The sequence below is a fragment of the Watersipora subatra genome, chromosome 10 (genome assembly GCF_963576615.1).
Source record: "Watersipora subatra chromosome 10, tzWatSuba1.1, whole genome shotgun sequence".
In the NCBI taxonomy this organism is placed as follows: Eukaryota; Metazoa; Bryozoa; class Gymnolaemata; order Cheilostomatida; family Watersiporidae; genus Watersipora; species Watersipora subatra.
In genome coordinates, this window is record NC_088717.1 from 14,637,188 (window position 1) to 14,749,768 (window position 112,581).

The 112,581-nt window shown below is 35.4% G+C and overlaps 3 protein-coding genes, 1 long non-coding RNA gene and 1 pseudogene across 7 annotated transcripts; 3 read left to right on the forward strand and 2 right to left on the reverse strand.

Annotated features, from left to right (window-relative positions):
- The first annotated feature begins 9,536 nt into the window (after positions 1 to 9,536).
- On the forward strand, positions 9,537 to 13,548 carry LOC137405710 (uncharacterized). Its single transcript, XR_010979799.1, has 3 exons — positions 9,537 to 9,662; positions 11,309 to 11,430; positions 13,472 to 13,548. It is a non-coding gene; the product is annotated as an uncharacterized lncRNA (long non-coding RNA).
- A 4,404-nt stretch (positions 13,549 to 17,952) lies between these two features.
- LOC137407373 (kinase D-interacting substrate of 220 kDa B-like) lies at positions 17,953 to 74,304 on the forward strand. 4 transcript variants are annotated; one of them, XM_068094006.1, is made up of 32 exons: positions 17,953 to 17,994; positions 23,400 to 23,498; positions 31,249 to 31,347; positions 33,984 to 34,082; positions 45,147 to 45,245; positions 47,485 to 47,583; positions 48,872 to 48,970; positions 49,601 to 49,699; positions 50,387 to 50,485; positions 51,043 to 51,141; positions 51,819 to 51,996; positions 52,640 to 52,804; positions 54,284 to 54,463; positions 55,644 to 55,803; positions 57,613 to 57,758; positions 58,120 to 58,241; positions 59,213 to 59,404; positions 60,093 to 60,206; positions 60,288 to 60,425; positions 60,751 to 60,909; positions 61,529 to 61,733; positions 62,206 to 62,371; positions 64,360 to 64,538; positions 64,914 to 64,994; positions 65,251 to 65,332; positions 65,891 to 66,002; positions 66,600 to 66,816; positions 67,480 to 67,665; positions 69,583 to 69,777; positions 71,332 to 71,497; positions 72,820 to 72,832; positions 73,645 to 74,304. In XM_068094006.1, exons 1-32 carry the CDS (start codon positions 17,974 to 17,976, stop codon positions 73,744 to 73,746), a joined length of 4,170 nt encoding a protein of 1,389 aa, XP_067950107.1. In that variant the 5' UTR covers positions 17,953 to 17,973; the 3' UTR covers positions 73,747 to 74,304. The 4 variants fall into 4 exon arrangements, with proteins under 4 accessions (XP_067950107.1, XP_067950108.1, XP_067950111.1 ...); XM_068094007.1 differs by having other exon boundaries at positions 60,318 to 60,425; XM_068094010.1 differs by lacking the exon at positions 72,820 to 72,832.
- A 942-nt stretch (positions 74,305 to 75,246) lies between these two features.
- LOC137406076 (P2X purinoceptor 4 pseudogene) lies at positions 75,247 to 76,928 on the reverse strand (annotated as a pseudogene).
- A 10,572-nt stretch (positions 76,929 to 87,500) lies between these two features.
- On the forward strand, positions 87,501 to 101,592 carry LOC137405663 (allograft inflammatory factor 1-like). Its single transcript, XM_068091996.1, has 6 exons — positions 87,501 to 87,671; positions 89,995 to 90,056; positions 93,030 to 93,096; positions 95,720 to 95,761; positions 100,732 to 100,891; positions 101,185 to 101,592. The coding sequence occupies exons 1-6, from the start codon at positions 87,644 to 87,646 to the stop codon at positions 101,267 to 101,269; spliced, it is 444 nt and encodes a 147-aa protein (XP_067948097.1). The 5' UTR covers positions 87,501 to 87,643; the 3' UTR covers positions 101,270 to 101,592.
- Positions 101,593 to 109,056: 7,464 nt separating this feature from the next.
- LOC137406814 (putative eggshell protein) lies at positions 109,057 to 109,584 on the reverse strand. The gene has a single exon (XM_068093426.1). The coding sequence runs from the start codon at positions 109,582 to 109,584 to the stop codon at positions 109,057 to 109,059; it is 528 nt and encodes a 175-aa protein (XP_067949527.1).
- Positions 109,585 to 112,581: the final 2,997 nt, after the last annotated feature.

Consider the following 112,581-nt stretch of genomic DNA (forward strand, 5'->3'; position numbering starts at 1 on the left):
AATGACAAATCTGCCAAATGAAATGAAAACATGTACTTCAAGCACCTGTTCTTGTCAATATGGGTCTACAGAAATAACTATCGGTTAATTTGTTAGTGAAAAGGTGATGATATCTGTTGCCTTGAGAGTTATACATCTCCGGTCGTACCAGTTCTCGCAAGTACTGCACCGAACCATAGATATGCTATTCTACATTGTATAATAGTCATTCTCAAGCTGATGCTTGTTCCATGGCCAGTGATACACAGTAAACCTACAACACAACAGGCATAAAATCTGGGAACCACACAAATAATCTCTCCATCTAGGGATTTCAAAATGGATGCCATTGAGAGGCATGCGACATGCACACAAAGAAAAAAACTTTCAAGAGCAGTTCAACCTGCTCTTGAAAGATTCGAGAATATTTGAAGACCAGGTTGAGTTTTATTCACAATTGTCCTTCACTTGTCCTTCACTATGCTTTGGTCAGTGTAGAAGTTGAGGCCTTCCACTATCAAACACACAATGTAAGGCTGCAACATCCTGACACAAATTAGACCAGTTTAGTGAACATAATACATGTATAAGAAATTGTATTATTTTGATACACGCAATCTACAAAGGGACAACAGAACAAGATTAATAATACATTTATGAACATACTCTGAGCAAATGATGGCATATACGCATTATTCAACGTAAAATATACATGTAGATGTTCACAGTATTACACAATAGTTTCTTACCTATCTTTCAGCCTTGTATTTCATTTTCTGTTTTACATTCATATCTCTTCCATGCTTGCATTGGTATGTCTCGGTGCCTGTCACAGTTGTTGCCATTCCTTCCACAAATCTTTTTCCCATTTTTATCTTTTCTAGTCAAAGTCATGTTATTGAAATCTTGACAATGGGTAAGGATATAATAGTACAACTCTGAGTGAGGATAACAAGTTCCAGTACGTAAAAACAAAACTCATGCATTTAATACTAAAAAACCTCAGTCATAATTGTTTACTCTGGCGATTACTCTCTTGCTCTGAAAAAAAACAAAGATTGTACTGACTAATACAACAGTTTCTTTGGTCACTCATCAATACCCAGAGGTGTTGTAAATCATTTTTGTTGACCTAACAGGCACAAACTTCCCCGTGTGTTCATTCTCATGTCTATTAACCACTGCTTTCACATCAATGAAAGATGATACTCTCGCAACTATCACCTTGCTTAAATAAAAAATCTTTTCGATTAAGGAAGGAATAGTTTGCAGAGATATAAAGTGACTTATGTATGTATGATTGTATAGGCTACAGGTCTATATGCTAATCTCTCAAATAAAGGCTGGCAGAAACACATTTAAAAATCATAATGGTTCCTAATTAGTTTTGAAGTTCAAATGAAAGCTAAACAAGTTTGTTTACCCAGGTGTGTGTGTATGGGCATATTTTTAGACTTTACTGGATTTATAAACACTATTGTTCAGAAATTAAATGCCAACTATTTTAACTATCAAAAACGCTTCCTCTTTTGTTAAAACAACTGCTTATTTGGTATTCGCTTGCCTTTAATGGAGCACGTGTCAGAGATATGGAACCCTGATCTTAAATACTTAGTTGAGGACCTGGAGAAAATTAACCAAAAGGCTTTTAGATGAACATATATGGCTTTAGTTGACTTAATAATATTTCCTTTAAAATGATACGTAGCAACTGGCAATCCCTTGAACACAGACGAGAGCTAAAAGGTTTGCGCGCTTTTAATAAAATACAATGTCAAGATTTTAAAGTTAATATTCATCGGATTAGACAAACCAACTTTCAATATTTTACTAGACGCAACAGCATATGGCATACTATAAATACTAATGCAATGAAAAGTGTGTTTTTAATCGAAGTATTAGAATTTTACAATTTATTTAACTTTTTTGCTTTATTTTTTTAGAATTAAACCATTTTATCTCCACAAGCTAACTAAGCTACCGGAGATACCCTACAGAGATAGACAAACTTTTAGTATCTACAACACTATTCACTCACCATCCCTTCTTATTGCTTTCTCCTTTGCCTGCCAGACTTTCTCTGTCATCACTTATGCTGATTATGTTTAAATATTATACCAGGTTCCTGTTGTATAGTTTCCAGATACTTAAACGGTAACTTTGGTTCACTACTCAGGCGAATATCTTAGATTCTCCGACAAACAGCAAGTCAACTAAAGAACCGTTGTAATGGGAAATGAACTCTATATATCCAATAGAAACAATACTCTTCTTCCAAATAGAGGGTGGCACTCTATTTTTCAACCCTTCTCTCATAGTGGCTTTCAAACAGAGGTGGCTTTCATTTAGAGGTGGCATTCAATTAGAGGTTTTACGGTATCTCGGTTTGAACTTCGTATGAGCATAAAGTTAATTGCTTTAATGTAGTTTCTGCGAGCCACACCACAAATGTGTTTTTAAAAATGGGAGCCTGATCTAGGCAATGAACTTGCTTGGTCTTTTTGGTAATTTAGTTTTGGGCGGTTCGCTTTTGAATGGCTTCTTTTTCTAAAATTTCTTTACTTACTTCAGGTTTTGACAAATGGATTGGTGCCAATAAATTAGTGTCTATCATGCAGTCCATTAGCTATTCAGAAAGGATGATATCCATTTCTAAAGAATACTTTTGTATACCAAAAGCTAGGTATGGTTCATTAGTCTTCTTCCACATTCCTTTTACTGTTTTTCTTGCTCTTTCCACTTCACCATTAATTTTTAAATGCAATAGAGAGTTGGTTGCGCCTGAAGTAGTAATGCTGAGTGAATTTGCAAAACTCTCTTTATGTATATTGAGGCACATATTCGGTACTAGCACATTTGGTATATCATGATGCTGAAAGTAAACTTGAATATGTCTATTATTGTAGGTCAAACAATAGAGCTTAGTGCACCTGGATGAGCCTACTATAGTAATCACTACTATAAGTATCGAAAGTGCTCTGACTTACCACCTAGTAGTTGTCTACTCCTATCTCAACAATGACTAAGAAACTACTACAGAGGATAATAAAGTCAGCTATGAAACTTTGTGGCGTTTCAGAGTTGCAGTCGGTTCAACAACGATATGACTGCCACCTACCCACCAAAAGCTTAAGATTAATAACATCAGAAGCCACACCAACCTTAGTTTTGACAAAGCTACCTTCAGAACATCTGTCTGTGATAAAATTTAGAGTGAACCTACACCAACACTGTTTTAGATCCAAGTGTATATCGTATCTTGATCACAATTTTACCAAGTAATATGATTTTTATGGTATTAAATTTTTATTTTATTTATGTATTTTTCAGTCAGCATCAGTTTTTTTAAGGATTTATACAAACGTTTTATTTTTTTTACTGAGTCAATTACGGAGACAAAATACACACACTTACTTACTGCCAGGTAAATAATTTTCTTAAATTTAAGCAAATCAACACCAATTCCTGACCAAAGTCTGTAAAGCAATGTTGAGGGCAGGGTTGGGTCGCTACAAACAAATCACATGTAAAAGGTATTCCAGTTGCAGTAAAATTTTTCCTTAAAATATTATGTACTTGCATTAGCAGGGCAGTAACAGTAGTAAGCATGTCACAGCCACGCAGTATAACTGCATTGCGTACTTTTACTTTGCATTAGGCAGTATACATGCAATACAACAACACATATTTTTAAGGTACGGTAAGCAGTATTGGTAGTGGTAGTATTGCCACTGCACAGTGTGCAATGCTGGATCAGTGAAAGTGTTGCTTGTGCACATTTCACAGTTCTAGATGCAGTTGGAACGTTTGCATTATTTTGTATGCACAGCACATTGTTATAAAAACTCAACACAGAATCAAGTATTGAGTTGACTTTGACCAAACTACAACACGATTTCAATTATTAAGAGAAGGCAAACAAAATGATCCCAATGAGCTTGTTGCATTAAAGTTTAAAATGAGAATCTATTATGGTTGTGGCATATGTTAATGATAATACGATACAAAGACCCCATCAAAGTCGTAATAATGCCACACTTCCTATTCTGAATTGATATGGGAGTTAGACCGCAAATTTGATTAGTCGATGGTGTTCACTAATGACAATCAAAGCTGAAGCTGTGTACGTAATCCAGTTCCGGTTTCAACTTTTAAACACCATCGATTGTGGTGAGATTATCGGGCAATGTGCAGCAACAGTGAAATTGCAATATAGATGCTTGGAAAGCCAGCAGTGTCATTTGATCCACAGTGCTAATGCACCCCACTAATGCTCAGTCGCAATACACATTCAGTTTCAAGTTTGAAAAAATGCGCATTCGCAGTATGCATGTATTGCTGGATTTCAGGTAAGTGCGTCATGGATGTAAATATGAACTAGATCACATTGGGCATTTTGCCAGTAAGAGCAGTTGCAGAAACAATAAATGTCTACTGCACATTAGAAAGTTGTAACGCACTGCAAATTTTTTACGTGCTGCACTTAGAGGTGGAACGAGACAGGTTTTTTAAGCTCGAGACGAGACTCGAGACACTGTCTTGTAAAAATTCGAGACTCGAGACACGAGACAGTAAAATAATGAGCATTTGGTGATGATTTCACTACACAAGTACTAGCTACTTGGTATATATAAAATTAATCAAACTCTTTTTAAATTGAATTTTCACCTGGTGTAAACGATTTAAATACAACATTTTAATAGTGATATGCATGTAGCCTAGTTTTTGTAAACAAAAGTGACACAAACAGCTCTAAAATACCGAAGTTATATATTCTAAGAATTTTGAGCTTGATCGATCATAATTATTATAAACATATTGCTTTGTACATGTATATTTTTACCATCTATTGAATAGTTCTTACTTTTTAATGTAATGAAACCGATAGCCGTCGCTCTACAAAGAAATACCGCAACTAAAAGAACACACAATAACGCTTTCATTCTTATCGTTTCATTAATGTTAAGTTTTGTTTGTGTATTAGCTGTAGTATGTGAATTATATTTAAATTGTACTCATGAAATTATATTAATTACTGTATACATGCACATGTATATTCTTATATTGAACTAACAAAACGTCATTGTTAACCGAACATGGACTATGGTCGACACGGCCTTTCGTTCGTTTCTCCGTGTCCGGGCAAGTTTTACCCGCGATTGTTAGTATATACGTAATAGAGGCCCGAATTTTATGAAGGGCAGCTGGCGTTTAGACACGATACGATAAAATACAGACATTTTACCCGCAGACTTATTTATTAAATTGGATTATCCGAAGAGTAATTAGATACGACCCGGTATCTGTTTTAAGGACACAGAACCGAACTAAAAAATAACAGGGCCGTTGTCTGGACTACATGATTAGACTCAGTGGCCAACATAATCAGTAGCAACAGGTAGTAACGGACCGTGTATAACTTTAAAGGCAGTTGCCCGCAATCCATTACGATATATGGAGTTGTTGCTACCGCAAGAAGCCATGTTTTAACAACCGTGCGCAGGCGCATTAGTTCTATTTCCTGTCTCGAGTTTGGCAATAGTTAAGTCGAGACGAGACCGATACGAGACGAGACAGGTCGATACTCGAGACGTCTCGTGTCTCGTTCCACCTCTAGCTGCACTGTAATGACGCAGTGCTGTTTTAATGCGTCACACGCCTGGTTGAGGAGTTTAGTGACTCAACCATATAAAAAAGTGTACATTTATCCTACAAAGTGGCAGTTTCAAACCATATTTGAATTTTCGGCTATCATACTGACTTAATTGCTCTTATCTCGCATTTTTAAATACTTGGGGGAGCTTGATGAACGTTCTCCTGAACCCGCAGCCAAAGGCATGTTGAGACATAAACAAGTACCTTTTTAACAACACATAACTATACCATCATTATGAATTTACTGGCTCCTCACATCATAACAGGGATATACGGTTGACTCCACTCAGTTTTCTAAGTATTCTATCCCTCATAAAACGCTTATACCCTTTTTGACAAATAGGTTCAGTAGGTTGAGCTTGGCACAGCTCTTCAACAATGGAACCATCCGGAAATACGTATTGATTACATGTCTCTACCTGTTTTAATAGAAGCGTGTCACCAGTTGAAGGATTCAATATACATGTAGGTACACATGAGAATATGTTTGCAAACTCGTCTTTACTGTCAGGAGCATATAGGATTTCCAAAAGGTATCACACGAGTAATCTGGAATCATCTGTAAATCGTTTAGGCAGAATCTGGAACAACTATTGAAAATTCAACAAACTGGACTAGGGCTCGTGGCTTGTCTCAATTTGAAATAGAATTTCTCAGAGAAACTGATTTACCTTTTCACAGACCCCAAGTAAGTAAGTAAGTAAGTAAGTAAGCCCAAGTAAGGGCTGAAGTGTGCCATGATTACAGTTGATATCAATATCTTTTTGATTTTTTAAAAGTCATTTTTCTGTGGTCGACCTTTGACCATTTTTGGGCCTCTCTTTATGGCTTTTTCATTGGGTCAATTACCGATGCCGGATTACAAACTTTTCTAACTCGTTTAGCATCCCACTTAAGCACTTCTGTTCTGACTTTCTAATTAATATTGGGCAGGTATGTATAGCTGCAACTTTGGCTGGATATACTCTATCATGATCTTCATCAATTCAATGGGCTAAAAAATTGACATCGATTTTACTGAACTCGCATGTTGCTTTATTTCAGGTAAGGCCAGGTTCGTTAAATCATTCACAGTTTTCAGAGTTTTGTCAATTTTATCTCTGTCTGGATCATGTATCAAAATATTTTTTATGTGGCAGATGATAATGTCTATTTCACAGAGCAGTCGGTTTAGTTGCTATTAAAATGATCTCTGATGCCCTAGAAATTCCAAAGAGAAGGCAACTGAAGCTAACCTGTCCAAATGATGTCGCAAGGATTGTCAACTCACAAATATCTTTTGCAAAATTTATTTGTCAAAACCTTCTGTTTGGGTCCATTTGAAAATGGCTTACTTTTACTGAGTGAAGCAATTCTAGCATCTGCTGATAGCCTTGGGTGCACTACGGACTTTGCTTTGGTGAGCTCTATCAGATCAACATATATTTGTACACTGCCTGAGGATTTGACAACTGTTAACATACCATTACACGAGTCAGTGGCTGTTTATACAAAGTGAGATAAACTCCTATTGCGCGATTTCTTCAAGTTCTTCTTGTATTTTTTGTGATGAAATGTGTTCTTTCCAGACTCTATCCGTATTGTTAGGCTTGCTTGCATGTTTTCATGAGATGTTGCAAGTATAGCCTTTTGGTTCTCCTAATCGTTCATACAACATAAGGAAGACCTGCTTCATGAATATATTCTGTTCCTTGGCTTGACAAGTGACCAATTTGAGATTTTCGCAAGCATTTCTGCTAAGTAAGAACATTTTTTGCTTCTGGTATTTTATAATATATAAAATTTCAGTAATTGCAGCAAAGCTTCAAAATATTTCATTCTTGTTTGCAAGGCATTTTATTCTCTTTAACTGAGGTTTTGACTCACCAGTGAGTGTTCCATCAGCTCTAGTGTCGAGCTTTAATGTAGTTGTGCCCATTCACTTCTACCTGAGCCAATGAGCCATGATTCAATTTGCCCAATTGTTAACTCGCCGGTGAATATGACTCCACTTTCAGATTCTACCACTTTAGCTATTGAAGCGGGCCCTAGCTACTGCATAATGCCCTTGCTTGTGATACTTTTGGCATTGAGCAATTTTAGCAGGACAATCCTTATTAGGAAGGAGTGGAGCTAGACTGTATCAGGAGCACTTCTCAATGTAACTTGTGGAATTTTTATGGAGATGTTTATACGGATGTTAATGAGGGATAGTAAGTAATAAAACATTTCAATAAAACATTAGTAATAAGAAACAACAGAGAAGGCAACTTCTAATTGCACAACAACAATGTTGCATTAAAATGGAGATGAATTAGTCTTCTAGTAAATAGCACCTTTATCTGTAAAACTAGTAACTCATTCTGGCCTAATTTAACAAAATTTGACAATACATTACTCAAATTAATTTTGTTTTTCAAGTAATAATTTAAGCCTACTACAATGGTTGTTGTTTTTTTCAACAATAACACAACTTCTATCTAGGCTCTGGAAAAAGGCAATAACCAGCTTTTGGACCCGAAATAGCTTCCAATGGGCTGAGCTTGCCCGTGCAAGATCCTGTTGGTGCAAGCTAGTGCTGGTGCAATGTTAGCCACAGGTGCAATAATCCGAGGAGGCCAGCTATCTGATTATCTCTTTGTATGAATGTGATATGTTTAATACAAAGTTAGTGCATTAAGATTACTTGTTGTTCTTCTAGAGTGAAGGGAAAGTTTAGTGTGTGCTACAGGTTTTGTGCGCAAGACTAATTTGAGGCATAATTAGAGTTGCAGTGCTACTTATAGGCTGGAAGGTTAGGCTAACATTTAGAATATTTAGTAACAACGGCCAGGGTTGTTGTATTTTGTAAACTCACATATACATGTATTTTGGTTGTTTAAATAACTAGTCAGTTTTAAGTTTAAAATAGAATGCACACGCCAAAAAAGACCATATATGATGAGATAATAAATACAAGAATGCAAAAGCAGTTTACAACCAATTGGTAATAATATGGAATAAATCTGTATGTATCTGTATGTAAATCTATATGTCTGCATGAACTTCTAGTAGGAAGTTCATGCATACATACCACCATGGGCTAGCCTAGTCTCGTACTCAAGGATTTTCACCACACCATAACCTAGCTGCAGTATAGACAATACTAAAATTCAATGAAAATCACCTCATCTGCGTTGTTTATTTCAGCTCTTTTGTTTCTGATAAGTGTAACAGCAACCTGTGAGCAGTTAATTTTCATATTAGAGCATACTTCTTAGTGGAACCTAGAATTACCAAGTTGAAGACAGAGTGAGACTGTAAGGATAGACAAAGAGCTAGCAGAAGGAGGATGAGATAATTATTGGGAGTTGTACCATAAATGTCCGACTTGGAAATGCAGGTGCTGATAATTCCATACAGCAATAGCGTAGCGTCACATGGAAACAGTTGTTTGTGTTGCGTGCGTGTGGGGGGGGGGTTGGTGGGTGTGGCGGAAATCCTTGAGTGCGGGACTAGGCTAGCCCATGCATAACACTCTCACTTCAATACATCATAATGACTGTTATTTTACAAGCACTGAATTTCGTTGAATTTTAATATAGTCTATAATGCAGCTAGATTATTGATGGTGAGTCTTGAGAAAGGTCAACGACGGTTTAAGAAGACATTTCGAGTTTCTCCTGCGGTCATCGCAAAATCAGATTCTAATATAGCAGGTTCGCCAAAAGCCAATCGCACGAATGAGATTGTGTGATTAGCGACTCCACTTAGCACAGTTTAGTCTTATTAAGGTTAACTATTTGTTTGTTGTCAATAAGAGCAAAGTTAGGCTTGTCTTGTGATTGATCATTCGTTTGATGTGTTGAACGTAAGGAAACTGCAATGCATGGTTTTATCATGATTCACATAATGTTTACGAGATAGCTCACAATAACTATCTTCTGAATCAATGTATGTTCCAGCAAAAGTTATTTGGTGGCACCGATGGATGATTTGTGCTTTCGCTTCAACACGTAGATAATGCTGCTCATGAAAATTCAATACCCAACTGCTCGCATAAGAAAGAAGTAAGTAATAGTTATATGAAACCAATGATATAAACCCCCGTGGGAGATTTATATCATTGATGAAACCGAGTTTAGGTTTGGTAATCATTGGGTAAGGTATTCATAAGTATTTTTAAAACCTAGTTGCTTTTTATGATCGTAGTAAGCATGATGGAAACAACATTTGGAGACACGATTTTTAATAAAAGTAATGTGGCATTTTATTAAAGACATTATTATTATTCTGCTATTTATGATATATATATATATATATATATATATATATATATATATATATATATCAATTACTCAAGCGTCAGTCACAAAGACATAGTGTCAATGAAAGCTAGGCCTCTTTCTTCAAATTACCAAATATCTTTATTTTTAGATGTATGCTCAAAACGCTTTTGAGGCTGAAAATATCTTAAATATAACCACAATTCTGCTCAAATGTCTTCCATAATGATGTTTAAATACTCATAATTATAGTTGATACACACAATGTTGCTCTAATCACTCTGTTATTATTTGCCCTAGAAACAATGGTACACCAGTGCAGTTTTTATTGCCTAAAAATGCAGAATAAATGCTAAGTGTACAGTTTTGGCTTAATGAAGAATACCACATCTCCAAATGTTTATTATTAGCCTGCAAAATAGTGTATTCATAATTGTAACTGCATTTGAAGCATTAACATATTTATTGTTTTATAGATCTGTTAATATCGTAATTAATTTACGGAAAACAGAGCTGATTTGAAATTTGTTGAGCTTTTGGGTTTTTTCAAAACCTGCTTTTAAAAACCTTATGTTTTCATCAAGTACCTGAATTGTGTATAAAAGCACAGATTTACTTGAAATAGTTTTTACCTATCTGTATAACTTTACCGTAAATAGTGTAATGCTCCCAAAATGATATAAATTTTTCTTGTTTTATTATTTTAGTATTTAACTAATCACCTCTAAAATTTAATTGGTATATGAGGCCAATATAGATGAAGTTAAAATTTCCAATGTTGTGAGCTTGAGCTCAGCTTCATTCACATACAAGGCAATTGCAAGCAATTGGTGTACTAGTACTCACTCATCTCAACAGTAGTATTAACAGTATAAAAGTAGGCTATATCGCTGTAATAAATAATAAGATAACGTTGTTATATGAGGGTAAGTCTTTTAACCTAAGCCTGCGCGGTGATCTGGGAAATAAACTATACCTCTTTGTAGGAAAAAAATTTCTCACTCACAACATTGTTGCTTATTGTGAATTTAGTCAATAACCATAAATTATATTTTAACTTCATCTTTATTTTGTTTTGATTTAAAATATGTAAACCAAATGGCTGTAAAATTATTTTTTAAATGATTATATAGGCTGAATTCTTAACATTTCATCTTTTTTCTTAGAAGATAATAATATGTATTGATATGATCATACCACATACATTTCTATTTACTTCAAGTTATATGCATGTGTGCATATATGTATGACTTGAAATAAAATGTATGCGGTGTTTGCATGAAATAAAATGAAAATAAGTAACAATATTGTAAATAAGTATTTTGATTTTCCAACAAATGGGTCAAGTTGATTTCGCATACCACCATGTGTTAAATTGATGCCTTCATCAACAATTTAGACATAAATAATTATGTTTGTTTTATTTTTAGCTTACAAATACTGTACTGTGAGTTGCACAAGTAGACAAGAAGACAAACAGAATGGCTAGTAAAGAAGAAGCTGTTCGACATGGTGTAGGCGTGAGGTTTCAAGTTCGGAAACTGTTTGACAGGTAATTTAGTAATACCTCAGGTTGAAATTTGTTTTTCAGCTTACTACTTATAACATTAATTGGAGGCAAAAAATGGGCCATATCAAATGACATTTTTTCAGCTAGGATTTTACTGGAACTTGGAATTTTTTGAAGCGTGTGCAAGGTTAGTTAGAGAATGTTTACAGCAGGCTGGTGTTTCTTGCCACTCAGCCCTCGATTCAGCGTATTGAGAGTAAAAGAGGTATTGTTGGCTGAAAGGTAACTGATTGACAACATTTGTTAGTGACATGCACACACTGTGATTTTTAAAGATTATTGAAAATGACAAGTGCCATTGAAATTATTATTTTTTTGGAAGATTGCAGAAAATAGCTTTTAATAAATAACTTTATTGACTAATAAACAGCCAGCACAGATGGTATTGGTCAATAAACAGCAAATGGCGAAACTATGTCCAATAAACAGCCGGCACAGATACTATTGTCCAATGAACAGCCAGCAAAGATAGTATTGGCCAATAAACAGCCAGCCCATATTATTGATGACTAGGGTGTATCGTTAAGTAGTAAGCACCCCTTGTGTGACTATTAACACATTGGTCATGTCAGACATAAGTCCACTAAAATATGATCAATAAACAGTTATTTGCAGTTATCATATGGATTTTTTTTCATTATATTATGCATTACCTACTAGAATTTCATAGTACACTCTGATCTTATTATGAGACTGTCAGTCATTTCATGAGGCACGTCTATGTAGTCATGCTATGATGACTACCTTTTGGCCCACTAGGCGATTCTGTCATTTACACCTTGGAGTTTTTCTAATTACATCGCGTAATTGCCTCAATCAAGTTTGGAGCTTTCCCGCCTCATTCGATGCCCAATATACATCTATGGTGCCTCCGTTGAAGCATCTATTGTAATGGCTTGTAAATTCCTTCTACCACTTTTGTGGTTTGCTACAAGTGGAAGTGCTATGGCACTCTTTTGGCTTTTGTTATACTTTTGGGTTACACCTTATTACTATTCATTACTATTATTATTCATATCGCACACTTTTCTTCAGTTTTATTGCGGGGCTGTTTGGTTATCTTTGATGTTGTAACTAATCTTATTTTACTGATTTTAGATGTTTAAAACTGGAAATTATGCTATGCTGTTCATGTCACTCAAAAATAATTAATTTTTGCTTCTAAAACTGGTTCGTTCTAGTAGCAGGTTACTAGTCAAGGAATTCTTTTGATGATTCCCTGGAGTACTTTAATCATCAGAAATTAGAGGATACTCATCTTGCACACATCGATGAGGCTACTGGTGTAAAGCAATATTTCAGAAAACCATATCCTGTTGTGAATTAACCAAATATGTTCCAATCGCTTTTATCTTGTTTACACCTGTTTTGACCAGCCAATGCCCAAACCTGATGTTGGGATAAAATGGCGACACCTGGGTCCGCTAGGGCTGAAGTGCTACGCTGGGCCGACGAGCGGATCATGTTTCCATATGGTGCTATAGATTTATGTCGATTTATAGTCGATTTATGTAGACTTTTATGTCAAGTTTGTATCTTTAAGATCTAAGTTTCTGTAAGGTTCCTGCTCAATCAGGTAGTCAAGGAACGTTTCGATTTTTGTGTTGGTCTATACAGCCTTGTCTTCTGCATTTTACAGTTTCAAGTAAAATCAGATAGAGCATTTCAATAACGAATTTTTCTGAATATGATGCAACGCGAAAGCAAGGCCTATGTGCACTTGCAAGTGCGACGCCGTTAATCGTTAAGGCCGTTTCCATGGTACAAAGATGGCTGGCACATCATACGGGTATTTTGATTGTAAACAGCGACACTGAATCGCAACAGAATGAGAGCGACATGATTGTTTCCATATGACGCTACACTATCATACGCTACGCTGTATGGAAACTTAATAATTATCAGCACCTGGATTTCCAAGTTCGACATTTATGATACAACTCTCAAGAATCACCTCTCCTCCCTCTGCTCGCTCTTCGTCTATCCTTACAGTCTCACTCTGTCTTCAACTTGGTAATTTTAGGTTCCACCAAGAGGTATGCTCTAATATGGAGGCTAACTGCTCCCAGGTTGCTGTTACACTCATCAGAAACAGAAGAGCTGAAATAAACACCGCAGATGAGGTGAGTGAGATGACCAGATATCTAGCATGCTTTAGTGGACCTCTTATTGTTGTTCGTATCGAGTCTGTTGTGGTTTTTTTGAGTTTTCTCCGATTAGTCTTTGTCACGGTTCACATTGGTCGAAAGATTTGGTCGAAAAAACTTTCACATTGGTAAAAATTTTCAACCAGGCTGAACATTTCCTTTTGCATTACAACAGTATTCTTATACACGGTTTGTCTGTTTGGTGTGTGAACAATGTGAATCAGACTGAAACCTCTGCAGTTAGAAGTTGCATTGTCACATTTTCATTGATGTTTGTACAGCCAAACTTTGACTTACGATTACCTCTATGTAAAAATTGATTGATATATGACATAAATTTGGCGCGCAGTGTAATTTTTAACATACGGTGCCGAGATTTTTTTCAAAATGTAGTTTTATAAGTAACAGTAAACAAAGCTAGTACAATAAAACAACAAAATACAATATGAATCAAATTGGTTTAAAATGTATATAGTTTAAGTTAGAGGGAGTTATGCTGTATATATATCTCACTGAACCTTTCTTATGTTTAGTTTCTAAGGTCGCTTTTAAGTTTTTAGTGCGTTTCTATGGCAACATAACAATAAAAACTTTTTTACTGATGATTATTTACTTCATGAATTTAATTTTACTTTTAATTCATGCAATAAACTCTCATAAGAAGGTTTGTTTCAACATAGGATGGTTTTGACATTTCAAAACTGACATCTTCATTTGTCAAGGTTTGACTGTAATCCCAAGGTGTGTTGTTATATCTTCATTTATCAGCAGAAGTATAGCAGTGTCTTTCATTCACACTTTGTTTTACTCTAATACCACAGTCGAGCTTCAGAGGTAAGTGAGCTACTGTAATCAGTTTTGGTGATGGGACGAAAACTCCAAAAATACTTCAAAGTGCCGTGGGCTTCTTCTCTGCCATTAGTTACGCCCATAAAAGGTTGAACAAATTGCCAGAGTTTGCTAGTGAGCACAATATATACATATAACAATATTTCATGAATCAGTACTTGGACGGTTTGCATAAAGTACTAGTTGGCTAAGGATATGATGGTCGATTTTTACAAATCTACATGTAATCATAGCGACTATCAAACAAAAAGATGACTTAAATTTGCGAGCTTCTTATATCTTATCTGTTATAATTGGTAGCCCATAGCTAGATGGTAGATTATGTATCTATTGCATGCCCTGCATGGAATCCTCCTTCATCCTGTCATGATACTCTGCTTTACTGTTGCTGAATGTCCACATTGTAAACAAAATAACACGTGGCACGTGACCATATTAATATACTTTCATGTTGGTTGCGCAATTACTGAATCACTATCATCAGAATTTATCACCATCACAGCTTTCTGTGACCACAGGTTCTGTGGTCATTGCAAAATTACTAATGTTGGCACAAGCTAATATCAACTACTAAGAGCTAGGTATGAATATTTCAGGAACACAGCTTCAGGTCCATAGCTGAACACAGCTATGGACCTGATAAAATGGACTATTTATCTGGTCTAAACCAGTCATAAACATGACTGGTTTAGACCAGATAAACACAACTTTTCGATTTCCACATAGTAATGGCAAACAGATACTCTCAGCAAGTTTAGAAAGATTTCGCCAGACAAAGCTATATATACCCGTATATATACATGCATATATATGTATATAAACATATATATGTTTATATATGTATATATATATATACACCTATCCATATGGCATTTAAAAACTCAGTCTAATTATATATAAAAATATATATAGCCGAATGCCTGGCATTGCACGGGTATTAAAGAACAGCCTATAAACAGTGACAGGTAATGTAGTTGCCATTGGCCAATTTGAGTAAGCTATATATATACGTATGTATATATACAAATACAGTCAAACATGGATAACTCGAACTTCACGGGACCGAGCGAAAGTGTTCGAATTATCAGAGCGTTCAAGTTATCAGAGCACTGTCACAAGTCCATGTATTTACTTATTTATTTGTAGATACATGTACATATACAAACTATAATATAAATCAAAAGCACAAATGGTTTGTTTCAAATTAAATGCTTCTAATGTAAAGTTTAAAACGTTTTTATCAAAATGTATAGATATTTTTCTATCACTTGAGATTAGTTTGTTGTTTGAGGTGATGTTATTGCCAGGACGTTTTTTAGATTGACATTGGCAAAACTTGATCGTTGTTGAAATGCTCAAAAGAAAAGACATCTTTTTCTTTTGAGCGTTTTACCCACGATCAATTTTGCCGATTTTTCTTGAAGTTTATGCAAAGATTACCTCACTTTACCTTGCTTCCGAAGGGCGATCGCTAAGCGGATGTTTGGTATAAATCAAATTTCACCAAACCTTTAGAAAAGTTGTTGACAAAAATATTTTGCCGATGGTGGTAATAACGACGCTTATGAATTACGAAGTTGAGGTTTACCTCTATGGCTTGGAATAAAGTGATTTTCTAAAGCGAAAACAACCGTTTCGGGAGCCGTTGGGAAAAAAACAGTTCGAGTTAACAGTGTTGAGTTCGAGTTAACAGTGTTGAGTTCGAGTTATCTATAGCAATTTATCATTACGTGGGAACGGACCAAAGAAACCGTTCGAGTTAACCATGTGTTCGAGCTATCCGTGGGCGAGTTATCCATGTTTGACTGTATATGTATATATACAAATATATGTATATTACATGTATATGTATATTATATATATAATTAATAGTTATTTAATACCCGTGCAACTTGAGCATTCCGCTATTATATATATGGTCAGTATTACTAAAATACATGTAGTAACTAAGAAGAACTCTACATTGAAAATAGAATTTCCGTGGAGTAAAATAACACAGATAGCAGACCAATGGCAAATAACTTGTTCAGGTTGGTGATAAAGGTTATAGTATTGAGATAGTATAGTATAGCTACTCAGCATCATAGGATTATCTGCACACCTATAATTGCGTATTACAAGTACCAAAAGTAACTTTTGGTTAAACTGTTCAGAACTAAAATGTTGAACACTCTCTGACAGGTAAAAGAGGACGTTTTGTACTAAGTTCGAGCAAAGCTCTTGTTCTGCATTTCCTTTCCTCCCTCGGCAGCTCCTGTCCATCTTTGATTCTAGATCTAGCTAGTATTTACTTGGCTGCCTTTTTCTTTCACATCTGTCGCTCCTGCCTCCTGCTTTGCACTGCTTACCTTTGTTATGTTTTACTCCTGTCTGTTAGGCAATAAAGTAACCCCCAGTTAGGATTGCTGTCCTCCATTAATCAGTTTGAGGATATCCAAAAGGGATGTTGTGAACTCTGTTTAGTTTTTACCTATTTTGTGAAAAAAATTTGTATGTTTTTCATTGTGTGCTGAGAGTCAACGATCTTTGCCTTAATCCAGTAATAAAATGATATAAAGGCTTTCAAAGTTTCATGTAGTTTTTCTGTTTGTAATTGTTCACTTTCTCTATTTTATTATTAGAGATGCCCTGATCTAGGTATTAATATAATTATTGACACTGGTAGAAAGGTTAAGCAATGGGTATCAGTTGATCTCCCCTTAAACACATCTGAAACTTCAGATATTTTTTTGAACTCAATTGAACGTAGAAGTCAAATCCGCAAAAGTTGATCGCTGACGATAGTTTTGAACACTATTATATTCACTTGTATTTGGAAAGAAAATGCTCCAGTCCTGATATCTGGAACAGTCTTCGTTGATGTTTTTTTAGGAAAATTTTAGACTTTCAATGCTTTTTTAAACACAATTTAACATATAAATAGCATCTTAAACCACTACAAAATATCATAAACTTCAAGTTTTTATTACTCAGATATAAATATCTAGTAAGTTCTAATACTCACAAATTACTGTTATTCACATCCTAACAACATACTTGGTAAATTTGGTAAACAGTTTGCTTGTTTTAGTCTGGATGTAAATAATACGTGTCGCAAGTCCCATTTACAGTAACAAAAATTATTATAACCAATCACGACCTGGGAATTCAGTGTGACACGTGTACTTGTATTCACTGGTATTCTGAAATAATTAATATAGTTATTCTTTTCTAAACAATAAAAAATGCATGAATATACATTCTATGTATGTTTTTTTATAATAAAAAACAATCAATTGTACAACATAAAATTTCTGGATCCAATTATCTTTGGTACTGGTTGGTCAGGTTGGTATACGGATGAGCTCTTGTATTTTGAATATTTCTGATTTAACTTTTACCCAGACACTGAAAGAGTTAGGATAAAAGTTCAGAAAAAGGTCATTGTAGCACTCCATATTCTTGTTTTCAGACTGGTCATACTCTGTTGATGGCAGCCTGCTGCTATGGAGACCGTTTGGTCACGGCAGCTCTTCTTGAGGAGGGGGCAATGGTCAATGCTGTTGATAACGTACGTAAACCTCTAACAACTTGATTTGTTTTTATTAGTAATTACATGTGTACTTAGAAATATTGGTTCTTAGACTCATTGTATTAGTGATTTTGGATTGGTGGGACACCGACAAAGTTTGAGAGATTTGCCTAACCAATTAGGGGTAGACAACTTCATTTAAACTTGAACCTCTTTTAATGAAAGGCCAATGGAAGTGTAGGCTTTTTGATACAGGAGATTGCAGTTGAGATAGCAGGCTACTTTAATAGACTACATAAACTGTTATAATTGTTAAGATTTTCATGGTACAGCTTCTTCAAACAGGCCTTAACATTTTGTTGTACTTGACAAGAAGCTAGCCTGTCGATGAATGGTAAAGTTATGCAGTTGTTAATAGCTTTCACAGGAAATATGTTGTTTCCAACCAAAACACTTTAACACTAGAAAAAAGAAACATCTCCACTAACAGATTTCTTAAAAGCTCATTTAATTCGTTAAAAAATATATTTCAAAATAATTAAACATCAGTTTATAGTATTTTGCTGTAAAACAGACACATTCAGGAACAGATTAAGATTAGACTGCTGCATGCCCCTATCACTCGGTGCGAGCAATCCGTTGAAAATGTCTGCTGCACTTACTGCAAACAGAGGCTGCCTGCGTTTTAGGAGCATTGTTGCATAGCATTGTCTATGTGATCATGGCTGAGCTTGTCTGAGACCAGCTACATGTACAAGGAAATGCCAATGACTGGAAACATGCCCAGCCATGAGAGCAATTTAACTTTAGATGCTATTCCTATCCACCATTGCTGGTCATTTTTTGGAATTGCATCCCTTGTTGTTCGCATGTCACACGCACTAAACCATTAGCCCACAGCTGATCGCATCTTACACAGTAGAAATATTTTTATCACAGCAATTCCTACTTTTGTTGTAGACTGTAGTTTGGTGTATATGTTGCTTAGTAGCATATGCATTTTAATCCTGCTTGTCGAATCACTTGTACCCAATCGGGCGTCAATAGTTTGGTTTTGTTGGCATGAACTGTTTTCTATTTGATTAATGAGTATGCGGCTCCTTCTAGATTTTTCAGAATTCACTTTTACTATTGAAAACTCATGTTCAAACCTGTAATTTACCCCTTCAACAAATATTTGCTAATTGATGGAGTTGTCTACCTTTGTCCGGTCAATTTTTTAACCTGTAGTTGTCTACTTTTGCTAACTGGGCTGACAATGCTTTCCATAAATGACACTAGTAAGGAGGCATGTAAGGTTATTTGTTTAGTGGCAAAGCAATAGATGAAAACAGGAAGTGCAACAATCGGCAACATAATTTGGTAATCCTTACAAGGTCTGAATGTAGACTTGAAAAGCTTTTATGTGATTTTTTTCAAATTTTTTCCATTTCTATGCAGTGAGTACAAAATTTTAACTTGGCTATAAGTTTTTATATTGCTGTACTAGATATAAGTCTTTATGTTACTATACTAGATGTAAGTCTTTATGTTACTATATTAGATATAAGTCTTTATGTTACTATACTAGATATAGGTCTTTACGTTACTATACTAGATATAGGTATTTATGTTACTATACTAGATATAAGTCTTTATGTTACTATACTAGATATATGTCTTTATGTTACTATACTAGATATAGGTCTTTATGTTACTATACTAGATATAGGTATTTATGTTACTATACTAGATATAAGTATTTATGTTACCATACTAGATATAAGTCTTTATGTTACTATAGTAGATATAAGTCTTTATGTTACTATACTAGATATAGGTCTTTATGTTACTATACTAGATATAAGTCTTTATGTTACTATATTAGATATAAGTCTTTATGTTACTATATTAGATATAGGTATTTATGTTACTATACTAGATATAGGTATTTATGTTACTATACTAGATATAAGTCTTTATGTTACTATATTAGGTATAAGTCTATGTTACTATACTAGATATAAGTCTTTATATTACTATACTATATATAAGTCTTTATGTTAATATATTAGATATAAGTCTTTATGTTACTATACTAGATATAAGTCTTTATGTTATATACTAGATATGTCTTTATGTTACTATACTAGATATAAGTCTTTATGTTATATACTAGATATGTCTTTATGTTACTATACTAGATATAAGTCTTTATGTTACTATATTAGATATAAGTCTTTATGTTACCATACTAGATATAAGTCTTTATGTTACTATACTAGATATAAGTCTTTATGTTACTATACTAGATATAAGTATTTATGTTACTATACTAGATATAAGTATTTATGTTACGTTACTATTATAGGCATAAGACCTTATATGATATAAGTTTTGTTATTATATTAGATAGTAATCGTTATGTCTCTATACCTAAATAGAAGTCATAATATGAAAAGTAATCTACATGAACCTGTCAATTCTAATAAATCACCCTGTATGAGATTACCATTATCTTGGTTTCACTAATCTCATCCCCTTATGGATACTGCAAGATGTGGACAAATTTTAGAAAAGTTGCTTATAGTTGCTGTTTTTAATATTTATGTAAACTTTGATGGAGCCAGATTAATTTTCATGCTGTTTAAACATTATTTGAAGTTCTCGTGGTCTTGACACAAATGACGATTTATCTCTGGGTGGCGATCGTAAATATTGTGATAGCCATCTTATAGCCATATATGCGCGACTTTAAAATAAAATCGCTGCTTGTGTTTGAAGATATTTCTAATGCCATGTTGTTATGTGTCAGTATACTAAGTACAGATACATTAGTATACTGTATATATCCAGTCTTCCCTTACCAATCGGTATATATTATCTGATTGGTAAGGGAGACAATTATAAGTTATACAAACAAATTTCACAATTGTAGGTCATCGAAATGCGAAGAATAATTCTCACGCCTTTGCTTGTCACCTCCAACCATAAAACACCCTAGCTATTCTTTGCACAGGTCAAGAAGTAACATTCTAATTAGATGCAATTATTCACTCAAAACATTAACAGTACAATAGAGGTGCGGGTTGGGTTGGACTATACATGTAAATAGTGGGCGTGCTGTTTGTTGAGACAAGCCATCGTCTGCACCTTTGTGCTCCGCAATGCGTTCAGTTTCCTGTGATAATTCAGGTGGGTACGAACTTTCAAATAGTTTGACAAAGGAACTCATGACAGGATGGAGATTGCGTATTTGAGATATTCTTCGACTTATTAAATCATGAACAGGTGGACTAGAGCGCAATCTGGTTGTTAAGAAAGAAAAGATAAGTTTTTGTAATGGTTATGGGGAGTATGGGTGGTTTACGCTTAAACCATTGTCATTCCTTGCCAACCATCTGCTTTGTACCTTTATATACACCTCCTGGGTAGGGCTAGTATTGGGTGTCTGCAGCTGCCAGTACTTTTGGCATTTAATTACCATCATGACCTTCACTGCAGAAGATATCCTTCAGATTATTTCATTTATAGATAGTTTTTCATGAATATCGTGATATATATTACTATATTGGCAATAGTTTAATTTTAAACAGAAATGTTTCCTAAATTGTGCCATACAAGAATCTTAAAACAAACTAAAAAGCAAAAAAGGCAACAGTTAGCCAATAAAATCAAATCAATGGTTTGAAATATAGCGTTTAAAATACCTTTCTTTGCTAAAAGAATGGATATTAATAAAGTGGAAGACTGTTGAAGCAACTAGCAATGATATGTTCATACTAATTATTAGATGTTGTATGCAGTTTTTTCATTGGATGTTGTATGCGATTTGTTCATATCACGTAAGTTGAAATGAGTTGAAAATGTGTAACTGTCATGTGAAAAACAAAGACACAAGCTATGAAAGATCTTGAAATCTATAATTGACGTAGCATTTGCATTTGTCCTCTTGGCTTACGATATTGTTTTGGCTCTATTCAAGTAGTGCTCCTGGAGTCTCAAGAGCCTTTGCCCTGTTATAATTCCATTGGCCAATCACTGTCAAGTCTATAAATCGCTCATCCATATAAATGGCGTTTACTAGACGTGTGGCCATTAGCAGTCGCAGAGGCGTAGAAGAAGGATATCTTAGCCATATGTTCATAATTTAGCCTCAGTATGAGTCGTAAGCCGGCTTTCTCGTTAAAACTCAGCAGCAGTAGTAAGAGTCTCGCCAGCGCATCTTCTACATCTATCCCAAGCATACCTTTGAGTATATATTCACCTGGCTCTCTGTCACCAGACAAGGTAGAGTGAGCGATCCCTTTAACGATTGAGTATGTCAGCTTAGCTTACCGCAAGCAGAGGCTGTGTGCGTTTTCAAGAGCATTGTTGGACACACGATGGCTCTGTAATCTTGGCTAGACATGTCTGAGTCCAGTGGCGAGGTAACCTCGATGTCTGGGGACATTCCCAGTTGCAGGGAGCAATTTAAGGTTGAATGACATTCTTGTCACTATCAGTGGCCTTTTTTGGGTATTGAACCCTAGCCTGTGGTTTACATGTCAGGTATTCTAGACCTTTAGGCCATAACTGTTCTTAGGGTACTCTTCGGCGCTGTCGGCTGTCACAAATACTGTTTTACTCATGACAGGAGTTTGGTCTATGTTTTGGGCGGCTGGAAGATAAACTAATCTAACCTATTTTTTGTATTGTTGTAATACGATTCTTCTTATTATCTTTGTTGTTGTTTTGTTTTTTGTTTTTACAATTGACGTTACTAAATACAGAAGTTGGTCTTTGCTTTAGTAAGTTTTTACAGCTGATGGAAGAAGAATATTACAATTAGATGCTGTTTGTATTGAATGTCGCAAGGCGAAAATGTACATGGAATGCATTAAGTTCCAACCAAGACAGATTTTCACAAAGTTTGGATTCCTGACAGCAGTGATATAGAGCTTTCATTGAGACTTATACTGTGTTTGCTACTGGATTGCTAATGTTTCAAGGATATAGAGCTTTCATTGAAACTTATACTGTGTTTGCTACTGGATTGCTAATGTTTGAAGGATATAGAGCTTTCATTGAAACTTATGTGTTTGCTACTGGATTGCTAATGTTTCAGAAAAGGATGTTAAATTTCTACAAATTTTCTATCCGAAAGGAGATATCTAGTTTTCTTTAGTTGTCACTTTGTCGTCAAGCATTAAAGATATTATATGACATCTTAGAGATCATCGCATGTATAAAAAGTTTGAAGTTTTGCCCATGTTTAACTATATGTTGGTGACCTCACGGCTTCTGATGCTAGTGAGTATTAGGCTTTGATAGCAGTCTCAAAGAAAGGATTTAGTGTTTTCTTTTGCTACAAATTTACTGAGAAAGAACCCGAAAAACGCGAATAGCCAGTCACGAAACCATATATAGAGACATATGTATTTGTCTTCCGAGCCATTTTCGTAAACCGCCATCTTTGCTTGCAGGATTACTGGACATCTCTTATGTATGCTAGTCGAGATGGACACGCAGAAATTGTGGCCGAGTTGATCGCTGCCGACGCTGACTTGGAGAAACGAGATGCGGTGAGTCATAGTAAAACATCTGCAAAAACTTATAAAATAATTTATTAATATATTCTAACGGAATCCTTCTTCCTGCTTAGATTATCTGAATTTCACTGAATTTATCTTTGTTGCAGTTAAGGCACACTTTTATAACGCTGATGACAATGAATTTATCACTTTTATAAAGTTAACCGTGTGAAATTTGAAGATTGACAATTTTTCTCACAGGCGATGCAACACACTAGTCGGGTGTTTCATGACTCAATTTTTATTTAATTTATTTTTATCAAGTATCTTGATCAATTTTTTTATTATTTTTCTCCTTAACCATGTGAATTGTCAGATTATTAAATATTTTATTAAAAATTTTTAAGATTAAAGTTTTTCTCTTTTAAAAAGGGATAACTTATGCGCTGTAAATAGACAACCACTCTAGACATGTTATTTACCAAACCACAGATAAACGCACTGGCCACCCAATTCACCAGCTAAAAACCAATGTTGATTATTAATTTCAATCAACATAAATTTTTCAAGACATGTCAACATTGTCAACTGTTATAGCTCTAACAAACGCTTAAAAGTCCCATATGTGAAGTCTTTTTAAACTTGTTGAGAGTATCTGTCTGCCATTGCTAAGTGGAAATCTAAAAGTTGTGTTTACCTGGTCTAAACCAGGCATGTTGATACAGCTGTGTTCCTGAAATATTCATACCTAGTACTTAGTATTTTATATCAACTCGTGCTATTTTAGGAATTTAAATCTTTATATTTTAGAAACGGAGTTGTCTATACTTTCTTATAATATATAGGATTGCTGCACGTATTCGCATGGTCTTTAAAGGTCACGTTCTAATTCTACCGAATCGCTTGTCTATCGAGACATTCCAATAATACTAGTTTTTTCTAAGTTATTTTAGAATAATTTTTAGCGTTTCTCTTTGGGGTAAAACTTGGATCAACTTGGAGTAAAACTATATTCACAAACCTTTCTTTTTAAAAACCTGTAATAAGCTGCTGTTTTCCTCAGATTTTTAAGGGAGATTTGCTGATCACCACGAGTCTTTTGTTCGTAATCACAATTAAAAGATCTGAATTACGGTATCAAAGAAAATAGATAAATATTGATGCCATGTTATTACAATGAAAAGCAAGCTAAAGTGTATCCACCCGCAATAACTAGAATTTATAATAAGAATAACTCTGTCAAGCACACGGCAGCACGGCAGTAGTATGTATTTGATTAGTAACTTGCATCTTGTGAGATTTAGTGAATTAGTGGCGGCCAGTTTAGAATCTGTCAGTTGTCCCAGACTCAATGGCCTGGTAACAACATTATTCAATCAGGCTTTCAAACCTTTGCTTTGTTGAATGTTTAGAAATATTTTGTAAGAGTTGAAAGTTTGTTACACGTTATCAAGATCTAGTCAGGTGCAGACACCTAGCATATTACATTACCAATTACATCACCGTCATTAGCTGAAAGCCTGTCAGATCAAATTTGAACACAGAATTAAATGCTTTCGTTTTTGAACCCGATATCTTGTCTTTCAAAATTTGCTTTTATTGTAAGAAATAATACAAGTTAGTTAATGATCTGTATCCGGTTTATCTTTAAATTCTATTCTGATTATGTTGTTGTCTCCGACGTGCCCAAGTCATGCCCAGGGGTTTGTTTACGATTGCCCGGTTTTAACACTGTTCTAGTTTCTGCTTATAGCAACAAGTTTAATGCAAAGCTCTTTGATTTTGAAAATGTTTTTGCCTCCAGAATTTATATCTACACTGCGTAGATGGTTTATGATAGTGCTAGCAGCTATGTGAACAGCGTTCCTTAATATACCCCGCCAGGGGATGTAATGCGTGCCTCTCTCCGGTCTATTTGTAACACTGAATATTGATTCATCAGATGCATTCCTTTCTCTATGATCTACCGATTTTAAGCTTTTTATATAATCAGGTAATTTCACATGACTATATAAAACAGAAAGCCACTGAAATATTGGTAGCTTTTTAGAAAAATTTTAAAACATTTGAAATGTTTAAATTCAATTTCAAATGAGCAAATGTTATGTAATCATGTCTAGAGAAAGGCATCATGTTCACAATAGTGAAACAGCTTGGAAACTTGAACCTAAATAAACACCCAGGTTTGCTGGTGTTTTATCAGTTTCCCCAACAGTGCAGCGATTTAATGACATTCAGTTTTATCTCAGCCTCTGACGGAGAACTTAATATATATATATATATTATCTATATATATATCTATATATATAATATATATATATATACTAGATGAATGCCTAGCATTGCACGGGCAAGAAAAAAGTTGTTGCAAACAAAATTTATTTTTAATCAACATGTACGACATTTACCATTCTAACTTTCAATGAAGGTGTTTAGTCTAATTCTGTGTACTGTATAATCCATACTCTACCAGCTGCTGTGTCCACGGCAGCTTTACATATATTGTAATTGCGATAGTCTTGTTGGCCAAGTGATTTTAACCATTTTTCTTCACATACAGGTACGCATTTTTTCTTCTGGTATGGCTTCGTGCATTTTATAGCTGCAGTGTGCAGATGCAGTGTAGCCATGAAAGATTAGCATGTATAATAAGTATGCGCCCAATTTATTCCATTGTATAGCCAGTTGGACAGTGTAATGGGAAAAATATTCCTCCGCAGAACTGGAGGTTTGGAGATCAAATATTCTATGATACGGATTTGTCATTGCTAGATATTAATCAGCTATAGCTAGACAGAGCAGATCAAGGGCATAGACTCACATACCTTTAATGGTATATATATATATATATATATATATATATATATATATATATATATATATATATATATATATATAGACAATAATGTATATATACACTCATGCAATAGACAGTACTTTTTCGGCGAATGAAGAATCCGTATCGCAGAAGATTTGATCATGGAACCTCCCTTTCCCTAGGCAATAAGCTAATCAATTGAGCTACCCGAGATGCATTGGATTCATGTGGCGATATGAGTGGTTATCTAGATTCAAATATGCATAGCGATGCTGCATTACGTTATGGTGCAACGCCACTAGAGCTTGCTCTCACGGCTTTTATCAGTAAGTTTAGCAATGCGGATACTAGCTTGCTCAAATTAGCCATTGGCAATGTGCCAGGCTAATGGCAAGTGGCGGGCAACTACATTACCTGCCACTGTTTATAAGCTGTTTTGTAATACCCCTGAAACGCAGGGAATTCCTTTAGTATATGTATATACACTGTATATATGTATATATAAAGTTCTCTATCAAAAGCCAAGATAACGCTGAACATCATTGAATCGCTGCACTGTATGTATGCAATGTATAAATTTTTTTTACATTTTTGTTGTTTAAAAAACAATCTAGCAGTTTGCTTATTTCGATTAAAATTCAACTTTTTGCTCTTCCTAAGATGACAACAACGAAAATAAAAATGAGCTAGAAATGCCATTACATGTGTATCAAATATAGTAGATGCCCCTACAATGTAAATAATCCGTTCCGAAAATGTTTACGTTATAGTGATTTTACATTATACGAACAAAGAAACACATGTAAATTGCTTAATCCATTCCAAGATGATCTCAAACTCACGCCTTTGGCCTTCATAAAGAAAAAACTAAACTTAAAATTTTAATCTAATGATTATACAGTAATTGCGGTATTATTGGTTTACATCTACGTTTTTCTTATCACTTGTACTTGGTTTGGTGTCCATGATTACGGTAATTTTATGGTAAGTCAAGTGGAGCGCACTCCTTCAATAGCTATTTAAATAGATTTTTTTCACATTTGTTTCTGAACAGCAAGGTCAAGGTTTATGCTGCAAAGAAAAAATAAAGAAAAGAGTATCTTTTACGCCTGAAATAAAGTAAAAGACAAATATTTTTTACTATAATAAGAGCAGGGTCTGTCCATCCATCTCTCCGAAGTCAGGGTTACAGGGTAACGGTTAGAGGTTAGGGTAAAATATAGCTTTCAATGAGACTTCAAATCATTACATTCAGCTTGGTAGACTGATAGTGTAACACCTGCACCAATCAAACATCATTACGTATTTCTGAATAATTGTGCAACTACTTATTCTCTGTGCTTTATCGAGCCACGTGCCGATCTTTCGCAACACTAGACTGCCAGGGTACTAGTATATATAACGGAGATACTTCTACTTGTCCTTTTCTCTCTCAAGTGCAACGTGAGAAAAAATGATAGTTTTAATGCTAGCTATGGGATATTTTCAAAGCTAACTGTGGGTGTCTCATTATTCAAGTCGACTTTGAGAACTCGACGCTTTACTTTATATGAAATTTCTTATGAAATACGAAGCAAAAACTTCACACAAATTATTTTCGTGAAGTGAAATTCACGTGAAATTTACATGAAATGAATAAGATTTATGTTAAAGGAGGAGCGTCTACGGTACCTCTATTAACGAAGTGAAATTGTTGCAAACTACAGGTCGGTCTGTAGAAAGGGAGATCACTTAGTGGAGGCTTTTTGACATTTGGATACAGGCCAGTTTACGTCACCTTTTCAATTGGCTCGTATTCAAAAACTTGGATGAATTACAAGTTTAGAATGCAAGTGATCATGTGTTTCTGATGGCTCTTGTCCCTATTCTGGGACAAATCTGTACACTCGTAGCGATTTTATTTGTCCAATCTCCAATTGTTATTTTACGATGTCAAAACTTGATACTGATTTCTGCTACCGACCAATCATAAATAAGCCTATTGTAAACTGGTTTTCACTCATTATCAGCTTCTGTGTTGTAAAATGTATATAAAACCCAAAATTTGACAAATTATGACAAGCTTTGGGAAAAAGCTTAATTTGTTCGCAGGAAGTTGCCCTTGCGACAAATGTCTTAATATAATATGCTATTAATGCTATGATATTGTGCTATATAATATGATATTTGTTTTCAAGCAAAAACAATCAATCTCATAGAGATCCAACACCTGCCTTCCTGCATGAGCGCATGGTTAGCACTTATGGTGTATCAAATAAAATTTCATCATCATTTTTGCTATAATTCCTTTAATCTTTTGCCTTGCGCATTGCAGGAGCTTAATACTGAGTGGAATTGATCACTGATTGGTTCATCCAAACAGTCCATAAAATTTATTTGACTTGTCAAATACCGCAATTAATTTAATGGTTTCTGATTGGCTTTAACATCCAAGAGAACTGAGCTGGAGCAGCACCAACTTTCACCTTCAGTTAGTCCGCGACTTGGCTAGGCCTGAAGCATGTTAACATATAGAAATGTTTCATTCATAAAGTTTTTATACTTTGATTATTGTAAAAAACATAAATTAAAAGAATAATAAACTTGAAGCAGGTACTGAGAAATCTATCTTTACCTGTCGTGCTTTTGTCTCGGGACCGCTAAGGACATTGTACCCTTATTTGTCCACTAAAAATCACCTGTTGTGTCCTGTCAAAATCTGTCATCATATGTTGTTACAGCCACTAGAACTTAGTTCCACAGAGGTTTTAATTCATCATTGTAGAATATTGCAAGCTCTTTTATTATTTTTAAACTTTGATTTTCGTACAGACAAAGTGAACCGATAATTTTAGTTTTCTGGTCATTTAGACAATACTTCGCTGAAAGGCTTAAATTTGCTAGTTTCATGCATAGCAACTTGTAATCCATAATCTATAATTTATAATCCTCTCACTATTCCCGTTGTATTGTAACAAAGTTGAGATTCAATATTGTGTCCAATTTCTTGATAGAATCTGCAAGGTCTTTACTATCTGTAGCTTATGTTTTAACCTTCAACTTCATTATATGGTATGAGATAGAATGCTCGACCTTTCATAAACCCTCCAATTTAAAAAGAATATTTTTGCTATTTGCTGTGTTTTTATCTTAGCTGATATTGCTACCCAATCATCAGAAATATTATCAGAACAAGTTTTCTACTTAGCTAGGAAAGAATATCTCTTCCTTATCAGCCTCTTGCGGTTACAATTAGCTTCTCCTCATTTAATAGTTTCAATTCTATATGATTGATGGCAGATGTAATGAATTGCCCCAGACAAGAAAGTTCTCCAAGAAAGTTTGTGGTAGATTACGAGTGCGTTTTAGTATGGTAAAGAATATATTGTGTATCTTACGACGGTAAAGAATCTTTGAGGGGGCACATTGCGAGTTGATATGACAGTCAGGTGATTAACAGAGAGTGACAGCTTATAGGCCATTTGGTTAATTGGTATAAATCTGTGCACTTATTTTTAAGTGCATCAAAGATGCACTTAAAAATACTATTAGTGATACTGATAGTGTTCATTATGATACCATTTTTTATGACATTTGACGTTTTAAGGTTTTTTAAATGTTTCAACTTTCTTTTTATCTGTCTTTGGAAATGTTACGATTATTAATTATAAATTTATTAAATTGGTCACAAATGTTTAGGGTGCTTCTAAGTGAGGTGTACCTATTTGTGGGTCACTAAACGCTTTTATATGGAAAATTTTTTAAACAGTAATATGCATTTGGATCTAGATAATTTACACTGGAAGGGGCTGGTTCGAAATGTTTGACATTTTTTCAATTGTTCTACACGGGCTATTAACAATGGCAATTGAAATATACTGCTTAGTGCCAATGTGTAGATATGTGCCACTAGGAAAAGTCTTAAATGGACACGCTACGATTAAACTTCAAGAAATGGCACAGAGCTATTCTTATTACAATTATTGGGCATTGCTGATTGACACGCATTTGTTTGTTTCCTGTCATTATTTTGACATATTTTTTTGGCTGCTATAAATTTGGATTTCCTGACAATGATTAAAATCAGAAACTATCATATCAACAAGACTATCTTATAAATTAAAGAACTGCAGTTTTCTCACACGGATCTCACGCTTTTCTTGCGAAGTGTCAGTTCTGGCTCGAACAAAATGGTAGTTTGTTCCAAATGAATTATAAATAAAATTTATTCTTACTAGTTTTCGTACCACTCGGAGTCACCTCTGAGTGAACCGTGTAATAACGGTAATAGAGGGGCAACGGGGAAGAGAAATCTGGATGCAAGGAGAAATTCAAATTCTAAGCTTTAATAATATTGTAGTTTTTGTGCACACACCTTTTGTGTCGATTTATTACACTTTGGTGTTGTGTATTATTCAGGTGTATTATTCAGATTGAATGTTTTGTAAAATTAAAATCAATAAATACAAGCTAGTCATGGTTATGCAATATATACTATCTATAATGCGCTCTATAAGATGTATTCATACTATCTAGTGCTTTGCAAGCTCAAATTTACAAAGGACTTATGGTTGCTTTCAAATGCATTCGCCTCTGAAAGGTTATAAATGCCTGGATGTGACAGGGAAGTGATAATCATGACTACCTTGGGCCATTACCAGCGTTATATTGACCCTTCTTTTCAATTCCGATAAACTCACATATCGAAGCATTCATACAGTCGCTATTCCAGTTCAGTTGGGTGGGTGTGACAGCGATGTGTGAATCTTGCCTAATTTACCATAAGGCCCATTACCAGCATTACATGGGTCTTTATTTTCAATTTCGATAAACTCACATATCGAAGCATTCTTACATTCGCTATTCCAGGACAGTTGAGTAGATGTAACAGTGAAGTGTGAATCTTGACTAATTGACCATAAGCCCATTACCAGCATTACACGATCTTTATTTTCAATTTCGATAAACTCGGATATGCAAGCATTCTTATGCTCACTGTTTCAGGGCGGTTGGACTGCGCTCATGTGGAGCTGCTACAAAGGACGCACCTCTTGCACCAAAGAGCTCATCAAAAGGAGAGCTAATGTGAACATCAAAGCTTTGGTAGGAATTTTTTCTTTCATATGCATGACTGGTTCAGTCTGCTGCAGCTGCCCTGCTTTGCCAAATCAGCGTCTGAGTTTGTATCTAATAATATTATGCGAGATTTGAGGTGGAGGTACAATGGGAAATCATTTGTTGTATGGATACACCCGACGGCTGTAATGACTCACACTATCATGTCGTGGTGCATAGATGTAGTCTGTCTCGGACGATCTTTATAACTAGAGGAGCTTTTATATTCCCTAGAGGTGTAGGGGTAACGAAATATCGAAAAATATTGATCATGCAATGGTGTACGCAGATAAACATTTGTTTAGTATTGCAAGTGTCTAAAAACTTTGAGTTATTATCTGTTGCTTTCAGTGATTTGTAATTGTAACCTGCGTATAAATTCAATGAAAAGTGTTTTAAATGTATATCGAAATGCGTTTGTAATATATGTAGCAAACATGAAATATTATAACAAAACATATAACAATTTATAAAGACTTTGGATTGTGGTTTTTAAAACTGTGTCAACACATATGCACTGTCAATGGATATTATCTGACTTGATTATTCATTATCAAAAATTGCCAATTTTCTTGCAATTGTGAATAATTTGCTCATCACTTGGTTAGGGTCCGTGATTATGCTAATTGTACCTAAAGATAAGTTGGAGCACACACTTTCAATGCTAATTAAATTTTTTTTTTTCACTTTTTCTACACATCAAGGTCTAGCATGCAAAGAAAAAATACTAAAAATGATGAAGAATTGTCGATCGAAATTCTAATGCACCACTTTGCTTTTTGAATTCCAAAGCATCCTTTATTGATGTTTTTTCATTTCATGAGCCGTAAGTGCTGTTTTCTGTCTGTTATGATTTTTATGTTCAAGTTTAGCCTTTTCATAGCATGACAATGTACCATTGAGTAAGTTTTTCTCTTAGTTTTTGGGGTCGTCGTAAATGTCTGGGGGGGGGGGGTAGAAGGGTTACAAATTTTGACACACTGGGGATTCCAGAGCAGTCCGCATTCAACAAATCAAATTTTAATTATTCACTCCATTAACACTATTTAACCATGTCACAAAGTTTACTTTTTTGTAATGAATGGCAACGAAATTTTAAAAATAGATTATACGAGCATTATTAATGCATAGCGGTGGCCATGTTGTGGCTAGCTGTGACAATGGAGGTGAATACCGGGCCCAACCCTACATCACTCATTTCGTGTGGTTTGCAACCTCTAAGGCTATTGATGCGTGTCAGGAAATTTGTGAGCTTTGCTTCAGTATAGTTGATTTCACAACGATCTTGCGCTTTGCTTTTTTTGTGATCCTCTAAGCCTTGTAAATAATGCGTGAGTTCACCAACAACCAAAAAAACTTGAGGTTACGTTAGTAGATAACGTCTCACATTCTGAACCGGTGTTCATGAGTTAGTCATGAACCTTCATTGTCACGTGCCCTTGACTTCTTTGACATTAAGCTTTGCAAAAAAGATATCAAATAGAACCTGAGAGTGATAAATCTATGACTTTGCATAAAGTATTTATAGATCTATGTGGAAAACGTACTTTTTAATTTGCTTAATGCTTCATAAATTCTACCAGATATTTCAGTGACAAAGTTCGGCGCTTATAATTTAAATAAATTATGAATGTAGGTATAAAAACATACAATCCCTATGCATACCCTAGAGGTGCAGGCGTGGCAAAATATTAAAAAGATTGATCATACAATGGTGTGCATGATACAAATTTGTTTAGTATTGCAAGTAGCAATAAGTATTGAGTTCTTGTCTGCCTGTTGCTGAAAACAACAGGCGGATTACCTTCTCATTAGACACAACACCACACACAACAGAAACACATCAACTAAAATAAGCAGTGCCTCACGCACGTATACAGATGTATGTATTTATAACTTTCTATTTGCATTGGCAATCATCAACAAAATGATGTTTTTCATTACATACCAAACAAAAATGAAAAGGCAGAAATCAACAATTATTAAGTGAGTTGAACAGATATGTTTTAAAAGTTAATAATCTAATAGTATTGTCGAGGAGTTGGGATGGTGAATTGTAGGTAGTAGTAACAGAAAGCTCAAAAACTAAAACATACGATGGTGGACATAGTATGTTGATGTCATGAAATAGAAAATGATGTTGGTCATATGTGGAGAAAGATCAGTGTATTCTGGGTTTCTGTTATATATAATTCGCTCAAAAACACGAGAGCTCTCTTTAGATTGGCTAAACGGAAGCATAGATCTAAGTATGTTATTTACATAATATTTGTTATCGTGTGTTGCTAGTTTTGCGGTGCAGCAGTGGATGCAGCAGTGCAGCAAATTGCACTTATTATTATATTTATTATTATATATTTGGAATATTTTGATGGTTGCCTATGGATTTTAGATATTGTCCATTTTACAAGTACACGCTATACCTTATGTTTATAAATGTATTAATATTTTAAATGGCTCTATATCTGTGACAGACAATAAAATATTTACTGCGTTTTTATTAATATATATATATTTTATTTTTATTATTTATTAATATATATAAATATGAAGAATTTTGATTAAATATTTTAATCAACGTGAATATTAATAATTTACTTTTTACCTCTGTGTTGTTTCAACAGCATAGCATGACCTGTCTACACTGGGCTGCGGGCCGAGGACACGCGGAGTGCGTCAGTCTATTGCTGGAAGCAGGTGCAAAAGTAGATGCTACAGACAAGGTAAAGCGCTAATCTCCGTAGGCCTTCCTTTCATATTGCCATGTAACCAATTTGTATTATTTATGGCTGGAATTGGTTGGCAAACTCTGCAGATTACCTTCTCATTGGAATTTCTTTTAAAAGTTTCCAAATCTAAACAATTTTGTATCGTCAAGCTTTCTCTAGGATCAGATAAGGATCTAGGCTTTTTATTTGTTGGATTTCCTTTTAAGCTTGGCAAAAGCTATTGATGCTTTTAGTTTGTACGGCTTGTTACAATTCACGCTTACGTACGCCAATAAAAAACAATTATCATTTCAAGGTATGAGCCAAATATTTTATTGCTCAATCGTAGACATTGTGAGTCGACATATCTTAGCTTTTGTCTGTTGCAATAATGTGCTTTTTATTATTTTTTTTTGCTTTTTTGAATTCAGTTTTTCAAATGGGATAACAAAAAATGGTCATGAACAAAACTGTTTTAAAGACTAAAGAGGAGCGACACTCGCTAATTTTCTTTCTGATCAGAAAAGCCCACAAGTTGTGTAATAATTTGGATGCAAAGCGGTTCCAAACTAGTTGTGTAATAATTTGGGCGCAGAGCCAGCCTCAGAAGCTTGCTGAAAAAAGTGTTTTCTCTCATTACACTTTAGGTCTCACGCTAATCTGTCTTTCTTGGCGGTACTCCGTTAGAGGCTGTGGATAGGTCAGGTGTCGATAGAAAATGATCAAAGATACTTATAAAGAATAGCATGTGCTGTACTGTACTGTTATTATGTACTGTATTATTTACTGTTATTATGTAACTGTACTGCAGTTATAGTACTGGCAGCAGTACGCTAACGATTGTGCTACATTGCATACTAGGGGTATATATAGTACATCAGATATATCAACTTTTACAACTGAACTGAATTTATAGCTGAACTGACTAAATTTTATATTATATTTTAGTTTATCTTTTGTTTCATGTGACGCTCTAGCGCTTTGCTCATGCATTTTGTTAACAACGCGTGCCAAAATAGTATTTTCTTTTTATGACATCAATGACTTCACAAGGATAGAGTTCACTTTTTTACAATATGCAGTTGTTTTTGCTTTTCTTGGCAAAATGTGTGACTGGTTGGATGAGCAAGAAAATTTTTTAATCTTGGCTCAAAACAACGGATTATTGCGCGTTCATAACAGCAAAATAAAACAAAAAATTGATTTGTCATTATACATCAATCTTAACTATCTTTAATGTATTTTTTATGTATTTCACAATATTATGACACCGATATTTCTATATGCTGATAGCTCGGTGGCCTTGAGTAAAGTTATCAAAGCTCATATTAGAATACTATTTATACGTGTTACAATTCTTATGGTATATATGTATTCTGGGGCATCTTAAATTTATTTTGGTTACGGAGTTTCATAGAATAAAAGTTTGTATATAGGTGCTGTTGACCTTTTTATGTATTGCACCATTTTACGACATTCAATAATCCTACGGTTAACAGTTAATGAAAATACTACAGTTAACAGTTAGTTAAAATACTACAGTTAACAGTTAGTGAAAATACTACAGTTAACAGTTAGTGAAAATACTACAATGAACAGTTAGTGAAAATACTATAGTTAACAGTTAGTGAAAATACTACAGTTAACAGTTAGTGAAAATACTACAATGAACAGTTAGTGAAAATACTATAGTTAACAGTTAGTGAAAATACTACAGTTAACAGTTAATGAAAATACTATAGTTAACAGTTAGTGAAAATACTACAATGAACAGTTAGTGAAAATACTATAGTTAACAGTTAGTGAAAATACTACAGTTAACAGTTAGTGAAAATACTACAGTTAACAGTTAGTGAAAATCTCTCATTAAATTTGTTTAACAAATGTTTGTTTTTACAACTCATAACATAGTTTGAAACAGAAAAAACCAACTCTTATTATATGTTGAAAATTATCTGTTTATTTTAACACCATTATTATTAATATCGATACCTAAAAGCATTCTTATCAGGAAAATGTTTATAAAGCTCAATAATTTTTTTTTCTTCAAACTGGCCATACATTTGTCTAGTCCGCTGTTCATCACGCGAGCCTGTCAGTACAAGGAAGTCTGTTTTCATTTTAATCTAATCCAACATATTCAACCTTCTCTCCTTGCTACCATCCCTTGCCATTCATTACAGTCCATATCCACTTTTTTCATATTCCTTATAAAACTCATAAGAAGAGTGAAAGCTGCTTTTGGTGCTGTAGCATTGGTTGCTATCAGCACTTTCAAATATATAGAATGCTCTTAGAATAATGAGGAACATTCACAGTTTTCACGGGATCGCTGTGTTGTAGCATCGTAGCATATAATTTCAAATACAGTGAAACTCGGATAACTCAAACTTCAAGGGACCGAGCAAAAGTGTTCGAGTTATTAGAGCGTTCAAGTTATCAGGACAGTCATAAGTGCACGTAATTATCAGTAGATACATGTACATATACAAACTATATATAAATTAAAAGCATAGATTGCTTGTTGCAAGTTAAAGGGTCTCTCGTGTGAAGTTTTAAATATTTTTAATCAGAAAGTATAGATATTTTTCTATCACTTGAGATTTGTTTGTTGTTTTAGGTGATGTGACTGCCAGGACGTTCTCAGATTAAAATTGGCAAAACTTGATCGCGGTTAAAATGCTCAGAAAAAATACATACGTATTTTTCTACCGAGCGTTTTAACCAAGATCAATTTTGCAGTAAGTCAGTTATTACAAAACTGCTTTACTATTAAAAACCCATTATCAATTTTGCCGATTTTACTTTAAATTTATCAGAATTTTACCTCTCTTTTCTTGCTTTCGGAGGGCTTATCGCTAAGCGGATGTTTGGTAAAATTTGATTTTTGCAAACCTTTAGAAAAGTCGTTAATGAAAATATTTTGCCGGTGTTGGTAATAACGAGGCCTAAGAACTACTAAAAGTCGATGTTTATCTCTATGGCTTGGAATAAAGTGATATTCTAAAGCAATAGTAATAACTGTCTCGGTAGCCGTTTGGCAAAAAACTGTTCGAGTTAACAGAGTTTCGGTCGAGTTATCTAAAGCCATTTATCATTGCGTGGGAGCGGACCAAACAAATACGTTGAGTTAATCGTGTTTTCGAGTTATCCGACGTCGAGTTATCCGAGTTTCATTGTATATAGAATGCTGTTAGAATAAAGAGGAACATTCACAGTTTTTAGACTTTAAAAAGTTTCTTGATGCTATAAAATCACTAGCACCTTGGCAGTTCGGTACGCCGTGAGGTATCATCATGTGTAATAACTATGTGCACAATTATTCTTGGATGTAGAAAGGTGATTGAGTGATGCAGTGGTAGCGCCCTTGGCAGGTAATCCAAATATTTGGGTTCGATTCCTGTGTAGAGCAATTTTTTCTCTGATGCTCATAGCGGGGCTTCGGACAGACAGACAGACAGACACGGCTCTTATTATAGTAAAGATTAATTTTTCAACTCTTAATTCAGATGAGTTTGTATACTCTCATCAGTGTTGTAGAAAGAACAGTTATTTTTATAATTGTTCATATCATCATCATCATCTACATCATCATCTACATCATGTCAACCTCATCAATATCTTCATCAGTTGCATTTATCAGTAATCTTGTTCATCAAAGCATAAGACCAGTTTTATAACTACGTTATTTAAATACATGTACTTTTAAATCATCAATCTAGACTTCTCCTGATTGCTCTTTCCTTCTTTCAGTTGAGGGTAAACACGTGTCTGGCAGGTGGTCATGATAATCTTCTCTTGCCGTTGGCTTAAACGTTTTTAGGATAAACTTTAGCTATGAAACCACGTCTGGCAAACAGCTTGTACAAGGAATGATGGCTTAATGGTTCGAATCAATCAATCAATCTATCATTTTCAATAACTTTTATTTGGGAAATATAAAGCTTTTGAGGATGCAGGTCATGCTGCATGCGCAGAATTAGAGGAATGCGACGGAATGGTTAATCTATCCTTCAAGCGACGCATGTCTGAAGTTACGTGTTGCTACGTTGGGTGTCACTTCAGCCCTTGTAGTATGAGTGTCAGGATCGGTTGGGTGTCACTTCAGCCCTTGTAGTATGAGTGTCAGGATCGGTTGGGTGTAGAAAAGTTCCTGAATGAAGTCGGTCGCTTAAAATGGTTTTAAATGCTTCTAAAAATACCGTAATTAGCATAACAATTGCTCGCTGCTGCATAATCATAAATTTGTAGTTTGCGTGGGGCAGGGATTAGTGATGAGCCAAAGTTCATCAAATTGTGGCGTTAATTAAGGTTTCATATTCACTAGATTGCGTCGTGTGGAAGATAATCAAATTCTCGACCCATCGCATTGCGTAATACAGCGAATTGAGGAAGGGTGAGGCTGCCTTTACCCTATTCAATAATCATCAATAATACCTTATTGATAAGATGGAAGACTAATTGAGCGTCATATGCGGGTAAAACAAAAAGATGCTGGCTTAAAATAACTGCATTATAAACGTCAGGCTTTAACACACGTATTTTGATACTAATAGGAAAATTTACATTACGGCTTATCGGAGGCAAGTCCTTAGAAACTGCCGTTAGCCACCTGGGCGTGGAGCGTTGCCACTAGCTCATTGGCTGTATGCAGATAGGCATGCATTACAGGGTGGCTGGTTAGACACGTTGATGTTTGACAAGGGCTTCTTACCAATCTTACAAGTGGCTATGCAGATGAGCCATATACTGTATTGTATATCGCTGTGCTGTGCTCAAGGCTGTCTGCAAAATGAATATTTTTCAGTAATGCATGTACTGGCTGCATATTAAACAGCAGTCAGTTTTACCCATTGTTTTTCATTTTTGTTTGTCGCGAAAAATGTTGCTAACTGAAAAATGTCGCGAAAAATGTTGCAAGCACACCGTTTCTGGTAACATTGGGTGCTTCTAGTTCTCTATGTATAGGGTATGCAATGATTGTACACATTAGGCGTTTGGACTCCAATTTTTTCCCCTCACAATTGTATGGGGATCATTGTAGTTTTAGTATTGAGTGGGTACATGAGGTACACGACAACCGAGTTATGTTGATGGTAGGCTATGATATCCAAACGCTCGCTTTATAACAACTGCTAAAAGGGTTTTATCGGGTTTATTCGTAGGTCATTGCTAGAGATACCAGGCTTTGCTGTGTGCAGAAGAAACTCAAGTTAATAGATGCTCATATAACTAAATGGAATCTTATCACTTACTTTGTTGCACGATGGATATTTTTTCAATATTCTCTAGTCAAGGGAATCCGAAAGCTTTTTTAACCAAGATTAAAGTTTTACCCATTGCTGATAGAGATTGGCAAGGAAGCATGAAATATGCAGAGACCTCCTATATAGCGGACCTGGCAACGATAGACACAATGTCTCTGTTGATCAGACTGTGAATACGTTAGTTTTGCTGCCCTGCTAGCAACTTCAAATCCACAGTAATAATAATTTGTAGTAGCGCATTATTAAATACTAACATATAAATAGATTGTTAAATACGTATAAATACATAACTAAATATACACATATACGTACTTAGTTAAATACCTACATATAAATACATTAACGAGGCACATATAAATCCATTACTAAATACGCACATTAAAATGCTGAGAGTCAATTTAGACACTGGTAATATTGACTAGATGAAGTGCTTTGAAAATCTTTATGTGTTATTAAATTGTTATAAAATTGACTTTTTTAAGTGTCATAACTCGTATAAAAGTGTTTATTTGTTGTCATTGCAGCTCGTTAAGAGTCAAGCATGTTTTTCAATAATGTTAGGTCTTGGTATCTGTGGCTGCAATCTCTCCTCCCTCCCTCTCTCTCCTCTCTCTCCTATCTCTCTCTGTCTCTCTCTGTCTCTCTCTCTCTATCAACACATGGTAGTATTTACACTAATATTTCAAATCGCCAAGTTGTTGTGAGTTCTTCTCCTTTGTTCGTCGAAGGTTTTTTTTTATAAATATATAATTGTATATTTCCTGTGAGTTTAATGCCAGGCTTGATTGTATTTAGTTTGACAGAGCTGTAAAGGTGAACTTTGAAAATACCGTTGGCATCACCCTGAAGTAGCCGTAGTTAAACTTTCATGAGGTTCTGCTAACACGAGATCTGCCTGAATTCACTGAACTAATTTGTACATCCAGAAATGCAAGACAACCGGAATTCATAATTGTCAAGAATTTATAGTTATTAGTGTTTAAGCCTGAAAGCCTTATCAATTGAAACAATCGCTGTGCTCACAGAGATTTAATTATTACGTTGCACATCTATAGGCATTTTTGTGAAACTTAAAATGACATTAAGGCATTTCTTGCTAGACAGCTGATTACAACTGTTAGTGTTACCATCTTTGGTATGCATATTTTTTATGCCACTCTCATATGCCTAATGAAATGAATTCTCACGAGTTGGTTCAGTTCATATTGTGGAGGTTAGGTTAGCTTTAATGAATGATGGTTATAATGTCATTATCATCGCTTTATGACTCAGCTCTGTCTAAAATCCTTCACAACATTATGAATGACATAAGCAGGTGTCTGTGACATAGGCCAATCTCATGTATGGTTCTTTCGGTGTTTTAATGTTCTGCAGTTTCATTTGGTCACAGGTTTTGGTGGGTTTTTGTTTTATGGGATTTTTGTTCTCATGGTGACTTGGTCTGGAAACAATAAAAACGCTCTAAAACCAAGTTAAATTATTAACACTGTAATTAAATTTAAAACTATCACAGGGATATAGAGAAGTATGCAGGTGTGTCGACACATTTACTAGAAATAGTAGTTTTAGTAGATGTTCATTTACAAGCCAAACTATGGCTCTCTATTCTAACATTTAGCTCGGTTCTAAAAGTAGGCTTGCTTTAGAATTGTCTACCCCTGTGTGGCTGGATAAAATAACTTAAAAACTTTGGCGATTGAATAGAAAGTGGATATTTAAATTACTATAACTTGTTAAAGTTTTAGAATAATTGTAGAATTATTACAGAAGCAGAATCATAGATTTATTATAAAGTTATAGATTTATTATGGAATTATAGATTGATTATAGAATACTGTTCTCATTCCGCCTCATGAGTTGTAAGAATTTTCATATACTGACGCTGTAGTTAGTTTGTATAAATCAGCTAACTCGACTCAAGTTTTTGGTGGAGTTCAGAGACCAGTTGTGGGCCTGAGTATATAATATGATGAGAACTTCTATTTAAATATATGCTGAGCTGAACTAGATTAATCAACAATCTTATGAATGTAGTATTATAAACAGTTGTTTAGCATTATTTTATATGCTGCGTAACCTACAATGTTAGGTTGAAAATAAAATAGATGGAGTCTTTCTCAATTGTAATAGTTGTTATATAATCACTGTTGGGAATTCACTTAATTTGAAGATGACATTTCCGTTTGGTACTTCACATGAAATACACCTGCTGTTATCCTAACAGCTTGTTTGTTAGGATCACAGCAGTTATTAATATGTATAAATCTTACAGTTCCTATGTACATTTCAGTTTGTCCAGCTATAGTTATTAAAATTAGGAATGGATTATCCGTTTCATGCAGGATTCAATCTTGGAACCTACCATTCACCAGGCAAACATCTTAACAATTAAGCTACGCTAGATGCATTGATATCTGAGGCAATATGAGCCGTTATGTCAGTTAAAATAAGCATAGCATTTTGCGTAATGTGACTAAAACTGGCTCTCACAACTCTTATTGGTGAGTTTAGCAATTGGGATAGTAGCGTCTTCAAATTAGTCTTTGGCAATGTGCTAAGGGGCAGGCAACTAAATTTCCTGCAACTGTTTATAAGCTGATTTTTAATACCCGTGCAACGCCGGGAATTTGGCTAGTATATATACATATATATGTACACTAGCTGTACTACCGGCGTTGCCTGAGTAATAAAAAAGTCTTTGGACAGCAAACTGATTTGTAGTTAACATACAACAACATTTGCCATTCTAACTTTCAAACTACATATCATGAGAAAATTGTTTTGTGTAGTTGAAATAAATTCAGAGAAAAAATAAAAACAACTGTAAAGGTTTTCAAACTTTTTCAAACAACTGTAACTTTTAAACTTCATATCATGAGGAAAATGTTTTATGCAGGTCAAATATATTAACAAAAAATAAAACACCTAAAAAATGGTTTAAATGTAAATGTGAAATATATAGCAAGTTAATAATAGCTAAATTAAATCTGTTTTTCTATGATTACAATATAAGATGATTTAATAATGATACAATTAATACGAACTGAGAAAACAAAATAAAATATAATAATAATAATAAAAATAATTTCATGTAGAGCTTTTTTATTTTAGTATTAATTTACTGTATTAGCTTATAATATAGTAGAACCCTAGTTGTAATATGTACATATAACTAACTAGAGTTCTGGAATAGGTTAAGGAAAAGTATATTAAAATCCAGGTTGTCGTTTCTCTTTGGGGTCACAACGGTTTCCGTTCATCAGGCAAAACTGAAATGATGTGTATGTGACAACATATCAACTAGCTTAAACATTAAAGCCAACAATACATAATACTATAATTTTTTATGTGAGAGCATTGCAAATCAAGTGCTTATTAAAACTGTCTGCACTTTGACACAAGCTCGTTTTGCGAGTTTAAACTTGCAAGCTCAGGTTTGTATAGCATAGAGTATTTCTCCCACATGCACAAATTAGTGTTTACTGGTCCTATTGTAACTACTCACTTTCTGTAATATTCTCCAGTTGATGATGTACTGGATGGACCAATCTTTAAGCTGCCATATATAATTACTTAGCTCAGTTGATGTTCGTTTTGATGGATTGTTGAAGCTGCTGCGATGGTTGTAATATCTTGCCTTGAATATGCCTCTGTGAGGCCAACATATGTTTGATTGGTGATCCAGGAGAAACAACAACCTGGATTAGTACAATAATCTAGATTGTGGCTTCCCTCTGGAGTCACGACAGGTCTCATCAGGTGACTCGTATATTTCTATACATTGTTGATTAATCTTTTAATCTCTTAAGCCAAGTTCTTCTTGGCATATATTTAAATAGAAGTTCTCATCATATTATATACTCGGGTCCACAACTAATATCTGAACACCAACAACAACTTGAGTAGAGTTAGCTGATTTATACAAACTAACTACAGCGTCAGTATATGAAAATTCTTACAACTCATGAGGCAGAATGATAACAGTATTCTATAATCAATCTATAATTCCCTAATCAATCTATTACTCCAAAATCAATCTATAATTCTGGTTTCGTAATAATTCTACAATTATTGTACAACTTTAACAAGTTATAGCGATTCGACTATTCGCTTGCTATTAAATCGCCAAAGCTTTTTTAAGTTATTTTGTCTAACCGCCCAGGGGTAGACAATTCTAAAGCAAGCCTACTTTTACAATAGAGCTACATTATATGTTAGAATAGAGAGCCATAGTTTGACTTGTAAATGAACATTTACTAAAACTGCTATTTCTAGTAAATGTGTCGAGACACCTGCATACTTCGCTATATCCCTATGATAATTTTTAAATATAATTACAGTGTTAATAATCTAATTTGATTTTTATTGTTTCCAGGCCAAGTCAGCTACAAGAAATTAGAGCAGATAGTATATAGTAAATATTTATATATTAGCCGAATTCCCGGTGTTGCACGGGTATTACAAAAACAGCTTATAAACAGTTGCAGGTAATGTAGTTGCCTGTCACTTGCCATTAGCCTGGCACATTGCCAAAGACTAATTTGAGCAAGCTAGTATCTGTACTGCTAAACTTATTAATAAGAGTCGTCGTGAAAGCAAGCTTTAGTGACATTGCGCCGTAACGTAATGCAGAGCCGTTATGCGTATTTTAACCTAGAAAACCACTCATATCGACCAATGACTCCAATGCATCTCGCGTAGCTCAATTGGTTAGCTTATTGCCTGGTGAAAGGGAGGTTATGAGATCAAATCTTCTGCAATACTGATTATTCATTCCAAGATTTTATTAGCTATACCTGGACAGTCGGCATCACCGACAGACACAGGTTTATATATATGTGTATAAATATATGTAATGTTGATTTCACTCAGAGGTGGGACAAGGCGTTATTTTTATTAATATTTCCTTGCAAAATTAATAATAACAAATACCATAAATCAACTAGATGAACACCTGAAGGATGATAAATTTTTTTATTACAAATAAATCTTAAATATCTGTTATTTAATCATAGGTTAAATATTTTCAACACCGGTGATGCGGTGAGGCATGTCTATTACTACTAAGTAATTATAATCTTTGTGCCCTGTTAATCCGTTTTCTGTCGATACATTAAAGCAGGAGTCTGTAATTTGTATGGCTCCTCCGTGGCCTCCCTTCTATAAACTAATGAGCTGTATCGCTCAATGATCTGTAAGTTAGATGGGCCCTTCTATGGCCTCCCTTCTATAAATTCATGAGCTATGCGCTATTACTGTAAATTGGCTGGGCTCCTCTATGGCCGCCATTCTATAAACTGATGAGCTGTGTAGCCCAGTAACCTGTAAGTTGGATGGGCTCCTCTATGGCCTCCATCCTCTAAACTGATGAACTGTGTAGCCCACTCTTTAGCAAATGGTCAACGATTAATCAACTAACCAGATGGAAAAGGCCGTTGTAACTATATCTCTCAATTTTTGCTTAATTCTCTTTATAGCAAGAGCGGACAATTCTCGGGTCAAACCACTAATTTTACTTCTAATTTTGGTTTAGCTCAATACACTCATTGATTTTTTTGCAATTTTGATAGTCAATGGAAGATGTTGCTCATTCTGTAATTTTTCCGAGTATGTATATTTCTCTACTACCACCTTGGCTCTCAGATATTTTGTTTTCTTGTACAACCTTGTTACCTCTTATAACTTTCAGCAGCCGTACAGCCGCATGTACTTGGCTTACCTAATGTAGAGCTCAATGTTGTCTGTTTTCATTCTCATTAAACCAATATATGTTATTTTTATTTATGATTTATTGTGGCATGCATATTTTTAGTATGGCAGCACGCCTCTAATTTGGGCAGCGAGGAAAGGGTTTCTGCAGACTGTCAAACTTCTACTCAACCAAGGTGCTTCTACAGATGCTGTTGGAATGGTAAATAAATGCTTTCTACATGTGAATAAATTAGTGGCTTCATTTGTTGCATTTTTTATATCTAAACCACAATAAGTAATATATGATTTAATAATGTCAGTTAAGACATTAAGAATGAGAATTTGTTAAATGGGAATGAAAACTATAAAATATGTAATACATACAAATAATAATATATATATTGCAATAATATATACTGTATAACTGTAAGAAGTCATTTTATCCTATTACACAATATTCCCTGAGTGTATCGGTGCTATCAAGTGACTGTACCGTTAATCGACTGTATTTCTTTATTTTGTTTTTTGCTGTTTATTAATAAGTCATATATAGTGTCAAAATGACTTGTTTGCTTTCACTTTACATCGTTTTGGAATGTTTATTGATCACGTTATAGCGCATCATGTAAAACATAATAATATAGTAATAATATATAGTGAGTTTATACGCTTAGATTGAGATTTGTGGAGGGAGAGGTCTTCTGAACAACAGTCAGTTTGCACCAGAGATTAACCGCGTGACCCGAAGTTTATAGCCTCCAGATTTGGTCTCCTTAACTCAAAGAAATAAATGCTCTTTTTCCAACCTCATTTGGCAATTTTAGTTCGGTTTAGTAAACAAATAAATCTAGTTTTGATTCCTAAAATTCCATAAAACATAAAATGAAAGCAATACATGTATATTCGCTGCCAAGTTTGGCTCATTTAGGTGCTTTTCTATGATCTAGTTTTATCCAGTTTTATCCTCAACTGAACTATATTCAACACTTTTAATTGAAGGCTGAGGAATTTTAGTCTGACCACTTGAGCTTCTGATTCAGGATACGGCTGGTTTATTCCATGTCTATTTTAAGCTTAGATGGCCATTAATTTAATATATTATCTTCTGCTTTAACACTGCTTCTAATCATCAGATTTGTTTCTGTTTTGCTTGAGACTGCAGCAGGTGTTGCAAGTTCTGGTCTTCTTTTTTCCAACGACTTAATTTATGTCCTTTAAGCACCCAGTTTATGTCTTTAAAAGTGTTATTATATCATCTATGGCAAAGCTAACTCTCAATTCTCAACTCCGACATGTTAAAGAGAAAAATAAGTTTTTACGTAAAAATGTTTATTGATGGAATGTAAAAGACCCTGGAAAACAATACATCAACGCTCAAGTACCATTTTACAGCGATAAATATTACAGTAATTTTAAATCCAGCGCTTACTTTGGCGTGCTAATCTAGCTGGTGCTCTCAAGTTGAATTATTTTGCTTTTCAACATAATATAATATTTCTGCAGCTGGTGACTCTGATTATACTCGGCCTATTTTCAGAAATTTAATAACCCAAAAAATGCCAATACCTGTCCACAAACATAGTTAGGTGAGCCTAGTTAATTCTTATCAATAAAATTCGGATTACCAAATATTTGTAAAAATTCAAAAGTAGACTAATGATTTATGAAAAACCAATAAATTGTGCTTACAGTTTTTCTGATGCTTAAGATCATTAAAAGGTATCGGTGAAGATTTTTATTAATTATCTAATGTTTTGTTTGCAAAACACTTCTGGCATCTCGGAGGGAGGCTGTGGCAGGTCTCCTAAACGTCTATTATTGATGTTGATCATCTCTCGTTCTCTCAAGGGAAGTCCGCTAAATGTTAAAACCATAGGCTATTCTCGCAACTCCGTGTTGTAATCCTTATGGCTTGATGCGTTGACAGTTTTGTTCAAGATGTGGTAATTTACTAAAATGTTTTCTATGTATTATTTTAAATAGTTTTTGTAAAATAGATAATTATAAATTACTAGCAGTAACCCCGGCGATGCCCGTGATTTTTTCCTTCTCAACCAGATAGCCTGCAGTTGGGTTTATAAGGGGCTGGTTCTCAGGAACTTCAGGAACTATCCGGTTCTCAGGAACCAGATAGAGTTTTAAAACCAAATGTTTTTATCGACCTGGTGGAAGGCACGGAGCATGTGAGTCTGAAGTTTGGATGAAATTACCCTAAAAATGTAAAAAAAGCATTGCGTTTATACAGACAAACAGACACACAGACACACACAATGGCATAGTAGAATGTATTATTATAAACTTTTAACTAAAAGGTAATATTGCACGGACAAGCTTCTTCATGGTTTGGTGATTTGCAACTTGAAAAAAACTGTTTATTTTGCCTACTAAAATAAGAAGTAATTTGGACTTTATAAAATCTTTATAACATATTTCTCAAACCAATGCATTTTTTGTTGTAGTACTCCTGGACCCCCCTGCTTGTGGCTTTGCAAGGTGGGCATGTGCAAGTGGCTAAACTGATTCTAAACTCTCATCCAAATCTCAATGCAACTGATAAGGTAAAAATTTCATTTTCACCATAACCATACCTTAAAAAATGACACCTGCCATTACCTGTCATTCACTCAATGATGTGATTCACCTGTCATAGTCTACAAATCAGTGAATATTACGCTAGAAACAGCCATTTATGTGTCATTGGCTATACCTCCCTCCCAAGTATATGTGGTCATTGTTCAAGAGTTGAAAGGTGTTAGCGTTCTGTTGCTTTAGACTGTCACAGTTGGGCAAATAACTGTTTTCAGACTGCCAAACCTCTATTTACGGTCACTGTAAGATGCAAATTTTCCAACACGCCATGTAAAGCAAAAACTGGTAAAAATTGTAATTGAGATGCAAGAAATATGAAAATAATAACAACTATGGAAACTAAGTTAATTTAAGCCTTACTCATTCTAAATGAGATTAAAATAGATTATACCCTATATTGCTTATTTTACCTCTGAACTCTGGTATGTTGGATCCAACATTTCTGCTCTTGTGTCTGTAACCACAAAAATCTCTTTTTTCGATTTTCAATGTATTACTTTAGCATTTTATACTTAACTTGGTTTTTATAATCTGCATTTTACATAGTTAAATATATAATCATTTGTTTTAATGCCATGTGTAATTAATTACCTACGACATTTGCTGAGAATTGACTTTGGTTTTTGGACTGTGAAGCGAATTAATCAAATTATGGTGTTATCGTATGGTGATATTTGCTCCGACATACAACTGTTTTATCATATGAAGCTAACATCAGAACTGAATAACGCCCTGTGTTAAGACAGGAAAACACATTGAGTATTGTGTCTAAAGACATTGGTACGTGTCAAACTACGCCGTTTCCCCCATGATTTAAAGTGTCTGGCTTGCAAACTGGTGGTTTCTAGTTCTGGTGGTTCACTACAAATGAATCAAATTTAAGTAAAATACGCTGTAAAAACGTTTGACAGTAAAGTTCTGTTTAAGACTGGGTCTAATTATGCTACTACCTGCTACTACATGCCAAATGAGCGGTTAAAAAGAATCTTGGTACCACCAAGCACAAAACATCTAGTTGACACAAACCAGGGTGTACCACGTAAAGATGTTTGACAGTTAAGTTCTGTGGAAGAGTGAGCCTTATTGCGCTGCTACCCGCTACTACCTGCTACTACCTGCTACTACGTGCCGAATTAGCGGTTAAAAAGTATCTACTAAAAAACATCAAGTTAACTGCTGACACAAACTGCGGTGTAGCCTACTGAGGGGACCAGGAGCTGTTTGCAGGTTGTAAGAAACTCTTATTGTGTGTCACAGGCAGGGATGACAGCTCTAGCTCTGGCAGCTAAGGCAGGATATGATGACATCCTTATAGAACTGCTGAACCAGGGTGCTTACCTCAACACAGCAGACAAGGTGAGCTGATCTAAAGTTATATAACTGACATTTCCTGCGCAATGTTTCCGTGGTCGCATGGTGGCATCATACGCTGTTCAAAGCTTATACAGCTAATTGTGAAAGTTGCGCTGCAGCAGCATTCTGCCCAGAATATTTGTATATACCCTTCCGCAAATATGCTAAACATCGTTTTCTTTTCCGTGACACTATAATACTACATCCACCATCGTATGTTTCAATTTATGAACTTTGTTACAACAACCTACAATGTACAATTCACTATCCCAACTTCTCTGCAATACTATTAGATTTCCAACTTTTATAATGCTTTTAATCAATAACTTTTGACTCAATAATTCCTGATTTCTGTCTTCTCATTTTTGCTTTGGCGTGTAATGAAAAATCATTTGTTGATCATTACTAATGACAATAAAAGGTTATACATTTGTACATACGTACATACGTACATACGTACATACGACTAGTGGAGGAACTATATCAAAAAAACTTATTTGCTACAACAATGAAACTGTTTTTAGGAGAAAGGATGAAAAAAAATTTCAAAAACACAAGAATTTCATCATGTAAATAATAAAGTAGCAACAGAACTATAAATAAGATTATCAGATAATCATGATACTTTTATAGAACGGAGACACCGTGCTGCACCATGCCACCAAAGGAGGTCATGCTGACATCATCAGAATGCTGCTGCGGAAGAATCCAGATATTGATGCCAAAGGACAGGTTAGCCTTTTGTCATGATTGAAAAGCCATCATTCCGCTGTAACCATATCTGCCTAAATTCTCTGACAGAACAGTTGCTTGTTTCATTTACTTTTATATCAGATTTAATTTCATGCCAAATTATTGGATTGACCTGTATGGAGAGTCATGTCCAGTGCTCATGTTCTTGATCCTGATCTAATCACAACTAATTTAGGTTTCCTTTTAGTATCTAAAAGGGTAATTAAGAAACTGAATTTCAAAATTGGAAAGCTTAAAACTCACTTATATAAGTGGTTCCAAGACTTTATGGTTTAGCTCAAATATTAAATGTTTCATAATTTTAGTAAAGTTCATTGAAGGGTCATGTGCATCCTGTTAGTATGCCATCTCTGTATTTTGTGATTCATTTCTATGTGCTAACACATATGGGTTGGCATGGTTCGCTCATTAATTAATAGTTGTTTGATAATTAATAATTAATAATAATTAATTAATAAATGTTAACTAATACACTATTAGTCAATATTGAAAAATATCAGTAATTAAATTTAATTGTGGTATTCAAAGTATTTCACTTGTCAAAAAAACTTAAAAACAACTTTCAACATAAACGTGAAGAATGTGTGAACTCGGCAGATGGACTTTTTTTGTATCTTGTATTCGTTTCTAGGAAACTATAGTATGGCGTGTTCATGTTTGTTATAGGATGGTAAGACAGTCCTCTACCTCGCTGTAGACAAAGGAAATGCTTCTCTTGTGAAAATCCTTCTTACTACTGACCCCAACAAGGAGATCAGTGATAAGGTAATTGATTTTTAGCTTAGCTGCTATTTGTCACTGCTACTTCTAGCTGCAAGTTGTATACAGCAATGAGGGACATCTCATGAATTGCTATTGCTTCGGGTCACTGGCCAGGTGCTATTTGTTGCATTTGTCTCACGAGTCCATTTACTTGTCAGTCTTTCTAGATCAAAGGAAAGCCTGGAGAAATGACAAGTTATTTCTAAGAATTCTGCCGAAGACTAGCTTTTTGATTTGTATGACATTAATGTGTATCCTGTAATGTGTATGGTTGCTTATCCACAACGACAACACCTAGATTCTATTTTTTGTTTTTCTGAGCTTGAATTATGAGTTAGCGATTCATTTAGGAAGCTTCTCTCTCCTATTTCAATGTGGGCTGACAACTCCTACATTGCCATATAGTTGTACAGACCAGAAAAATTGCCCTCAACATAGTGGTCCTACAAAGCAGGATAAGGGCTCAATCTAAGTATGTTGTTTTACAAGAAAAGCTGTTTCCTATTCAATTTACCCACTTTCCAATTGTTAATAATGAAGTGTTTGCCGTCTATATGTAGGAGGGAAACACACCACTTTTGCGTGCTGTGCGAAACCGGAGTTGTGAGGTTGCGTACCTGCTGGTAGAGAGAGGTGCGAAGGTGTCAGCTGCAGACTCTGTAAGATTGTAATCTTTGAATTGTAAATTAATTATTAAAATTTCAGATTTTTACTATCCTTGCTATTATCTGCTTCACTGAAAGTGTTTTAGTCTGAGAATGTAGCAATGTGATAGTGAAATACAACTACTTGTGTGATTAGAGCAATGGTGCTAAGTGGCACGGGAATGTTTAAGAGAATACGACGTTATAGATAGCCTTGTCAATTTTGGAGTTATCATTACTCGTACCTGAAAAACTTCTGACATAATCTACATGTAGATAATCTTGGAGTTGTTAATCCAATGTTGTTATTAGCAATACCAGAACGGCTTGTGCGTATAGGAGACCTAGTCCATCTTGGAGTCGTTATACCAATGTTAAGTTGTTATTCTAATGTTATTATTAGCAATTATACTAGAACGGCTTGTGCGTATAGGAGACCTAGTCAATCTTGGAGTTATTACTACCTACACTGTACATGTATAAAGCTTTTGCATGTAGAGAATCTAGAAAATCGTGGAGCTGTTATCACAATGTTAAATTGTTATTCTAATGTTATTATTAGTAGTACCGGATAGGCTTATGCGTATAGGAGACCTAGTCAATCTTGGAGTTGTTATACCAATGTTATTCTTACCATTCATGGGCTGTTTTGTTGTATATGTAATCTGGATGTCGCCACTTCTCTGTCATAGAAAGGAGACACAAGTCTACATATAGCGATGCGGGCCAGGAATCGAAGAATGCTAGAGCTGCTTCTGAAGAACCCATCCAACTCACGGTATCTCTATGTGAGCAACAAGTGCGGCGAGACACCGTACAGCATCGATAGTGGGCACAAACGCAGCCTCCTCTCTCATATATTTGGTGCTAGTGAGTATTTAATAGCATTTACATTTTCTATATAATTCCTTGTAATTTTTATTTGCTGTTAGTTTAGGTTTAGTTGATTTTCAGAATTGAAAACCAAAATTAAACAAGATTTTCAGCTACTAATTAATTTCTTATTAGTAAAGAAAAAAATTGGGAAATTATTTAAAGTCTACCAGGTTTAGCTAATATTCTGTCAATGTAACATAATAATCATAGTGATAATAGATATTATAATCAGTTTGGAGTTATTGTACCATTGTTGTCACTACCTCAGTTGGTAAACTTGAGCATCGCTCATGACATTACTTTGTAGAAGCTTTTGCATGGAAAATTTTTTGCCACAGACGAGATGGTAAGATAATTAGTTTTGTCGCAACAATTTCTAGTAGATAATTTTGATAGCTAGCATTGACAGCAGTAGGCTTCAGTAAGTGCACATATAGAAGTTATGTTAGCTGCTTCGTTTGGAACATAATTAGAAAGGATGTTGATTGTTTTTTTCTTTTTTTTAATTCAGCAAACTGGTGAGCCATTTCTATACTGAGTCATAGACAATTAATATACTGTTAGTTTGTCACTTCGAAAGTTAGCAATGATCGATTCGCATTCTGGCAGAAGGTGATAATAAGTATTTTTCACGCAGGGTCATTGAATTCACAAGAAGCTGTAGAGTCTCAACTTGGATACTCTCTCTATAGCTCATCTCTCGCTGACATACTCTCTAGCCCTACGCTCAACACGCCCATGACCGTTGGACTGTTTGCCAAATGGGGCAGTGGAAAGTCATTCATGCTTAACAAGCTTAAAGGTATGGTGATGTTGGAAAGTTATACCAATTCAGCGATAGGTTGTGTTGGTTGCAGCTACAACCAGCGTCTAAATGCCCTTAATGCTGAGGAGCTAAATGTGTTTTTAGATATTTGCTGTTTAAAATATTTAAATCGAGTCTCCAAACCACTTGACCATCCATTACATTCCTACTTCCCAAAAAAAATACTTCACCTCGTACTAGACACCAACATCTTATTAATAAAACAAAAATTATGCAAAAAGAGCCTTTTCTTTCTGTGCACATAATTTACTTTACTATTTTTTTTTATTTAATTTTACTTTTATTTTATGTTTCATGGTCTTATTTGCTCCAAACAACATTGACCGGCGTAAATAAAGTTAAGATCTATTTATTCAGTGACAATGGTTTTAATTTGATGGAATTCTGTGATGCAGACTTAGTTTGTCTGCTGTCTTCATCATCAGGTTGTTATTACTTTTATTATTATTATCGCCTGTTCCTTCTTTTTTCATTTTTATAAATTTTGAGATGCTATTCATTGTTTGAAAAGCGAATTTTTTAATGTTACGTCATGTTTGCTGTTATGTCATAGCTTAAGCTTTAATTAGCTAGCCCTATACTATGACCATGTGATATTTTAATTTAAGCTCAACATAAAAATCATATTTCTCTAAAACATCAGTGGACTTTAGTTTAGATCCTGGTTTCTAAAGGTCAGATGGTCTATTGTTTTAACCTATCAAATTGCAAATATCAGTTTTTATGCGTGTTTTCATTTATGGAGCATCTGAAAAGGCTTGTATTAGCCAATAAGAATAGTGCCTTATCGCTGAGGAAGTTTTGATTAGCTTTTTGTTATAAAATTGTTTTTAATCGTAATCGCTCCTAAAATGAAATATTTTGGAGTGATGGTTATTGTCAAGTGGTCACAATGAAACAAGCATATTGTTAGTAAGCTGTTGGCAATCTTTCACAGTCATCCATTGGATAGGATAAAGGTGATGTGTGATTGGTTCTGCTGCACCTGGCAGCAGTTTCATAGTGCCTTCAGGAATAGCTCAGTTCTAGTAATACTTGTCAGTAAAACATGGAATTTTGCAATTCTTCTCCTGTCACATGATTTCTACCTCTGCTATGTGTAAATCAGATTCATTGGGAGAACATACTAGACTCTCTAATCCAACCTGACTTCCTAAATATGTATTATTTAAGAAGTTATTGCCTCATGTATTATTTAAGATATTACTGCCTCATTTGTTATTTAAGAAGTTATTGTCTCGTGTGTTATTTAAGAAGCTATTGCCTCATGTGTTATTTAAGATGTTACTGCCTCATTTGTTATTTAAGAAGTTATTGTCTCATGTGTTATTTAAGAAGTTATTGCCTCATGTGTTATTTAAGAAGTTATTGCCTCATGTGTTATGTAGATGGTTTGCTGTTAAAAACGATTACTATGAACTTAGCCTGCCTGCAACTGATTTCTGTTATTTGCAGAGGACATGGAGGCTTATATGAAACAGTCACCACAGATCTACTTCCAGTTTTCCTCCCTTATCTTCTTCCTTAACTTCAGCATCTCTCTTATTATCGGGCTGCTGCTCACCGGTTTCTATGGCTGGAAGGTCGGCCTCGGTGTCGGACTCTCTATTTTGTTTCTCATCTATGTGCTACAAGGTAAGCGTTTTTACCTCTCGACTTACGAGAGAAGTTATATTGGTGATTCGAGAACTGTTTGAGTCATAGTTTTTATTTTGGTTGATATCCTCTAGTTGACCTAGTACAGTATTACCATGTTGTGCACTTGCAAAGGAAGCTATTATTCTCCATTTACTGCTTGTATTTTCGTCTGAAGACTAATTCACTTGACATTATTCTCGATAAAGTTGGCCTTATTGTCATGTATAACATGCTTTCTAGTCAGTTGAACAAGTCAATCTATGATACACGTTTGTTTTAAGTTATGTTTATATCATGCCAACGAGTACCCAAATAGTCATGTACAATTATCTTCATGGACACACATTGTTTTAATGCATGAATATACATACATCTACTAGCCAAATGCCAGGCATTGCACAGGTAATAGAATAAATACCTAATGAATTTGGGCAACTTACCTGGAAAGCTAAATCTTTATCAAAATCAAAATCTTTACTTTAACAATACCCTCATTTGGGCCAGCTTAATACTCGTTATGCTTAATCAATGTAATGAGTATTTGCCCAAAGATTCCATTGTATTCCTTGTAGCTTCATGGTTAAGTTTGCCACTTCTAGATCTGCAAGTCCTAAAAATAAATCTAGTACTTTGTGGACTTTTCATTGCTAGATTTTTGATTCTATAACTGGACACAAGGTTTAACAAAAAGACAAACCCTGAGATTTATATATATATATATATAGATACAAATTGGTAATATGTAAATATATCTATATGTAGATTTATTTATTTATGCTATATCATTATTTTCTTTCTTTGTTTTACGATATTTCTAAATTTATGCCTTTAGATAGTTATCTATTTATTTATTTGTATACATATTTGCCATCAAGAAATTGCAAGCAAAGAAATTATAGTAGCCGAAACAGATGAGTGCTATTAGTATTTTAAATTTTATAGTTACTTGCAATTATCATTATTCTTATTCTATTATGTTGAGCACTGTACAATTACTATTAGATTAGTTAGTTTTTAATAGCCTGGCTACCCATTTCTGATCTATAATTATATCTGTATACGCATGTGTACGTGAATGTTCCTACATACAATCGATATCAGTGTAATGTTATTTTACATTTTAGTTGCAAGATAGCATTTTTAACTTTATTTAAAATGTATTTGTATATGTTTATAGCTGCACTGTATTGCCTTGAACAGAAGAAAGGATGGGACTGGGTTGTTTATATCAGCCATTCCTTTGCTAAAAAACTGCAGAAGCTCAGGCTATTACTCTATATGCTCTTCTACAACCGTCCTTATGAGACGAGTGATGATACTCTCTGTCACTCTATCAGGTACTGAGGCTATTATACTTTTCACTTGTCTTAACAGAGCTTACCTCGCAGTCACACTAGGTTTTCCCGTAAGGTTGGTAAAGGGATTTGAAAGACATCATAATCTGTTGTGAGGTTACAAGTTGTGAAACAAAAATAACTGGTAAGCAATGACATTGACAAAGAAATTTGGCTTATGACTATCTACTGATATAATCTGCACGATTAATAATATAATGCAATAATATAATAAACATTGAAACAAATATATGCAATCTTGTACTTAGGATTTTGTTCAAAATTAATATATTACAATGGTTACCGTATAACAATAGTTAGCCATACAAGAGCACTATATTTATCCGTAAGTGTTATTACACAGCGGTAGTTCGCTGTATGTCCTTCTGTAGGTTTTTCCTATTATGACCAAATATGGATATGACTTTCTTCTAGTAGTGATAGTCAGTAGATGTAGTTAGTAGCTGGCTAATGCAACCATGCACACCTTCACTAGCCTCTTTGAATAAATCAATAACTTGACCAAGTTTTTTTTCGCAGTTTTATTATTTAGTTAGCAGTTCATGCAGGTTTATCTAGAAGGTCTTCTCGCCGAGTGGTTCATGGTATTTGCTGTCAAACATTTCTATATACAACTATATGTGTGGAATGTTCTTTCGGGGTTCATTGTAGCGGGTTCTAGAAAATGAAATAATACAAATTGCTCCTGAAGTTAATGTTTGAACTAATAAAATACATACACTTGTGTGGGCTGTTCCAGTTATGAGAGAGATTTCAGGTAGGAACCTGCCTCTGGCTTGATATGCATGGCAAGTCATCCAATATTTTCTCAACATCTGTCTGCGTTCCCTCGTATGTTGTTTGCATGAGAAGTAGAACTAGTGGATGCAGTGATGTAGTGTGGGTAGGTTAGCTGAAAGCTATCACACTCAGTCTAATAGTAGTAGCTAGTAGTACATGTTAGCTTCATTATTTGGAAGTTTCTCTTTTTACATTTTGGTTTTTGTCAAATAATAATAATTATTATATAAAGAAAATAGCTACTACAGCAGTGTGCATAGCAACTACAGTGGTGTGCATAACAACTACAAGGGTGTACATAACAACTACAGTGGTGTGCATAACAACTACAGTGGTGTGCATATCAACTACAGTGGTGTGCATAACAACTACAGTGGTGGCAACTCTGCGTTCATTGTTTATTAAAAGATGTGCTCATCCCACATCTCAGCTTAGCTTAAAGTACATAAATCTATACATCATTTTAAAGCTTAAAGTGTAATCTTTTCATCCAGATGAATGAAGATCTTTTGTTTTTCGACTAGAAAGAGTTCCGACCTAGACTGAGCTCTAATCTCAGGACTTACAGTAAACTTGAGAGTAACTTTTAAGCTTTAGAATAATGTATAGATTTATGCGCTTAGAGCTGAGATGACTTTCAATTTTAATTAGCGGCAAACACGGGTTGCCATAATTTTGCACATCGCTGTTTATCAGTCTAAATGAGGTGATGCATGGGCTTTAACTCTTTGTACAGAAGGGAAAGGAGAGTGTACTGGCAATAAAAGTGAAAGCAAGCCGAGCTCACTCATAGCTGTTTATTATCTTTTTATCTTTTGCTAACATTCAAGTTTCCTCATCATATAACAATCTAATTTATTATCATAACGCACAGAATCAGGTTTGAAGATAGCTAAGTTACAACAACTTTGATTTTTTTATGCCAGGACAGACTTCTAGTATAGACACAGAAACATCGAATATGTCTGCTTACTTGCTACCATTGTGACATTGACCTTGCATTGTTTGTAGTTTTGTGTTCGCGAATAGTACGAAGCTGACTAGCTTGGGAGGAGAGCAGTCTTTGGCATCAATGATTGGGTCGTTGTTTGATGCCCTCGAGAAGCGTTATGGTGTCATGGTCACAAGGCTATATAAAGTGTTTGGGTCAGACAAAGGTGAGTTATTTGTGCATTGCTGTGTAGGTGAAAGGAATATGGTAGTCGGTCTACTAAGCCATAAGTAGATAAGTTTGAAACCCAATGAAAGCAACCTTTTTTCCTGACCTGTCGGCCTGGTGACGAACAGACGGATGGACACAGCTTATATAATTGTTAAGGTTTCCGTAAAATACAAGTCAGATCCTGAAAACTTTCTGAATTGCTTTTTAAACATGAAGTTTTATAGTTTTAATATGCGAGTGGTTTTGGGCGCTGTAAGCAATACAAATATGATTTAGAGTTGTGTTCTGCTGTATTATATCAAGTTACACTCTACGATCTGTTCAGTCAATCTGTACTATAGCTACTTGTGTTATAGAGAAAAGGAAGAAGTTTAAGAAACTCTGCTGTATACCATATATTGTAATCGTCATCTTCATTCTCGTCTGTCTTATTACCGCTATAGCTCTTCTCTGGGCATATCCACCTCCCTTCAGTAATGTGAGTTGTCTCCTCTTTTTTGTATTTTTATTATCTCAGTTTTATTGTAATCATGGCAGGAAGTTATACAAGTAAAAAAACATCATAATACGTCTTTTCTTGTAAACAAATAAAACATGTGCATAAAAAACTGAATGTTTTTCAAAAAGTTTGACTTCTCAAAATATTTAGTTTTTTTCAAAGATTTGTGTATTGGGATTCTGTTTACTTGCCACAAGCGGTATGAAGCTTAGAAGTTATTATTTAAAGTTTTGTTTCAGTATAGCAGTCATCTTATGTCATATTATTTTCATTTGTTTTCCCATGATATAACATGCTTAGAATCACTCAAATCATAAAATGACGCATTCAATGTATGGTTTTATTCATGGCACTTCATTTCATACATGTGTAATCCTCTAAGATCAAGAAAGAAGAGGGAATGAAAGAAACTTTTTTTAGACATTTATGTAATGTCTACAGGCATAATGGATCATCCTGTATACACGCTTGTAGATTGTTTTATCAAAAAAATGAGTTTTAAGATCCAAAATCTTAGCCATTGTTACTTTTCTCTTTGAAAGCTAGCTATAGCTGTGAACAAATTGAAGACTGGCTGCTCAATTGTAATTGTATTCCGAGAATCTGATGCTTTTGCAAGTTTTATCAATCCTCCAAGATGGAGTATGATGCCTGCACACAGCTTACTGCGTACAGAGTCTATGCATGCTTTTAAGAACGTTGTTTGGCTTCGTGATCTTGGCTAGACATGGCTAGTCCCACCGCAAAGAAATGGCGACAAATGAAGTTTCTGATTTTTTCTCGTTTTCAAATTCTCAAAAACGCCTTTTTGAGAATTAAACCCTAGCCCTGTCAAGCATTCTAGACCACTAGATCTACTGATTATTGATCTATGGTTATTCTACTGATTTTTTATAGAGTTATCTAGTGCACTCTTCTGCATACTTACCCAATTGTCTGCCGTATTTTAGAATCCTCAAGAGATCAACATAGTCATGCTAGTACTCATCTGTATAGTAGCTCTTGCCCTTCTCCTCTCAGTGCCCACTTGTGGGAGAGCCATAGCCGCCTATGCAAACTCACCTAAAAAGAGAACAATGAAGGCCTCTCAGTCTTTAGATGTCAGCAAAAGTGACAACTTTCTGAATGTACTTAAAGAGGAGGTAAGTGCGAGGGAGATAATTCTGTTTTAATTTGATGTTGAGAGTTAGGTATGTGAGCTAGGTAACCTGCCCACAGCTGAGACTGCTCAAGTGGTGTGTAGTACCTATTACCCTACATTACCAACGGTAATATTAGCTATGATAATAATAAAAAATACAAATATAACATAATAATAGTAATCCATAGTCAATATACAGAGGGTCCTCGATTTACGAAGTTGATACATTTTTATGATGCGGTGTAACTCACATTTTAGTGTAATTCAGAACATCTGAATGCGTTACTCTGTAATTTTATTAATATCTAGTTTCACCTCCATGATGACAGCCTTTTTTTTCACTGATGCATTACCATTAGAAGAATCTGCATTGCACTTTGGAGTCATAATAAAAGTCATATACCTTTTATCAATAACTATGATTAATAAATATCAACTAAAGTAATTAAATGAAACTAAAAACTAAAAAAAAATATATAGTATACAAACAACTGCAATTTATCCGTATGTGTATTTAAATTAATTAACCTGTATAATGCTTCTTATCAATGTTTTCCATAGAAAGAATATTTGCTCCTACACCCTGCATAGTGCTGTCTGACTCTTGCTGATCAACTAGCCTCGGTGATGAGGTTGGTTTGGGCGCCTATAGCATAACCCGTACTGACCAGGTATTGTTTTATCGGTAGGTGCAGCAACTCTCTACTCTCGTGACCAGCATGGACAGGCATGAGTCTTTGCAGACAAGACTGGTGCTTATTATAGATGGTCTAGACAGTTGCGAGCAGGGCAAAGTTTTACAGGTGAGCCATTTAGTCCGTTACATCATCTTTAGCTTTCAGCTATCACTGTAGTTGTTACTATGGTTACGAGAGTGAGATTAGCCCTTAGGAATTTACTGTTTATTTTTGCAGGTTTTAGATGCTATTAACCTCATCATTCCTGAGAATTCTCCATTTATAATTCTTCTAGCCTTGGATCCTCATGTCATCATTAAAGGAATTGAGGCTAACCAGTTGCAGGTACTCCACTTGTTGTGTTTGTTGTAATAAAAGAACGGTATCAACACACTTTTGTTTGTAACACCTGATCTGGTCTATATGTGAGCCATCATTCTTATAAACTATTAATGCTGTGGCTCTTGCGTTCAATTTATCACACTCGTTAGTATTTCCACTTTTACATTTATTTCTCTATAGTTAGCCGAATTAAGCTTTTAACCAGGCGCTGCCACAAAATCTTTTGGAGGCATTTGCTCAGCTGTTTGCTATTCTGATGGTGATTTGAAAGAAACAATTTGTTTTACAATCAAAAATGGGACTAAGAGTGGCATGTTTGGTTTTGCAGGCGCTGAGGGACCAGAGTCTCAATGGATATGGTTACCTGCGGAACATAGTTCACCTTCCCTTCTACCTTCAGAACCATGGGTTGCCACGAATGTATACTCCAAGCGAGAGTGCACAACTCCGTAAATGGCAAAATGCTCCATCACAGTCCAAGTATAAGGTGCCTGACTTGCATGCGTGCTATTGTTATGTTATGTTAATTATGGCATTATTGTTAATCAAAGTGGCCTAGGAACATATACATGTATCTCGAGTGTTTCATTTGCATCTGTATATGGTTTTGTTAATAATAACCCTAAAAGATTTTAACGATGATATATTTTTCTGGTTTTGCCATGAGAGGTCGCCACTGCAAATGGTCGTTCTTCTGGTTTAGGATTTACTGTGACAATTTCCTCATGAGATTTGGCATTAACACCACCAAAGTGCCTTTGTGTGACTTTAACCCTTGACCTACTAATCATAAGCTTTTGCTCAGACCCATGACCGTTGACCTACGACCGCTGACCTACGATCACTGACCTACGACCGCCCTATTATTTCTCTCTTTCTCAACTATTCAAGTTTTATGCATTTACTCACATGCATAAAAGGCTTAACTCTTCAACAACGGTTCAGATATTTTACAGGTCTGTTCTGCCCTAATATTAATCTAAAACTACTGCATTGCTGTATGCAAATTCCAAAAAAGAAGACAAGCAATCGGTATCCGTTATTTTATTGTTCTTCTTGTATATGAAATCACTTCTTACTTGCAATTCTCTAGAATGTTCTTACAGGGTATCGACAAGCCGGCTTCAGTCGTCTCCTCTACCGTATCTCTCGAACCTCAGCGGAGACGTAGTATAGTGACAGAGAGTATAGGCTTGGAGCCATTGCACCATCTGGCAGCTGATATGCCTAAGGGTTTAATGAAGAACGACTACTTTGTTGACATCAACCCTCGGAGCATGAGACGTCTTATGAACATAATAGCGATGGCTGGTTAGTACAACTCACTTCCTTCTATGCAGATGTTCTATTTGATCATAGATGTATGTCCATGTTCTACATAGATGTATGATCTGCGGTTTACAGTGTCAAAGCTTTTGGTAGCATCTCTTGTTTCCATCAGCTGGAAGTGATGTGCATAATTGGAGACGCTGCTGATTTTATTCCTATTATATTTGTTAATCACTGCGTGACTTAGATTTTATGTCATTGCTGTTCACCCAATCAATCATGAAGGCTAGAAAACTAGGCTAAGCTAATTGAGTTTACCACAAAACTTAAGCCTTAGAACCATGAGTCTAAAGTTGGTTACTTTTTCCTTTATGCCATGTGTCCCACATTGAGGTGTTGTATAATTTAAAAGTTATTTGAAGGGATATCGAAGAATAGCACTATCAAAGCACGTATTATCTCCTTTTCCTTGCCCCAATTAGTAGAACTAAAGATGTATTCTCTCTTCTGATAGGTCGGTTGCTGAGAGCGAATGATATAGATTTTAACTGGTATCGGCTCTCAGCCTGGATAAATATCACAGAGCAATGGCCTTATAGAACATCGTGGATACTTCTGTACTACGAGGAGATGGAGGGGAAATTGGATGACAATCTTTCCTTACTCTCCATATATGATACGTGAGTTCTGCACCACTACTAGGCTGTTTTATTTTTCATGGTAATGGTTGTAAAGCTCGTTTCATTGTGCATGGTTTTTGATATTGACACATTCATGGATCTGCACTAACATTCAGCCGGCGAACAATTTAGTAATAATTTACATTTTTGGGTTTTTTGATTCAAAGATAAACTTGCACAAAATTTTAGCAGATTTTATCAGAAAGTACTAGTATTTTTCTATCGTTTGCGATTGTTTTTGCTGTTTGAGGTGATCCGACTGCCAGGATGTTTTAAGATTAGAATCAACAAAGCTTGGTTGCGGTTAAAATGTTCAGAAGCAAAATATATGGGAAATGACATCACTAGTTGCTATAGTTGACATCGGCTATTGTGTTCAAGTTGCAACATTCCGCGTTTTTTTCAATCACTTTGCACACTACAGTAGTACTTCAACTTACGAGTGCTCCAATGTACGAGAAACTTGAAATACGAGCCAGCTTTTAAGCAAGTTTTAGCACTAACATACGAGCCATGTTTGAGATATGAGCATGTGAGTTAGTTGCCAAGTATGTCGGAGGTGTTTTTTTTATGAGAACAGCATCACTCTGTATTTTTCAACTGCTCAGGTTATACTTTTGTATCGTGTTTTTTCTGCGCGATTTTCAGTGCAGAATTATGCGAATTGAAAGTACTGTGCGTAGACCGAAAGTTTGCCATTAAAATGAAAGATAATGCAAAGAAAAAGCGAATGATAACAATTGATATTAAACGGAAAATTATTGAAAAATATGCGAAATGTGTATGCGGGATTGAGCTAGCTCAGCAATATGACAGAAATACATCCACAATTATCAAATAGAAGGATTATATTTAGGGCATTTAGTTTGCCAAATGACTAACCATAGTTTCTAAACGGCGCATCGATCTTCACGACCGCTGATGGAGGGACTGCTCAAGCATTGGATAAAAGACAAAATATTGGCCAGTGACAGCGTAACTGAAACGATGCTATGTGAAAAGGCCGGTGCTATCTATCAAAACTATAAATATAGACATTCAGATAAGTTGGCGAGTGGTCGTGTATTAACCCTCAGTGACGACACCTGTGTTCGTCCTAACCCAACATGTTGAAAGGGCGACAAAGGCAAATGTCCTTATATAGGTTTCTCCTAAAACGGCCGGCTAGTCGTGAAAGTGAAACAAAGGAAAAATTAGCTAATCGGCGAGAAACTTAAAACTATGAACGCCGACGACATTTTAATTACGTTAAGTTAAAAATGAAAGTTTGCTTTTAGATTTGCTTCTAAGTTTGTCTTTTAAGACTTTGATAAAATCCAAATTTATCAAAGTCAACTGTTGTAATGAAGGATAACTTATCTCTCCCTCTCTGGCAAATGCTAGCGTTAGCTGCTATTGTATGTATTTAATTGTACATTTTAATTAATCACATTTCCTAGAGTATGGAAACCATTCAATATATATTTGATTGTTCTATATATCAATAAATTGCACCAACATGAGAGTAAACTGACATACGAGCTCAGTCTCGGAACGCATTAAGCTCGTAAGTCGAAGTATGACTGTATAGACATAATACTCGTCACACTTTTGCTTGATCTGATCATTTTAACTGCCATCAAGTTTTGTCGATTTTAATCTTGAAACATCCTGACAGTCAGATCACATCAAACATTAAAAACAATCGCAAATGATAGAAAAATAAAAATATTTTCTGATAGAATTTACTAACATTTTGTGCAAGTTCATCTTTCTGCCTTTTCTAGAGTGGTGGGTTATTTCTGCAGAGGTTGACAACTCCAAATTGTTTAGCCAATGACTTCTTTAGTTGGTGAATGAATCTGCACCTTCCATGTACACAAGTTTGTTGGTCTATCTCGCAGCACTTTCTTATAATTTGTTGTAATATATTTGTTGTTCTTCAGTAGGTTTGTTGTTTCCTCTTTCAACTTTACTACACGTAGGTATCTCTCTGCTTATTTTTTCAGTGTAAAAGAAAGGATTCCTTTGTTGCGGGAAGTGGAGCCATTGCTCGATATTGACAGAAATGAAAGGAAGTTTACAACTTTCCTAAAGTCACATGTGCCAAGGCTGAGTGTCGATGATATTAAGAAGTTTATGCCTGCCACTATTAACCTTGACCCCTTCCTTAGGAAACTTATTAAAGGTCAGTTTTGGCTCATCTCATCTTGTAGTGTTGATGTCTATGTTATCGTTCTATGACTCAAATTGTATGCATGCATATCTTGCATCGCACTGTCGATGTCAATGTTGCAGCACAATGACCTTTGTAATCTTATGCCGCATTTTGCATTGCGGGATCGCTGTCCGGGGTATCGCTATGATACGCCATTAGCATTCTTCATTACAGCATAAATGTTTATGAATTGCGTTGCACCAGTGTACATTCTTTTGTGTTGCAGAATCACTGCATATACAGCTATGCAGAAAAAGAAAACTAATTGATACCGATTGTGGGTTGCATTACTTTCCCTAGTTTCCTACATTTCAGAATATCACTTGTCATTGCGTGGTATTGCAGAAAATGATCTCAAGAGAATGGTTGACGAGCTGGGTTATGCGAGTGATGTAGCATCACTTACCCAGCAGTTGTCGATATTAGGTGATACTCCTGTCGAGAATACGCGCTGTTTGGTTCCTGGAGTACCCAGTCATTTCCATTATTTATGCCTTCCTCATCCCGTTCCTCAGCTTGCGCTTCCTTCCAGGTGGTGGCTCAGCCCCAAGGTCATCATCACTTTGTCTGAAAAATATTTTTTGAGTCCTCGCGACTTGTATTATAATAGTCTAATTGGTTCATCCTATAATCCTTGTTAAGTTTGTGACATCTCTGATCAACTCAGGAATTCTCTCTTTAGATAAATCGAGAGATGCGGAGTTACAGTTGCCTGAAAGCATGCGGCTGTCTGGAACTCCTGTTAACACTTATCTTCAACCTAGGTAAGTTGTCTACTCTTTGCTGGAGCTCCTTTCGTCAGCGGCAGACAAAGCATATCTGTTTTGGGGCAATTTTTAGTATTTGTGGCCTGATAATTGCGCACATAGTCAAATGATTCGAAAAAAAAAACATTGTATGCTTAAGCAGGCCACTGTTTCCATTCCATAGCAGTAATAGAGTGATGACAGAGTAGTCTCAGTGCCCTCTGTGTTCGCTTCCAATGCCTAGTAAACAGGTTTTGGTTAATGGTAAACTGAGTTTCTTGGTGTGGTATTTTAATGATTATACCGCTGCATCTGTAAGCTTTGAGTTATCAGTATTTACCCGGCCTACACACAGACTAAAGGCACTGTTCTCACACAGCTCTTCATGGTGTCAGGAGGGACATCAGATCCTAAGGGTAGTTTGTCGTGTTACAGGCATGATAAGTTTAATCCTTTTGTTTATGGCTAGAGGTATCAAAACCGTGATAGAAAGAAAATTTCTGTGATCATTGTACAGCTAGTGATATCTTCTTAGCCAGATGACGCAGTTACATAAACGTGTTATACATATTTTAGGATCGGTGTGCCTCCACAATCTCAACCAGTCGCGTACAACAATTTTTCACCTCATGTCCTTCCTCATCAGCCTGTTCTTGCTATCCAAGAGCGCAGGCAGAAGCTGCCCAAGGTATTGGATTTTATCATTACTCTATCGCAGTCATGTTCTTTCAAAGTTAGCTTTTTTGGAGTTGTCACCTTTTGCTGTTTTTTTTGTAGTTGCTTGTTTTTATAGTTACCTTTCTTTGTACTTTGACTTGTCTGGTAGTTGTCTTCTTCAGTAGGTCCTTCCCTTGACAGTTGCATTCTTTTTTAGCAGTGCCCTTTGGGAGTCGTCCTTCTTTATCATATTTAGTTTCTCTGTATTTCTAAAGTTAACATTGTCTAAATATGTTGAAAATGGTGTCATTTTATTATGAAGTGTAAGGTACTCGACTTGAATATTAGAAAGGGCATGAAATTCATTAGATTGTGATAAGCAATATGTATTAAATGATAGTATATTAATAATAATAATAATAAAGATTATAGTAATAAGTGATCATGTACAAAGTCTAACATAATTGTATTTATATGAGAAGGGGTTGAATAAAAGATATTGTCTAGTGTGTAGAAGGCAGGCTAGGAAGGCTCTGTGGCTTTGATGTTGAAAAAGCATTTCATGGGATACTCTCGTTAGATGACTATTTACTCACTGAAGGCTGATACACATATATTACCTTTCCAGGATCTTAAACCGCTCTCAAATTGCACGGTGGCAGATGTCTGCGATCTTCTGCACAAGATACCCTCTATGTCTACCCTCAATCTAGACAAATACAAAACTTCAATACTCCTGCACAACATCAATGGAGTTGTCCTTTCCACATGTGACCTCGCTGACCTCAAGCCTGTGCTAGAAATGACGTTTGGTGACTGGCAGCTTTTTAAGTCTACTGTGCTAGGTGCGTAGCTGCTGTGACACTGTCAAGAGCCAATTTTGGAGCTTATTGTTCTCTGTGAAAGCGAGAATAACATGCACTATTAATTATATATTAGCATTATTGATATATGTTAATTATATATTATCAAGTAGGTACGTACGTTACTGCTTTATCATATAGGTTGGCCGTCAGTTCATATGAAGTTTGTTATTTGTAAAAATGTTCGTCTTTAATTATACTGTATTGTGGTCTGTTATGGGGTCATTTTTAGTTTATGCAAGTTTTAGGCTAGAACTACCATTTTAACATATACGCGTGAAGTTGTTTCATTGTGAGCTATTGGTGAAGTTGTTTGCTCGTTCTGGGTTTTACATTTTACTACCCAGTGTTTTTCATAAAAACTATCAACAGCATCATATCTATCGTTCTCTATTTCTTATTTCCCTCATTTATGTAAATCTGACAAATATGCTTGATTACCTTGTTAAAGTGGGCATCAAGAACTCAAGTAAAATATGAACTGTATTTAGTGTTTTTCTATGGAATGTTAATTTTTGTCCCAATAATTAAATATGGTAAACTAGTTGACCACAAGCATTATGGATCCTGTTTATACGATGCGTCCTGATTAGCGGTTAATCACCCTGATTAGCGGGTTAATCACCCTGACTAACTTATTTATAGCAATGCGAGATGCAGATGTAGGAGTTCCAGACAGCAGGCAAACACCAAGCCCAGATCTTAGGTCTGAACCATTGCTCCAAGCAGCACCTACAAAACCAGAGACTATGGGTAGTAATATTTCAGGAAATGCTTCCATCCCCCATCCTAGCTCTCCGATGATTAACCGTCCCATCCCTCCAATCAACGGTTAGTCAAATACCTTTTCATTATTTACTAGTACACTGGTAGTCACGCTCGTCATGAGAGATTCTCATGAGTTCATTAGTATATGCATAATTATATCGTGGAGCAGCGAGGGGATGAAGTAGTGGAGTGGTTGTGCGCTTGCCTTAGAACCTGAAGCTTTGTGTTTGATTCCCATGCTTTTTTTCCTAACACTCTCAGCGTGACTTTGGACAGACGGACAGACACGGCTATTATTATAGTAAAGATTTAGTTGTTATCAAATAGGATTAGTGAAATAGAATAGGAAATTGTGGTACTGGCTGTTTAATAAAAATTCATCAAGGAATTGTCGTTCCCTTTTCTTGCTCGATTGTTTCGCTTCAAAAACCTCTGTGTTTCTTCAAGAGGTATGAGTCATGTCTTGTATATCTTTGCGCTGGCCTCATGAAACTTCAAACTCTTTTGAAACGTTTATTAGCAGGTTATATTAGCAGTTTAACAACTTCAAGCCCTAAAAAAGGAATGTTACTTAGGAATATTTTAATTTGAACTAATAAATGCTCGAAGTAGAGACTTGATTGCTTGTCATAGAAGTACTATTTTCTCGAAGAACAAGTTTGGTGGCGGGTCTGCGCTGTGAATTCTAAATTTTACGTGGTAAGATAACTTTATGCATGCCACATATGACAGTCATAGAGCTATTTACTGGCCATTTGCTGTCATCACAGATGTAATTTAGTAGAGAAGTCTGCAATATGACTAGGGGAAACTTGTTCTAGTTGAACTAAAAGAGCTGTGAAATTAAAACCAAGTAATTGATGGTTAAGCAGTTATTTTTGTGGTTTTATTCATTTTATATGGTTTGTTAAATTGTGAGATTGCTGACAGGCAGTCTACGTCATAAATGAACATGAAAATATCTAAGTATAGGGGCTGATGGGTGGTTCCTTTAATCACTCAGTCGTGTGACATTATCATCTGATGCTCAGGCACTAAATAACTAGGATTATATATTGTATACTATAAAATTTATCTCATTTTCAACCGATTCTGTTACGGGTTTTTGTCACAAAAAGACAAAAATCAAAGAAAAGGTTTAACAGTGAAAACCGGTTGGCCAAATAGTCGAATAACAGAAATTTATTCCCATTCAAGGCACAACTGTCACAGCTAACGATGACATGGCATGACATGCGCGCAACCTACCATCTCCTCACAGCATGAAGAGAAAACCTCATAGCTTTCAAAAAGATATATAGATGTGATTAGTTGTAGTTTGAAGTGTCAACTGTCGCTTTCTAAAAGTTATCTAGGTTAATTATAATGCAAGCACTGGCCACTCATTGTCAAGCGCTAGGCAGTTATTGTCACGTGACAATTAGTACACGCTCTCAGGTATGCTTTACATTCAGCTCATGTTGTTTGGTTTGCGCATAATCTCCATCTCGTGGGACTGAGTTCAAAGAGACACTGAGAAAATCTACAAGGAATGTATTAGTTCTTTTCAAAAGCTAGACGTCTTTAATCAATGCTTTGACGCTCTTTCATTCAGCTAAAAGAGAAATCTAGGGGTCATTTTCCTGGAGCACATGAGCTGCGTAGCAGCAGCAACCTTCGTGCTAAATTACTTCCATAGCTTTTTTTAGTTTGTTGGGTTTCTTGTGGTCATATGTTATTTTCACATCTTTCCATTCTTTGAATTCTTCGGTTAAGTTTTGAGTTGTCATTTGATCATATTCTTTTCCCTGTTTGACCATTTTCTTGTCCCTGTTCTTGTCTCTGCATATGACCAAATTTGCACAGGTTTCGCCTATCGTTTTTGTTTAACCTGGCATTCTAGGGTTATAGTCATTTAGGAATGAAAGGGCTGAAGTTATGCTGACATACTGAGAATAGAAAAGGGTGTGATAGATCACCTTTAGAATGTTTTATCAACAGGTGATGCCGAGTTGACTAGGAGGGTTAGAGCGGATGTCTCTGTTGACACCGTGTTGCTAGAGAATCAAATGATCATGGCTGCTGTCCATGACCAGGTGGCATCCTCCGACGAAGAAGACTCCAATGAACAGGACGACACGGTGAAAGACATGAGTCAGCTTAGCGCTGAGCTGAGCAAAATGCAGCATCGTCGAAGTGAGTTTCCCGTGATCTTGTCTCTTTAAGCTATTGCACCTAGTATAAAGAGGTCTTCTGGTCAGACCTTATTATCTCATTTATAAGCTCCTTGGCAAGGATTAATTTTTAGTCAAATTATTTTATGCCGTTTTATGAAGACATCATAACGGAAAACTATTGTATCTTAGCAATATTTAGATGAAGTTTTTTAAACATTTTGCGAAGAGTATGCTAAAAATTTTATGCAAAATAAGAATATTACAAATTATGAATGAAAGTTTATATATTGCATCAGCATTTGTGTTACTTGCTTAGGTAAACCAAAATTATTTTTTTACAATCCAAGGTTGTCTTGTGATACATCACTTTCAGTATACTAAAGCCTTAGGTTCAAGCAGCAACCGGTTTGGAAGACAAGCCTGGGCAAAGGCATCGCTGTAAAGAGTTTGTTCGTATCAAAGTAATTGACATTCGTGTCAATATCAAGTCATATTCTATCAATTGACATTATACAGTGGGTACATTCTATCAAGCTTATCTGATTATATCTTGCCTTACACTAGTAGCTATAATAGACAAGCACAATATAGGCCTAAATTGTTCTTCACAGTTTGTATGTGAATTATTTATGTTATGTTCACTGGTTACTGCCTCGGCCTTAGGCCCTTCTCAGGCTCAATGGGCGGCCAGTGCAGTCTTCAATGTTTATCTATTTTCACACGTTTTTATATCGTGTTATTAGACCCTTTATCAGCGTGTCTTGAACATATAATGTTTATTACACCCATTCTATTTTCAAAGCATTTATCAGCCATTACCTTGAAAAAGTTAGTATTTTTAAAAAGCTTCTAAACATTATGCATTTTTGAAGTTTTTATTTATTATATATTATATATTCAGGCGGTTGGAACTTGCTACACGCACTCGATAAAACCTCTAATAGCAGCCACCGTGGTTCGTGGGAGTCTGAATTTTTGTAGCAGTTTTTGTTTCAAAAACTGTTACCCTCTAAGGACTAATTTACCTAGACGTGTTCACGTTTTTTCAGACCTGAGAAAATTTTCAACACACAGTATATGCCTTCATCTTAACACAAAGAATTTGTGCACCAGTCTCCCGGCAGCGGTCTCACGGCAGCAGTGTAATTGAGTGTAGGCGGCTGTCTCCAAGGATTAGTATCTGGCGTAACAGCTTCAACCATTTCTCTTCATCCGTCAGATAAAGTGGTTATAAAAAGCGCATGTAATATTTGCGAGGACATGAAATATTCATGCGGATAGCTAAGAGGATTGTTATTACATAGGGTTCTTCTGATGACTGGTTAACAAATATATGCACTCATTTTTGACCAGGGTTTTGACTGTACTTGCAGGAGTGCTGACTATAATTAGAAAACACAGCAATATGCGCTCTGCAGAGCACATGTATGCGCTCTGCATACGCATATTGCTGTGTTTTTATTACTAACCAGCTAATCACTAGGATTAGTTTCCTCGACTTTCTCTTCATTGTTGTTTGCTGAGCGGTCATGCACTTTTTATTATATAATGTAGTTTCCTGTTGCTTTTGCAGGTGCTGAAGGTCTGACTGGAGCTCGAAGCGTTAAGTTTGATGTAGAATGTGAGACGCATGGGCTAGCAGCTCATGAGCTCAATGGGCTTAGCACTGATTCTTCTCTTGAGCTGTTGTTCGGGGCTAATGGTACTCCTCAACCTACTAGTGAGGCTTTGGAACTCAGGTAAGTTTTGCGCATAACTTAGTTAAGTTTTCTGATGTCCTTAGTTCATGTCTCCCAGTCAGTTTTTGGAGAGCTATATGAAAAATCCTCCAGTTTACCCAAAGCTTCTCGCGACTACATAAAAGTTCTTGAACTTAGCATTTGCCAGTTCTTATGTAACCGTAGGAACCAGCTTGCGATTTCTGCAATAACTGCATGAGTCTAAGATGTCTGGTTACAGCTGGCTGGAACTTATCAGTTATAATGCTGGCTGCTGATTGGCTGCTGATACGCCTATTCAAATGAAAGTTGATGGTTTGTCTCAAAATCTGGTTAATGTGGCTTAAATATACAATGATATGTTATATTCTCTAAAAACTTTTAACATGGATTCTATTAATAAGGCATGTTACATCTTCAATGGTTTTTGTCCTTTAACAGCTGTAACATAGCTGAAAACATACCAAATTTAAAACTCATTGATATTTTTATTACGTATTAATTTTAGTCCATGCATATCCTCTCTCGTTATCTAGCCTTTGTGAACTATGAATATGAACTATTGAAAGGATAGCCTTAGTGAACTATCAATATGAACTGTTGAAAGGATAGCCTTAGTAAACTACCAATATGAACTATTGAAAGGATAGCCTTAGTGAACTATAAATAGGAACTATTGAAAGAATAGCCTTTGTGAACTATGAATATGAGCTGTTGAAAGGATAGCCTTAGTGAACTACCAATACGAACTATTGAAAGGATAGCCTTAGTGAACTATAAATATGAACTATTGAAAGGATAGCCCTAGTGAACTATGAATATGAACTATTGAAAGGCTAGCCTTAGTGAACTATGAATATGAACTATTGAAAAGATAGCCTTAGTGAACTATAAATATGAACTGTTGAAAGGATAGCCTTAGTAAACTATAAATATGAGCTATTTACAAGTACTCTGACCTAGTATTTAAGCAAGCACCAACAATAGCATGTTTGTCGTCGTATCAGCTTTGCTTTGCCTTCAAATGAATGTTTGCGGGGATTTGTACTGTACAAGAGATGGAATATTTTATCGATGCTTTTGTTAAAAGAAGACGTCGGATATTTTGGTATATGAAGGTCTCCCTTCAATTTATTTCCTTTCATGAACAACTTTTTCATAAATCAGTAGGTGTTCGGAAAAGTGGTTTTGAAAAGTGGAGACTGAAAATTGAATTAGTAAATTAATGTAGCGGATGGGTACAGGTTGGAGTTGTCCATCATGCATAACACGTTGTCTTGATGTTTGCGTAACCTTCCCTCCGCTGGTCAATGTACTTATTAACTTGTTCAATCTGTATTCAGGATCATGAAAAAGGTAAGTAGGTATTGGGCTACTCACATGATACTTGGTCTTACTGTCACCTGCTGAACAACTCCTCATGGCTGCTCCTAATCAACTGTTTCGTCTACAAATTCTCCTTGGCAAACTTATTATAGTCGTAGACATTCGGAAAGTTGTGCCGGGTTTGGAAATTTAGTATTTCCCTACTGTAGAGCTGCTTTCTGGAAATAACTTGATTTCCTAGCAGTATGCTGTCTGTCCGCTTTTGCATCAGTCAGCAATCGTTGTAGGATTTGTCTTCTTTTCTGCTAGTTATATTTAAATCTTATATATTAAAATAAATTATATTAGAAAAATTTATATTTAAATCCTGGCTTCTACCGAATTCTGGTCAGTTTGTCACATATTACATTGAGCATTAAATAGTTTATTCTTTGGTTTAGGCAAAATATTTGCAATCTCTAAATTTACATGCGTGGAATTGCATGAGCGTTATACAGTAGAATGAATATGCAGGTTCTGACAACTCTACGTCATCATAAGTTGAAAAAAATACAAACATGTTTTTCGTGTTCACTTAGTCAGAGACTTTTGAGTAGAACATCTTCCCTAAGTTTCATATAGCGAAGATTCGGTAATGGTGATAGATAATCTCTCTCCTAACCAACTCTGCTTTTTTCTCTCACATCTCTTTTGCCAGATACTGGACGGTTTAGTGGGCTGCAGCAAGCATTCTTGTTTACTTTTGTACTCGTGACCCTCAGTTTCTGTCATCAAGTATTTCATTGATTGATTTTATACAAACCACGGTTGTTTCTTACACGGAGTGTCTTTGGATATTGTAGAAGCTATCAGAATCAAATCCTCTGATGTCATGCCCAATTATGGAGAAAGACGAAGAGGAAGGTGTGGACAATAAAGCTTTTGACCCTACTGAATACCCTTAATATAACGTACTCTGTGATAGCCTTGCTTCTCTTAAAATGTATTGATTCATGGTTGATACCGGTAACTGTAGCATCCTCTATTATTATTGACCAACAATAGCTTTCGGATGCGCGACTATATCCATTTTATTTGAACTAATGAAATGCAATCAAGTGTCATTAATGGTCGTTGAACAACAAGAGTTATTGATATTCTATGTCTGCATACGCATGTATATAGTTCTATACCCCTTACTGCATGATATTATCAACTTTGTGCATAATATTTCTGCCAAACTTGTAAAGGTTGCATCGTTGTTGTAAATAGCTTTTTTAGTTTCACTGAACTAGAGCCAAGTCTTAAAACAGAGATTTAACTATTTCATAATATATTTTCAGAATAGATTTATTTTTTAAAGTGTCAAATGGATTTATTTCTCACACAATAGTCAGATTTTCTGGCCTTGACTTTAATAATCTCTAGATATTTGTTTTGCTAACCCTATTTAGCATGCTTCATTGTGTATTTCTCAATCATTTCTTTACCAATACACGAAGTACTGTCTTTGTTTTCTTTGCTATTTTATCTTCCATCTTATCTCAATACGTGTAAAATTTTCTTTATTTCAGAGAGATTTATGTTGTATTATCATTGCTTATGTAAATATTTTGACACCTTTTTAACAATACTGTACCCTTGGAAACACTTACACTCTCTATGACCTGTGCTTGATTTTATAACTCACCTTATACTACAGCTAAAACTGTCTGGGTTTTCAAACATTTAGGCACCATTTTGAGTTAGTCACTCTAGAATGTAGAGAATATTTGCAGATATGACAGCTCAGTGTAAATTTTAAAAATTTGCATTTCAATCAGAATTGATTTTAGTGGTAATTAAATTTTACTAGTTCGTTTTTAGCATTAACTAAAAAAGGTTACTTATCGATCAGCCTTTTTTCTGTATTAAGTATGAATAAAAATGGTAATAATCTTTACTATAATAAGAGCCGTGCCCATCCTGTCTGAAGCCAATCTAGGAACATTAGGAAAAAATGCATCACACTAGATTCAAACCCGGATATGTGAATGGTAAATGTTGTATATGATTGAAAATCAATTTTTTCTGGTCAAAAATTCCTTTCATTACCAGTGCAACGCCATGCATTCAGTAGTCTTTAGTATAGTGTGAGCCGTGCCTGACCAAAGCTATGGTAACAGCGTTTGTACTACAATGTGAGCCGTGCCTGACCAAAGCTATAGTAACAGCGTTTGAAAAAAATGTGTTGCCCGAGAATCAAACTTGGAATTTCCAGGTAAGCACGCTATCATCTGCCTCACTCAACCACTTTTTCACATCTAAGAATAACTGTGCGCATAGTTATTACACATAACGATGTCTGATGGCACACAGGACTGCCAGTGTACTAGTGGTTATAATAATCACATAACTAAAGAATAGTTGATTAGGATAATGTGAGAAATAATATAACAACAAACAATACCTGTAAAATGGACGAGTGTATTGCACAAATTATGGTTACAAACAATAACAGTTATTTTGCCAAAAACATAAAAAAGTTATGTCACTAACATTATCTTCATTGTCTAATACAACATAAAGGTATACATTTATGCTAGCTCGCTACTGAAAACAATGAAAAAATGGGTTTGCTAGGTGTCTAGCAGTACCATGTTTCCCATGGCCAACCAGGTGAGTGAGGTACTTACAGGTACATATCGAGCAGGTGCTACATATGTAATAAGTAGATCCCTGAAAGTACAGCAGGTTTTTCAGTATACAATCACGTAATTCAGACTGACTCATAGACACAACTAATTAGCTCTGTAAAATGTGGCATACAGGCGGTGATAATAAAAGCATATTAAATAGGGCAGCCTTATTTGCTATTACCGTTTGGTGGGTGGAGAGCCTCTCTGTCTGAAATTTGATCATTCATGGGACACTCGGTAAAGTTAGTGCTCGATCTCGAAAAATCTCGTTTCGATGTTTTATTCGGTTCAGCCTCTGTAATATCATGAACGATATGTTGTTTGAAAAAATTCTTTTTTCTATGGAGGTAGACGAGAATGATGTCAGAGCAAATGGCAGCCATTCCTAGCAGCGCTATTCCTGAGCCAAGGTTAAGCGTGAAGGTCACAAAATCAAAAGCCCTAGCACTCGCTTCAACCTCGAGTATGAAAAGTATGCCATAGGCTTTGACCAGGTCGCGCTTTCTTACTCCATTTTCATAATAGTACACTGGATAGCGAAAGTTGTATCCTGACCCCAGCGAATTACCCTTATACTTGTCGAGTCTGTCAAATGAGTACGTAGGCTTACATTTCTCATCTTCGTAGTCAAAGTTGCAATCCCATTTCAGTTTGATCGAGACAACACCGCCTTTAATAGCTAGAGCCTCGTACCATTTATCATCGTAAGATAAACTTGCCTCCTTTTTAGTTTCAGCAAGACTTACGATGTCCGATAGTCGAAGTATCGGACAATATGGGTGCTGTTCATGGTTATAGATGCACCCTCCAAGATAGTCATATGTAACCGATTCTATAAAATTGCTCCGTGTTCTGTCGTAATAAGGGAAATAAACATGGTTCTTGATCATAACGGTCCAGTCTTTAGTATCTCTCAGAGTAGCATATCTACCTGCTGCCGGCAGGTTGTCATTCTCGACGGGGCACCAGCCAACTATGTTGCACCTTTTGGCTGTCTTATCACACCTTCCTGTGCTTCTTCCGTGACCGGCATGCAGGAGGCTGCCCAAAGGCTCGCAATCGCTGTCATTATCACACAAAAAATCGTTTTCAAACTCTGGACACTCACCTTGTGTCTGATTATACGTTGTAATAATATTTGTTGTGACAAAGAACGCATTATTTTCCTCCGGAGGTACAACAAGGTCCGCGGTATCCCAGAGATGTTCTCCAACGCGTGGATCGTCTGTAGCGTTAGTATAGGCGACTCCCTTAAGCTTGGTCGTTGTACCGCTGATAGCCCCATGGTCAATGTATTGATAGCCTTTGTGCGCAAAAAATATATAACCAACCACATATGATATTATCGCTAATTGAACGAGTCGGTTGAGAATTCCGATGCTTTTAGAATGAATATGCACAGTTTTCGGGGTGTCGTACTCAAAGCACGTTGAAGAGACAGCACGACGCAAAACTGTACTACACCCCATCGTGCTATATAGAGATCTGATACTCTCCTATTCCTACATTACAACCAGCATAAAAATATTATTAGAGATGCACGTGATCGTGCCTATGTGGCAAGGTGAAGTGATTTAATTGGCTACAAGTAGATTTCTTTAGCATTCATTGATTAAAATTGATTAGGAATGGCGTTGCATGTGAACGAATCATAATTTAAGTTGTAGTGATCTCCCTGAGGCCCAGTTGGCTAACAGCATTGGATATAAGAAATCTGAGCAGAATATCGGAAAGTATGATTATTTAATGCATGTATATATTATATAAAAACTGTTTCCTCAACCCCCTTGAAATAAGTGGGTGGTAATGTCTACCTAAGCTTGGGTCTCCTACCAGAGACCGGGGTATTGAGCACAGGATAAATAATGCAGCTGGTAGGGTGTCTGCGAGGTGACCATGAGATCCCAGGTTTGATGCCCACCCACAGCGGTTTTTTTGGCAGGGACCAGACAAGATTCTTTGCTTGCATAATGACTACAATCTCCATGATGGGTGCAAAAACTGATTCAGATGTTGCTCGGCTAAACAAGGTTCACTCTGTTCGCTGGGAGGTTCACAATGTTCACGGAAGTTCGCTCAGGTCTCCTACCAGAGACCAGGGTATTGAGCACAGGATAAATATTGCAGTCGGTAGGGTGTCTGCGAGGTGGCCATGAGATCCCAGGTTTGATCCCCCACCCACAACGTTTTTTGGCAGGGACCAGACAAGAATCTTTGCTTGCATAATGACTACAATCTCCATGATGGGTGCAAAAACTGATTCAGATTTTGCTCGGCTAAACAAGGTTCACTCTGGCTGAACCAGGACAAAGCGGGTAGCCCAATAGTGAGAAATAGGCTACTGGTTCAAAATGTATGAAATGGACTCATACGGATATAAAATATTCTTCCTTCTGGATATCTTTAACATACCGCACACTGTGCTAGCCTTGGTTCTCTTGAAATATATTGATTCATGGTTGATACCGGTATCAGTAACAACCTCTATTATCATGAACCAACAAGAGTTTTCGGATGTGCAACTATATCCATTTTGTCTAAACCAATAAAATGCAATCAAGTGTCCCTATTCACTTCTAGATTAACACTTATATACATACTTCAAATTACATCCTCATCTATTTAACACGCAAAAGCTATTCGTGAGAAATATATATAAGCTCTGCAAAATATATATTATATATATCAGAGCAGTCGTTGCCTGCATATACAAAGAGCAGCTGTTGCCTAATGGTCAAGAATGCCTGACATGTAAACCACAGGTCAGGGTTCGATTCTCAAATAAGGTCGCTGGTGGTAACAAGAATGTCATCCAATCCTAAATTACCCTCTGCAACTGGGCATATCTCGAGTGACCGAGGATTCTCTGCCACTAGACTCAGACATGTCCAGCCAAGATAACAGAGACATTGTTTGTACAGCAATGGTGCTTTAAAACACACACAGCCTCTTCTTGCATAAGCAGGCATACTAACTACCAACTACTATTGTTCTCCGCAACTGGGCATGTCTCCAGTCGTTGAGGTTCCCTTACCACTGAACTCAGACATGTCCAGCCAAGTTCATGTTTGTCCAACATGGCTCTTTAAAACATGCTTATAGAATAGATGATGATGCATGAAAATAGTGCAAAAAGAATATATTCCATAATAAGCAACATATTTATATCATTGTATCAATATAAACAATGTATAACAATATAAACAACGTATAACAATATAAACAATGTATAACGATATAAACAATGTATAACGATATAAACAATGTATAACAATATAAACAATGTATAGCAATATAGACGATGTATAACAATATAAACAACGTATAACAATATAAACAACGTATAACAATATAAACAATGTATAACGATATAAACAATGTATAACGATATAAACAATGTATAACAATATAAACAATGTATAACAATATAAACAATGTATAACGATATAAACAATGTATAGCAATATAAACAATGTATAACAATATAAACGATGTATAACAATATAAACGATGTATAACAATATAAACGATGCATAACAATATAAACAACGTATAACAATAAAAACAACGTATAACAATATTAACAACGTATAACAATGTATAACAATATAAACAGTGTATAACAATATAAACAATGTATAACAATATAAACAATGTATAACAATATAAACATTTTTATAACAATATAAATAGAAGCACTTTCAATAAAAAGCTCATAGATATGCTGCTAGTATATAAAATCTGGAGAAGAGTTATTTTTAATCCCATCGACTGCTTTGGAGTTAATCATTCACCACTTGTTATCTTTTGAAACATTCATATTTAAACACAACATTTTTGATTTTGACAAATAAAACTTTGAAGGAAACTATAGCATTGCACATGCAATAAATGTTAAAATATAAAAAAACTTAATTTCGCTACACAAATGGAGTCAACGTTGAGTGATAAATATATTAATAGCAGTCAGGTGGAGTTTAAAAAGAAGCATTATTGTAACCTGTTCCTCACGTCAGCATTTCCTGATAAAAGTAGGTCACAGGTTTCAAACTGTTTGCAAGAATGATTTATCAAGGCAACTGAAAAATTCATTGCATATACTCGTAAATTTTAAACCTTTTAAAAATTTCAAAGCTAGTTTTAATAGTTTTTAAAATTTGAAAATAGTCGAAATGATTGTCATAGCTGAACTGCAAAGCAACAGAGGGAAGAAAGATTTAGACTATAAATACTCCACATGAAAAACTGATGCTCATGAACATGTTTGGCTTTTTAAAGCTGAAGATTGTTTAATTTGAATTATAATTGTTTGCTCAAAGTTTTCTATATACGAACAGCTATGTTAGACATACAATATGCACATCTGAGATAGATATTTTACACATGTGAACCTTAAAAACATGTATATAAGTCAGTCAATAAGTCCTGATTTCTGTCTTTTTATTTTTGTTTTTGGCATGTAATTAAATCATCATTTTGTTGGTGATTACTAAGGCCGATTAAAAGTTATATATATACATACATTGTATAGAGAATGTTTAAATAATGGTATATAAATCACGTTACTGTATATTTCAATTTTAATATACAGACTGCAGGGTTCAAATTTCCAATACTACGCAGTTTTAACCAAAACTTAATTTACAACGATGAACAATTGTATTTACTTTGTTTGACTATTATGGCTCTAGTTTTGGTATCCTGACAAACCATAGCAGGTACCTTGTTTATTTGCAGAACAGCTCATCTATCAGCTGCCCACATTATCTTGACTAAATGTCATGATTAATTAGGGTGAAGAGTTCATGTGCTTGACTGACGGCTCATAACCACCCTTCTTGAGGTACATGAATAGTTGCACTATCCACTAAAGTTACCTCTTTAGCACTGTTCAACTGAAAAAAGCAACCAACAATATTTTTAAAGCAGATGTTACCTCTTTGTTCAAAAAAATAAGGGCATTTAACAAGATTTGCATTACGTTATTGGGCAAACGCGAACCTGGTCAGCTGATTGCCAGATATTCCATTTTTTCATAAAGTTTTAAAATTATCTGTATTCAGGCTAACGCGATACAAATATTTAATGCAAGCGTACAATATACCATAAATGTGGCTCTATGAAAGCAAACTCAACAATAGATGTAACCATTTTGTAAGAAATGTAGGCTATGGAATATTTCCAAATCTGATGCATTCATAACTAATCTCTTGCCTCTCTAGTGATATTCTTGGGATCAACCTCCTAGAGAATTCTTATGCTCTGTAGCTTTTCAGACCAAATAGATAGATATGTCTAGCAAGTGATTAAACCTTTGGAGCTGTTCTACTGCGATGGACAACTTGTTTATCTAATGACCATCTATATAATTGCTAGTAATTAATTTATATAGAGTTGTTAAGAGTTTTGTAAAGTTTAAACATAATGACTTATTAGGTTGTTATGGCTGATAGAGACGATAACGGCAAAGCTTCTGTTTACTGCAAAGCTGGTTAATTAGCAATTAAACCATCGTTTGATATACAAACCTCGATCAGCTGCGTATACAAGCTGCGTGCAGTGTCAGCTTACGGTATCTGATTGACAGCCTCTGTTTTTTTCTGGTTGAACAATAATTTAAAAAAACTTCAGATGAATTGCTATCAAAACATATTTCGGATTCTACAAAAAAGCTGAAACAATTTGCGTTGGTCATTGCAATGACAAGAGGAGAAAAGCTGGAAGAAGAGCAAGCATGGTTGGCATCTTTATTATTATTGTTGTAGATTTTGTTGTGAAAGTAGCCTGAAGGTTACTAAGTTACTAGCTTAAGTTACTGAAATTTGTTAGGTTAAGAAACTTAGACAATGACAACTACATTACTTGCCGCAGTTTATAAGCTGTTTTAAATCTTTAGCAAATGTGTAGCATAAGTAGAAAATGTTTTTCAACAATCTGTTTTAGCTCTGCCTCAAGCTTTTAAATATTTGAATTATGCATTGGCCAGACATACACAGAAATAAACCAACACCTTCATTTAAAAGTTAAAATGGTAAATGTTGTGTATGTTGATTGAAAATGAACTTTCTATGGGAAAAAATTTTTTATTACTTGCGCAACGCCGGGCACTCATCTAGCATTAACGCTATATACCCGGTAAGAATTTTGATTTATAAACTCACAACACTTTATATTATTTAAAAAAATATAAAATTCATTCTATATGAACCAAAAGTGTACGATGAATACAATGAGGCCACAGCTGAGTGGTACTCTATGTTAACACTAACATGTTCATGAATTCATTTGGGCGGCGTGACAGGAAGTTTAATAGCTGAAAACATTCTGTTAGATTTCCCATGACATTTCTCTATCAGATGCTTCCGGTGCATTCAATAACTGTGAAACAAGTCTTATTGTCACATCTTCCGGTGAAGACACTTAGCTTAGCTAATCGCGTCACTTGAACTATTCATCGAGCAGACAGGATCTATTTATAGCTTTAAAGTTTCCTTGACACACTGACTTGACGCACTGACTTGCAATAGAGCTCATTCTATGGATACTTTCTGGTTCGGATGTCTACAAAAACTATTCAGTTAGCATTTCTATTGATTTATTTTATCATAGACACAGTTTATCATAGACACGGTACTGTTTAAAACTGTGCTGAGCAAAGCAGTGGCGATTGACAATATATTTTCTAATAAAAAATGAGCCAAAAAACAACCTTTTTAACAGAATAATCATACATAGTGAGTGCAAAAATGCTTTAGTTGTTGTTTTTACTAGTACTTACAATGATACTAATAGTAAATTACTTGTTCAGCTAACTTGAAGATTCTGGTAGGTTTTATCAGAAAGCATCGGTATTTTTCTATCAATTACGATTATTTTTTATGTTTGAGATGATCTGACTGCCAAGATGTTTCAAGATTAACATCAACCAAGCTTGATCATGGTTAAAATGCTCAGATCAAGCGAACCTGCGAATATGACGTTTATTGTCGCAAATAGACCGACAGAATAGAGGCGACTGCCGCTTGAACACAATAGCCGACATCAGCTACAACAACAATAACAACTGGTGATGTAACTTTTCACGTATTTACCTTCTGATTGTTTTAATTGAGATCAAGTGTTGTTGATTTTATTCTTGAAACATCCTGGCAGTCAGATCACCTCAAACATCAAAAACAGTTGAAAATGATAAAAAATACTGATACCTTCTGATAAATCTACTAAAATTTTGTGCAAGTACTCATATTGTTCTAGGCTTTGCTTCATTTTTGTATTTATGGTATGACTATAGAATAAATGTCAATAGCCAATATAAAAATGTCATATAAAATTTGTGTCACCAGGTTGATGAGATGAACAAGGTCAATCCGTTATTGAAATAGGTATAAATATATTTACATACAGTGCATCAGCAAAATATTAAGTAACCCGATTAAATAACCTCTGAAATAGGATTGATTTTTACCAAAGTTATGGCAAATAAAATTCCTGTATGGACACGCCTACTCCATATCGATTGCGCAATCATGATGAGTCATGCATTGGTCATGTACAGAGCATATTCAAAGTAGCTACAGTAAAACATGCTATAAGTCCACAAACACCCCAAAATGTAAGCCACACATAATAAAATAACCAGGAACAAAAGCAAAGGTAAATATTAATAAAGCGGCAAACACATCTGTATGTACCAGACATGTACAGCTAAGACCAGAATTTGTGATCGTTTTATAGCAGCTGGCAAAAGGTTAAATTACACCAACAAAGTTTTGTGACCAATCTTTTCAGAGGCGAGTCAGTATAATAAGTTGTACAAGAAGCCAAAGAAATGAGCTCATCCATTTTGTTACAAGAGCAGAAAACTCTAGATACAAAGGTTGTTCAGTGGTTATTAATAAAAAACATCTTGCTACTAATCAACACAATGAACCATCCGTAAAGTTGCTACTATTAAAAAGTCCAAGATATTATTGTCTGAATATGTTTCATCAATTAGTTGAAAAGAAAGAAACTGTTTTTTTAAATTTTACTCACATTGCCAATATCATCTTGCCAACTGCAAAGAATTTTTTACATATGTATAGCTTTATTCATTTAATTATTGAATGGTTTAAGGACAGTTTGATACTGCGTTGTTCTGTATGGTTTATTGCATTGTAATCTTTTGCAGAAACATCAGTAGCTACGAGTCATAGCATTACATAAATTTTAGCAGTTATCTCCTCATGTATAAGTTGAATTATCAATAAAGTCATAATTACGCAGACAAATATGCATTGCGTTTACATGCAGTCAATGTACAGTAGTTTACACTTAACTGAAATTTGATTCATTAAGAACTTTGTTTGTTGGTCTTTGAAAAATAAAGTAACTTTTTTTAATTAGTGATTTAATCTAGGTAAACAGTTAAAAGTAATTTATCCTATAGCATTCTTTTTATTAATAAACTGTTATTTGATTATTATTATCATTAGAAAGATCTCTCAGTTTTTGCTGGTACTTGCTTTGGCATCCTTGAAGGGTGACTAAATTTAGATAAGCTTTGCCTTCCCTGTTATGTTTGCCCATCCCAGCCCATCCCATCCCAGTGCAGCGAGTATAGTAGTTTACTTTGTTTTTGCTCAGCTGCTCAGTTATGTCTGGTTGATATGAGACATTCCTATTTATTCACTCAGCTAACAGAGAGCCTTTACTGCTCCAATCATTATCGGTATCATCATTGCCCAAGCTTTGCACACTCAGTTTACTCATACTGCTAGCAATAAGCCTGGTGATTTGAGCATTTTGCATTCTTAATCAGATAGCCAGCAGATGGGTGTTTAAGAGGATGGTTTTCAGTAACTAGAAACAGAGCATATGAGTGTAAAGTTTTAATAAAATTGGCCAGCAAATGTGGAAACACATCGCATCTATGTGAAGTAACAGACACACCCACACACGCACATCACACACATCACACCACACACACACCAGCCACACCACGCACCATGCACCACACACACGTAAACACATGCACAAAAAATGACAGTGTGAGGTTTATTAATATATATAACAATACTTTTTTACAATGTTCACCTTAAAGGTTGACTTGCGACAAAATTCACATTACAGTTAGTTGGTATTAAGAGGTTCTCCATGTCTTACTCTGTTGTATTGTAGGTGCAAAATATGTTTTAAATGTGATTACAAGCTCTTAAAAGCTCAAAAATGAACAATTAATTACAACCTTCACAAAAACGCCGTAGTTTGGAATCCCTCTCCAAAAGGGCTCAAATAGGACAGAGTTGAAATGGATGTGCTCCTGTTTACACTTTCATGCAACCTTTTGATACCAAATAACTATAATGAGAATTTTGTTGCAAGTCAACCTTTAAATAAATAACCCCCATAATAAATAATAATGCTCTTAATAAAAGTGTTCCTTTTATTAAGAGTATTTGAGAAAGGGTTCAAATGAGGCATCTAAATTTTAATGCTGTACCCATCACGCCTGTAGTAGAAACACAGTAGATTTGTCTTGACTAAGGCACAATTGGGTAAAAATAGGCACAGATATAGCAATGCAGAACTGTAACACTTTAATGTTGTAGCACTGCATCACTGGTTATTTATTTTTCAGGCTCATAAGTAAAGTCATTCTTTTCGCTATCAACTCTGTTCTATTGAGAGTTGTGCACCCATGGGCTCCTTCTAGTATATTCAATAGCAGTTGTTTGAAATGGAATGCTTGCGCTCTATGGATTGTAAAAACAATTGGTTGTACGTATGTATAACTGTGTATTAGTAATCATTAACAAGTTGGTGTTTTTCATTACATGTTAGAAGAAAAAAATAAAATAGAGTCAGAAATCAAAAATTGTGGAGTGAGTTGAACAAAAGCGTTTTAAAAGTGGTTAATCTAATATTATTGCAGAGAAGTCCGGATAGTGAATAGGAATGCCATATCTGTACTTAAGCAAAAATAACAATTATTTGCATGCATTGAGCCAATAAAAAATATGTTAACAACCCATCCTGATTGTAGTTTTGCTTTCCAAAATTTTTAATTTTTTATAGCAATTTATTGTTAGCGGTGACCAGTCGTGCTAGACGCTTACAGCTACAAATTTTTACAAATTTTAGATCTATGGACTTTGGGTGATTGTTATTGAACAATAGTACTACTAAAAGTGATTATTCATATTTTATCAGTAATAATAATAAAGCCGTAAGCTGTAATAATATTGATAAATCGTCCAACTTGGACACGCTCACTGTCTTTTTGAGAATGATCGAAAAAGTGTTCATTCTCATTCTCCAACGTATTTGTGGTATTTTTCATTTCATTAGCTGATGTAAAATTGTATGGTGATTAATTTGGTATCAAAATATTTTTTATAGACCGTGTGGTTCAAAAGTATGACGATTTATACGTGCCTCTGACAAATATTAACTTTTATCGAATACGTAATTATGTCCCAGTAAATAAATTGATTTGGCAGCGAAAGAGTTAATTATACACATACTGATTGCTCATGACAGTCTCTCACGGTGCACGGTGCTGGCGATATACTTGTGGTAGATAATATACAGGGTTGTGATGCATTAGAACCGCACTGCATCATTGCAGTGTAGTACACAGTAATTTTACAGTGCATTACAACTTTCTAATGTGCAGTAGACAATTACTGCTACTGCAACTGTCTCCTACTGTAAACTGTCTACTGCAATCTACTGCGCATTTACTTTTATGATGCATTGACCTGAAACCCAGCAATTCATACAAACTGCGAATGCGCATTCTTCAACGTTTGAAACAGAGGGGTACTGCAGCTGTGTGTTAGTATGAAGTTGATACTGCGGATCAACTGACACTGCTGACTTTTAAAACATCTTTACTGCATGGTACAAAGTTGTCAGCCACTATGTCTAGTAAGCTCATGAACTTGTGCTCTAGCTCTCACACCATTTCAGAATAGGGAGTCAGGCATTATCACCATTCCAATAAAATTGGGGTCTCTATATTGTATTCCCATTTATGTTAAATATTAAAACCACAGTAGATTTTCATTTTCAAAATGCTAATTGTGGTCAATTTATTTTCTCATCTGTACTCAAGTTTGAGCAGCATTCATATCTCGCAATTGTGTTGCGGCTGCGACCAAGCCGATTCAGTACTTGATTCCGTGATGAGTTTTTATGTGCATGTATGTATAGCCTGATGCAAACGTTCCTACTACATCTAGCATTGTGAAATGTGCACTAGCAACACTTCCACTGCATCCAGTACTGTACACTGTGCAGTGGCAATACTACCACTACCAATACTGCTTACAGTACTGTACACTGTGCAGTGGGTGATAGCACCACTGCACCAATACTGGTATTAGACAATAGTTGTACTGCAAGTCCTATGCAGTAGGTAGTAAAGTACGCAATACAATTACACTGTATACTGCATGACTCTGACACACTTACTACCGCGACTGCACTATTAATGCAACTACATAGATATCCAGGTAAAAATTTACTGCAACTGTAATGCATTTTACAACTGAACATCGGTAAGTACTTATCAATGCGCAGTATTTATTTTTTTGTAATGTTCACAACTTCAACTAATAACTATCAAAAGATTTTATCTTTGTCAGTTTTTGCAGTAAATCATGAAAACTAGACATGTAGAAGAGCTTTAGATAGCAAATATATCAAAATATTTCAAATACATGTATTATCACCAAATTAACTCAGTTCAATGCCCTCTACTAGTGCGCTACTCTGCAATGGTTGCGCGTGCAAAGGAGACTTAACTTCAGTAGCGAAAGAGGAAGTTATGCCCAGCTTTCACTCTCTTTTGATCCTAGATAACAACACATCTATTGTTTACGCTTGTACGACCCATTCCGAGTTATTACTATCCAATCAAAGAGAGTTCCAGCTTCTTTCTTGCAAAGCATTCTAGCACCCGGCTGCAACCAATGAGATGTTGGCTGCATTCCAACTAGCTTTGCCCATTAGCTATATATATGCTCATGTGATGTAAGTTTGACATATTCCTTGATGATTGTCATTCGTGATTCTAGCTAGTGATCACTGTCGACTTGTCATTGTCATCAGATACAGCAAGGGAGAGCGCTGACAGTTAATTTAAACAGTGGGGCTCCGTATACAGTTACATCATCAATATCTGCCAACAAAATCTATCATGCCTGGACAAACTGCGCAGTTTCCAAGTAAGTCACGTATAGTTGAATTCTAGCATGTCATTTGTAGAATATCTTGATTTCCAGAAAGAAGTCGGCATGGTTCATAGCAATTTGATGGTTGAGTTTGTAGCTTTCTTTCCGGCATTGCAAGCAATTCAGGACATAGGACTAATATTACTTTGGGAGTTACCCTGCAGATCAATTCCACCATGACAGCAAAAGTTAATAGCTGCTCATTTGCAAAATTCTTGAAAACATTTTCATTTTCCAAACCTCAGTGGTCAGTTTTTGGAGTCAGAGAAGAAAGGGCTGTCATTAAGTTTTACCATTGCCAAAATACATTGAGTGATGCACGGACGTTTTACTGTTGCAGCCTATTCATCTGCTGCCTGTCAACAGTTGACTGTTTTTCATTTGTAAGTGTATGAGGTAGTATGTCCTATAGTAAAGCCTGTGGCCTGTTAGTTTAGAACGCCCGACCTACAAACAACGGTTTGGGGTTAAATTCTCAAAAAAGGCCACTGGTGATGACAGGAATGACGTCTAACCTTCACGCTCTCTTTGTGACTGGGTTATGTCTCCAGTCATCGAGGTTCCCTTGCCACTGGACTCAGACATGCTTAGCCAAGATCACAGAACCATTGTCTGTACAACAATACTCTTGAAAACGCATAGCCTTTTCTTGCAATAAGCTAAGCAGACATCTAGCTTTGGAGAATTGCTCATGGATGTCAAAGAACTACAGAAAACATGAGACTACATGCAGTGAAAAATCCCCTAAGGATAGACCTGCATGACGACAAACAGGACATGAAACACTTGCTCAAAGATATGGTGGAAACAACATTTCCAAAAGATCGCATTGGTCAACACTGAAGCCAGCAAAGGCAAACTTCCTGTTTTGGAGTTTTGTCAACCGCTTCATGAAATGCCAGACAGCTTATTAGCTTTTGAATTGCTTAATCCGTATCATTCAAAAAGTGACGCATAAATACATCAGTGTTGCTTATGTTGTCTATTTGAGCCGCTAGGTTTATAGGCTCTTAGGCTATATGATTCAGTGACAAGGGCAAGAGTTAGTTCTTTGAGTTGTAATCTTTCGTTATCTCACTTCCTCCTCATATCCACTGTAACTTTTTATCTACTTCCTTCTTACTCATAGGGCTGTCTATGTTGGCAAAAACCTTCCTACTGATGACTTACTCTTCCACAACTACTACAATTCATGTTATTTGTCTTTATGGACAGTGAGAAGTTGTAGTGCTTTCTATTGATCTATCTCTCTATCTTGCTGTCTCTCCGTATCTCTGTCTTCTCGTGTCTTCTCTCTATCCCATGCCTCTCTTCTTCTTGTCTCTCTTCTCTCTGTCTCACTTCTCTCTTCTCACTGTTTCTCTTTCTCTCTATCTCTCTTTCTCTCTGTCTCTCTTCTCACTGTCTCTCTTCTCTCTGTCGCTCTTTCTTTCTGTCTCTCTTTCTCTCTGTCTCTCTTCTCACTGTTTCTCTTTCTCTCCATCTCTCTTCTCACTGTCGCTCTTCTCACTGTCTCTCTTTTCTCTGTCGCTCTTTTTCTCTGTCTCTCTTTTCCCTTTCTCTCTTCTCACTGTTTCTCTTTCTCTCTATCTCTCTTCTCACTGTCGCTCTTCTCACTGTCTCTCTTCTCACTGACTTTCTTCTCACTGTCTCTCTTTTCCCTTTCTCTCTTCTTACTGTCTCTCTTTTCTCTGTTTTTCTGTCTCTCTTCTTTCTCTCTGTCTCTCTTCTCACTGTCTCTCTTTCTCTCTGTCTCTCTTCTCACTGTCTCTCTTCTCTCTATCTCTCTTTCTCTTTGTCTCTCTTCTCACTGTCTCTCTTCTCCCTATCGCTCTTCTCACTGTCTCTCTTCTCACTGTCTCTCTTCTCACTGTCTCTCTTCTTTCTCTCTATCTCTCTTTCTCTTTGTCTCTCTTCTCACTGTCTCTCTTCTCCCTATCGCTCTTCTCACTGTCTCTCTTCTCACTGTCTTTCTTCTCACTGTCTCTCTTCTTTCTCTCAGTCTCTCTTCTCACTGTCTCTCTTTCTCTCAGTCTCTCTTCTCACTGTCTCTCTTTCTCTCATCTAGGGTTATCTATCTCTTGGTTTTTTTATATCTTTGTCTTTGTATCTCTCCGTTTTTATCTACGTAAAAGCTGAGACAATGTTGAGAAGTAAATAAAAAAACTTGACAAATAATTTAGTCCAACACATGCATAAATAAATTTTAATGGTAGTTTGGCCAAATTGAACAGAGAACTCAAAAACATTAGACTAGTGTATGGAATACTTGTTAGGGCCTGTAACAGTCTTGCAGATGACTTGCTCAATATTTCAGATGGAAAGATGTATGGAATGTCGCTGGAGAACCTGGAGCACGAGCTCGATAAAGTGAACGCGGTATGTACATGCAACCAGGTCAGAAAACCAGTCAGTGATCGTAAAGTAGGGAGGTAAATTGGTACGCCAGTAAGCAGCAAGTAGACAGGGTTGTCAACATCACCGAGTTGTTGTTTGACTACTGGTTTCAAGATTTGAATAGCAATTTTTTTGCTAACAGCGAAGTATCACATCTCATGCGTTATGTTTCCATTATTCGCAAGCATGATGGATTCGATAAAGTTTTGAGAGCCGCAAAACTTGCTTAGCCTGCGGATGTATGCTGTTTCCATGATGCGATTAACTTGCGGATTGGCTCAAATTTGCGCATCATGCGCGTCTTGGAAACACAGTGATGACTAGATTGTCACTAACTTGCTTGTTAGAAGGCTTGCTGGCATGATTTCTAAGCAAGGTACATGTATTAGTGACACTCCCGTGTACCTTTAGTGAAAGTATGTGACATTGGTCATAGTTGCCTTGCTAGTTACCAAGGCTGGTGCCGCCAAATTATCAACAGATATGCTCGTTGGCACGCCATGAGAATCTATGTCGCTGTGAGATAATGTAGCCCTCATCTTGTTAAATGGAGTGCGACAGACTTATGGCATACCTACTAATGCTACATTTGTAATAATATTCTTCAATTGTTATATAATCACTTCTAAGTATATCGGGCTGTCTTGTGAACCCGTGAGGAAAGAGCCCTTCTCAAAGTTCTGCTTGATCAGAACTAGGCTCGCACTCATGTGGTGACGTTGGGTAGCTCCGAGACGGTTTTCGAGAATTACACATTGGTGTATGGATTGGAGATGACAAACAAATAGAGCAGGTAAAATGGGAAGCGGAAGTCATCTGCATGTTTATATTGCTTTCATTAATTTTGTTCGATCAAAATGCTAATAAGAATAGCCAAGTCATAAACAAGTAAAATATAATAATGAAGGTAACTTGCGGACTTCTTTCAAGGACTTTGCTAATTACCCAATAAACGTCCCTGTTAGTTTAAGTTGGATTTAACATAAGTTGAGTCTCTATTTACGCATAAGGTAGTTCACACATCGGCCACGAGATCCCGGCAGCAATCTGGCGCAATCAAAACTGCAGCAAGAGGCTCAGCGTGTTATGCTCACATAAGTTTGCATTGCTTATGATAGCTTGGGTAAGCTACTACAGAATGTCAAGGTCATATGGAAAATGGCTGCTTTTAACAGATGATCTAGGTTATTAAACTTGGTTGTCATGTCTGCCACGAGCCTGTGAGGGCGATATCGCGCTGCAAAAGTGGTGACTTTCATCTGTACGAAGCATTTTGGGGAGGTTTTCTCTTATCCCTCGTAGACACCTATCCTTCGTTTTTTTGTGATGTCATTTTGTCGTTGTCGGCCATCTTTATAGACAATTTTATCGTTAAAAACACGAAGTTTTTGCAATGATAATTTGAAAACGATGTTTTTGTTTGCAATTTTTTTATTATAGTATCACAACAACACCCAAAAGTACTAATAAATAAAAGAAAAACGATCGTTTTCTACAAAAATGGCAGCTTTTTCGTGAATGAGCGCATGTGCAAACGACTTGATGACGTAAAAAAAACGATGTATCATCGCAGATCTTTGTAGTTTCAAACTCTTGTCTTATGACAGACTTGTCAAGTGCATGATACAATGGTTTTGTTGAATTTGTGTGCAGGTCATCAATCGATTAATCGATGGTATAGAGAGGAAAACTTCCAAGTTTAGGACTGATTTTGTACTAAATGATTGGTTATTACATCAACTATTCAGCGATAGTTATTTTTTGGTATATTGTACTTCATATTTCCCCTTTCACAAAAGTTCTTCGAGATTACTCCGCAAGTAATAAATATCGTCCACCTTCCTTTGACCTTGGTATAAAGAATCTCACTGGCTCTTTAAAGCTTCTATTCAAATCTTAAAATATCAAGTTTTTACCTAATGTTCATAAAACTCTAATTGTGAAAGATCAGTACATGCCGTAATACGTGGTACATGTTTGCACTCAGCTTGCGAAATTAAGTCGAACCTTTTAGCAGCTCAGAAATAAGCCTGCAATACTTTCCATTTTATTAAACTGTATCTGTACATCCATAGAAAGTGATTGATCACAAGATAAAGCGACATTCAATAAAATGGAAATCACTGCGAGCACAACCTCGACATGCTGCTAAGCAAATATGCCTTAATTTGTTAAACCGGCTAGTTTTTAAAAATCTTGAATTTTAGAGATTCTGTATACATTAATAAACCAACCCTATACAGTATATGCATCCCTTTATTAAGCAGCCCGCAATCATTTTTAAAGAAAAAATGTTTTGAATATGATGCCGCAAAAATCAATAAATTAAAAGGTGTTGGCATGTGGCATCGTAAACGTAAAAAACCAAAATTCATACAAGACTTGAGACTACTAATTTAAGTTATACATTTTATCTCATTTAACAAATGATTAAAAGATTTAACCATACAATTGTGTGTAATTGGAGAAATGCAAAATAAAATCATCATATGGTGGATACTTTTTATCTATACTGGAATATCAGTACATCTATCGATATCTTTCTGTACTGAACTATCAACCTCTCTGCATCAAATGTCCTTTTTTGTGTTTTTTTCTATGGTGTGGTAAAGATTCAAAAACACCCTAATCCTTACAGAGTCACACTCTCTTAAAAGTCATGTTGTTTGACTTGTAACTTGGAAACTTCCTGGAAACTTGGTAACTTCGAGCTTGGCTATTTGTTCTGCAGCATTTCATATCAGTTTCTCATCACTACACACAGTAGCTATTGTGATCGCTTATCTCCCCAATGACACATTACCAGTCTCTGGTCATGAGTCACTGAACTGATAAAAAGTCAAGTTCATTGCCAGGATGGGGCACGTGTAACCCTACTCCTATTTACCACATGCCTGATCATGAGTGCAAACAAACATGTGCCATCCGAGTTCATCTCTTGTTTGTTTTTTTTAGGAATTTCTCCAAGACGATAACTACAGCAATGTCGAAGATCTGGAAGAAAAGTTGACACAGTTTAAAGGTTAGTCGTAATATTAGAATGTACTGGCTGACCAGAAGCTTAATAAAATGCAAGCGTGATGCCATGAGCTCGCACTGAGTCTGACTCATTGTGATAGATGCCACTCTCTAGTAGTCTAGTGTTTAATTGGTTGGCCAGGAAGCTCATCCGCTGCTGCCTTTTTCAGCTGAAGCCCGTTAGCTCACTAATATGCTAATAAGTGACACCTTTATGAGTATGTAGTGTCTGGTTATCCAACATCTGTTTAGCCAGTCCACAACACCCCGTATCACATAGATAAACATAAGCTCTGTGAAACTATGCATAGTTCAAAGAATTGCGCATACCGCAGCTAAGTTTGATTGATTTAACATTTTTTGCAATAGATATGAGTGCTGCGCTTCCTTGGCAACTATTTTAAACTCCTCAACACAAATCATGCATGCTTTATAAGTCTATTTCACCTTCAATCATAAGATGTAGTCCAAGGTTACGCATTCCTTTTTAACTTTTGTTTTGGCAATTCCAGCAGCTTGCCTTGATACCTAGCAATAACACACGTTGTAGTAATAGTAGTAGTAGTAGTAGTAGTAGTGATAGCGATAGTAGTAGCAGCAAATTGAATTGGTAAGATTTGAAAATTGTTTACTTTTTGAGAAAAAAGCTACATGAATGTTAACGTAGTAACCTGAGGATGCATCATTGCAATGAGCCTGCGAGTTAGATGAGAGTTTATGAGATGTATGGTAGCCAATCCATCTAAATAAATCATTAAATACAGTCAGACCTCTGTACGAGTTAATTCATTTTAGATCTGCTTCGTATGTTAAAATCGTCGTGTATTGGATCAAATATTCCTATAAGAATACACAGTGATTTGTTTAATTCGCTCTGTGACTCATAAAACTCATGATATCTCCTTAATAAATACTACGTGTAAATATATATAGCATTACATGTTATATAAAATTATGTAAAATACTAAATTAATAAAATGATAATCAGTAGAAATATGTCTTATATATTGTAGGAATAAAAATTAGCGCCTCTGAAATATAAAAGCAGTACAACTATATTGCTATATGTCATCTAAAGTAATTATAATGTGATAGGTTTAATTCCATTGTCAACAATGATAAGGGCACATCACTCAAAGCTTGAAAAAGCAGGACAATCTAAATTTAATTTTGGCATAAGTAAAAATGTGTATTTCTCAAACTTTCTGAAATTCTCATGTCACGCCTCCTCTAAAGGCAGCCTTTTTAGAAAAGTAAGACGCTTGTTATACTACAAGATGAATCTTCTAGATCTGGGAGATCTTCTTAGATCTTCACTTCTAAAAAGATCTTCCAGAATATTCCAGATCTGGAAAATCTTCCTAGATCTTCGCTTCTAGAAAGATCTTCCAGAATCCTCTCGATCTTCTTAGAAGCTAGTATAGTGTTCCTTGTGTATACATGTATAAGTGTATACTTCCTGTTGCTGGTCTGTATGCTAATAAAAACACCTGTCAAAGCTATGAAACGCAACTCATAGGAAATTCACATATATTAAAATGTGTAAAGTTATTATGACATAAGTCTGCACTAAACAAACTTCCTATCAGGAACCAAACAAAATTCTTTTGGACCAAGCTTGGATGACTGCCCTGTGAAAATGGATGCTAGCATTTAATAGGTATAAGGTTTTACAATAGCTGATTGCATGTAAGCGTAGTAAAGGGTTAGTGAGCACCTGCGGGCACCTGTGAACTCCTGTGAAAACCTGAGCATATTCCAGGGCATCTAAAGAATATAATGATTTAATATCTAGTTGCTCTAAGTTTCCATGTCAGCTCACTTTAAAAGATTTCTATATCTATTCAAGTGATCATCTGCTAAAATTGATAACCAGCGTGGAAACTGTTTTTTTATGAGAGTTCAACCGATCAGCTGTAATTTAGCTATGAACAAAACATCAAGGAGCCAGCCACATTGTGGTGTCATTTTCACAAGCTAGATAATGTAACCGCTTATCGTACCAGCCTGTTGTAACTCTGGCCTCTTATCTGTAGCTTTATTTTCTGCATTGTGTTTCTAGACAGTGTTAGAAGAGATAGTTTTTACTTCTTTACTGTTTTTACTAACGGCTACACCAAGTCATCATACCTAGTGCTATTCACTATTATCATAAATTTAACACTTTCTACCTTTCCGTAATTGCATATATACAATTAGCCATAGACGTATTTAGTAACAGCTGGCTATGCATAGACTTTACTCTTTGTAAAAATCTATTACTTAGATAATAAATAAATTGCTGTTATGTCAATAAAATTATGTTTGTTTTAATTTTTTTATGCATCGGTGATGTAAAAATGTACAATAATATTAATTCACTTGCATTTAATCACAAAAATTTCAAAATATATATTTTTTTAATTGATATATATATATATTAGCTATCTGGATTTATCTCCCTTGATATATAATTTGCATTTTTTTCATTCAAATTTCCTATGGAAAGCTGAAAACATAAAGTGATAAAATATTTTATAAAACTGTGGTTTCTTGTCGGATTGTTTTCGGTAAACTAGCAATTTATATATATACATGTATAGATGATTTATATATTTTAAATTAAATATATAATTTATGTGTTTTAGCCAAGTTCATCGAGTGTGATAGAGACTTATCTGGAGACTTAGGTAAGCGTGTAACATAACACTTGTTAACACATGTAACATAACACTAACATGTTTGTGAACACATAGTAACCATTTTTGTTTTATTCATGTATACTATGTGTGCTTATGTGAGCACAATTAGTAGTAGCTTTGACTGACCTTGAATTAGTGGCAGCACTCGGCAAGTGCCAGTTGTCAACAAGTGCTTTTAATGACAAGAGACAACTAAATTACCCATAGCTTACACATTTACAATCATAAAAGCTAAGCAGTGGTCCAAGGGTAGAATTTATTCAACACATAAATGCTACAGTGACAGCAAACAATGTTCAACATAATTAAACAAATAGCTAACCCACTGCCTACTGCAATAGAATAAGTTAGACAGCTAGAACTATAATAGTGGCCATTAACTAGGTTTGTCAATGACCTGTGTTACGGTTTGTGTGCAAGCGTGTAAGAAATTTATAAATTTTTCTCTGAAAGAATAACTTCTGATTACAATAGAGTTGTCTGCCCTGTATGTTTTGCTAAAAAAGCATATACTTAGTCTCACAGTCAAATATCCTTTCACTGTAGTCAGGAGTTGTAATTTATAGAGTTCACCTTTTAGTATTCTAGACTAGTACTCTGGTAGTCTAGTGTGTAGTGATAACTTACCTCTTTACAAAAGATAAAAGACATATAATTGTAAGTAAGATGAAATATTGAATATAAAAACTGCTGACAACAAGAAACAGCAGTTGTAGCAATTCAACAGCCACTTTGGATGACGTTGATATGTTTTCTGTTGGTTTACAGACAGGAACGGACATTTTTATCTGTAAGCTGGCCTCGTGTCAACTGCGTGTAGCTATTAGAAGTTTTATTGTTGACTCCTTAGTCTAACATAATAGATATGAGTATTCAATGCTGTCACTACTGAAAGCTGTTATTAAGAAATAATTGATAAATGGGGTATACCACAACACAGCAGCTACTATTTTGTTATATCTACATATATATATATATATATATATATATATATATATATATATATATATATATATATATATATGTAGATATAACAAAATAGTAGCTGCTGTGTTGTGGTAGCCTAAAGCAGTGATTATCAACTTTTCTAAAACCGCAGAATTTTTTTTACACCTACAGAGTTCTAGGGCACAAACCAAACAAAATAACACAGAATAGCACTCTAACACAGTAATACGCATAGTTAATAAGTTTCTTAATGAGTTTAGGTCCTCACTTAGTATGAAACCTGTTTTTGTTTTGATGAACACATTGTGAATATCTTTGCTGAAAAGGTAAAAAAACACACGCAGCTCTTGGCTACCTTACAGAGCCTCAGAATGTTTGCGCCAATTCAAAAAAAGATTCCTGTGGGTGGGTTTGAACTTGTGACCTGCAGTTCAGCAGCCCTTCACTCTTACCAACTGCCCTAATCAGCCAACATTATAATTGTATAGTAACTGTGCAAATAGTTATTTTCTATGCTTTCTGACAGAGACACGAGGCCGACGGACAACGTCCAATAATAATATGGATGAAGTTAAAAAAAGGCTAGTGATAATTCTCGATATTCTTCTTATTCTAGAATATTCTTATTCTAGATATAATTCTATGTCTAAGGCCCCTGATCTGTGAACAAATAGTTGGCACTCAATTTTCAAAAAGATTGTTAGTGGTGGCAGCAGAAAGAATAGACAGTTTTATTTCAAGACAAGCCAAGTTTTATATGCTGAGTGATAGCTATAAGGAATTCTACTTTTTAAAGACAGCGAATTACAGTGGTTTGAAAAATAAACAGACCACTTTATACAACATTATCGTTGCTTCTGTTTAGCACTTGAGGTGATTAAACCCCTCATTAAACTCTTGCTGTTGAGCAGAACCCATACAAACTATACATAAAAAAAAGCTTACAATAAATAAAATTTAATAAAATTAATTTTAGCTTGAAAAAATGATGCTAAATAAGTTTTAGAGAGTCAAAGTTAGCAATTATTTTTAACATTTTCACTCATTTGAATTCGAGTTAAACCTGTATTTTATTTGCATTCAAACTTAAAGCAGTGATGTTACTCAGATCAAAGATGTTGTGTAAAACCATCTTCAAGTCATTGTGTTTTGCTCAATAGAAAACTTTGTCTTTGAAGCTGCTAACTTGCTATAAAAATTGACTCAGTTTTTGTGCAGCACAAGTCTGCATTTTAAGTGGTAAACTACTTCAAATGTGTTTTTAATAAAATATTTGAATAGAGGAGCCTCAGAGCTACATTTTGGTGTATAATAAGTTCAACTTCAAAGAATTGTCTTGCAACTGCGACACCATATTTATTGAAATTTGTCAAATTGTAAGGCGGTCCGTTTATTTTTCCCAATATTGTATATTATTAGGGAAAATCATCAATTGCTCATAGAACGATCATCAAAACTGTAACATCAAGTGAGTTTAGCTAAGCGAAGAGTGATAAACGATGATTTTGTGAGACTACTACAAAAAGTTGTGTACTCTTGGTTCAAATGAATGAGGAAACGATTCTCAATTTTGTAAGCACAACAATTAGGAGAGCAGCCTCGTGGTCTTGAGAGCCTGATCAGTGAACAGCGAGTTGGTGTTCAATTTTAAAAATAAAAAAAGCCCACCGGTGGTGATAGGAAAGACATCAGGCATTAAATTGCTCGCTCTACCAAATCGGCAATTTGGATTTGTCTGCACTCCATCAAATCACCTTATCCTAGTACGGTAACATAAAAAATTGAATGTGTGGCCTAATTAGCAAGGATAAAATTTTAACTTATGGATAATACTAAAATAAAGTTACACTTATCGTGAGTGTTAAATTTTGTTCACCGCTAACAGTTTCATGACTAAGGATTGATGGTGAATCATAAAACTGGGAGTTGAGGTCAAATAATGGACTTACAGATCGGCACAGCTGTTTTTAGTCAATTTTAAGTTGAAACGTTACGCGTCTCTATTTTTTTCGTCTATTTGCAATTATAGACATCATAATCGCACTTCTGCTTGATCTGAGAGTTTTAATCGCAATCAAGTTTTGTCGATTTTAATCTTGAAACATCTTGGCAACTGGATCACCTCAAACATCAAATGCAATCGCAAATGTTAGAAAAATGCCAATACTTTTTGATCAAATTTGCTAAAAACTTTGTGCAGGTTCATCTTTAGGTAAGATTTGGTTAAAGCGTGGATACGCAGTGTTTACCTTTTTTAACTCACTTTCCTGTAAGAGTTATGCTCTCCTTTTAGGAGAGCATAACTCGTACACAGACATATAATATTCGCCACTCAGTCATGTCATACAATAAACATTGCAATCAAGGGAAGGGCCGGTGAACAACACTATTTATATAGATATTAATAAGTCACACTTTATCACTGTGTGTGTCTGCCTGTAAGTCTGTATAAACACTATGCCTTTCCACTTTTTTTGGCTGACTTCGTCTAAACTTTATGCACATATGCTCTGTGCCTTCTCATAGATAAACAAAAATATTTGATTTCAAAACTCCATCTGATTCCCAAGAACCAGCCTTTTAAACACCCACCTAGAGACTGTCTGTTTGACAATAAAAAGAATCCGCAACGCCGAGCTTATCGCTGGCCTTACATGTCGGTACATCTATAAATAAAATATATATAATAATAAAAATATACAAATAGATATATTTATTTATGTTTATATAATTATGTGAGTAAATAATAAAAATATAGACATTGCATCGGGTTTCACTAACATTATACAACACAACATTAGAATACCCATAAAGAAACAGATAAAGCAAATACTGTGCTATTATAATTTTTGATATCAAGTTGGTAGAAGTTGTTTCTTGATGATTGTCTGTTTATTTTCCTAAACTCTTAGATCTAGGGTCAGGAACCTCTTTGACTAAAAGAGTCAAAAAACCCACATGTCTCAAAATTTATTTTTAGGAGAGCCATATGTATTTTTCAAATCTCAAAAGCCTGAAAAAGAAGACCAACAAATTTAGTATGTTTGTAACCAGCCAAGCTAACGGAATTAAAGTCACCTCGCCGGGTCCATACATGGAGCTGCTGCTAGCTAGCTTTTAATCTAGACAAAAGTTCTTGGCGGGCTTTCTTTTTACTGTCTCCCATTGAATAATTCGCCGCAAATGTGGCATGGCAGGAGTCAATGTGTCACTTGATGTTTCACCGTTTCATCGACGCATTCTTATCTTTGCATATTAGACACACTGCAAAACCAGCTTTTTTCACAAAGGCAAATTCTTCTGTCCATTCTTGCTAAAATTTCCGATACTCCACGTTTTTTATTTGATACGTCAATGTCTTTCTCGATAATCATATTCTGGTTTAAAAGATTTACCTTTTGATCTAAAAATGACTCTTGCAGTCTCTGTGCGGCCTGTGCAGAGCGGAGCACAGAAAGCACTAAAAACCCTTTGCTGTGAGCACCAGATTGAAAAGTTACAACTGAAAATATATTTCGATTAAATGAGCCTGATTTTTTAATTTGTTTATTGTTACTGTAATTTCAGCATTGTTTGTATTATTATTTAAATTAAATTGATAGCAAAATAACGGATTATTTTTTTACTAATTTATCCAAGAGCCAGATGCAGTTATCAAAAGAGCTACATATGGCTTGAGAGGCATAGGTTTTCTACCCCTGTTTTAGATAAACAGCAAATTACAAATCTTTTTAGAAAAATTTGGCACTAGAGTACAGTGATGATGATGCATCTGTTAGTAATATGATCAATGAATTGTTGATTTAAATGTTTGATTAGATGTCTATGTCTATGTTAGATGTTAATGTCTTTAATAAAACAGTCTTTTAGAGTCAAAATATTTGTTTTTATAACACTTCTGTGAGTTGTTTGCTTATCAGTTTCACAAATGACAGAGGTGCGTTTCTCAGCGTTGCTGCTGTCAAAGATTTTAAAAATCAAGAGCCCTGACATATTATGGTTTATTGCAGACTTAATGGATTTAAAATACATGCTTGAGAAGCTAGGACAACCAAAAACTCACCTGGAGCTCAAGAAACTGATAAAACAAGTCGATCTGAATAACTCTGGTACTATCCACTACAACGAATTTATCCTGATGATGCTTGGTAAAACATCTGTGCTGAGAATGTGAGTTGTCCTCTTTTGCACCACCCTTTGTAAAATCGCTAAACCATATTATGTTGAGTAATCTGAAAGAGTTGTCCTGTCCTAGTTTTAAAATGGGGCCAAAGTGTAACTCTTTAGTTGCAACTGCATCCTAATAGTATTACAAGGGAGTCTAGAGAAGACATACAAAATTGGAATATTCAATTTTAATAATTAGATATTTTATTATTTAATATTAATAATCAATCTATTAAATATTCCCTTATAAATAACTAGTGGTATGACTGCGTGATGATGGTTGTTGGTTTGTTTAGGATCTTGCTATTTGAAGACAAACAAAAAGAGGCTGAAAAACCAACTGGAGTGGCACCAAAAAAGTCCATCGCTGATCTTCCATGATTTACAGTACTCGGAATGCAAACCAGCAGATTGATTCTGCATATATATCTTTATTATTGTAATGAAATAGTTATTACTCACATGCTGTGTCATTTTTTTAGAACATGCAAATGATACGGTTTTTTATGTATATCTACGTGTTGTATGAGATGTCATTCATTATCTATAGATTTGACTATGCAACATTTATTTTTAAATTGAAGAAATTAACTTTGGCTTAATTTTTGCTTTTTACTAGCTGTGGTTTTTCATAGTTTATTTTATTCTAAGTGATAGAAATTGCTGATCATATTTTATCTTAGAAATAAAGAAGTTTAAACCTATGAGATACCTTACATCTGTAACCTTTAACCTTTAACTTTTGATCTTTTGACATGTTAGAGGAGTAGTTTTTAACCAAAAGTTCTTTACAGAAATAAAAAATCAAAAGCATTATTTTGCATCAATTTGTTGTTTAAAATGCTCAAATCGTATCTCTAATCTGCCTGACCATCCATTACATTCCTAACTCTACAAAAAACCACTACGCTTTATACCAGACACCAACACATTAACAATTTATTTTATTAAACAAATACAACAGCGTTACTCAAAAAGAGCTTTTCTTTTAATACACATAATTTACTCTACTATTTTTGTCTTTGTTCTTTGTCTCATTGTCAAATTCGCTTTACACGTCATTGACTAGAGTAAATAAAATTAATATGCATCTGTCTATTATGATGATTTTAGGCTTAAGGTATAAAAAGAAATACATGTAATTGTCTTCTTATGTTCTCAAGATCTTGTTATTTCACATGTCCATAAACTTCATCAAAATTAAAACTAGTAGGTTGCATCAGAATAAAATAAAAACAACTAACATGAACAATTTTTCTAACTTTGCTTAAATTGGATTAGCTGGCTGTCTATGGCAAACAAGTTAAGGCATAAGGAGTCAACACAACAAATTGTAGACAAACTGTGTACTTCTCTAATGGCTCCTTAACCAAAACGCTGCCAGGAAGTTTAGTAATTCATGGCAGACTTTGGTAGATTTGATTCCCAGGCTGTGTTGGTAATTGTTAGTTAACTGCATCAAAGTCATTTCTCATGCTCCAAGTACTCGTTCAGTTGTTCGCAGTTGATTGGCCAAAGAGTTGTGTTACTAGCTATATATTCATAAGTCTTAGCTTGTTAGTTATTGTCACTAGGTTGAGAAGATGAACAAGGTCGATCTGTGATTAAAAGGTAACTAAATTTATTTACTTGTTATTGAATTGTATGCAATTAAATGTATTAAATGACCTGAATTAATAACTTCTGAAATAGGATTGATTTTTACTGCAGAGCCCTGTCTGCTTATATACAAAAACAAAACTTCTAACTCCTGAAAGAAAATTCCTGAATAGCCAGGTGTGTTCAATGTTGATTGCGCAATCATGAGAAATGTATGATGCGTCAAGCAGTGGTCATGCACAGAGCATATTCACAATAATCACAGCAAAATATGCTATAAGTCCACAAATCACTCAAAGTGCCACACAATAAAATTATAAGAAACACAAAGCAAAGGTGAATCTTTACTATAATAAGAGACAAGTTTGTCCGTCCCTCTGTCCGAAGCCAAGTGTTAGAAAAGTGTTAAAAAAAAGTGTTAGAAAAAAAGTTTTGCCTTACACAGGAGTTGAACGCAGGCATCAAATTTCATGGCAAGCATGTTACCACTACACAACTCAGTAACAACACCACTTTAATGGATAATCATACTCGTTACTCATGACGATCTCTCATGGTGCGCGGGACTGCCAAGCATACTAGTAATAAAAAACCACACAATGCACATCTATATGTATCCAACACGTACAGCTAAGACTAGAATTTGTGACAGTTTATGAATATTCTACAAGAAACAGACGTTTGCGTTGTGCTGCAAACACAGCCTTCTTAAGCCTGTACAGGGTGCTTGTAGGAACAATAGCTGTTTTTATATTAAAGGTTAACAGTACTAATGTCTATATCAAAATAAACCTAAATAATAAAACTTATAGTTTATTACAAGTATCTAAAACTATTGTCAGTAAGAGTTGTTGAGAAATTAAACATAAAAGTACAAGGAGTAGATAATAATTAATAAATAATCTATAATAAATAATCAATAATAACAAATAAAATGTGATAACTTAAAATAGCATATCTCGTTTATTATTCTCAATGAAAATGAGAACGATTGAATCATGATATCATGAAGTTGGTCACCGCAAGTGAAATTGCACATTGCTTTTATCTTTAAATAACACAAACCTTTTTTCTGAGCACAAAAAATAGACTTTTAAAAGTTTCAAAAGAACTGTAAAAATACTAAAAAGCTCATGTATTTTTACTTTTATATAAAAAAATCCCGATCATGTACAAAAACGTTGTTTAGCTTCAAACTTGCCAAAAAATGGTGCAACTTCTAGTTGTAGCCGTTATGAGAAGAAACTTTATGTTTGCATGATATTCTAGCTAGTTGCTACAACTTTCTATGCCTCTGTAGTGTTAGTGCGTTGTCATAGTGCAAAGTTTACCAATGAGACCTCAAAGACACTGGTAGACACCTCAGACTCTAAACCAGAAACACCAAAGACACCAAAGAGAACTGAAGACACCTCAACCAGAGATTTGTTTGTCTGATTTTTAATAGCATTTATTTCAATCAATAATATAATCATTTATAGGAAGGCTAACTTACACTGAAAACACTTTTGGACCACAGTCTAGGCATACAGTACATATACTTTATTGTAACGAGAGCCGTGCCTGTCTTTCTAAAAGTGTTAGAAAAAATTGCCTTGCAATGGATTTGAACTCAATAACACCAGTTGTTCAGACAGGCACACTAACCACTACACCGACACCATGCGATGTCATGGAATAAATGTGCACATACTTATTACACATGACATTTTCTCACACCAAATGGCCATGGCCAGTGTACTAGCAGTCATAAAAAGCCATACTATGTACACATGAAATACTATGCACAGACATATGCAATATGTGATATTATGATAAATCATATTTCAAACAACAGACAATAATACAGACTAATCCACTATTCTAATAAGTGTCAATATTGTAAAATGTGTAGGAATTTGTGTACATCGGGAAATAACTTTAAAAATCCCTACAAAAAGCAATAATCATCCTTGGTCTATACAATTATGATGTTATATTTTATGTGGTAAAATGGCATAAGTTAAGATGGCAGCTGCTGGTAAACAAAAGCAGCAGTTATAAACGAAGGTCCTGTGAACATCAGCGGTATTAGCAAGTTTAAATCATAAACCACCCCCGGTTTGTAGGTTTTTTTTTCACTCACATATGGTGGAGTTTATATCAGTATATACAATAATAATATTGTATGATACAATCGAATATTTTCCTGCAACCATCTGGAGGTAAAGTATGAACATTATCGCCTCGTTGCAGACCAACATACGGAGAAGTGCAGTTATGAGCGCAATACTGGTTATATATGAGATGTTTGTACAAAATAATACTATGACAATCACGGTGTCTATCTGCTTAGTTATGGAAGAAAATGTCAGGTTTCACCAGCTTATACCAGTTTTTGGTGCAAACTGGTCTTGAGGGTCTTGATGTACTGTCTAGCCTGAGTTCATCTACTGGTGCTTGTAATACCTGGAGTGTTGGTGCTGAAGTTTGCAGTCTTCTGTGACGCGATACTCTGAGCAGCATTACCATCTACTGTAGGTCTCGGTGGAGCAGGGTTAGAATTATAAGCCATGCCCTATGTATGATTTGGTACGCTAGTACCACTATGTTCATATCGTCACTCTGCTTTTACAGCATGAAAAGCTGGTAGACAGTATGATCTGACGAAGGATATATTACACCTGAAAAGCTTCTCAGCCCTTCATTGAACAGTAATCTGAAGACCTTTAACCTCAAAAACAATTACAGACCCGGTCACATAGAAGGAGTCTGTAATTTTGACAGGCTTTCTCATGGGAGAAGAACGAGAGAAAATGGATTTGTCGTTGTATAAAAACAAAATGGTGACGAAGCGAGAGAACTAGAGACAAAACGATGACTGGACCATTAGCCACTGACCATCAACATATAACAAGACACTGTATGATGCAAAGACTTGCGCAATACTATCGAAACTTCCTCGACATGAACTCAGGTCCGTTATCACTTTTTAGAGACACCGGGAGTCCATAAATCATAAATATACTGTCTAACTACTTACATACAGTCAAGTCAGCTGTCTTTGTCAGCGACATGAATTCAATTTCATTCAATCTACTCTAGTAATCTGTCAACACAGTCACTATCTTTCTATTGTGCCCTAAAGGTCTAGTGCTAAATCCTTCATGGTTCAGTGGGTAAATCAGTCACTCTAATCTGGCTTGCACCACATGGCTGGATCGTCAACTGGCACTCACGACACTGTTACACAAATTACTTTACCTCAAAATCTCTCGCTGACAACCATACTCTAGTTATCAGATATCTTTTGGTGCTATTAAATCCACTATGTTTTTCATGAGCACACTCTATCATGCTTCTTCTCACCGGTTTTGAAATAATTATCCTACTGTAACACATCTCAAGTTTTTCATAAATGCATGCTCCACCTCTCAACTGTCACCTCTCAACTGTCACCTCTCAACTGTCACCTCTCAACTGTCACCTCTCAACTGTCACCTCTCAACTGTCACCTCTCAACTGTCACCTCTCAACTGTCACCTCTCAACTGTCACCTCTCAACTGTCACCTCTCAACTATCACCTCTCAACTGTCACCTCTTAACTGTCACCTCTCAACTGTCACCTCTCAACTGTCACCTCTCAACTGTCACCTCTCAACTGTCACCTCTCAACTGTCACCCCTCAACTGTCACCTTTCAACTATCACCTCTCAACTGTCACCTTTTAACTGTTACCTCTCAACTGTCACCTCTCAATTGTCACCTCTCAACTGTCACCTCTCAACTGTCACCTCTCAACTGCCACCTCTTAACTTTCACCTCTCAACTGTCACCTCTCTACTGCCACCTCTAAACTGTCACCTCTCAACTGTCACCTCTCAACTGTCACATCTCAACTGTCACCTCTCAACTGTCACCTCTCAACTGTCACCTCTCAACTGTCACCTCTCAACTGTCACCTCTCAACTGTCACCTCTCAACTGTCACCTCTCAACTGTCACCTCTCAACTGTCACCTCTCAACTGTCACCTCTCAACTGTCACCTCTCAACTGCCACCTCTTAACTTTCACCTCTTAACTATCACCTCTCTACTGCCACCTCTCAACTGTCACCTCTCAACTGTCACCTCTCAACTGTCACCTCTCAACTGTCACCTCTCAACTGCCACCTCTCAACTCACAGTGAGCCCCTCTATGTTTTGCTCTCATATATGAACTTAAAAAACTTTCAAATTGAAACAACCTTGAATTGGCATCCAAACAAGTAGTGGTTTTTTAATTTGCAGACATCACCTCTCTACTCGAAACAGCACATGATTGGCATAACTTACTATTTTAGGTTTGTCATACCGCTCCTGCACAGAACTAGCATTGGTGTACAAGCATGTGCTTTGACGGCAGATATCAAACAAGGTATGAGCATCAGAACAGCACAAATCAGCCTCCAACCAATTGAATAGTATCAAATCTTTGGCTGACAGAACGACAGAACCTTGAACATCTTTATTGACTGTCAGGCTTCTCAGAGCCTCATTTGTGTGCAAAAAGTGTAGTATGAATTTTTTAAATGGCAAGATGTGGGACCAGAAAAAACTCTTAACCTCACAGTCTTCGGTATGACAGCATTTTTGACTTCTTCAACCTTACCCATTCCCCTTTTTTGTATATGAGCATAAACACAAATATCATATGCCAGACTGACAACACCAACTCATATGATTGCTGAATGTCATTATGTCACGAAAGTCTCAATGCAAAATGAACTAATGGAGCCTATCGTACAAAAACTTACTGCACCACCGTGTCCCGTCCATGTCAAATAATATCTCATTTACTGTTTGTGCCAGGTGGGGGTGTCTGTCTATGGCTGTATTTGCTAGTTCAGCTACAGACTGCATGTCAGTTTAATACTTTTTGGGCCTTATCTAGCGTGTCTGAGAAGTTTTACTTAGTGTGTTTGTGAACACTGAGTTGTCTCGACTCATAGTCACTATTAGTTCCATTAGTCACTCATAGTCACTAGCTATTATATTCACAACTCCCAGCCTTTTAGCGCTATCAATACCTAGGAACGACTTCATATTATGAATTTGACTCTCTATGGTACATGTTCTGGTTAATTGCTGACATACAGTCCACACCACAAGTTACCTAAGGCTGCATTGCTTGCTGAGCACTGTATGACTGAATTTTTGTTATGCCTTTGCTAGAATATGATATCTTGAAGTTGCTACCTTCCAACCACTCATATGTGGTTTAAAATAAAACATTATAGTCAGATCCCATTTTAAAGTAGAAATAAAATAAAATTTGTCAAGACACACCCAAGTGTATCATTGTCAAAGCACTGCTATGATGTACCATGGGCACATGAGAAGCATAGTAGGGTGAGTTCCCAGTTTTAAAAGTTGATGTAAAAACTTTTTACTGGAAAGACCTTTGTTGTCTTTACTAGTAATATTATTTGATGTTTTTTTTAGAGTAGTACACCACTTAGCATGGTGATTCTTTTTGTCGCAATTATGGCACAGCTTGCCAAATGCAGGATCTTCGCTTAGGTTGTGAGACAGAAAACATTTACTACATTTACCATCTTATGGTTAGATATTTGCTTTGGGCAGATATCTAAAGACCTTACCAATTTATCTAGCTATTATAGAAGGAAGCTAATTTTTTTTAGCAGATATGGTTGGAGGTTCCCTCTAGTTGTTACTCCGGCGAAAACAATTGTTGATGGTCAAACTTGCATCAGGACAGCATCTAAGCTAGATTGCGGTCTCTGACAGCGCGTTATGTTTTCATGCACCTATGAGCATGTGCAGCTACTTGGAGTTTTTCACAAGCATCAATGACACATTATCTTCCTTTTTACGTTTGTTATATATTCGATAGCTTTATTTGTATTATCATGTCGGTGTATTGGAGACTATCTTGTTGATAGGCTTATCCCATGCTGAAGCTGCATATTCAACATTCAGTCAGCAAAGATTAATGCAAGCTAAAATTTGCACAATCTTTAGAGCGTGAGATGGGGGCACGCTAGATCATACCGAGCTGGTGATTGGCTATGAATATTTTATCCTGTGTATGTGATTTGAACTTGAAATCTGATTGCAGTATTACTTCAAGGTATTTGGTCTCTTGAAGAATAACAAGAGAAGTACTGTTTAGGCAGAAGTCTGGAGGCGGAGGCGATACAGTTGGGTTGAAAACCATTATCAACTTTTTGATTACTTTGAATAATGTCCTCGATGCCCAAGTTTTCAGTGAATCTACATTGTTTATTTTTTATTTATTAACCAATTCTGTTGCACCTTGTTCAATACTTATGTAAAGTTAAAAACTAGTTCAAAAATACTGTCTACGAACAACCACTCAAAGATCAAGTAGCTTAGCTTACTGCAAGCAGACTGCAGGTTTTGTAAGAGCATTGTTGACTGGGTGCAATGAGTCTAAGTATGGTAGCACAGGGCTCTTGATGACCAAAGACATGCCCAGTTGTGAAGAGCATTTTTAGTTTGGAAGGCATTTCTGTCACCATCAGTTGCTTTTTGTGGGAATTGAACCCGAACCTGTGATTTGTAGGTCAGGCATTTTCGACCACTAGGCCATGGCTGTGTTTCACATAACTGTGTTTCACATAGCTGTGCTTCACATAGTTGTGTTTCACATAGCTGTGTTTCACATAGCCGTGTTTCACATAGCCGTGTTTCACATAGCTGTGCTTCACATAGTTGTGTTTCACATAGCTGTGTTTCACATAGCCGTGTTTCACATAACCGTGTTTCACATAGCTGTGCTTCACATAGTTGTGTTTCACATAGCTGTGTTTCACATAGCCGTGTTTCACATAGCCGTGTTTCACATAACCGTGTTTCACATTGCCGTGTTTCACATAGCCGTGTTTCACATAGCCGTGTTTCACATAGCCGTGTTTCACATAGCCATGTTTCACATAGTCGTGTTTCACATAGCCGTGTTTCACATAGCCGTGTTTCACATAGCCGTGTTTCACATGACCGTGCCTTACCAAACCCACATTGGCAACTAGGTTGCATTTTATACAGGACAATAATAAGGTGAAAACTATGTGCTTGAACACTTTACAAGGCATACTAGTGTGATTGTTAATCTTGTCTGATGGTCTGTGATTGTGTAAAGAAGAAACATGAACTAGTTTAAAAATTGATGATTTGAAAATATGATTGTTAGGCACTTAGCAGTCATGGTGGGATCGATGAGAAGGTTTTTCTTGCCAATCTTACCACGATCTGGGTGCTTACCATCTTGTAGTAAATTGAGGATTTTGACGACACTGTCAGTCGATACGTCCAGTTGGCTTGTAGAGCATGTTTTGGAGAAATTATCGAGAATATTTGCACATTCGTTTGGGCTTCAAATGTGAGAGCCATTCCCAGTGAGTAGTTTCATCGGTGGCTTGCAAACATTCTGCGATCACTATAGATGACGGTAGAATGGTTTGCTGTTACTTGTTTTATGTAGTTAACAAGCTTTATTAGAGTGATGTACTCATGTTCAGTCACTCCAAGTTCAGCTTTATATTACTGTCTTTCCTGTTTATACTTGCACAGGTAGAAGAAGTCTTTTGTGCGTTGATATTTTCTTGTGGGTTTCTTGATGCTTTGTAATCAGTGTAGTGCCATGTTTGTTAAACCCGTAAGGTTAGTAGGATAATTTGGGCCTAAGGCTACGTGTCGGCACTTCTATCTCACGAAGTTTGACGAGAATAATTATTTATATGGCTTCATGATGATGACTGAAGACCCAGTCGGGCGTCTCAACAAACCTCCGAAGATCGAGGAAGCGATTAACACTAACGACAACAACGGTAAGAGATTCATTAGTAACTTGTATGTCAGCTTAAAATATCATATTCTAAGTAATATTAAATTTTTAAAAGGCAGCGATTTTGCGTGCATGGTAAATCTCAACATGTCATATTGGAAACGCATGTTAGTATAACCGCTAATGCTACAGTTCAGGCGGTCCAAGAGTGATAAAGTAGCAAATGATTTTTTATTTATACCTACCGACTAATTATATGTAAGAGGTTTACCACAAATTTACTCATGCCTGTCTTTCTGATACCCTGTTTTAGGAATAGTCTAGAGCTCATTTCAATCTAAAAACCTCGATCTTATACATACAACTTTTTTACATTTTGTTTTACTAGTAATCTATCCCACAATTACTCATTTTGTTCTAAAAAATGTAAACTACCGGAGAGTAGTTTATTTTGATGATTGTTTTGGCTCTTTTAACATTTTAACTTTTAGCACTGTTTGACACACAAAATGTCAAATCTCTTTTGAAGTACATTTGTGTCAACTATTGTGTGAGCTTGATAACATCTGCTTTAAACTAACCCTTCTATACTTTTAGCTTTTAGTTTACGGGTTCTGGAAGATTCTCCAGATGGCTTACTTTGGAGTTGTGGAAACATGGCACCAAATACTACAATAATATTTTGTCAAGTATGTCACCAGCTTTATGGTTAATTTTTAAGGGGTATGAAGTGGATTTGGGTTTTTGATGGGAGTATCTTGGCTTGACGTCTATGATCTTGACCTTTTGACCTCTAGGGTTTATGACAATAGTTGATAGATTTGCTGCACTATTCGTGCGCGCAAGCTAAAGTTTTGTCTTTAACGTCAGTTGGTATGTTTATTATTTATTATTATTATTATATTATATTATTATGTTTATTATTTGAGCCAGATTATTCTCAGATAGAAAGCACTCATAGTCGCTGTCAATAACCTTGCAAGTGCCACTAGACTTGATTAAATTTTTTTCCAATTATAATCGGGAAGTTCATACCTCCAAGTTATATGAAGAGATATGGCCAATATGTCGCAGCTATTCTTTGAGAAATTTCGATTAAGTTGGTGATGTCAACTGTTTGACTAAGTCGATAATCACAGTAACAGAGGATAATCATACGCGCATTGAAACGTACAAATAGGGCTTCATAATTGTCCAGCTCACTTTTTAGTAAGTTGCTTATTTCTGTTAAAACGTCACTGTTATGTATGTTGCAATCATTACGGTAGAATATCATGTCATCATGATTTATTATTATTTTGTTATTAAAGCTGTCATCAACATCAGTTTTTTGTAAAACATGTGACACAGTGGTGGATAGTTGTTGTAAAACAGTTTTAAGGTTTCAAATACGTGACACTATTATATCTATTTAGATATCTAAAAGAAAAATATCTATAGATATAATAAAATAGATAAATATAGTATATCTATTATATCTATAGGATTCCTGATGAAGTCTGAAATGAGAATTTCTTTTGCACAGTACTCTTGATCAGTATTGATTAGTGTTAGGTGTTTAGTAGTTTATATTCCTCAACTCGCATTTCTTTCGATTTATGCAACAGGCAAAATATTGGAATTGACTGACTATGCTGATTCACGCTCTTTAAAAACTCCCACTTTGCAGTTTTATCATTAAATACACTTTTATTTGTCTGGGTTTATCATCTAGTTTAGCACAAGCCTATAATGAAGTGTTCACACGAATATTAGGAGTATGCTCAGAGCATTCTTCAGAGACAATTTTTTTAACTTGATCAATGACTTTCTCTCCAATTTTCTCATGTAAGCCATACAGGTTAGCATTGAGTGGGCCTGTTTCAGCACCTGCCTAGTTACCAGTTCACTTTAGAAGTATGTACCTGCTGTCTTTTGACAAAAATTGTGATTTCTTCAACACCTTTGACAATATTCTCATTTTTAGATTCCATGGTTTTACTGCTTTTTTCCAGCTCAGGCTGGTTTGCAGTTTTCAAATTTTTCATCAACGTCATAGATGTTTACATTACATATTTATGTATAATAAAAATAATGGTATCAAAAACAACGAAATTTAAATATTTGGAGTTGCTTGCTCTTAATTTAGTGATGACATTCAATGATTTTGTATTTCACGTTGCGCTGGATAGTTTTACTAAGAACGTAGTTGTGCGGGATAGCATGAATATCGTTTTGTGTACGATTAATAAATCGACGCGCGTCGATCCCTATTATTTATACGTACAGTTCGAGCCTGTAAATATACGTTTTGTTTATATTCTCG

Coding starts and splice junctions, on each gene's coding strand:
- LOC137405663 (XM_068091996.1), top strand. CDS start 87,644: ATGCCTGGACAAACTGCGCAGTTTCCAA. Junction 87,672..89,994: donor ACAAACTGCGCAGTTTCCAA/GTAAGTCACGTA, acceptor TCAATATTTCAG/ATGGAAAGATGTATGGAATG. Junction 93,097..95,719: donor AAAGTTGACACAGTTTAAAG/GTTAGTCGTAAT, acceptor TATGTGTTTTAG/CCAAGTTCATCGAGTGTGAT.
- LOC137407373 (XM_068094006.1), top strand. CDS start 17,974: ATGGTCAATGCTGTTGATAAC. Junction 48,971..49,600: donor ACCTCAACACAGCAGACAAG/GTGAGCTGATCT, acceptor ATACTTTTATAG/AACGGAGACACCGTGCTGCA. Junction 62,372..64,359: donor TTACTCTCCATATATGATAC/GTGAGTTCTGCA, acceptor TTATTTTTTCAG/TGTAAAAGAAAGGATTCCTT.
- LOC137406814 (XM_068093426.1), bottom strand. CDS start 109,584: ATGCCTTGTAAAGTGTTCAAGCACATAGTTTTCACCTTATTATTGTCC.